This window comes from Podarcis cretensis, assembly GCF_951804945.1.
Source record: "Podarcis cretensis genome assembly, chromosome: 12".
In the NCBI taxonomy this organism is placed as follows: domain Eukaryota; kingdom Metazoa; phylum Chordata; class Lepidosauria; order Squamata; family Lacertidae; genus Podarcis; species Podarcis cretensis.
The window spans coordinates 16,495,938-16,640,116 of NC_137181.1; the positions used below are offsets into that span (position 1 = coordinate 16,495,938).

General features: G+C 44.1%; 3 protein-coding genes across 6 annotated transcripts; 2 read left to right on the forward strand and 1 right to left on the reverse strand.

Moving 5' to 3' along the window:
• The first annotated feature begins 1,067 nt into the window (after positions 1-1,067).
• LOC307199737 (uncharacterized protein) lies at positions 1,068-5,394 on the forward strand. The gene is made up of 4 exons (XM_079947710.1): positions 1,068-1,133; positions 1,613-1,753; positions 3,242-3,322; positions 5,165-5,394. The coding sequence occupies exons 1-4, from the start codon at positions 1,089-1,091 to the stop codon at positions 5,294-5,296; spliced, it is 399 nt and encodes a 132-aa protein (XP_079803836.1). The 5' UTR covers positions 1,068-1,088; the 3' UTR covers positions 5,297-5,394.
• A 16,006-nt stretch (positions 5,395-21,400) lies between these two features.
• PFKP (phosphofructokinase, platelet) lies at positions 21,401-82,947 on the forward strand. Of its 4 annotated transcripts, XM_079996466.1 has the most exons (24): positions 21,401-21,549; positions 26,470-26,961; positions 39,500-39,573; positions 46,894-46,971; positions 49,464-49,653; positions 51,468-51,633; positions 52,829-52,873; positions 52,962-53,070; positions 53,452-53,547; positions 55,390-55,482; positions 56,422-56,547; positions 57,354-57,418; positions 58,534-58,603; positions 63,788-63,934; positions 66,875-66,945; positions 67,614-67,701; positions 68,607-68,759; positions 73,409-73,561; positions 76,218-76,382; positions 76,679-76,740; positions 77,888-77,999; positions 79,679-79,778; positions 81,362-81,467; positions 82,369-82,947. In XM_079996466.1, the coding sequence occupies exons 1-24, from the start codon at positions 21,540-21,542 to the stop codon at positions 82,505-82,507; spliced, it is 2,910 nt and encodes a 969-aa protein (XP_079852592.1). In that variant the 5' UTR covers positions 21,401-21,539; the 3' UTR covers positions 82,508-82,947. The 4 variants fall into 4 exon arrangements, with proteins under 4 accessions (XP_079852592.1, XP_079852589.1, XP_079852590.1 ...); XM_079996463.1 differs by lacking the exon at positions 73,409-73,561; XM_079996464.1 differs by lacking the exon at positions 68,607-68,759.
• An 853-nt stretch (positions 82,948-83,800) lies between these two features.
• PITRM1 (pitrilysin metallopeptidase 1) lies at positions 83,801-116,613 on the reverse strand. The gene is made up of 27 exons (XM_079996434.1): positions 116,469-116,613; positions 114,562-114,670; positions 112,911-113,017; positions 112,413-112,564; positions 110,967-111,081; positions 110,773-110,869; positions 109,156-109,316; positions 108,108-108,234; positions 106,517-106,605; positions 104,703-104,831; positions 102,775-102,888; positions 102,491-102,587; positions 100,703-100,837; positions 100,346-100,484; positions 99,261-99,377; positions 97,777-97,909; positions 95,813-95,933; positions 95,208-95,284; positions 93,593-93,758; positions 93,120-93,220; positions 91,753-91,873; positions 90,142-90,213; positions 88,660-88,772; positions 87,545-87,670; positions 85,753-85,898; positions 84,977-85,079; positions 83,801-84,366 (listed from the first exon to the last, which is right to left on the reverse strand). The coding sequence occupies exons 1-27, from the start codon at positions 116,522-116,524 to the stop codon at positions 84,273-84,275; spliced, it is 3,117 nt and encodes a 1,038-aa protein (XP_079852560.1). The 5' UTR covers positions 116,525-116,613; the 3' UTR covers positions 83,801-84,272.
• Between the last annotated feature and the right edge of the window lie 27,566 nt (positions 116,614-144,179).

Genomic DNA, 144,179 nt, shown 5'->3' on the forward strand with positions numbered 1-144,179 from the left:
GGTAAGTTGCATTGGCACTGTTATGTGTACACCAATCTTTGAGAGACTTGGGTTTGGTTTCCTTGGAACAAAGGTCACCAGAGACTGAGGGAGTTTTCGGTGATAGAAGGTTTTTAGAAGGGTGGGGTATAGTCAGGGCTTCTTTTTCAGCCAGAACTTGGTGGAACTCAGTTCTGTCACCTCTCAGGTGGGCACCATTACCATTCTAAGAGAAAGAGGGTGGTGTTCATGGTGAGTTCTAGTACCCCTTTTTCTATAAAAATAGCACTGGCATAGTGATTAGTGTGTTGGGCTAGAACCTGGGAGGTGGGGGTTCAAATCCTTGCTCCACCATGACTGGGGACCCTGGGCCAGTCATAGTCTCTTGGCCCAACCAACCTCAAAGGGTTAATGTGAGGATAAAATGGGGAGGAGGAGCACTATGTATGTCACCTTGAGATCCTTGGAGGAAATAATAAGATAAACAAAAATAAGGCAGGAGCCTCACATAATTAACTCTCCTGCTCCCCTGTTTGGTATCTGCTCTGCCATTAGATTTCTGTAGGGGGTCACCAAAGGCATAGCTTTGGGTTCTCACAGAGAAAAGCAGAGCAGTTCTAGAACCAAAGATGTTTGTTTGCTTTGTTCTCTTTCACATCACCTCTAGTCAGAGGAGGAAGGGAAGCCCCCTTCCGCTCACCTTCCAGAAGGTTCTTTAGCTTTTAGCTCCAGTGACAACAAATCACCTGCACTTGGCCTACTTTCTGGATAAGCAAAGACCCATTTCCCCCAACAAAATGGAATGTGCCAAGCTATCTAGTTAACAAAAGAAATTGTTTTGACCCTTTCCCCCCAATCCTCTTTTTCTACAAGGTCAGAAAGAGCTGTAAAATTTCAGAGCTGGAAGCACAACATTATCCCTTCACAATACTATAATATTACAAAGAAGCCTTACACTTTCAATGATTTACCGGCTCCCTTGACCTGATTTGTTTTTGTTCTGTTTTTATGAACCATTGTTATGTGTTTAAATGGTGTTCCTTTTCATTTTGTCAACCTTCTTTTCCTGATCTAAGAATGGAGGAGGCTCATCTCAGGAATGCACATTTATGAACAAAAGCAGTTTGTGTGAACCAGCACAGATTGTGAAAATGGTAAGATGTTAAGCTTCAGTTATGCATTGTAACCCTTCTGTTGTTAAATGTTTTCGATGTAAGCCATGATATCAGCCTACTGGCTGAAAAGTGAGATAGAAATAAGTAATAATGCATTTTCAATGGGTATTTGTTTATTTCAGCAATTTATATACTGCTTCATTACAAGAATCTCTAAGTGGTGTACAAGTAACTCAAAACAATAAAAATAAAATATATTCCCCACCCTCATACTTTTAAACAAGTTTCACAAAGTAGTAGTCCATCTCAGTGGATTTTGTAGGAACAGAAAACACCCCAATTTTTTTAAGTACAGTTCTCTAAATTCGGGATAGTAGCCAGCACGATATTATGCGCTAAAGCTCCCAGGATCCTTGGTGATGCTGGTGGCAGCTGATGTGAGCTGCAATTCAACATCTGAAATGCACCATTTGGGCTACCCCCTCCTCTAAATCGTTCTTTTAACATTTATTTGGCAGGGTGTCTCTGATAAAGCAGCAATTGTTCTTCAAATCCTCAATGAAACAGCTACGCTCTTTGAAAGGAAGGACGTCCCCTTCTCCAATGTGAGAGGCGTTCTGGAGTATATCTATTATGTACATGATCAGCTAAAACCTTGTGTAAGTACTAAGAATTATTTTCCTAAGGAGTTATTTTGGCAACATGAAGCAGAATGAAACTTGGTGTGCAGAAGAAACAGAGGGTAAGACAAAATGAAACTTGGATTTGTACATGCTTGTCTCTCTGTTAATATAGGTGTGTCCACATGGCATATTCCCCAATGTTGTCCCAGACCTTTCTCCTCTTTGAAAGTGATTCCCCAGGCCCTGGCCCTTTTGGGTTTTCTAAGTATGGGGGGGGGGACATATTTAAAGGAGAAAAGGTCTGAGACAACACTGAGTAGCCCCTAAATTTATGGGGAGACAGACAGATGCAAATCCACATTTTGCTCCAGTGTTGACAAGCCCAGAATGTGCATATTCCACACTTTAACTGCTACAGCATGGGTCGGCAAACTAAGGCCTGTGGGCTGGATCAAGCCCAATTGCCTTATGGATCTGGCCCACGGATGGTCTGGGAATTGCCGCATGGACTGCCAGTGCATGCGTTCTTTCCCTCTCCCTCCCTCTCCCTCACACGGCGGCGGTGACGCCTCCTCCCTCCTCCTGGCTTCTCCTGGCCCTGCCTAGAGGAGGATGGGGCCTGGGCTTTGTTGGTGCTAGCAGCAGCAGTGTTCGAGTGGCCGCCATTTTAAGCAGCCCCTCTCCAGAGCCCTTTCTCGCGCCACTCATTGTGCCACCGCCACCAGCCCCTGTCACTCACAAGACACAGGTAAGCAGTGTGGACATTTCACCCCTCCCATTGCAAGAATCTCATGATGTTTTCAGAAAGGAGGGGGCGGAATCTGCTCATCACTTCTTCTGCTCCAGCCTGACTCTGTAGGAGTCTGAGTGTTATCTGTGTAGAGATAATTTGACTGCATAACGAACAGTAACACTCATGCAGTCCGGTAGCCTCTGTTAGTCTTTAGTTTGTAGTTTATTTCTAGTTTGCAGTAGCTGTAAAAGAATAAAGAAGTTAAGCTTCAGAGCTGTCGTTCGTGTAATTCATACTCTGCTGTGCTCTGCTGACTTTGGTGCTGAGTTCAAAGTTGTGAGTCCATTGCATTTAGACCTCTTTTCCCAAGTGGAAGGTCTCTGGAAGTGTTTCCCAGCTTGCCTAGTCCAATCAGGGCACCGGGGCTGAAGAGGTTGAGCCCAGTCATTGGCACTGGCTCAAAGGCGAAGCTGACAAGCAGCCACCAGGGCTCATGGTGCTCTTGCATTTATTTATTTATTTATTCAAAATATAGACCAGCCCCCCACAAAGGTCTGAGGGACAGTGGACCGGCCCCCTGCTGAAAAAGTTTGCTGACCCCTGTGCTACAGGGAAGTCATTTGTGTTCAGTTTACTCTATAGCAGAGAGCTGAATAGAAACTGAGACTCCAACAGCCAATCTCCAAATACCACCTCTCTTTCTTTTTTCTTCAGAGGTGGGAAACAACGTGTTCTTGCCAACTATGCTAGTAAGGGTCTGTGTTCAAATTCTCTTCCCACTTAATTTACAGCTGCAATCCAAAACCAGTCTTCCTCTGATGGACAGCCCGATAGAAGATTGTTTCAAAAAGCTGCAGCTATTTTTGAACGATGTAAGTAGACTGAGCTTCTCTTCAAGAAAGCTTTTAATTCTAGGAATGCTTCTAACTCATTCTGAGTTTACAGCTGATCACGTGGGCCAACTGCGCAAATCAAGAATGGGGCGCTTACAGGTCTTCCAGATGTTGTTGGACTCCAGTTGCCATCATTCCTGAGCATTAGCCAAGCTGGCAGGGGCTGATGGGAGCTGGCATTCAACCACATCTGGAGGGCCACAGGTTCCCCATCTCTGCCATAAATGATTTCTCAAGGTCCATGGTTCCCAAACTTTGTTTCCACTAGAAAATTGCTGAGGGTTTCCACAAACCACTGAGTGATTTTTTCTGCTTGTTGTAGAACTTGCAATACACTGCGCTAGATGCAATGTGATTTTTAATTGGATTTTTATTGCTTATTTTATTTCTAATACACTGTGTTTTATCGCATCAGAATTTGAATTCCATAGAGGCCAAATTGTAATACTGTAAAATTCAAAAGAAGAAATAAAAGCAGCAATAAAAATACAATTAAAGACTCAATATCAATATTTAATGCAATAGATGTGGTGTCTCCACAATTTTCAACCACAAATGCACAGACACATCATGGACCACCAGAATGAAACTCATGGACCACAGACTGGGAAGCTTTCATTGATGTTTTGCTGCTACCTCCCACTATACTGCCTCATCACCAGGGTTTTCCAGATGACAGCTCATTGTTTTCATATGGGGGGTGGGGGCAGGGATAAAGTGTGCCTGTCCCTATATCTGCATATGAGGTCCTTTAAAAAGAACAGGATTGTTGTTATAATATGATTTTATCACCCACCCTTTGCCATAAGGGTGTGTTATAACAATTTCAAATACAATATTTAAAGTGGTTTTAAACAAACTGCAGTCACAAGGATAGAATGGGTCCTAAATATATAAGCCTACCTGATTTCAGTAGTTTACCAGAAATTCCCAAACAAAAATTAGGAGGGAAATTGCTCTACTGGGCAGATCCCAGCCTCGCAAAGCCGTGCAGGGCTGGTTTGGGGACAGCAGCGTGAGCATTGCACCCCCCAAAAAAAAAGCCTTTGGCAGGGCCACCCCATGCTATGCCCCTGCTCTCAGCCTAGCCTACCTCAATTGGGGATTCAGTTGGGAGGAGAACTATGTATTGAGCTCATTGGGGTTAAGTACCAAAAATAAATAGCAAATGAACCCAAGAAATCCTTTACCATTCTTCCTTGTTTTTAGACTGTTAGCAGTCCTGGGAAAGTAGGCTATCAATGTTTTAAATAAATAAACAGCGATTTTTTTCCATGTATAAGACTACAGTGGTACCTCGGGTTAAGAACTTAATTCGTTCTGGAGGTCCGTTCTTAACCTGAAACCGTTCTTAACCTGAAGCACCACTTTAGCTAATGGGGCCTCCTGCTGCCACCGCACGATTTCTGTTCTCATCCTGAAGCAAAGTTCTTAACCCAAGGTACTATTTCTGGGTTAGCGGAGTCTGTAACCTGAAGCGTCTGTAACCTGAGGTACGACTGTATATTTTTTCCTGAATTTTTGAAGTTTAAAATAAGGGATCGTCTTATACATGGATAGTGCCTGGTGCATTTTCTTAATTTTGAGTCCCCCCAAAATAGTCTTATACACGGGGGCATGTTATATACAGAAAAATGTGGTAATACCTGCAACAACATATTCCACCAGATAACTAAAATGGACCCTTGACTATATGGGAGTAAACAAACCACCTGCCAGAGAGCAGCACAGTATATAAAGGGCTGTAAAGCGGGTAATAAATATAGAAACCCATTAACGAGGATTCCTTTTTTGTGTGTGTGTTTGCCTCGCTTGAAACAGGGGAGCAGTCACTGCACTTGGCAAGTGGCTCGCGAAGATGTCATGGTGGTTTTCCAACAACTTGAACTTGACATTTCAGCTTCACGGCATCGACAGCGTAGAACTGAGGTGAAGAATCTTCTGCTTCCATGAGTTGGCCGATGCTGCCACACAGCCTTGTAGCATTAAATATACCTGTACAATAATATTTGTTTCCAAAACTAATTATAATAAATGTATTTTGAATAGAACATCAGGTGTCACTCATTTGCTCCATTTCAGGGCTGGGAAAATGTTTTCATCTCAAGGGCCACATTCACTTCTGGGCAATTTTCCGAGGGCCACATGGCAGTGGTGGTTGGGAAAGTGGGCAGGACAACCAATGTGCAGTTTACCTTTCTACAGTACACTAGTTTCTACACAAACTCTTATTGGCCAGAAGATATACTGGCAAGCTCTTTGACTATTTCTTACTTGTGTGCATTGAATTTGTTTGCAAACTACTTTTCTCAGCAGCATCATTAGCAAATTTATTTGCAAGCAACTTGTTATTGCTGCTGCTGAATTTATTGGCAAAATACTTTTTTTCTTTCATCATAATTGTTAAGTTTACGTACAAAATATAAAAACTACTTTTTTATTCAAAGTGCAGAAAGTGATGTACAATTAACTCAAGTTAAAACAACACACACATACACAAAGAGAAATCCAAATGGAAGAAAAATGTATTCTAATGTTATAAGGAAAAAACTGCTCCCTTTCCCTTATGGGGTATTCCAGAGCCCTTATAGCAGGGGTCGGCAACCTAAGGCCATGGGCCACAAGTGGCCCACAAGAGTCATTTAACCAGCCCATGAGTCACCTCCGAATCGAGCTGCCCACAGATGCCAGAAATCGCGGGGGCGCACACAATCCAGTCACCAGAGGAATCTCTGCTGGAGTGAACCGGCCCAGGCAAGGTAAACCTTGCTGACCCCTGCCTTGTAGAGTCCTTAAGTGGGTTCCCTATCGGTAGGAGAAAAATAACAGAGGCCAACCAGAGTACAGTGGTACCTCGGGTTACAGATGCTTCAGGTTACAGACGCTTCAGGTTACAGACGCTTCAGGTTACAAACTCCGCTAACTCAGAAATAGTACCTCAGGTTAAGAACTTTACTTCAGGAGGGAGGCCCCATTAGCTAAAGTGGTACCTCAGGTTAAGAACAGTTTCAGGTTAAGAATGGACCTCCAGAACGAATTAAGTTCTTAACCAGAGGTACCACTGTATATTGAGAAGCAAAGTGGCTAGTAAGCCTGATCTTTATTGAAGGGAAATAAGCTGTTGCAACATGGTCCCCACTCACCACATGCAGGAGTAACTTAGTATCGGCAACAATATGAAAACAAAGCAAGCTAAGTAAGCCTAGGGAAATGTCATTTGAAACAGCCAAATTGTAATTCATTTGGGGGAGGGGGAAGCATAAAATGATGGAAGTAAGTTGTACATTGCAAAGCTCTCTGTTGTTGTTATTGGTTTATTGCTAAAATGTTCAAAGCAGTTTGTTTGTTGAGTCAATGGTCCTAGCTAGGTCTGCTAAATATCTGCTTTGTTATGTAGAAACGAAATAGCTGGGAGATAAACAGAAGGGGGTATGCGTTTTCTCCTTCCCCTGGTTGTGGTCATCATGGGTGCGAGTGTATGAAAGGGAACAACAGGCTGGTAGTCTTGTCATGGAATTGGCTTAGAAACAGAGAGACCTAATTCTCTCTCTGTAACCATCCAGTGCCATGACATTGGGGAGTCCACTCCTTAGACACCTATTGGGAGATATCTGCTGTAGTGTCAATGCTGTGAATCTTCCACCTTATGCTCAGCCCATAGATAAGTGTGAACAAGCCATATATAACAGGAAAACCCCATCTACCTCCAGTGACCTCCATTCCAAGGAAACCCAACCCAACATATGAGCTTGGACTCTTGAGATCTCTCACCGCTTAGAAATTAGGGTACACCCAATTTTATTTTGGGAAATTAATTAATAGCACTTAAGGCATATTGGTAAAGGACAATATAAGGATAAGTGGGCAATAGGATAGAGTCAGTGTAAGGCAACTCGTAACTTTGTTTGGAACACTGTCATTAACACTATGCAAAGATTTGTTGGCTCCCAAAACTTTTACTGAGTTTGGCTCTGCAGAAATTGTTGTGCTCCAACTCCCATGAGCCCATGCCAGGGAAAGTAGGAGTTTAATTCAGCACCTTCTATCTAGAGGGTCATACAGTTTCCCTAACCCTGTTCTAAGTACTTAAAAAAAATTGGAAAGCATAATTTTGTACAATATGACTCGTTGTAAAGGTAAAGGTAAAGGTACCCCTGCCCGTACGGGCCAGTCTTGACAGACTCTGGGGTTGTGCGCCCATCTCACTTAAGAGGCCAGGGGCCAGCGCTGTCCGGAGACACTTCCGGGTCACGTGGCCAGCGTGACATCGCTGCTCTGGCGAGCCAGAGCCGCACACGGAAACGCCGTTTACCTTCCCGCTGGTAAGCGGTCCCTATTTATCTACTTGCACCCGGAGGTGCTTTCGAACTGCTAGGTTGGCAGGCGCTGGGACCGAGCAGCGGGAGCGCACCCCGCCGCAGGGATTCGAACCGCCGACCTTTCGATCGGCAAGTCCTAGGCGCTGAGGCTTTAACCCACAGCGCCACCTGCGTCCCTATGACTCGTTGTAACGCATGTCTATTGATTTTTCTAGCAAGGCCAATAAAATAACATTCCAAACTTGGCTAATGTGTGTGAAAATACGGAAGGGGGTCATGAGAAGGAAGTTTTGACCAAATAAATCAGAAATACAACATCTACTGGACTGCAGATTACAATAAGCTCATCTTTCCTGCGCCACCATGTGGTTTCAAGCAGGAGGGAAATCTGGAAAAGAAACCAATGTCGCTGTTTCAGAGCCAGGCTACATATGAAACTCACCACATGAGAGCAGTCTGGAGCTGTCTATTGAGAATGACTTCCCTGCTGAAAGAGAAAATGAGAGAGGAGACCACAGTAAAATACCAGGATGGGAGGAAGTCACCGGCTGCTCTGCTCTTTCTTATATAGTGGTACCTCCGGTTACAGACGCTTCAGGTTACAGATGCTTCAGGTTACAGACTCCGCTAACCCAGAAATAGTACCTTGGGTTAAGAACTTTGCTTCAGGATGAGAACAGAAATTGTGTGGTGGCAGCGTGGCAGCAGCGGGAGGCCCCATTAGCTAAAGTGGTACCTCAGGTTAAAAATGGACCTCCAGAACAAATTAAGTTCTTAACCCGAGGTACCACTGTACTCTTCCCCAGTCCCCCCCCAAACACAGCAATTTGAACTCTATAAACAACTCTAAACCAAGAAAAGTGTAAAAACTATTAAAAGTGGGCTCATATATTAAACAGTTAAAAACAGTTCCATATGCAAAATTTTAAAACAATTCCACATAAAAAACAGCTAAAAATAAGATCCAATACTATTACGCACCACTCTAAGCTCCAAGTGGTGTGAGGTTCAGGGTTTCCCAAACTTGGGTCTCGAGCTGTTTTTGGACTAAATCTCCCACCATCCCTAGCTAGCAGGATCAATGGTCAGGGATGATGGGAACTGGAGTCCAAAAGCAGCTGGAGACCCACTAAGCTGTGACAACATTCACATGAACTGCTAACCATTTCTTACATTATCTTTTTGGCAGTTTTGAGACCTCAGTGGTATTTCCCCACTTCTTCCTAAGACTGGAATTCTTTTCCTTCCTCTATTTATGTTGCTTTACTCTTCAAAAATACTGTACTTCTTTTGACGAATTAACTTTCTCTTGCTTTATCCCCTCTGACATCTCTCTTCTTTGCGTGTGTGTACTGCATATATCTCACCCAAAGTAAATTTCCATCAATTTGTAACACTGCTTGTCCATTTTTACAAAGGCATTTGCTTTTATAAATTACGCATTATCTCCTCCCACACTATCTGATTCCCCTCTCTGTTCTTCCTGCTCTTTTCCAATTGTGTCATGACTATTCTTAGATTGTAAGCCTTGAAGCAAGGGAGCATTCTTTCTGTAGTATTTTGTTTAGTTTAAGCACCATCTCCTGCCAACCTAGCAGTCTGAAAGCATGTCAAAGTGCAAGTAGATAAATAGATACCGCTCTGGTGGGAAGGTAAACGGTGTTTCCGTGCACAGCTCTGGTTTGCCAGAAGCGGCTTAGTCCTGCTGGCCACATGACCCGGAAGCTGTATGCCGGCTCCCTCGGCCAATAAAGCGAGATGAGGGCCGCAACCCCAGAGTCAGCCATGACTGGACCTAATGGTCAGGGGTCCCCTTTACCTTTACCTTAAGCACCATCTTGGGTCCACAACCTTGTTGGGCGAGGGGAGGCATTTTGAAATCTTAAGGAACTGTAAGGGGTACCACAAAATGCCCATTTCACAGAAGGGAAGCAGGCAATGCTCAGATTCCTCTCCCCCACCCACCCCAAACAAAACCCCAATAGGAAGAACTCCTACATCACCTTCAAACAACAAGTAAAATACAAGGGAAAGATTACTGTATTTTAATATTTTGTTGGAAGCCACCCAGAGTGACTGGGGAAGCCCAGGCAAATGGGCAGGGTATAAATTTATTTTATTTTTATTTTATTATTATTATTATTATTATTATTATTATTATTATTATTATTATTATTAAATAGGCAAGCCCTCCAACAAAACAACAACAACAAAATTAAAAAGAAAGACAAGTGAGAACAGGGGGCTTTGTCAAGTTCCAGTGGCACTGTGGAGCCTACGGGTGCCACACTTGGGACACCAGCACTATAATTTGGGTTGCCAGATCAGGCACATCTCAGACCCTGAGACTTGAAGGTTCAACCCTAAGATGTGAGGAAGCCCCTAGCAATGCCATGGGGTGGGCCCTGGAGATGGAGGTTAATTGGGAGAGGGGAGCAGAGAAGGGCAGACTCCTCCACCAAAGTGTCTGACAATTTATGGTGTCAGCTATAAATTATGACAAGGCATAATTTGACATGTTTAAGGGCAATGTCCAATGAAGGAGAAAGTGCTGCTGGGGCAGCAGAAACAGCCTTGAAAAGTATTGATGTTATATACTTAGGAGTCTTCTGGGAGAACTACATGATTCAAAAAAAGAAGATAAAGTAGTTTGAGCTCAAGTATAACCACATCTTCCTGCTCAGGAGTCTCACAAAGAAAACCGGAAGAGGCAGGGCTTCCTGCTTTCTAAGTTGTTGACATTCTGACACCCTTGTCTGAATGGAATAGGAATAGGAATAGGAATAGGGATAGGGATAGTAGATTTCTTTAAACAATTTACTTGTTGGCCTTTAACCAATTAATCACTTAGGTAAAGGGTAAAGGGACCCCTGACCATTAGGTCCAGTCGTGACCGACTCTGGGGTTACGGCGCTCATCTCGCTTTATTGGCCGAGGGAGCCGGCATACAGCTTCCGGGTCATGTGGCCAGCATGACAAAGCCACTTCTGGCGAACCAGAGCAGCGCACAGAAATGCTGTTTACCTTCCCACCAGAGTGGTACCTATTTATCTACTTGCACTTCGTGCTTTCGAACTGCTAGGTTGGCAGGAACAGGGACCGAACAACAGGAGCTCACCCCATCGTGGGGATTCGAACCGCCGACCTTCTGATCGGCAAGTCCTGGGCTCTGTGGTTTAACCCACAGCGCCACCCGCGTCCCTAATTAATCACTTAGATGCAGACAAATTTACATGCAGTACGTATCACGTATCCTAAATAACTGTCTTTTCTAAAATCCTGACAGAAGGGGACAGTTTCTGTTACAAGTGAGATAATATTCAAATTTAACAAAAAAACTACACTATTTTTTTTGAAGAACAGGGCATCATTACAATGATCATTTGCAGTCATGAGGTATTGTAGTGTTTTGATTTCTTGTTGAGACTAATAACCACCTTATTCTTTCTTATTTCTGATTCTATTATATTCCTTTAGGCAAAAGGGCCTGAAAAATAAAACAAAGTCAAGATCCATCGTTGTGAAAGAGAGACATTTAAATGACATAAGAGAACAGGCAGCTTCATCTACCTGAAGTTGTTATAAGGAAGGAAAGCAATGGGACTTTTGCTGGGAAAGGAAAATTACATTCCACCCTCTCTAAACCGGAAAGGTGTTTTGGCACAGAGCAGCTAGAAAGAACAAGTGCTTCTGGCTGATTTCCCAGGATGCAACTGGCTCATGGGGAAAAATAGGTCCTGGGAGAATTCCTGTGCTCCTAATCGTACACAGTACCACCCAGCAAGGTTTGTGAGGAGCTATCTTCTTGATGTACCCTTTAAAAGGAAAGTTCGTGGTCACTTAATGGAGAACAGGTTAGTTGTCCTCAGCACACTATAACAAAACTTTTGCGGTCATATAATTGGGGTGGTGATCAATCCATGCTAACAGGTGAAGTAGGGAGTCGAGTATGCCTGACTGATTGTGAATATAGAACCAAAAAGGTGTTTGCTTTTTCTGGCTAAATATACTGGACCTGATGTCTGTGGTGTAAGATTCGGTGAAGCTGGAATACTATGAGGAATGCTATCCCTTATTAAAGAGGTAATAAATGTTTAAACCACAGAGCCTAGGACTTGCTGAAGGTCGGCAGTTCAAATCCCCGCGATGGGGTGAGCTCCCATTGCTCAGTCCCTGCTCCTTCCAACCTAGCAGTTTGAAAGCACGTCAAAATGCAAGTAGATAAATAGGTACCGCACCAGCGGGAAGGTAAACGGCGTTTCCGTGTGCTGCTCTGGCTCACCAGAAGTGGCTTAGTCATGCTGGCCACATGACCTGGAAGCTGTACACTGGCTCCCTCGGTCAATAAAGTGAGATGAGCACCACAACCCCAGAGTCGGTCACGACTGGACCTAATGGTCAGGGGTCCCTTTACAGAAATCTGCTGAGCCCTTTCAGAAATCTGCTGAGCCATATATTTCTGTCTGCTTCACTCTTCATTTCTAGACATGCAAGTGATTTGAAATCTTTGCCTTGTCTGTGTCATAGAGGCAATCGTGTTTTTTGGCATGCTTTTTAAAAATTGAAAAACTCACCCCATTCATGAAGGCTGCTGTTTGGAACAAAAAATAATATATATATATATATATATATATATATATATATATATATATATGTAACACAGCACATTAAGTGGCCTGGCTTGTTCAGCAGCACAGAAGGCAAGCTTAAAATAGCACAAGATCTTAAGATGCACTTGAATGAACACATCCCCCAAAGGGGACAATTTTTGAAGTTTTATTAGTAAGTGATGTGGAATATTAAAACGACCAATGCTGGCGTGATGATGTGGCTTAGTGAAAGGGATTTCAGGCAGCATTTATAATTTGCACTACATTGTAAAAGTAGGTGTGAAGAGGAAAAAAATAGTAGGGTAGGTGGGTAATAAGGACCAAAAAAATGCCCCCATTAAAAAGACCAAAAAGGATAATCAGAGATAAAACTGGGTGGTTTTTGAGGTTGGTCTTGAAATTTACTGGTAGATTTCAGATTTCTTCGATGTTTCCTATTGTGTTCGTCATCATCTAAGAGAGCCTTTCTCAGCCTTAAGCTGCCTAAATGTTTTGAAACTACAATTCCCATAAGCCCCATCCAGCATGGCCAATAGTGAGTTATGATGGGAGTTATAGTCCAAAGCATATGGTGGGCACCAGTTTGGGGAAGGCTGAGTTAAGCAAGAATGGTAGATTATGTCCTGCCTCAGATGAGATGAGACTCTGCAGGGAGCAAGGGTCATTTGGCACTGGTTAGCCTTATCAGGTGTCAGGTGTCAGGATGCTAGATTCCAAATAGCAGGAGTTTGCAGGACCAGGGAGGGAGAGATCTCAGTGAGTGCATCTCCGCAAGACAGATGATGCTTCCACAAACAAAAGCAGTCTGAGATCAAATAGCTGAATTAAAATGGAGACCTGCTGAGTGTCCCTTAGATGCAAGCCAGCAGGAATTTAAAGAGACTTTGAGCTGTGAACTCAAAGATTGCTGGGCTTCCCATATGCATGTCAGGAAGGTCTTTTGGAAGAATGAGGGTGGGGGACATTTAGTGAGGTGGTTCCTCAGTTGAGTCTGAGCCCTGGGTAGAGTCTTGTGTCACATCCTTTTCCACAGGCTTAGATTCTGCGCAGTAAACATTAAGGCAGTCTCCTGCTGACCTCGGTCAGATGTCTTTGCTTTGCTCACTGTCCAAGCATCCAGGAATTGAGACATGCAGACACTCAATGTTCACTGCATTTCCAACATTCCACAATATGATAAAACATATTGGTACCCCCTATGGGTTTTCAGTGATGAAAATATACTCTGAAAAGTGCACTGTGAGACGCAGCACAGCATATAATGTAGATTTCACAGGCAGGATGCCCAGCCACAAGCAAAGCTCTTTATGCGCTTGTCTGTGCTCTCTAGATGCCTCAGTGGACAAGATGTCTCTCTCCTCAAGCTGAGTCATCGCAGATCCTTCCTTGAACTGCCATGAATGACTCAGTATATGATGGGGCGGGGGAATATCTGAAGAGGTCTTCAGAAGCCTTGCCAAGGATGCTTTAAAAAGCAGTAAACAAAGTAGCAAGACAGTGTATTGATTTGATGAATCATGACCACTGTTTCTCTTCTGGAGAACTGACCATTACTAAATGATAGGTGTGATCAGAATGGAGCATTCTGGCAAATATATTGAAAGCTAGGAATTTCAGACTTCACATTTTAACAAGTCTGAAATGGGGCATTCCACATTGTTCACATTTTATTACAGAGCAACAAAAGTCTTATGGAGAGGCTAATGTTATCCAGTCTTGGCTATTTATGTATTTCATACATCCCTGATTGTCCCACTTAAATTCAGAATCTGGATACCAAGAATGTCAGCTTTCCTTTAGAGAAAATAACGAGATTCAAGCCCTTGTGTTATGGAGATAAGCTTGTAAACATATTGGTTTGCCGGTGCCCGATAAAATCTCAGAAACCAGGGAAGAGCTTGGCAGGACTTGCATTGAAAGGGGGATTAGGCTAGCGATAAAATATTATGCTCTCCAGATGTTGTAAGGTGATGACTCCCATCAGTTCCAAGCAGTGTTGCCAATGGCTAGTGCTGATGTGAATTGTGGTCTGCAACAACTGCAGAGCATCAGGTCAGCTGGATTTCAAATTCAGTGCTTTGGCACAGCCATAGCACCTTGCTGTTTGTCATACCTAGGCAAATAACAATACATTGTGGAGAACAAGTGTGCATAATACACAATTGCTTAACAACTCAGTCATGTAGTGTAGCCTTGCATTTCTTGCTCATCATTCTGGCTATTATTGTTGTTGTTGTTGTTGTTAATAATAATAATAATAATAATAATAATAATAATAATAATGGTAATGGTAATAAATGTATTTCTAAATAGCTCTTCATCTCATGATCTCATGCATGGCATTCAACAATGCAGGAATATGCAGCTGTCCTTTACTTGCAACCTTGGTGTTGTCCAATTTTTTTTCAAAAGTCCTTGCATTCATAAGGACTAGAAGATTGCTCTTTTTAAAAAAATGAAAGTGGACATGGTCACGCCACCTTTTGTGCTCATGAAAATGATGGCATATTCACAATCCTCTGTATGAGTAACAGCAGCCAAAGAAATATTTCCTTGGGTATGATGTGGATAGATGACTTTCCCTCCCACTAGTTAGCTGATAGGTTCTTGGCCTCTGTAGTGACATCTGTATGCACAATTGAATTGTTTTGTTTGTTTGTTTTTAAATAATTTTTATTAACTGGCCAATCACATCAAATTAAATCACATCATATAAATTCCGAATTACAAAGCCAGATTTTTAAATTTTGTTGGGGGAACCCATACTTCAAGATCCAAAGGGGAATTCAGATCATCTTCTTATTACTGCGTTAATGTCCAAATCAGTCCCAATCAGTCCAAACAAAGTTCATAATTCTATCCAGTCTTATCTTGGTGTTGCCACATCATATCTTGTTCGTATAATTTCTCTTTTTCCTTTACGATCTCTTCTGTTAGTCTCCTTAAGCCGATAGCAAGTGTAATAATCCTGTGTGGATTTCCCATTCCTCCACTAAGTCCAGATGGTTTCCATATATCTCCTTCGTAGATAACATCACTTTATCCATCATAAATTTTGGCATTTGTCGCTCTTAAGTCCCACCGAGGAGTTGATTCACGATATGTAAAGAACTCTATTTCTCTCTTTCTCCTCCCAGACCCAAGAGCTCCCACTATGCCTCACAAAATGGCGAACGGCATTTTTTCCTGACTGCGTCACTCCAAAACTCTTAGCTTTCCAGCTTCATCTTGAAACATTGCTTTGGATCAAAAGTTTATCTCCACACAGCCTTAAATCCACAGCTTAAGTCCTTAATTTCTGACTCATTAGGAGAGGGGGATTCTTGTTAAATCACATAAAAAGGTAGAGGCAGGTTTTTTCCCCCTCCCCCCTCAGTCATTACCGTATCTTGACGTTCTTCTCGTATTTTATTGTTGTCTTGTTATCAGAGATCTCTTCTGTCAGCAGTATTTACTCCCCTTTTTCCTTGATGTATGTGCAATTAATCATGTCCAAATTATTTCTTTTAAAGATCATTGCAACCAGCGGCGTGAATCGGGGACGGCGTCGAGGAGTGCCGATAATCCCACAGGAGGGCTTTGTGCCTAGTGCCCCCACCCCCCACAAATTTGGGGGTGGTATAGGGCACAGCAGGCAAGGGCCGTCCCCCCCGTAATCCTGGGGGGGTTAAGGAGGCTAATTACCCCCATCATAGCCTCCAAATTACCTCGTGTGGGTCGGAGAGATGTTATTGTCAGCCATCTTCCGATGCGCCACCTAGTGGCCCCCCCCACAATTGAATTGCAATTGTGATTGTAATTGGATATAATAGATTTTCCCCTGACAGGTGACATAATAAAAGTAACCTTTTCATTTGCTGTTTTTTCTGATCAGTGCAAGACAGCATAATTTATTATAAAATGAACTTTTCCATTTGCCTTACATAGGATCAATACAAGAGACTACTATTCATTCAGGTTTTCGTTGCCAATTGGAACCATTGTAATAATTCCTTCCTAAACCCTGGGAGCAGCATCTTCATTCTGAAAAGCTCCAAATCCTTTGCTTTGGAAGATCTCCAGTAAAGTAAACTAAAGGGTTGCCTGTTTATTTTTAAAAGGTGATGAAAGGCATAAGCATCTTGGTTGTTTTCCTTCACAGTTAGCAGGCTATTACTTGGTCCTTTTCTTCACTGAGTGTTTTTACCACTAAAAGGATCTGGAAAAAGTCATTCTGGAACAATGCAGGTAAGTTATGGACATATCGAGTAGGAAATGGAAGTGCAAATGTAATTTAGACTAAGCATTTTTGAATACTGGATCAAATTAAGTACTTGACATTACTCAGAAGTAAACATTGTGAACATGGAAATCCAAACCAGTGTGAGACAAGATCTACAGTGGTACCTCAACCTGAGGTACAAGTACAAGTACTTAATTCGTTCCGGAGGTCCGTTCTTAACCTGAAACTGTTCTTAACCTGAACCACCACTTTAGCTAATGGGGCCTCCTGCCGCCACCGTGCCACCGGAGCATGATTTCTGTTCTCATCCTAAAGCAAAGTTCTTAACCCGAAGTACTATTTCTAGGTTAGCAGAGTCTGTAACTTGAAGTGTATGTAACCTGAAGCATATGTAACCCGAGGTACCACTGTACTGTAAATATTGTCCAGACCGTTAGTCAGGTGAAATAGATATGCATTCATAATCCAATAAACATTAAAGGGATGCATACTTTGATATGCAGAACCTCCTCTTCTATCATCCATATTCCATTATTATATTCTATAATTCAACCAGAAAGCTTAGTCCTGCTGCAGCAGCAAATTGGTGGATATGTGAAATGTGTTGGGGCCACATTGTGCTCTGAGGAGCTCCTACAGTTCAGTGTCTTCCACTAAGTTGAAGATGCAGAATGACAATGGTAAACACAGACCAAGCGTTAATTACAGGTTTTGGACTCTAAATTTTGGGTTAGTTTTACCTCAAAATGTTTGTTTTGAATGACTCTTGTGAAAATGATAGAACAGAGAGTTGTTTGTCCACTCCCTCCCAGACTCTTTTGTTTCTACACAGCTTCTGACCTTGATGAGATACAGCAAACTGATAACACTCGGGCTGCAGCAACAGTGAGTCTTAGAGGATGTTGTTATATGTAGCTATTAAAAACACAGAAGCCACAACTACATCTCAGAGCCAGACTCAGGGCAATATTGGCCTAAGTGCTTTTCCTTATGATTATATATAATTGAACATGGAAACCTCGGCTGGTGCCACTTTTTATGATTCTAAGATCATCCTTCCACTGCAAATGGTTTCTTAGTCATTGATCTTCAGAAGACGTGTTTCTCAGTCTCAGTTGTCCCTATAATAAACTTGCCAGACCGTTTAAAGAGCCCATTGCCTGGCGAAATTGAGTCCTTGGACTCTTTGTGTGGAGGACTGAGAGGGCTGTGTGAATACAATAGACTGCTGTGCAGAGATGAAATTTCCATTTGCTGCCCTGATCACCGCTGGCAAATAACCTTGATGCTCAGGCCTCAACAGCAACCTGTAAACCTAACAGGATATTATTCTAAATAGTTAGAAGAGAAGAGAGGAAAGGAGAAACCACAAGAAAAGGATGGGAAATCTTTTTCAGCTTGGGGGCTGTATGGAAAATAAGTGGAAGACATGTTGGGATCACAAGGAGAGAGTTGGCATTTCAATGGGTTTAATTTTTGTGAGCCACCTTGAGTCCTGGTTCTGGGGGAAAGGTGATGATTTCATCTCTCTGAGGCCTTATGCAGCTAAACCCCAAACTAAGAAAGAGCTAATAATAGATTCTTGCATCCTACGTACGTTGTGTAGAAATGTGTGGTCTTCTGAGGAAGGGATGTGGCGTTCTGCTAAGACCACAGTGTGAGAACGTACACTCATAATGGTGACTCCCCTCAGAGACCACCAAGATAAGGCACCGGAGAGCTGCCCAGATGTCACTGATGCACGATGACCCCCTTTGGCCACTGGCCAGGCCTCTGCAGTGCCCAGTAGGGAGAGTGGGAAAGCTTGGTGCTATCGTCATAGGATATTTAAGAACAATATAAAGCCCAGTAGTATCCTTGCTTAATTGAAGTTCCTACTGCCAGCTGCACTGAAGGAATAGGAAGACATGCTGCTGTTCTGGAAGAGCTTTCCCAGAAACCCAGAGGGCTGTGAGATCTCTTCTTTGATGCTTTTATGCTTCTTGTTTAGCAAATAAACCCTGTTCAAGTCTCAGCTTGGTGTTTCCTTTCTTGCCTGCCCTGGTGTGAAAATCTTTCACAAAGAGTGCAGATGGTCAAAAGGAAGCAGCCTGCTTCTCTTCAGCAATGGATCAATTTTTTAGGTCCCACTGTAATTTTTGCACATTTGAGATAAATGATATCTGTAGGGACACCATGTCCCCTGTGAAAAGGAAGGACAGGCAACATCAGGGCCTGCTCAGGTTCGACTGTTCCCTCCTAGAACACAACGGCCGACTTTACATCTTATATCCTTTGTTTTGGTATTTTAAAATGGTGTACCTCCTTGGGTGCCTTGGCAGAAAGGTGACTGGCAAGTGCAATAACTACTGAAGTAAAATGTCTTTGGGTATATAAATTATTATGTTGGAACTTGCTACGTTAGGGGCCATACCTTGTGGCCTTCCATGGGCTAGAAAATTCCCCTCTACAGTATTTTCCTGTCCCAGGAAGGGAAAGCAAAAAAGGGGGGAATTGTGGCAGGTGGATTGAAGTCTTTTTGGTGGTTTGTACAAGTTGTGCAGACCCTGTATATCTTCACATAATCCAAAACAATCTCAGGGGAAAATCAGCTAGGCAGAAGCTTAGGAGCAATGAGTTTTAATAAAAGGTAGATTTATATTAAGAATCAGGGGGGAAATATCTAAACTAGGAGTTAGCCAATAGAAAGAAGATCACTGAAGCTTTTCCCTCTCTTGAGGTTTCAGAGGAAATGTTGGGCCACACATTGGGGCCCACCCAACTCTAGAGTTTGGCATATTTATATATATGCAACACATTATTTCAGTCCAGTAAACACGTTATACAATGTTTCCCTCCCCAAAAGGCAAGAATTTCTGCTGTCTCAGGCTGAATGCTCTTATGTAAGTGCCAACATTGCCTTTCACACCCACTCAGTGTGTGGATGGGCCAATTCCACACACACACACACACACACACACACACACACACACTGCATCATGCGCCCTATAAAAAGAAAGCATTGTTATGTGAATTTGGGTCTCTGACTTGCAGAAAACCGAAGCTTTTCCTCTGGTTATTTTGTAGCAAACTGGGGTGGTTATTTGCTTCACTGTTTATATTGTTTTTAAAGAAAATATATAAACCAAAAGTCACAATTCTCAGCTACAACGCCTCACTATCTGTAGTGCAAGGCAATACCAAACAGAATTGTTGCAGATATTTCATAGTTAATGTATGTGATTGCCTGTACTGTATGTAGCATTTAAGGAGGGCAGGAGGCAAATGATCCTTTGGGCCGTTTGTAATTATTCCCCAGGCGAATGCTAATATAGCCTATGCAGCTTTTTAGTAGTGCGCTTTTGAACATATCCAAAACAGGCTTTTGGACCTTGCACCTTAAAGCTGTCATATAAGTATACATGTATAACTTCATTTATACTATCATACTGCTCCTTTATTAACCTGGGACTTAATCCCTCACTTCCTTCTCCCAAGGGAGTGTTTATTTTCATTTTTAATTAATTTCACCCACCGTTTTTTCACGCTTAAAGCATGACTCAAGGAGCCCAAGTAAGCAGCAAAGGCCTTGTAGCTACGTCACAGTAAACTATAGTTAGCAGTTTGCTGCAAACACACTGAACTAGTTCAGTTTGCTCCTCTCTGCTAGCGTGACAAAAGAACCATAATGGTGTTTTCCTCCCTCCCTCCACCATCTTTTTTACTCTCTGGGAAAACGGCTATGCAGACCATACTCCTATCATGCATGCTGGATGAAGCCCCTTCAGATCCTGTCCCATGGAAGGCAATAGCCCACTGAAGCTAGGGAAGGCTGATTCCTCTCTTTAAAAGGCCCTTTCGACCTGCTGCACAAATGACAAAATAGGGTTGCCAACTTCTCAACCTGCCTCCTGTAACTATGCCTGTAACACTAACATCATCTTGAGAGGCAGACAATTAGCAGGTGGATAATGTTTCTTTCCATGCAGAATCGGCTGCTGACAACTGGCCATCAAGCTGCAGTTCAAGAGAAGTGCCCTCCTTCCCCATCTGGCAACCATATTTGCAAAAGGGCTCCATGGAACATATTGCAGTCTGTGAACCAAATGAATTTCAAACAAGACAGCAAAGTTTATGCTGTATAAATATTTGCTTTCCCTTAACGAGTTATGGTTTCATAAGTGAGACACAGAACAATCCTAACCACAGTCTCCAAATTTTGATCAATGAATGCTCAGGTTTTGTAGGTTTTTTAAAATTTGGTGTGAGGATAGGCCTGCTATCCTGTTATTTATTACATCTTTTCCCCCAGGGAGCTCAAGGTGGCATGCACAGCTCTCCCCATTTTATTCTCACAACAACCCTAGGAAGACCAAATAACTAGCTGGAGCTCACCCAGTCAGCTTCAGGGCTGAACAGGAATTTGAACCTGTGTCTCCATCCAGCACCCGAACCACTACACCCCATTGGCTGTCAATGTGCTCAGTGCTCGTTCAGGCCATGAACAAGACACACATATAATATAAATGCAAATGAATCCAACGGAGTAAATTAAAAATGCTTAAAAATCTCCCCTCATAGCAGACTTGGCAACCTTACCCACCAACCACCCAGCCACTGCAAGACAAGTGGCTTTTGCCGGGTCAGCAGATTCCCTAGGTAGACAGAAAAACGCTGATTTTCTTTAAAAAACCGAATGCAAATAATAATTCTATCACTACCACACACACACACACACACACCTCCCGATGAGGGCTGCACATGAGCAAAGCTCCACATGAGCTGAACATTGGAAACAGTGTATTTTTTATTGTTTTGAAGGCCTGGTATATGCTCACAACAACCCTGTGGGGTAGGTAGGTGAGGCTGGAAGACAGCGATTGGCCCAAGGTTCACCCAGTGATCTGACAAGGATGAAATGGAAGGAGGGGGAGAGAGAGCAGGGAGATGGCAGTTGATGGCAGTTGGTGGCAGTTGGTCTGGGGGTGAAATCCCAGCAGAGCTCATAGGTCTTGTAGGGTTTTGGAGCAAGGAAAGGTACATACAGCAGCAGCAGCAGCAGCAAGATGTCGGAAAGTAAGTCCATAAGGAAAGGTTTTTAAATGATGTAAATGGAAGGGAATGAGTGATGGAGCGCAGCATTAGAAGAGGGAAGGTGGGTGGCATTGGAGCACAGAGGAAGAAAACGGGGCGCTGGTGGTTTCATGTTTGGGGAGCAGCAATTGCTCGGCGTTAGAAAGGAAACCAGAAACCCAGGTAAAGGAAAGGTATGGATGCAAGTGGCAGAACAGAAATTTCGTGAGGGGGGAAATGAAGGCAGTCGTGGAACAATTAGGTATTATACGAAGTATGAGCTTGTATATGTGTGTGCAAAAAATAAAAATAAAAAGGGTTTTGTATACAACTCCACTCCAACATATAAAGGCAGTGTTGTATAGTGGTGAGAGGGTCAGACCAGGACCTGGGAAACCCAGGTTCGAATCCCCAGTCGGCCATGAAGCTCACTGGGGTGACTTTGGGCCAGTTTGCTGCCCGTCCGCCTAACCTACCTTACAGGATTGTTGCGGGGATTAATTGAGGAGAGGGAGAACCATGAATGCCACTTTGAGCAACTTGGAGAAAAATAGCAGGATATTAAGGCAAACCCAGCGGGAACGAACAAGACCGAAACCAAAATGGGTTTAGTTTAAGTTCAGTTACTGGCTACTAATAATAGTCCAATAAGATATTTCTGGGGCCCTCCTGGAGATTTCTAAAACAGATCAAAGTGATATTTGAGAGCAGATTGTCAAAACTACACCCAGAATCAAAATAATAACAATGATGAATAATTTCAGTTTATTACCTGCCTTTTACCATAAGGCCCCATGGCGCACTACAGTAATTTAAAATACAATATTAAAAGCAGTTTATAACACTAGCTAACTGTATGTAGGTTAGCAGACCTGTTGCCAGTTTAGTAACTGTAAGACAATGCTTTTCTCAGCTGTTTAGTATATCAGCTCTCTTTCCTATCTACGTACACCTGAAAAGGAGATGCTTAATTTTGGCCCTGCTGTAAGGGATTTAAAATCATGCTTCCACTTCTACTCAGCAACTTTCGGGGTGTCCTGGTTTTTACTTTTTGAAATATGGCAATCCTAAAAATGCCAGTTGTCATATACTGGGACTTGGACTGCATGTAGCTTGGACTGCTGACTTTTCTCTGCTGTCAGCCCAATCATAACCATGCAAATTCTCCTGAATTCATTGAGGCTTGCTCTCAGGTAAGTAAGGTTAGGATTGCTGTCTTAATTCATGAGGTTTTTTCCTTTGCTAACTTCTGAAGAAAGGATATAATAGCAAAGTGACCATAATCATTTACTTTAGAGAAAGAAGATTTAATTTGATGGTAGATCTGATTATACTATAGTATAACTGCAGCTCAAAAATATACAAGTACATTTGCTATCATGATAGGGGAGAGGCATGGAAGGGAAGGGAAGGGGTGAACGGCATTGCATGCATTTCCCTTCATGCTCCCTGGAATCAATGTCCATCCTACCCCTACTAACTTATTTTGAGACTTTTTGGCAGGGGGCTGAAATCTGAAGAATCACAACTCTAGCAACTCACATGCAGAATTTTTTTGGAAGGAAGGCACCCTCAAATTTATCCAGAACATAAAATATGGCCCAAGCAGGAACAATGATCTATCAATACAGGTACCAGAAAACAGGGACTGTTACCTGGTAAAGGGATGATACAGATCATAGACTCCAATCTAGTTAGTCTGGACAAATCTCTAATACTTAATTGGGCTATCACGCAAGACAGGGAGTGGAGAGAAGGTTTGCAGGCTCAAGTAAAACATATAACCCCAAGCCTCAACATCTTTACTCTGAAGTAAGCCCCATAGAGTTCAGTGGCATATACCCACAGAAAGCTTCAGCTCAGTTTCCTCTGCCTGTCCTAAACTCATTGAAATAACTTGGTTTATGTGTGTCTCATAGCCACATATTTGGAAGTATTTCCTGTTAAATACATTGTGGCTTATCTAAATAAACATGCATAGGACAGGGCTATGAGTGTGTTTATCTGCTTGCACCGATAATTTGATTTAATTAATATAATTAAATCCTTATCACTTCTGCAGAGAAAACTTTGGTGTAAACAAAAAGCAACATAAATGCTTTTCTTTAAAGTGGTAGGCATACTCTCCTTACAGATCATCAATACAAAAGACATTAAGAAGATGAATTGGGATTGTTAAACAAAACATCATAAAAGAGTAACAACATAAATGCATTATAGGGAACAAAATCTTTCCCAAACTTGGTTACTGCATGTGAGTGGGTTGCACAGATAGCTGCATTTCACACTTTTTTGTGTGCATGATCCAGGTAGGATTTAACTAGATTAGCTAACGAAAATCCTATTATGCACAACCATATAAAAGCTGCTCTTAGAGCCTCTGCCACAGTCAGACAGTTCAGGTTGGCAATAAACTTAGGGTTGTAATGGTTTCAGCAAGCCGCTTTAACTGTTCCTTTAACCTATGTAAGACAGATTTGTGGATGGTGTGAGGTACAGTTGACCCTGGAGCTGGTGGATCTGGGTGATATAGGATTCCTTCTGAAGGTTGAGGTCCACAATTTTGGGGGACATGGTGGGCCCCTCATTTGTTCTGGAAACTCAGGTAGCAGTCAGATCCATGAATCTGAAGTTGGTTTGCCAGCTGTAACCAATCCAAGAAAAGGGTGGCCTAACTATATGACGCACTTCCTGGCAATCTCCGGGCTGGACTACTGTAATGTGTAGGGAATTGTCACTGAAGACTGCTCTGAAACTTCACATACTTCCAAATGCATTAGCCTCTGTTTTAGTGGGAATGACTTGCTAATAAGAGCTGTGCAATGGTTCCCAATTTGTTTCCAAGCAGAATTCAAAGAACTGGTTGTAACCTTTGACCCTGTAAGTGTATTGGTCCAGAATGTCCTGTACTGTGGGAAACTGCTCCCTGTGTTACCTTTCTTGGAGGCAAGACTAATGATAACAAGAAAGCAGGGCATTTTTGGTAATGGAACTTCCTCCACAAAGAAACCCAGCAAACCAGATTGGTTTTCATTTTCAAAGCTTTGGGTTGCTGCTGTTTCACTTAAGAGTGCTTCCTTGGGCCTTTTTGCAGGTGACACCTGCTGACCAGCTAGGATACATCTTGTTAACTTGCTCTGCTGTTGCCGACTACGGATACAAGAGAGGTTGCTTATGGGGGCATTTAAGCCTAACTTTACAAGTGATCATGTCTACCCTTGCCATCCCTTGGCAACATTTCCCCCTAGCCCTTTTCAACCTATTTATTTATTTGGAATACTTGTTTTCCATTTTACAGACCCAAGAAGCTCTCAGAAGGGGCATACAAAAGATGTTTGCAATAAAAATCACATTCAAATCTGGCATATGGAACAGAACCAAAGTCCATGAAGGAAGCTTATGCCACAAAACCTTTGTTAGTCCACAGTGGGAGGCAGTAATGCTTCTGAATGCCAGTTACTGAGGTCCAGTGCCGAGGGCCTTCTGCCGGTTCCCTGACTGTGAGAAGTGAGGTTACAGGGAACCAGGCAGACAGCCTTCTCGGTAGTGGTGTCTGCCTTGTGGAACACCTTCCCATCAGGTGTCAAAGAAATAAACAACTATCGGACTTTTAGAAGACATCTGAAGACAGCCCTGTTTAGGGAAGCTTTTAATGCCGGATGAATCATTGTATTTCAATACTCCGCTGGAAGTAGCCCAGAGTGGCTGGGGAAACCCAGCCTGATGGGTGGGGTATAAATAAATAATAATAATAATAATAATAATAATTGCTACAAACCCCAGGAAGGGAGAGTGCTCTTGTGCTTGGGATTCTCTTCACTGGTTTCCAGCAGGCATCTAGCTGGCCACTGTGAGACCAGGATGCTGGGACTAGATCAGGGCTGGATTTAGGTTTGATGAGGCCCTAAGCTACTGAAGGTACAGTCATACCTCATGTTACGTTTGCTTCAGGTTGAGCGTTTTCAGGTTGCGTCCCGCGGCGACCCGGAAGTACTGGAAAGGGTTACTTCTGGGTTTTGCCCACACATGTGCAGTCATGGGTTGTGTTCTGCTCATGTTGTGAACGGGCCTCTGGAACGGATCCTGTTCACAACCAGAGGTACCACTGTAATGGAGCCCTTTATATGTCCAGCTGTCCTTTGTTAACAACAAATTGTCGCTGTTTTTTTTTGTGTTGAATATATGCTATATGGTAATTTATGGACCTAATAGGTATCTAAAGCCATTTGCACATGTTGCCATGCAACCAGTCCATGCAGAATGTAGGCACCCTATATATAGAAATGAGCAAAGCTGTGATATTTTAGGGAGCAGGCTAGCAGATGGGGCCCATTACTTACATCATAGTAGCCTACACAACACAAAACACTGTTGCTGTATGTAGGTTTTATTTGGTTTGTTTTTTATCTTATATTTTGGAAATGTACATCCAGGTTTTTTCCCTTTAATTTTTGGGGGGTCCCCAAGAGAGTGGGGCCCTAAGCTATAGCTTGTTTAGCTTATACATAAACCTGGCACACTAGACTCCCCCCTAACCCCTCTTCTTCCTTCCTCTCTGCTCTCCACGCGTTATCCTCCCTTCCACTCCACCTAAGCATCTTTACACCTCCGAGCCCAACGTCACTCGCAACCCGACGCAAGATCTCCCTCCCGCCCCTGCCTGCGCGTCGCCATTGGCTCTTTCTTCCTGCCCGTCAAAGTGCCGACAAGCGGCTTTCTCCGGGGAGGAGGCGGGGCTGCTGCTGCTTGGCGTAGAGCTGTCACAGGAGGGAGAGGGGGGAAGGAAGAGTCTATATCGTGTCGCCACTGCAGGCGGGGGGGACTCCTGCTTTGCGCCGCCCGGTTTGCACGCACAGCATCTCTCTCTGCCGGGTTTCATCCTTTCTCTTTCTCTTCACCCCCTCCCTCCTCCCCGTGATCTAGGAAGCAGCCAGGTCTATTATTCGTTCAAAATCCAAACTTTGCGCGTGGAGTCCGTGCACAGCCCTCCTCCGGCCGAGGGTGCCGTCCAGCAGCAGCAGCACCAGCAGCACTCCGAGGCGCCGCGCTCCGCCTCGCCGAAGGAAGCAGCCGTCGCTTCGCCCAAGGAAGGAGCCAGACCCAAGGAAGGGGCGCCCCGCAAGGAAGCTCCTTCACCCACCGAAGGAGCCAGACCCAAGGAAGCCGCTTCGCCCAGGGAGGCTCGTTCCCCCAACGAAGGAGCCAGACCCAAAGAAGGCGCGCCAGTAAAGCAGGGCTCGGCGCCTGCGCTCCAGCAGCTCCTTTCCCCCGGCGACAGGGACAAAGCCGCCCGGGATCCCGCCCCGAAAGTCTTCATCCCTTCCTCCCACAGCATGCCGGACAAGAAGTTCTTCGAGAATCTCTCCGGAAAGGGGAAAGCCATCGGGGTGTTGACCAGCGGAGGCGATGCGCAAGGTAAGACAGTTACTCAGGGTTTTATTTTTGTTGTTGGGGGGATTGGGTAATGCTATGCGCACTCCCCAACCCCACCGAAGGGGGGAGCTCATTGCCAGATGCCTCTAGGGGGTGGTTTAAGGAGCAGGGAACGACCTGAAAGGGGACTGGACGTGGTTTCCGTGCAGGGAGGGTTCAGCTGCGCACGCATGGCTCCGGGAAAGAAACTGGAAGCGTTACAGGTGGAAAGGGAGGGGTCCCTAAGAAGGCATAGGGTAGTGGACGTGAGAGGGCTGGGCCAGAAAGCAGTGGGGATTCATATATGCAGGAGCAAGGGGGAAAGGGTTAACAGGTGAAGGTTGCAGGAATAAGCTTAGGTGGTGGAGGGATAAAGTAAAATGAAAGAGGGTACGCGCTGCGTAGCTAAAATTTTATATATATATATATATTTCTGCTGGTGGTAAAGTAGCTAAGAACTGAGCTGCAGTTTAACAGGAGAAAAACCCAAACCTTTTTTGCAAAGGTTGAGTTAAAAATGTTCTTGGAGTGAGAGTGAAATAGACTGGGGGGGGGGGATTGCTTCTGACATTCCTCCTCCCTCTCCCATCACATTCCCAAACGTGTGACCTTCCTCTTAAAGGACCAAGCACCGCCAGGCTCTCTGGGAACTCGGTTATCATTCAGATTAGGATGCCTTTCCCCTCTCTGGCAGGAGAGGGAAGACCAGAGGAGGGGGAAAGGCCGAGGGAGGCCTTTGTTGTTTGGGCTGGTTTTGGAAGTGAATGAGGGAAGAGGAAACCCACTGGGTGGTATTCAACTAACTTATTCATTTCAGAGCTGTTGAAACTAAGGGACCTAACTTAATCATGTTCATTGATGTCACTGGGTCTGCTTAGTCAAATACCACCATCTGTGGTATTTGGTTCTGCCAGACCTGATATCCTCAGGCTTTCCCTTCACTTTATATAACACATAATTGATCCGGAATAGACAAAGGGCTCTCCAAGACAGCCTTATATGGCTAAAAACAACAAGCCACTTACTGGAAATAGTAGTGTGAGGAAATCGATTTTTAATTCTTAAGAATTTAACAGGCTGCTGGATGAGGCCCATCTAGTCCAGCATCCTGTTCTCACAGATGCCTGTAGAATACCAGCAAGCAGGACCTGAGCCCCCTCCCTTCCTGCGGTTTCCAGCAACTAACACGTTAATTCTGGACAGTTAATTCTGGATTCACTTCCTTCTGCATTCATACAATTTGAATCATGCACTGAGCCTTCAGAGGGCCAAGACAGTGGTGGTTAAGTGGACCTGACCATGTGCCCTAAGAGGAAGAAATGGCGATGGCGCGGTGGTGAACGTGCATGGGAATCACGCACGTGTCTAACGAGGGCCAGGATAGCACCCTGCGTCTCATTCATAACTTCCCCCAACAGTTGCAACCGGTGACTAATAGGGCTGCATGGGATTTCCAGGGGGTTGTAGAATCGCGTTGCAAAACGCCTTGCTCCTCCTTGGGCGGCAGCCAACTGGGGTTTTTTATTCGCCTGCTCCTGTTGGCATCTGTCTGTCTCGGGAGGCAGTGGAAGATTAACACCTCTGGAATTTGCAACACGATCAAGAGCCACAATTTCCGTTAAGGGCTGAACCGGCTCAAGATCACTCCCCTGCGACTAACTGAGTCGGTTGTTTCCGTTGAGATTCCTGCATTGTAGGGGGTTGGACTAGATGAGACTGCCCTGTGCAGCGGGTCTACTCAGAAGTAAAGCCCACCGACTTGATTGGAGGTTTCTAACCGGAGCTTGGATAGGCACCTGTCAGGCATGCTTTAGCTGTAATTCGTGCCTTGCAGCGGGGTTAGACTGGATGAGCCTTTGGGGTCCCTTCCAAGTCCACGATTCGGTGATTCGATTATTCTATGACTCCGCTTGCAGCTCGCGGCCCCCGCGTGCCCTTCTTCCCGGTATCCTCGGAGGCAGGGCTCTTCTGGCCGGCGCAGGCTCCGCCTCCAGTGTGTACGTGATCCTTTGCGAGTCGCTGCGGATTGTGCCTCGGTACGTCACGCTCGCATGTTGGAAGCATCGGCGGCACATCTTCTCCCCGTCTGCCTTGCTCCACCGGGAACGTTGCCCATCCATCAGTTAGTGGCTGGACCAGGGCTTGCTTTGAGACCGGGAGCTAAAGCCTGCGGGTTCTCCTTGAGTACACGCGAAGGAAACCCGTTCTCCTGAGAGTGTGCAGAGGGCAGTCGCCTCGCCAGTGCTGTGAAGCTAGCGTTCCAAGCGGAAGGTTCTTAAGTGGTATTATTAAGTTGCACAGAAGCAATTTCACTGTACTACTTGGGGGTCAAATAATATTATTACCCCTCCCTCCTCCACGCGTTCTCTCTGCTTACTTAAGCTTTCATCATGTCATGCCGGCGGAAGAACGTGACTAGGTAGCAACCCGGGTAATCCACACTCAAGTGCTGCCTCTGGGAAGTAGGAGGAGGGCAAATCCTAGTTTTTCCAAGGAAATAAACTGCATCATTCGGAGGGCGAGCCCTGGCACTCATTCCAGCGTGACTGGGGCTTATATAATAAAGGCAACAGCGGCGGGGCGGGGGTGAGAGAGACGGAGAGGAAAAATACATTTTTGCCACAAGGCAGTCCATTGCTACATTTAAACCTCCTCCTGAAATTGTGTCTCGATTTGGTTACCTAAATGGCCCGTTGACAACTGTAGCATGTGAACAGCCAAGAGGGAAGAAGAAAAGTTTGCATTGCAAAGGCTGTGGGCATCAGCCAAACCCTTTTGTTTTCTTCCAGGATCGGAAGAGCACGGGCTGAATCCAGCCTAAAGACTTGGAATGATTATTTTTTCTGGAGGGAGATTAAAGAGACCCCTCTGGGAAAAGTAGGTGTGTGTGTGTGTGTGTGTGTTTCTGTTTTATTAACCTGCCAGGGAAACAGAAACACAGGCAGGGTTCTGTATCCACATCCCGGAAGGAGAGAGTAAGCATGCACTGGTTGCCTTTGAGTCATAATCTTTCAAGGTCATTGAGACAAGGTGGAGCAAGTGCAACTTCTGACTAAAAGTTGCAACCTTGGAGGTTACAGAGGAAAGCTTATGCAAAGCAGCTCTTTAGATCCACTAGTTTTTCCTCGTTTACTGGTCCTTCAGTGCCCAAACTTTTTAATTAACCGGTTTTATAGTCGGAGATATGTCATTTGTACGCATCATTAATCGGAACTGGAAATTTGAATGCACATTCTTGTTCTGAAAGTCAACCGCTGGTTTAAGCTTCGCATTTGCACATTTCTGTTATATCAAGTTTCTCCTTATTTGCTCCTGTATATTCATACAATCCTAGAATTTTAGTTTTGTATGTGTGTCGAACTAGACTGGAGAATACATACAGATATTACTACTTCATATTTTAAAGCGAGAACGTTGTCATGAGCACAATTACTTAGGAGTAAGTCTCGCTGACTTTGGCAGGACTCTCAATTATGGATGCATATGATTTGGGCTGCATATTTTCTAAGCTGCACACTGCTATGGCTCCTTTTCAGTAAAATAATTGCCAATGTCTTGTCTGAAAGTGAAGACAGTACGCTCATGATGTGAGAGACATTCCAAGGCTGCCTTTTCAGGCACCGCAAAAAAAAGTATCTCAGGGCAGATTCCGGAATTGTACCAGCTCCTTATGGTATGCTCAGGGATATATTCACAGCGGATAGAAATCAGCATCATCATTCTGATGTCAGGCGACAAATGGAAAGGGCCTACCATTTGAAGTCCATTTGCGGTTTGGGTACAAACTCTTACACAAACACTCTACAAGAGATGTCTCAGTGCCCATCAACTGATCAGAGATGAGAGAGGTCCATTTGCAAACAGTTTATTATTGATAGGTAGCTCATATTGGGAATAGGGCAATATTTATGACAGCTGACATAAATACTGTGGTTGAGGATGAAATTTCTTTGTAATTCACCAACCACTAAAACCTACCTATACTAAAATGCCACTATTTCTGTTAAATCCACTGTATTTACTCCTGTATTTGTCCTGCTGAATTAAAGGGGAGAGGTTGTTGTAAAAATTGGTAGTACTGAATTGTAAGTTATTTTGCATTATCATGTCACACATCTAGTAGTTCCAGCCATCAAACAGTATCCCTCTATAAACTCCTTCGCAGCCAAAATAAAAGGCTCAGCATACTCATAAGCTGCTGCTAAAATCTGATGTCTGTGGCTGTGCAGCAATGACTGAGCACTGTTAATGCTTGAGGATAGTTTTCTGTATATGAGAAGATAATTACATTATTGTAGATATAATTGAATTTCTATTACGGCAGTGAAGAAACCAAAGGTAATAAAATAAAGCCTTGCTTTCCATGGCCTCTCATTAGCCCTCTAACTAAAATTCCATTCCTCTGTGTCTCTGTATATTCTCGTTGCCTGATTAGAAGTTTCAAGATTAAATTGAAAATGTGAATGGTGACAAAAGTCTTAGGTTCTCTGAGAAGTAACAAGACGTTTAAAAGTGTTGAGAGCTGACATTGGATTGGAGTTAATTGAATTTTGGTCCCATTGAAACTAGCCTGACGTTAGTCATACCTAACCCTCTTATTTTCAGTGTGAACAAAGACTAGATCCAACCCAAATGGTTTTGAGAATATGTTTGGTAAAAGGAGCCTGTAGAAACAACCATTTAAACATTATTTTTGCCTAACAATAAAATACAAACCGTGTTTCTCGCAGCTAAAGGTCAGAGAAATCTGAAAATAAAGAAACATTTCCATGTGATATATACAGAAATAGAAAGCAAATGTGCAAATAATGAGCCTTTTTAAGCACTTAAAGCAGGCACCCCCCACCTCGGCCCTCCAGATGTTTTGGGACTACAGTTCCCATCATCCCTGACCACTGGTCCTGTTAGCTAGGGATGATGGGAGTTGTAGTCCCAAAACATATGGAGGACTGAGTTGGGGGATGCCTGACTTAAAGGATACCAGCATGTCTGCATTTCACCTCCCCATTACATGAGGTTGAGGTAAACGTACAATTATTTACCCAGTGCCAATGTTATGCTGTATCTCTGAAAATTTTACTTACCGTCTTGGCCCAAATATAAGCCGCATCCGAATATAAGCTGCACCTTTAAAATTAAAGGGGGGAAAAGAAATGACAATGCCCGAGGAGGAGCGGGGGCCGAGGGGGGTCAAGGAGGCAACATCTTCACTCCACAGTCACGGGCAGCAGCGCTTCCAGAGGGTCAGCGCCACCATGGTCCCCCAACGGGATGGGTGGAGAGAGGCGGTGGCTGGCATGACTCACGTGCCCCTTGGTGGGCTAAAACCAAGGCAGCACCTTGGGCTAGCGCCAGTCCCAGCACACCGGCTGCATCTCCTGTTCCTCCTCCTAGCAGACTTTCTTTCTTGCTCTTGCTCTCACTCTCATCTGTGCTCCTCCTTTCCTTCCTCCTCCTTGCCACCTTCTGGCTCCCTCTCAGGGATCTCCTTGCCATGCCGCCATCTTGGGAGCTGGCCCAGCCAAAACCAGGCAACATCCGGGGACAAGCCCACTCCAAGCCAATTTTTATAAGGTCGCAAATATAAGCCGTACTTTAACTTTTCACAGTCAGAATTTGGGGAATATTATTATTAATTAATTTATTACTTATACCCCGCCCATCAGGCTGGGTTTCCCCAGCCACTCTGGGCAGCTTACAAGAGGAGATTAAAAATATATTAAAACATCAGTCATTAAAAAAACTTCCCTGAACAGGGCTGCCTTCAGATGTCTTCTAAACGTCAGATAGTTGTTTATTCCTTTGACATCTGATGGGAGGAAAAAAAGTGCAGCTTATATTCAAGCCAATACGGTATTTTGTCAACTTACAGACTACTTACAATATATAAAAAACAAGTAGTTCGCAGTAAGGAGTCATTGACTCTAGAATACTAATAATGATTTATGCACATGGACCTATGTTTCTGAGTGTCTGTTAGCCACGATGGCAAGTGCCAACAAGACTGGAGTCAAAACAGCCACCCTGAGAAACAAGAGGAAAGCATCAGCATTCTCGCATTCTCTGGGAAACATCAAGGCTTTCAGAAATACAAAATATATTTTTCAGGAACTCAAACCCCCTCCTCCAAAGCAGGCCACTGACAACTGAGCATGTGTAGCAGGCACGGAATTTTGAAAAATAAAATAAAATTGGAAAGGGGAGATGTAGTTCACTTTGAACAGGGACCCTGAGGATCATCTAGCAATGCAGGAATACGCAGCTGTCCCATACAGTGGTACCTCAGGTTACATATGCTTCAGGTTACAGACACTTCAGGTTACAGACTCCACTAACCCAGAAATAGTGCTTCAGGTTAAGAACTTTGCTTCAGGATGAGAACAGAAATTGTGCTCCAGCGGCGCGGCAGCAGCAGGAGGCCTCATTAGCTAAAGTGGTGCTTCGGGTTAAGAACAGTTTCAGGTTAAGAACAGACCTCCAGAATGAATGAAGTACTTAACCCGAGGGAGCACTGTATAGGGAATGATCCTGCAACCATGGCATTATCAGCACCATGCTCTAACCGGCTGAACTATGCTGATGACAAACTATAGGACCATTACCTTTGTTTCCTGGTTGTGAACTTCTGGAGGCCTGCGGTTAGCTCTTGATGGACCTTTGGTCTGACCCAACAAATAGCACATTTAAATGATCCTGCATTTAGTATCTCTTGAGTTCCAGCCGGGTGATCCAACACAACAGTGCTTTATTTCTAAGCAGGAAGGTGTTAGGGCTTAAGCCATATGCCATGGCCTAGAAATCTTGTCCCTAGATTCATACACATAGGAGTCAGCTGCAGTCACTCAGAAATGACACCCTGGTTTTCTGCTGCAGGTCCTCCATGGCTAAGCAGCGGAATAGAGAATAGGGCCTGGTAACTAAACTATAGCTCAGAAATAATAAGGGAGGGGAAATCAAGTTGCAAGGAAACAACTCGAAGATCTGTCCGGACACCTTCATTTTAGTTGAAAATGACATGTTACCTAACAAGAGCAATCAGCAGCCGAGCTTCATTAATATAGAAGGCATGCAAGGGGGGCGGGAAACCCCATTAACCTACCTATTCCGTTTTACTTTTCTAATTTGAGAGAAAGCTTATTATAGAAAAGTATTACCAGACAAATTCATTAAAGTGAGGACACTACTTACTAAGAAAGGCAGATTTTGGGTTCCCTTTGGGAAATATAAATTATGCAGCTTTAATCATGGTTTATGAGATTATCATGGCTGTAGGATATCTGATACTATTTTTATTGAAATACAGCATGGCTTTGGTTAAAGCACCTTATTAGTTCTGTTCAAAATGAAACAATAAGTGTTGCGTCATTTTATTGGAGACCTGCAGGTACTGTCTGAGAGGTCCAGCATCACATCAGCAGGCATGGCTGGGCTTTTCCTTCTCTCCTCCTTTTGCAGCCTTCACATTCTCAGTCTTCTCTGGAAAATTCCTCAACCTGCTGGAGCAGATTTTGTGGGGTGGGGTAGGAACTGCGGCATTGGGGCAGAGGAGAGGAAGGGAAAGCCCCATACATGCTAGTGGAAGTCTGTTGTACAAATGGGATCCTGCAAGTGGATATAATCCAGTACTATGGTGCATCGTGCTGTTGCATTATGCAATATGGGTGATCCTTTCTTTTGACTTTGGTGTGGGCTGATTATTGATAGATAATGAGCATCAATGAGCTGTTGATTATTTTGAGCTGCTGAAATTTGAATCGTCACCATCGATCAGGATAGAGGCTGAAACCGTTTTGTCTGACATGGTTTGCACCAGAAGGGCTAGACATCAGCCGGTTTAAAATTTGATTTGGAGAGAATTGATCTGTATTCTTGTGAATAGGGTGATACCACTGAATTCAGTGCTGTATTTTCTCCTACACCCACACAGTGAGCACTCAGAATAAAGGCTGCACTTGACTTCCCTGGGGTTGGAGGCAACATGAAACTGCATAATCCAAGCTGTCTGGATAACAATCAGATCAGATTCAAATTACTACAATTGAGGGTTCAGGAAGAGGACTAGAGAAGAATGCATTCACACTAGGCCACAGACAACAAAGAACCCTGTGGTGTCTTCAAGACTATCAAATTTGTTGTTATTGCATGGGCTTTTGTGGACTGGGGCCCAATTAGCTGCTGTGGCAAAATTATCCTGAGACTTAATAATGTCACCTACAACATCAGGGATTCTTTCACTTGTCCATTTTCCAGGGTGATTTGTGCTATGCTATCATCTGCTCGAGGGACGCGGGTGGCGCTGTAGGTAAAACCTCAGCGCCTAGGACTTGCCGATCACATGGTCGGCAGTTTGAATCCCCACGGTGGGGTGCGCTCCCGTCGTTCGGCCCCAGTGCCTGCCAACCTAGCAGTTCGAAAGCACCTCCGGGTGCAAGTAGATAAATAGGGACCGCTTACCAGCACGAAGGTAAACGGCGTTCCGTGTGCTGCGCTGGCTCGCCAGATGCAGCTTGTCACGCTGGCCACGTGACCCAGAAGTGTCTCTGGACAGCGCTGGCTCCCAGCCTATAGAGTGAGATGAGCGCACAACCCTAGAGTATGGCAAGACTGGCCCATACGGGCAGGGGTACCTTTACCTTTATCATCTGCCCACAAGGGATGTGGGTGGCGCTGTGGGTTAAACTACAGAGCCTAGGACTTGCTGATCAGAAGGTCGGCGGTTCGAATCCCCGCGACAGGGTGAGCTCCCGTTGCTCGGTCCCTGCTCCTGCCAACCTAGCAGTTCAAAAGCACATCAAAGTGCAAGTAGATAAATAGGTACCGCTCCAGCGGGAAGGTAAACGGCGTTTCCGTGCGCTGCTCTGGTTTGTCAGAAGCGGCTTAGTCATGCTGGCCACATGACCCAGAAGCTATACGCCGGCTCCCTTGGCCAATAAAGCGAGATGAGCGCCGCAACCCCAGAGTCGGTCACAACATTCTCTTGTGGCGCCTATAACCTAGGATTAAGGTGCCATTTAGCTCCTGCTTTCACATCTCAGTTTCTAACACTGGGCCAGATAGGTCAGTCTCTATGCAAAACAATGAATGGACATCGATTTCAGAAATGACAGTATCTATAACGCAGTGGCAGAATGTTTCAGTGTCTCAAGACACTTCTAACTGATCTTAATTTAGGCGGCTATTCTGCAATGAAGGAATTCACATGGAAGAATACAGCATGAAACAGCTGAAACACAATTTATCAATAAGTTCAGTGCCATCACTTGTGGGTTAAATACGGACATAGGATTTTTAACACACTATATGTGTTAATATTACCAATGCCTGGACATCTGTGCTATCTATAACTGTAGCTTGTGATTAGCTCCATGCTCAAATGCAGGTGTTAATTCACTCAGCAATGCTGAAGTTGATTGCATTATCACCAATCTGCTTCTGTAAAAGGTTAAAGGTGTGTTTATTTAACATACACTTAAATTCTAGTTAACACTGACTTCAATCCATCTCATTGCAAGGTGAAAGCGAAAGGTGAAATGCATGAAGCGAAATCTTAGGTATACAAAGCAGAATATTGGCAAAGTAGACTTAAGTTCATGAAAGCTTATGTTAGGGGTAGTGAGGATTTTGCCTTTCAGGTGTTGTTGCAGTGCAGCAGTGCCTTGTGAATACCACATTGGCTAACCCTGGCATATGCCATAAAATTTAGCTACCGTATTTTTTGCTCTATAAGACTCACTTTTTCCCTCCTAAAAAGTAAGGGGAAATGTGTGTGCGTCTTATGGAGCGAATGCAGGCTGCGCAGCTATCCCAGAAGCCAGAACAGCAAGAGGGATTGCTGCTTTCACTGCACAGCGATCCCTCTTGCTGTTCTGGCTTCTGAGATTCAGAATATTTTTTTTCTTGTTTTCCTCCTCCAAAAACTAGGTGCGTCTTGTGGTCTGGTGCGTCTTATAGAGCGAAAAATACGGTAGTTCTTAAGGTACCCCAATATTATTTTGTGGGTTTCTTGAGGGGGGTGACTGCAAGGGTTCCCCTCTGGAAATTTTTACTAGGTCGTGATTTTCAAATCCAGATGTCAATAGTGGCTTGGGAGATGACCCTCCTAAACTCCGATGACTATCAAGATCCAGAAACTCCCAAGGCGTTTGCAACTCAGGACTAAGTAACCTAGGTTCTGACTGTAGTCTTTGGCAGAGTGAGTATTTTCTGGCAAATTTCTCTGGAATTTTGATGAGGCTGGCTGTTGAAGCAGAACAATAGTCAGACAATTTCCCCTCTCTTCATTTAGCACTGAGAGTGCAAGGGGGCCGTTAACAAATACAAACACAAAGCTATCTTATAACGAGTCAGGTATTTCCAACTGATGCCTGGAGCTTCCTTCATGTGAGACACAAACTTTACAACTGAACTGTAATCCCACCAAAGGAGGCATATGCTGGCTGCTCCCTGATATCTCTGTTTCAGGCCACATGTGGTTACTCCTCTCTGGTCAACTCACTGATTCTCAGTGGATTTTAGAATAATTGAATGTGTACTAGCTGTGTACTTGTGCTGAAGGCACAGAACCATTTGCTCCCCAGATTATGTGAGAGAATTGTTGCAAGAATAGTCTTGCCATGGCACATGCTGAAGTTTAGATCTGCTCACACATGTCCACTTGATCATGGCATTTAAATAGTCATAATTTTAGGGTTCTCTACATGTACCAAATTACTCAGGGAAGGGAGGCAAATGACTCATATACTTCTGTCTGCATCAGTTTTTAGTGTGACTCTACCCCACATTCTCTGTAAACTTGTGTGATGGGCACTGTGTGCTGCTGAACATGCTGCCTTGCCAGGGCACAAGGGGCATTTGTCCTTCACAAGCTGGTATTGGATTCTTGAAGATCTATTTTCCACTGCTGTGGGCCTGTGTTCCCAAGCCATAAATGATCTTCAGTGCATAAGATACCTTCAGGCAATTAAAACCACAGTTGAATGTTCAGGAAGGTGAATGGATCCAGCTACCTATTTGGCAATAGCATGTTACTATCATACAGGCAGTCAGGCCATGTTAATGTTCATCATCAGTGATGGGATTAGGTATTTGGGTCATCTTGTTCACTGGTTTGCGCAACTGGTTCCAATGATGCCATTGGTGCATCTTTGGAGCCTTGTGAGTGGGTCATCAAGTTGCTGGAAAAGGATGTTGATCCAGGGAAGCGGACAGGAAAAAGTTTTCATTTGGGGCAGGGGGTTACAATTCTCTTTACAGACCCATTTGTAAAAAAGTTTGGGAGCCACTAGCCTATGTTTGTCTTATGCTTTGCAAAACAAGAAGCTTTTAAAGTATTGAACCCTAGTTTGTGGAACAAGGATATTAGCAACTAATTTATGGTAGCTTGCACAGACTTTTGTTATGAATCAGTGAAACTTGCAAACAAAGAAAGCTTTTATGAACCTAACTGGGTCTGTAACATCCACACAGTAAAGATGGAGTTTGGAGGGTGTTCTGGAATACTGCCAGACAGAAATACTTTTTCTTAAGATAACTAAGTGGGGAGGATTTTGGTGTAGATTTTACAGTATGACCATTGCTGCTAGCTCCGTCATCTACATCGTTCCACTTCCCAATTTAGATCCCTTTGTTTTCCATTTACAAATTCCTTGATATGTAACCCTCATACCCTGTAGGGTAATCCTGCACTCCACTACTTAGAGATTACTGTGTGCTATACAGTGCAAATTAAAGTACATCACAGATATTGGAAATTCTTCATTGTGACTTATTGCAATATCATTATACTGCCTTACACTTACCCTTCAATTTGTCCTTAAAGGAAATTGCTGTTCTTGGAAATTTGTTGTCAGGACTACTCAAACCCAAATTCTGCAGAGCTCTGTGGTTCACAGTTGAGCCCTGGGGTTATTCAGCAAACACATGGTGACTTGTCATACCACACACAGAACATTTTGCAGTTTACTGTAGAAAATAGGACAATGTTGGAGGAGATCTAGTTTTTTGTTCATAACCCATGGAGCTCAGGGTGATTGATGTACATGAAGAATTCAACTATTGGTTGAAATAGTTCAGGTGAGAGGTAGTAACTGGCTTAGGGTCATCCAATGAGCTTCATGGTCAAGTAGGGAATTGTCTCTCTTCTATCTCTGCCCATGCTGGCACTGTGCAGGCCCGGCAGTGTGATGGCTTCCTGTTGGTTGTGATGGGTCTTTGGGACATCCTGGAATTTTGCATCAACAAATGTTCAACCATTCCTTGATGCCGTGTGAATTTCATGGGGAGACTGCATATTTCTACATGGGCTTCCTGTGCCGGTCAACTGCAGTGCATTGCTTCAAGCATTCATTAATCTCTCTATATATGTCAACAAAGTGTATAATTACAATACACAGTGTCCTTTCTCCAGACACAATCAGAATTAGTTTTGTAACGTGCCTTTTCATGCTAAAAATTACAGTTTGTTTATCGTTAAAGACACTTCAAGTTACTGTTTGTTTGGTAACAATGTTAACCTTGCCTCTCTTTGCTTTCTCCTTTCCAGGTATGAATGCAGCAGTCCGTGCGGTAGTGCGTATGGGAATTTATGTTGAAGCAAAAGTATACTTTATCTATGAGGTTGGTGTTCACATTTGTTATATGTATGCCCCCACGGTCTATCTTTTGGTCTCCTTTGGAAAGTGCGGAATGACAAGGGGAAAAGCAGGGACAAATTGGGAAATGCAGCCATTGTCTCTCAGTACTACATGCTTGACTGAAAGTATAGGAAACAAAAAAAGGTAGGAATCAGAAAAATACGGCGACACAGAGAGGGAAAGTAAGGATTTCCCCCCCTAATTTTATTTTCCTCTGCTCCACACCTTTGCTTCCCCCCCCCCTTGATCCAACTAAGGAGGTCCACACATGGAAGCAGCCTTCTCTGTGTGTGACACTTGCTCGATCTGAAGCCAGGAGCCTAAACTGGATGTGCATGTTGGTGCTGTCTGTCCATGCCACATAGATTTATTTATTACTCTTTTTCATAATCTTATAAACTGCTTCACTGCCTGAAGCCACCAAAGTGGTTTACAGTGAGATAAAAACGAGCTAAAGTACAAAAATACGAGTTCTAAAGGCAATGAAAAAAGGCATACAATTATTATTCCATTAATGACTGGGTTACAGCTCAGTGGAAGCCTTTTTAAATGAAAAGGTATCTCCTGTAGGTACCTAAATATCATGACCTGTCTAATATCAGCACCTGTCTAACTTGAACTGGTAACTGAAGGCTGGACCTGCAACACTAAAAGCCCAATTTCGAGTACAAACAAAACACCTCTGGGGCATGTGGTACTCTTTCTCGATCCAGCTCTGTTACTGGAGGCTGAGGCAGTCTCAGTGGCCAGAAACACCTTTTAGTAGCTGTTTAATAATATTTGGCCTCCCAGCCCATGTCTCTCACTTGGGATGTAATGACAACCACACAAATAATGGTTCTGCTCCCTACTCCCCACTGCAGCTCTCACCCTATGAAGGCACGGGTTTTTTTCTAGTACGTTCTCACCCTCACCACGTTCTCACGCACACCACTTTCTTTCTCCTTTGTGACAAGACTTTGTACACCCTCTGCTATGTCAGGCAACATATATCGAGCCCACAGCAAAAGTAACAACAATGAACAAACCTCATAAAGAACACCAGTAGCAAGGGAATGGCACTTTCATGACAATCGGAAGTATTGGTGTTGCCCCTCTGAGGTGACCCACAAGTGCACCATAACATGGCTTAATTTAAAGTAATAAGGGCTTCTCTCCACCAGTGAGAAACTTGGCCACAGGTTTTCTGGCTCAAACATCACTGCTGCCTATGCAGCTGACATTCAGGCAGCCCAACCAACACAAGGCTAGTGGTTTATGAGGCAGCAAGGAGGGCAGATGACGTTATTTACCGCTCCAATGTGCCATGTAACCTGCTGCCAGGAAGAACAGATTTGCACTTGAGTGTGCATCCCTATGAACATGTGCATTTAGGTGTGCATTCAGTCGAAAGCCATGTAATGTGGATTACTGATACCTGTACACCCCACACTCCTTTCAACTTCAAGGGAAAATCTCTTGTGATGTGGAAGGTAGACTCGGTTTTATTTTGTTAACTAACTTTGGTGATGGTGTCTATAGGAACTTAAGGGTAGAATATACATTGGAAAATTTCCCTCTGCCCAAGTTCATGAAGCTCAGTTGCTGGCCCTAAGACTTCATTCTGCATATCCATCCAAGTTGTTTTTATAGTGGGCGGTATCCTTATTGTAGGACATAATATATATTTGAATCTATGCATGCTGAACGTTCATTGGACTTCTTCCGAAGGCATACAAAGAGCCTATTGTCCTTAAGTTTATAAGCTAATAAAGCATTCAGCTCTTGATAAAGTTGCATCTGAATTGATGTGATTGTAGAGATTCAAAGTACATTAGGAAGTGTTTTTATTCAGAAGAGTATTTTCCTCCGTCTGGCTCTTTGTCTTTGCTGGCCCATGCCTGTCTACTTCCATAACTTGTGAGTCGAGGAACTGTAAAACATATGAATATGCAGGCAAGCGGAACTCGGTGCACCACAATCCTTTGTAGTATTGCCACAGCAACTAACCAAGTATTTGTGTGTCATGCCAGCGCTGGAAGTTCCTGTTTTACTGTTTTACTGAAAAGTATTTTGCCACCTTGCTTGAAAGAAGCTGGGTGCTTTTATGGTTGGAAATATTTTTCTTTCCCTTATCTCTGCAAAGAGTTATCTCAAATCTGCCCTCTTATAGTGCTGGCTGACTTGGGGGCGGGGGGGGGTCACATTCTGAACTGAGCACTTGCTCTCCACAGAATCTCTGAGCTGAGGTTCAGGCAAAGGGCCTCTTAAGCCCCACAGGCCCCTCTGATGACCCACATTACATTTAGCATGAGATACATACTAAAGAAAATCTCTCTAGCTGTTCACCCTGGAGGAGAGTGTTAAACAGCCCTTTGCCTGTCTCTTTGCTCAAGTGGCAAAAAGCAACTGATACAGGAATATGGAGACTATACAGGTGGGCAGATCGAGTCACTAATGGTTTTCCCCTGGCATGATTTCACTGGCGTTCTGGATGCAATCTTCCTTTTCTGTATGCCATGCATTTGGAGTGCTGCCTTTTTTTTGTTCTTGCAGAAAACTTATTCTATAATGGAAGTTATTTCAGGCCATTAACATTCTTTTAAGCAAATGTTTCAAAAAGACTCTTAAAACCACTTAGTAGCTAAAAGATAATTTCCTAAGGTTATGAAAAGATAAACTTCATGGTAGAGCACCCATTTTGCAGGCAGGAGTTCCCAGGTTCAGATTCTGACATCTCTAGGTAAAGCTAGTCAGACAACTACCGTATTTTTCATCCCATAGGGCGCACCGGCCCATAGGGCGCACCTAGTTTTTTGGGGGGGAAATAAAGGAATTTTTTTATTCCCCCCCCCCAGGCGCGGGGCTGGGGCAGAGGAAGCCCGAGCTTCCTCCGACCCCAGCCCTCAGAACAGGCAGCTCTCCACAAGCCGTGGGAGCCCAGCGCGAAGTCATGCCTGGCTCCCACGGCCTGCAGAGAGCTGCACGAAGCCCAGGGCGCGCTCCGGTTTGCGCCCCGGGTTTCGGGATGCAGGCTGCCATCCACAAGCCTAGGGAGCCTGGCGGGAACTCCCGCGGGCTCCCCAGGCTTGCGGATAGCTTCCTGAAGCCTGGAGAGCGAGAGGGGTCGGTGCGCACCGACCCCTCTCGCTCTCCAGGCTTCAGCGAAAGCCTGCATTCGCCCCATAGGACGCACACACATTTCCCCTTCATTTTTGGAGGGGAAAAAAGTGCGTCCTATAGGGCAAAAATATGGTAGATGCTGCCACTCCATGTAGACTGTACTGTATAGATGTACCAATAGCTGACTTGGACAAGGCAGCATAATAGCTTCATATCCTTAATTAACCCAACTATGCTCTGGGACATAGTGGGACGCAGGTGGCGCTGTGGGTTAAAGCCTCAGCACCTAGGACTTGCCGATCGAAAGGTCGGCGGTTCGAATCCCTGCGGCGGGGTGCGCTCCCGCTGCTCGGTCCCAGCGCCTGCCAACCTAGCAGTTCGAAAGCACCTCCGGGTGCAAGTAGATAAATAGGGACCGCTTACCAGCGGGAAGGTAAACGGCGTTTCCGTGTGCGGCTCTGGCTCGCCAGAGCAGCGATGTCACGCTGGCCACGTGACCCGGAAGTGTCTCCGGACTGCGCTGGCCCCTGGCCTCTTAAGTGAGATGGGCACACAACCCCAGAGTCTGTCAAGACTGGCCCGTACGGGCAGGGGTACCTTTACCTTTACCTTTATGCTCTGGGACTATTTCCTCTTTAGTTCCAAAGGTCAAAGGAAAAATTTGGGAGGTAATAGCTAACTCCTGCTTGCTTTCAGTGCTTTGACCTTTGAAGGTGGGAAGGTTGGCAAATGTTTGATACCTTTTTAAAAGTTTAATTTGACTAATAGCACAGCTTACTCCAAAGTAAGTCTCACTGATTTCAGTGGGTCTTACTCCCTGTTGCATAGAATTGCAGCCTACTTGTACTTAGGATAATTGTACCCTGATTAGAGAGCCAAGTCGTGGAGTTTCTGGTCTTACATTGATGTGCTACAGAGTTGTAGTTCCTAGCATCTTTATTCTGCTTCTTTTTCTTTTCCGTTTCCTCCCAGCGAGAGTTTTATTTGTTCAGTGAAGTAATTATGCGTTGAGGTCGTGGGGAAAAGTAGCCCCCATGTCAGCACTGCCGCCGTTTTGTGTTAGCTGTGCATTCCAAGCTGCGATAACCTGGAAGTTGTGCTGACTGTAACTTAGCAAAGGCAGAAATGCAAACTGGCTGTGGACAAGTTGTGGGGTGGTTTGTCTTCAATATCCCTTTCTGTTTAAACACACAAGTGCCTATCAGAAAACTAACTTTTCTCTAAGTGTCTCCTGGAATGACGGAAGTGTTTGGTGAGTAAACCTTTTGTATTAGTGATGATGAATAGACTGGGATCCCATCTAGGCATAAAATAATCTAGTAAAAACACCTTGAACTATTTATTTTGATACCACTTTTCTGGTGAATCTTACAAATCTTACCAACCCCCCCCCCCCAGAAAGTATTAAAAGTATATGATAAAACAACTTTAATTTATTTTTATTTTAACCTTCTGGTGGCTACATGCCAGCCAGCAGTGGGTGAGGATCCAGAGGAATGGAGTTATAGATGTGATCTTTGTAGGTAAAGGTAAAAAAAGACCCCTGGACGGTTAAGTCCAGTCAAAGGCGACTATGGGGTTGTGGCACTAATCTTGCTTTCAGGCCGGCGTTTGTCCACAAACAGCTTTCCGGGTCTTGTGGCCAGCATGACTAAACCGCTTCTGATGCACGGAGGACCGTGACGGAAGCCAGAGTGCACGGAAATGCCATTTACCTTCCCTCCGGAGTGGTACCTATTTATCTACTTGCACTGGTATGCTTTCAAACTGCTAGGTTGGCAGGAGCCGGGACAGAGCAACGGGAGCTCACTCCGTCATGGGAATCCGAACCACTGACCTTCCGATTGGCAAGCCCAAGAGGCTCAGTTGGCAATGCTCCAGCCATATGAAAGCCAGAGGTTTCCTCTCACACAGCCACATTCAGGCAAAAGCACTTCTGTAGAGCTCAGAGCAAGATTAGTAAGGGGTATGCCCTTGGAAGAATCTAGAGGGCTACATAGAGTATTGCATTTACCTCCACCCCAGATTCCCTACACTGTGGTAAGGTTTCAGGGTACAATGTTTATGAGCAGAAATTATAATTATTGCTCATTAATATGGATGAGCACGTTATTGAGTGGCTAATAGTCTCTAGGTATAAATCAAGAGAAATTAAATATCTGGGAATTTGTCAGATTATGCCTTTATTACGCATAATATTTTTCAAGTATATGAGAAAGCAACATTAGATAAGAAAAAGTGGGCCACTTTAGCTCAGCATGTGTGTGTGTGTTGTGATATATTCAAGAAGAAAAGGATGATGAATATATTTAGACTGCAGCAGTTAGCTTGTCCTAAATGAGAAGTTTAATACACTGGTTAACCTCACAATGGATCAGGATTTACTATAGAATAGATTTAATTCAAACACATTCAGCGCCATCTAAGGTATTATCTGGATAGAAGGGTGTTGGGGGAATAGAGGGAGAAGTTTATTTGCAATTCTCTCCCCCACCCCACCACCCACAAAAGTCTGGTCATTGGTTTTTCTTTTAGGAAATGTGTGATATGAGATTCTGGTAACTAGAAAACCACACATGCCTTCTAGCATTATAAGGTAAAGTAAACCTTCCCAGCTACAGTCTGTGAAATAATATTTTCTTAAGAAGTGGCGTGCATCTGCTTCTAGAGCCTTTGGTGCTGAAATGTAACAAATCGAAAATGTAGCAACTCTAGTGCATATTGTATCAACTTCAACATTAAAATTAAGGTACTTCCCATCCCAAACCTCAGAAATCAAAAGAGTGAGAAAATCGACTCGCTCTTTTTTAGGAATAGGAATCAGAAATTCAGGACTACCCTGGGAGAACTGGAGCATATGATGAGATGCAGTTTTGTTTTTTTGAATGCTTCATTAGCTGAAGAATGAATCATAGCCAACATCTCTTGAATGCATGGGTCTGCCACAAAGAGGTATTTGTTGTAGGTACCAGAATATAATCAGGCAAGTCCGGTGCCATGGCACGTAGGCTGGGAAATTCCCAAGGATATGTTGAAAGGACAGAGATTTCCTCCGCTCCACTTCAGAAACCATCATGAACACAGCAGCTTCAATGGACATTGTTGTTCTGGTGATTTGCCCTCTGTCTGTAATGGAGAGTAGCCATGGTTGCTGTAACATGCTTGTACTTGTAATTAGTGTAGAATTTTCTGTGTTTGTGCGTGAACGCCTTTGTCTCTATGCTTACTCTGTCTCTGTGAGCACTGCAGCATTCTCAGGTTTATCAGGTGCAAAATTGTTTCGATTTACATTACCTCAGCTGGAAGTTCAGTCAAATTATGTAGGAAAGGGGTAGACAGTAAACGTTAAGGCTTCCAACAAGCAATCAGCAATTTTTTTTAAAAAAAGCAACAATGTTTTAGAGAAAATTACATAGATAAGAGATTTGTTCTGAAATGTGTATTCAGAGAAAGGGACAGGGAGCACTTGGGAGTTTTGTAGATAATCACAGTGCCCTAACACCGTATACATAAACCAGCCTTAGTGAATTTTTACACAAAAGGTTTATCTACACTACAGATGTATAGTTCTGAACATGTTTATGCTGTCATAGCTTCTCCCTACATGTGTGTGGTTCTGCCTTTTTCCTTCTCCTGCAGCAATGGGACCTCTTTGAATTTGCCCTGACTCCATATAACTGCCCCTAAGAGTTGGCTCCTGTGGTTGCTGATATTATAAACTGTTTTAGCCTTTCATTTCAAATCTTCTTGCTTGTAATAATAATAATAATAATAATAATAATAATAATAATAATAATTTTATTTATACCCCACCCATCTGGCTGGGCTTCCCCAGCCACTCTGGGCAGCTTCCAAAAAAATATTGTAATACTGTAATACATCAAACATTAAAAGCTTCCCTAAACAGGGCTGCCTTCAGATGTCTTCTAAAAGTCTGGTAGTTGTTGTTCTCTTTTACATCTGGTGGGAGGGCGTTCCACAGGGAGGGCGCCACTACCGAGAAGGCCCCCTGCCTGGTTCCCTGTAACTTGGCAATGGTGACACCATTTTCTCGTTCTTTCCTATCCATCTTACTTGATCATAAACTTAGCGTAAGTTTTATCATAAAAACCCTTTTATGTTACAACTGTATTTAATCCCCTCTTAAATGAGTGCTCTTTTTTATATGTCAAGTTTCTATAATGTTTCTCTCTTGTCACAGGGTTACCAGGGCATGGTTGATGGAGGTGAAAACATTGTTGAAGTCACATGGGAAAGTGTTTCAAGCATCCTTCAAGTGGTAGGTCCTGAATTAAGAATCATTTTCATGCAAGTGTGTTACTTTTCTAAAAGCCATCCCTAAAGATCTAATGAATAAAATGTTTTCGCAATTAAGCAAAATGTTTTGCACTAAACAGCTTTGTGTTTCGGTCCCAACCCTGTTTATTTGAAAGTAAGTCTTAGATAGACTTACTTAGAATTTTTGCTTCTGTCACCATCCAATATTTTCAGTGCACAAATATCTGGGCAGCTTTGTTCTCTCTCTCTTTTTTATGCTCAGGGAAGAGAAATGGAGCAGCATCCAGGCAGAAGGATGCCAGCAGAGCTCGGTGTCTCTCTTTGCTTTTTATTTCCCCCTCCTAGTATGAGTCAGTATAAAAAATGTTCCTATGTTGCCTTCAGGATTTAATAACTGTTTTGTGTTGGCTTGAGCTTGGCTCCTCTTGCAGGAAAATTCCCTGCCTGCCGTGACTTGCATCACGTATGGGTATGGTAGTGCCAAGAAATGTTTTCAGCATAGATGAGCCCTGTACCACAGTAAATTGACACCGTTCTGAGAGCAAAATATGGACATAGCTTTAATTCTTTTTCCTGCATCAAAAAAGAGGAATTAACATTGCATAATCAGCAACTAGCATGTTTTCAGCAAAGGAAATTACATAACACTTTTCTCTTATATTCACACTCTTCTAGTATGCAAAAAATGCTTCTAACCGGTGGCAGAACTTCAGTCAAGGATAATAAATGTGATTTAAACCTTGACTGAAGGGATTTATGCTTTTGAACCATATACTATAAAACTAACAGAACAGATTATCTGTTTCATAAGATTCAGCTGAAACACTGATTCTTCCTGACTTTTAAATCTTGCACAGCAGCAGTTCTGAAGGTGTGGAGGAACAGAATACCAAGTCCAGATTGAAAAATAGATAAAGAAATAAAGGAAACTGATGTGCAATGATAGCAGGAAGGCGAAAAAGAACCTGGCTGAAATGCTACTTTGTCCTATAGTAATGAGTAACAGTAATGTGCGTGTTACTTATTAAGGAACTTGTCATTAATGTTGTTTATTCCCCAGTAGCAATCACTTTATTATCACATCTGTTATCTATAATTCAAGTTTATATATAACTGACTACCAGCCATCATTTTTAGTCACCATCTGTACCAGACGACCATAAATGCTGTGCTTTGTGCATAAGCCGAGTAAAGAGGATTAAAGTCTGTTAAATATAAGATACTGGATCTTCTGGTCAATGTTGTACTTTCACACCTGCATCCTGCCCTTTCTCCACGGAGTTCAGTGTAGCACGCATGGGCTTATCCCATTTCATACTCACAACATTGACCCTAGTCTCTCCTTTTCTTGTTTCTTGCTCCCTCCCCCAAATATCCAACTGATCTGAAATGAAATGACCTCTGCAGAAAACCAACTGTGTCGCACAAGCACTGCACATGGTATAGGGAACCTTTCCGTATCAATGCTCTCTGTTTTTATTATAGCCTGGATCTCAGGCACGAGAGGGAAGCAGCAACTGCTGACCTCCTCTCTCCCCACGCTCTCTACTGCCCTCAACATTTTACCAGCTGAGGCTTCCAGGACTGATCCTTCTGGTCTGTTGCCTAGCTGACTTATGAACAGGTTTGACAGGAAACCCACCTTTAGCTACCCACCCCCTGTCACCTCCAGGCTTCCTGGCAAGAGAGGAAGTGTCTCTCTTGTTACGGCAATTGAGTCAACTCTCCCTGGCACCTTGCTCTCCCTCTCTGCCATCCTCAGTTCTCGGTTCCCTGCTGATAAAGGCATTGCTATGACAAGTATCAACCAGCCCTAGTGGGTTGTGAAGGTGACCTTTTGTCTCATCATTGGTGCTGTTGTTTGACCACTGATAATGAATTTTGTCCCTAGAATAAAAGGCATAGTTTGGAACCAGTGAGCTACAAAATAAGCGCAATAGCTTAAAATCATTTTCAGTCTTATGGAGGACAAGGAAATGTATACATGTTGCATATTTCTTTAACCAAGTAGTGTTTACAGCTGACAACAGACATAGGAAATGTATACAGACTATATCAGGGGTCAGCAAACTTTTTCAGCAGGGGTCAGTCCACTGTCCCTCAGACCTTGTGGGGGCCAGACTATATTTTTTTGGGGGAAATGAACGAATGCCTATGCCCCACACATAATCCAGAGATACATTTTAAATAAAAGGACACATTCTACTCATGTAAAAACACCTGGCAGGCCCCACAAATAACCCAGAGATGGGTTTTAAATAAAAGGATGCATTATACTTGTGTAAAATCTTGCTGATTCCCAGACCATCCGCGGGCCGGATTTAGAAGGCGATTGGGCCGGATCCAGCCCCCGATCCTTAGTTTGCCTACCCATGGACTATATACTCCATCATACTCCTGCCAGCACCAGCTTCTGCATTAGTGCTTATAGCAATGGAAGTAAAATCTGGAGAGCTTGTTTTCTCAACCAGATTCTTCTCTTTTATCTTGAAGGGAGGAACGGTTATTGGCAGTGCCCGCTGCAAAGCTTTTCGGACCCGGGAGGGCCGCTTGAAGGCAGCCTGCAACCTGGTGAAGTGTGGCATCACTAACCTTTGTGTTATTGGTGGGGACGGCAGCTTAACAGGGGCTAATCTTTTCCGTGAGGAGTGGAATGGCCTTTTAGAGGAACTGGCACAAAATGGTAAGTTGTGGTTAAGCTTGTGGGACATTAAGCTCCTCACGTTCTATGTCATTTATTTTAGTATTTTTAAATTGCAAACCACCTTTGGTACATCAGCAGAAAAGTGCCGCATAAGTGCACAGAAAACGTATTTGTTGTGCTGTACAAGTGCTTACGTCGTTAGTTTATTGTAGAAGAGAAGAAGAAGAAGAATTTGGATTTGATTTCCTGCCTTTCACTCCCTTTAAGGAGTCTCAAAGCGGCTAACATTCTCCTTTCCCTTCCTCCCCCACAACAAACACTCTGTGAGGTGAGTGGGGCTGAGAGACTTCAGAGAAGTGTGACTGGCCCAAGGTCACCCAGCAGCTGCATGTGGAGGAGCGGAGACGCGAACCCGATTCCCCAGATTATGAGACTACCGCTCTTAACCACTACACCACACTGGCTCTCTTGTATAAGATTTATATCCCTCCCTACATCACCATGATCTCGGAACATTTCGCAATTAAATAAAAACCAAGTAGAATATACTTTAAAGTGCAACCATCTCCCTTCTGTTAAATATATTGGTCAGATTAGACATGCACTGACAAATATCACTTGGACACATGACAGCCCATTCAAAAACCCTTTGTGGAATAGGAGAGTCTTCAGCTGTTGTTAAAATATAACCAAGGTTTGTGCTGGTCAAAGCTTGGAGGGGAGAGTATTCCATACCTGGGGAACATTTACACTAGGATTGCAAGTGGATACAGAGGTGAAGGTGCTTGGATTGAGGTCCTAGTGTTACACAACGATGCAGTTTATCACTTATTTCCTTGCTGATTCCAAGAAGGCATCTGAGAGACAAACTGTACCTAGACGGTTCTGTTCTCCCACTTGCCTCTGTCACAGAATTAGGCTCTTAATCCTAGCTTTTGCCCTTAAAAGCCAGTACTGATAGCCACTGCTGTGTAGTTTTATCCCTGGTTGAGAGTGCGTAGCACTGTGGTAACATCTTATTTGCCAGTAGAGGATCTATAATGGCCCTTGATACAATTAACTGGTTTTGTGAAACTCTTAATAACAAATAAAGAGCATATGGCTGCTTTGAAAATGGCCAGCATTTGTAATACATGGATGACAAATGAGAATTTGAGTCACTATTGCAGGTTGGCAAGCTGCTGTATTCTTCAGTGGATGCTCTCTTGTCCAGCAAGGGCTCTGGGGAACAGAAGTGTATTTTGCCTCTCAAGCAGTACTCAGTTTGGTCAAACTCTGAAGCACAGTTAGTGACATCTGACAATCATTTTTTTCACACCACAAAACCTAAAGGGTTAAAGAGTTTTAAACCTAAAAATTTCAATGCGAGCTCTCTTGTGTGAAAACAATTGATTTTTCTTTGGAGTGAAACTCTGAACAAGCATTCTACCTTTCTAAACATTACTTAGGGGGCAGAAGTGGCTCTGAGGCCACCAGTTGGACCACCTTGTGTTGTATTGAGCACAACTGATTACATTTAAAGGTTAATAGTTGTTGTTGTATTTGTCTATTCATACAAGCACAGTCTTATCAAAACTTCAGTTCCATGATCCCAATAAAGTGAGGACAATCTCTGGTCTCGCAGCTCACTCCCCATTCTTTCCCAATAATTGAGGACAGAAATAAAACTCCCATTCATTGGCGAAGCTTTATGCAGCATTAATTCACTTAATCCGTTCTTCACGAAGAGCATTTTCTTGTCTCTTACACATGCTAGACTGTATTAAATAATAAAGCTACATTGCTTTAACTTCAAGGGAAGGGGGTGTTTGTCAGACATTTCTGGATCTATTTTTCTCTTGCTTTTTTGCCAGGTGAGATTGAAAAAGGGGCTATCAAGAAGTACGCTTACCTCAACATTGTGGGAATGGTTGGCTCCATCGACAATGACTTCTGTGGTACCGATATGACCATTGGCACTGACTCTGCCTTGCACAGAATCATTGAAGTTGTGGATGCCATTATGACCACTGCTCAAAGGTACTTTGAACTCAGGATGTGAGATTTTAAAGATGGTCACTTGGGCAATGGATAAGAGCCATGGTTCTTTTCTTTAGCAGTACTAAAGTGCACTGAAGTTGTATTAATTTCATCCTTTTGCCAAAGATGCAAGGGTGGTTATGTCACACAGCAAACCCGCCTGCGTTGCATTTTATGACAAAGAGAAGAGCTAAATGAGAATTTGTGGGAAAATGTGGCAGTCTTTGACTGCATCCACTATTATTTTTTACCCTGCCACCACTGGCATGCGAGGAATGCTGCCCTCAGGACAAAAAGGGGTTATCACTCTCAGTTTAAACTAACTGGAGCTCCCAGTTCCGATGGATTGAGGAACTGCTTAGTTTAAACTAGGAAGCACATACAGTACCTCCAGTCTTCTCACAGCAGTTCCAGAGGAGGAGCAGGGAGAAAGAGAAGTCAAGGCTTACAATTATTCATTCACACAATGCTAAAACACAGATTGGCGTTGCATTGAAACTTTTGACCGTAGTCTGCTTAAATACTATTGAAATCAATGGAATTTAAGCAGCTTCTGTGGAGGCTTGCAGCCTTCTGCATTGTGTAGCCAGAGGGAAATGGAGCTCTGGAAGGCATTTCTGGATTCCTGGGAATGGCAGCTGAGTCCTGTCACCACTTGGGCTGGTATTTATCACATCATCAGACACATGCAGTGGTATGAAAACTGCATGTGGAGGTCAAAAGAGGGGAAAAGCCCATCTTGCATAGGTCAGGGGCTTTTAAGTTAGGCTTTGCTTTAATATTGCTTTTTGGTATGTAGTTTAGTTCTGTGAACAAATGGGGGGGGGATTGAGATTTGATTGTGAGGACTTGCCTAGTTTTGCAATTTTTCAAATAGTAGCCATAACTGAAAGGCAATTAAGATTTGAGGAATAACCTGTACACTCTCTTAAATGGCATGACTTCATTAAATTTAGTATGACACAGTGGTCTGCAATCTTTGTGTGGGAAATAAGAATGCAAAGAATAATGGCAAATGATAGTATGCTACAAACCAGAAAGTTAAGAAGTGCCTGGGGGAAGATGGAAAACACAAGCGCAAATGTAGTTTCTACAGTGCCAAACAATCGCCTGTCTTCTTTCTATGAATTTGTACATATCACTTCATACTTTGATGCTGTTGTGACGCTATTAATATTTATTGTAATTGTTACAGCCATCAGAGGACCTTTGTCCTGGAGGTGATGGGGAGACACTGTGGGTACGTATGTCTGTCAACACCACATTTAGTTAAAATTGCCGAAATATATAGTTCACACTCTCATTTGGATTTTCTGATTCTGTTCTAGGTACCTAGCTCTTGTTAGTGCCTTAGCCTGTGGTGCAGATTATGTCTTTATTCCTGAATATCCACCTGAGGAAGGATGGGAAGATCATATGTGTTCTAGGCTTTCTGAGGTAATTATTTTCTGCAGTGGCTTTCAAACTCTGTCCTGGGATCTCTTAGTCTTCTTTGAAAGCTTACGTGGTTCCTCAATGAAAAGATCAGGGATGGCCAGAAAGCTTTCAATCCCGCAGTGTCCTAGGTAGAGCCAAAATGGAAGAAGTGTTCCACAGCATTGTTTTCCTACTACGAAATTGTCCTCCTTTTTCATCATCTTTCCATTTTCACCTAGTAAAGTCCACCCACCCCCCAGCATCACATGGGGCAGCATAGAGGGAAGGCACATCCAGGCTGGCTCAAAACATTTTTGAACTTCAGCTTTGAACTTCAGCTATTTGCTGTGGTCTCAGGCCATGAGGCAGATTTAATGGCTTTTCTGCATTTTTTTACCCTAGAACCGTGCACGAAAGAAAAGGCTGAATATCATAATTGTAGCAGAAGGTGCCATTGATTGCCACAACCAGCCTATAACTTCAGAGCAAGTTAAGGATGTAAGTATCAAGCTGCCAATTAAATCTTCTACCAATGATATACGTAACTGAATGCTTCTCTTCCACATAGTGTAAAGAGCGTATCATTTCTCTATTAACATAATTAGCCTTTCTTTATATGGTTGATTGCATTTTAATCATTTCAGGCGATACAATAAGTATTATATCTGTGTCCTTTAGCAGTAACGTAATCTCAGTAATTATGATTATAACCTAGCTGCTGCCTTTTAAAAGGCATAAAACAAACATACAAATACAAATGAGTATACTATGTTATTTGGGTATTTTGTAGGACCTGGTCAAAACATTCAAAACAAGGAGGATGCCTTCAGTTCTCAGTGCTGAACTGATTTTTGTTATCAAATTATATCCATTATATGAACTAACTTTGGCACTTATCAACTTGGCTACAATTCCGGCAATTTGAGCCTGCTCTATCGTCAAGGCTTCTCAGAACTGTTTCACTGTTCAGCCAGACAGTGACCCAGAAGTGCTATAAAAGGGAAGAAAAATCTTCACTTTAATGTGGATTGGAAAATATTTCCAAGATGAGTAAGATGCTGCTGCACAAACCACGAGGAGGCCATAACTTACCTTGACATAGTATGGGTTTCTTCTGTGTTTGCAAGTGGGGGTGGGGTGGGGTTGAACACACAACCTTTCAAAATTGTGTGGCCATTCCCTGCTGCATACACTTTACCTTTGCTTCTGCCGCCAACACATTTATACTTGTAAAAATTCTTTTAAACCTCCTCTGACTCAGATGTAGAGCCTGGACTGTTTGGACTTTACTTTCTGTCACCTCAGCACACTTTCAAGTTCTTTGTGTGGTTCCTTGCCCCTTCTCCACTCCCTCACAATGTACAAAAGGGAATGCCAAACAGGGAGATCCCTCGGTAGTTCAGATAAAAGATCTCCCTCTAACTCCATATACCAAAACCCCTTTCTGTATCACTTTCTGCATCCTGGGGTAAGAGAGCTCTTGCATTCAGGTTTTTACTTCTGTACCTCAAGGCCTTGTCCCAAAGTTACCATACATGGAGGTAGGTGAAGAATTAATGCCCAAACAGTCCCACTAAGATGTCCAGTCAAAGCCTGGGGCTATAGGGTCACCCACTGTCAGGTTGTAATTCTTAATCTTGATTGGAAAGAAGCCAGATTCTCAAGGAATCTTGCCCCACAAACAGAGCAGACTATTCCAGTCTGTTTGTTCAGAAAGAAAAGTTTTCACAGATCTGGAGTTAGGAGAGTACAGACTTGATTGTAACAAGGAATAAGACATGACTGGGTTTTTTCCTTGCTTTTACTCCTCTGTATACAATGGTATGTATTTTTACCTCAGCCTTGTAAGAAACATCAAAAATTATTATTTTGTTTGTATAATATTTGCGCACTAGAGTTAAGTAATTTCAAAACGTTCTGCTTTAATTATTATAGGGAACAGTCTTTCAGGATGAAGATAAACAATAGTTTTTCAAAGACTCGAAGTGGGAGTAGTGGTGACATCGTTGCCAGTGCTGTACACACTTTTTTTTTTATTATCCTGCTGTTTCTTCTAGTCAAACTGGTTCTGAAACCTTGCCACCTTCACTTTTTAAAAATACTTGCTTACATAGGGATCAATTTTGCTTGTCTTAAGGTTAAAGGGATTTGAGAGTGTTGCTCCATCGCTATTAAAGAATCCTAACTCTTCATAATCTTTGTATTGTATGCATTCTTAAAGTTTTAAACTAGGATTTCCACCTACTGTTCAGGCACAATAGTACCCCAGTGTGTTTCTGCAGCTGTTACAGCTCATAATCCTATTCTTGTCCTTAACTTGACACTTTGTCTTTTTTGTAGCTTGTGGTGCAGCGACTAGGGTATGACACTCGCGTGACTATCCTTGGTCATGTGCAAAGGGGAGGCACTCCCTCTGCATTTGATAGGATTTTGGTAAGTAGATGCAGGCGGCCTGTGTGTTCATCACCGCTGTTTAGGGTGTGGCATAGTTCCTTGTCCTCATTCAGATTGTAGAACAGTCACAAATGCCACTGGCTCTCTAGTGTGTGGGGTAGTGAGAAGAAAGTCATACATAAATGAGCAAGTCATGGATTAAAATTTGTACTCAGCCATTATGTTCTCTGGATTTTGGACAATAAGTGTTTCTCAGCCAACCTTTAGGATAAAACAAGGTGGAACCATGTATGTCACCCTGACCTAGGAGGATTAGGTAATTCTGTAATATACATACAGCATCTAACACTGAAATCAGTTTTTCTGTATCATAATGTCCTGTTGCAACATTCCATCAAAATGGCTGGTCCAGAGTAAATGAAGTCATAGCATATGAGGTCTGCACATGGCAGCCCTTAGCACAGAGCTAGCCTTCTGAAGAGTGCTATCTGCCCACCACTCATTGTCTTCTCCATAGGAAAAAGGGGAGAATGGATAAGCAGTATTTGTGGCAGTGGGGACTGGATTTCTTTTTGCCTGTTTCCTGCAAGATTTGACCTTCCAGCACAATGAGTTGCTGATCAGGGAACAGCATTGGAACTTCCAAGGACATATGTAGGTGCTTAGCAAAAAGGAAGTAGTGGCCCATATAGATAAAGAAGTAGACTCTTGATCAGCTATGGAATTATGTACATGATTTAGGAGCTCTTTGCCTTCTCATCTGTTCCACGATAGATTTTAAAGCAACCTGTGGTCATTTGTTCTTATAGTATTGTAATAATTATACCTCCCTATTTCTACTTCTGCGAAACTGTTCTTTACAAAGAACATTCTGTAGATGCTTGCTGGCATGTATCAAAGTCTGCATAGCCTCCATGCAAAATGTTCTCGTATGGTTAGAGGTTTCTTAGGGATTTCTTATGTTTTTTTCATTTTCAGGCAAGTCGCATGGGTGTGGAGGCTGTCCTTGCCCTTCTAGAGGGCACACCTGAAACTCCTGCTTGTGTAGTCTCCCTGTCTGGAAACCAAGCTGTCCGTCTGCCTTTAATGGAGTGTGTGCAGATGGTGAGTTGCTGAAAAGAAGCAGTTGTGTTTGTTCATTGACACTCTCTTGTTGGTTAGCCATCAATAGTCGGTTGTTACTTGGAGCCTGGAAAGATGTGAGCAGAACTCTTGTCCACGTTGGGCACAATGAACACCAGTCATTCCTTCAGTGACAGTAATTGGGCTATTTGTTACTGCCCCATGAATCTTGACAGCAAACAGCACTGCTTACCTTTTGTTATGCAGATGCCTTTAACATAGTAGCTGCACATTTATATTCGCAATGAGTCTCTTGCTATCTAAACTCTCATTTCTTGTGGCTAGTTTAGTTTAGTGACTACACAGTAACACCCACATACCATAATACACATACATACCAATGAGCTGCATGCTGAGATTATTCTGGTTTCCCAAAACCTTCACAATAATGTTCAGTTGAGGTGTTCTATATGTTGCAGTCTTATAATGCATGTTTTGAGACCATGAACCTAACAAAATATAGTCCTTTCTTGTTTATTTCTGATTTTAAAATTTATGCTTTAACTTTCCCAGGCATTGAAGTAACATTGGCTGAAGTGCTGGGCTGGTTAAGAGTCCAATTATATACATGTCTACTGAGACACCAGTCTCATTGAACTCAATAGGCCTTATTTCTAAGTAGACAGATTGCATTATAAATCCCACTGAAATAATTTGGATTTACTAACCTGAGCAAGGCTATAAGCGATTGTCACAATTCGGAACTACTTCATAGCCTTCTAGTATTGTGATAGATAATATTATTTTCTAATAAATTATGACTTTTTTTTCTTCTTTATTTCAAAAAGACCCAAGATGTACAGAAAGCCATGGATGGAAAAAGATTCAGTGAGGCTGTGCAGCTTCGTGGAAGGTACTCCTCTGTTGTTTATTTCTCTGCTGGCAGCAATAACTTTTCCAATAAATCATAGCTAATTGTGTTAAGGCAGGCATAGGCAAACTCAGCCCTCCAGGTGTTTTGGGACTACAACTCCCATCATCCCAACTAGCAGGACCAGTGGTCAGGGATGATGGGAGTTGTAGTCCCAAAGCATCTGGAGGGCCGAGTTTGCCTATGCCTGTGTTAAGGGATTATTTTTCATGGCTAAGGAACAGGGGGCAAATAGATTCTTTTACTCTAGTTTCTAGTGTACACATTTTAACCCCAAAATCCCTCCAAAGTTATATGACTATTCTAGGCCAATTCTATACAGGGGGAAAAAATTCACTACCAGTATTATCTCTGCAGAATTTAAAATGCCATTTCATCAGAAATGGTGCTTGCATTACCTGTTGCAGTTCATAGAGCACATAATATTGAATGCTAAGTGGGTATCAGTTGTGGAGTTGCATAGGGAGGAGCAAATGTTATTTCTGAAAGATTCCCTCAAATGGCAGATCATAAGTAGTCATTTGCCTATCTCAAATGTATATGAGACATTTGTTGTTGTTGTTGTTGGCATATGTCTATCTCAAGAGACATGGGAGTGTGCCTCTGGAGGTGAAATCAAACCATTGAAAGCGGAGTGAAGATATTTCCCATTCAGTCCTCTCTAAAATAAAACAAGTTGCACGAGGGAAAATCATTCACATTCCATGATTTGTATCCAATGAAGTTGAAGGGCTGATGATGGAAAGCACTGGTGGAAATGGAGGAGTCTACCAGCCTAGCCGGGAAGGGGGAGATTTTTCACCAGTTCCCCCTTCCACCTGCAGTCCCCTAAACCACATCTCACATTGTGCCATTGGTTCCCAAGCCAACTAGGCTGGGTTGTGTCTGAAGCAGAATTGGTGACTCTGTCAGCAGAGTGACACCAATGGCTACAACCTATGTCTCAAATACAATCTACCAAGTAACAAGTAAATATACATAGTTACTAAATGCTCTGAGTGACACTTTAGGTTAGAAAAATACCTCAGTATTCTCTAACATGGTGAAATAGCTTTATTATTCAGACAACAGCGTGAAAATATCGTTTTCTGTTGCAGGAGTTTTGAGAACAACTTGAATACTTACAAGCTGCTGTCTACCAAAAGGACGGCTGCTGACCTTCCCAAGGTACTTCTTAGATAGTTGTCACGTTGTCTGGTTAATTCCTCATTCCTGTGTCCTTAGGGTGGCCAATTAAGTGCATCACCAAGAAAGGGCATGCCAATTTGCATAAAAATTGAAAACGCTGATGTATATGAATTTAAAAATAGTTGCTACAGTTTAAATAGAAACACCATCCTGCCATTGTGGGGAAGACCTTTCTCCTTACTCAGTTTGCTGTCCCAAGAGCTAATAAATGGATGGCTTACAGCAAACATGCCAATCTGTAGACTGGCCCTTCTTATTCCTCCTTACAGTTCTTTATACTTTTCTTGCTTTTCAACTGCTTTCAAATAGAGGACTATCCTCTGTAATAGTAGAAGATGCTACGTGTTTTGTTGAGAAAGCATCTAAACACACACAGCAGGTTGTTCAGAATTTTGAAAACTGTCTCCATGGAAACATCCATGGACTATGGACTTGTATATTGGGTTGAAGCCTGGCGGGCAGTGATCTAAATTTTGTAAATATAGCATTTTGTAAACAGTCTAAATTTTGTAAACATTGCCATGTCTATTTCCTTGTTTAAACTACCAAAATACCATTTTCCCTGAAAGGGAAAATACCAATTCCATGTCTAGTTGTGAAATTCAAAGGTGTACCTTACGAGAGGTACTGAATGCATCTATATACCGCAAGCTGTGTTACAGTGGTCTACCAGCTGGTCAGCTGAACAGTATTTCAAAACAAGGTTTTTTTGCCTAGTGCTAATGTATGTCGGGAGAAATGTACATACTGGTTTTGCAAAATGGCTCAATAAGTGGGCAGTATCTGCAGCTACAGTTTTACTTTTAAATCTTTCTGTTTTCTTTAACAGGGTGATATCTCATGTAGCGTATGTAAAAAAAAAAAATAAAGTGACTAACCTTAGCAAGGTCTTTTGCTTGCTAGGTTGGCAGGCTCTCTTATTTTTGCATGGCAATGGGATTTGCTATATAGTTATTTTTGTTTTTCGACTGTGCACTTCTTTGCTTAAAGCTGGACAACCAGTATGCTCTTCAGTTTTGCCACAACTTTGATTTACACCAAGCGTGCCTTTGCAGAAGCTTTAATAGAAGCGCATAAGATGTGCTTATTGTGAAGTTGAAAGAATTCTCCAGAAAATGTGAAAGGTCCCCATTTACTGTCATGATGAAAAGGTAGAAAAATGCCATGTATTTCAAGAATCGCTTGAAATACCACATGACTTTTATACCCCTCATTTTCAGTTCCGCTATTTTTATATGACTTGGCATAGGCAGACATGGTCCCCTGAAAATACCCCTTGTTGTTCCATACACAAAGTGACATAAATGGCTCCACGTGAGGCCTGGCATACTACCAGACTCTCCAGTAGGGCTGCCATTTTTGTGATTAAGAAGGTAGAACAAGCATGAGCAGGTTGTGCTTTATTTGCTGCTTTCTGAGACTCATAAGAGGCAGATCATACATTAAAATGGCCTTGAAGAGGCTCTCATTTTTCATTTATGCCACAGAAGCTTGCAGGCTTAGGAGAATTCCAGCCATTCTTGTAACATTGGCAAGCATGAATTAATTACCAGAGACCGTGAGAGCCATAGGGAAGGAGGGGTTATAAGGGAACCAGATTTCCAGGGAGGCACTCCCAACATAAGCTTCTTTCTTAGAAAGTACAGGAGAAAGATTCTTCAGAAACATATTCTTTGCTGAAATGCTGTGCAGAGGTGGGAATAAGGCCTCAGTCAGAGGGGTGAAATATAGGCCTGTGCTTTCCAAGAGCCCAAATTTTCTCTCAAGGGAGCTGGTAATTGCCCATTTAGTCAATTGTCTAGATAAGAGTAGACTAGCCTCCTTAAAGACATGCTCACATTCTAGTGCTGCTATGAAACAAGATAGCAAATGGGCAGTAGATAACGAAAGGAAAAGATCATGGAGACAACTGGGCGGTCATGGTTTATTTCCATCACACATTGGCCTGCTTCTCACAGACAGTTGATAAGGAGGCAAACCTCTTTCTGCCTTTGTCATTTCAGGTTGGAGGCTCATGTGACAATGTGCACCTTAAAAGCTCTTGCACAGAACTTTCCATGTGCAGGAGACTTTAATGAAATGTGAAGTGACATTCTGTCATGTGAACATTGCCCTGTAGGCTGAATTCTCACAGTCCAGACATTGGTTTAGGGGTACTCTCATTTTGACTCAAGAAACATCACCATTTTATAGTTCAAATCAGGAAAAATAAATACAATAAATGAACAAAAGTACAAAGATTCACAAAATGTTTAGGGGTACCTCTGCATCCCCCCAGAAAAAAGCACTGGGTTTGGCACTTCATCTTCTGTTTATGAGAACTAGGTCATAGTTGCTATTGGAGACGGGAGGTATATTATATTGCCTGCAAAAGGGCTTGGGGAACATTAATTGCAGGCCAGTTTTGCCCCCCAATGCAACTAAACTTCATTAACTCAGAACCACAAATAGAATTCAGAATTATTTTATTCAGCCAGCTCATGATTCATCACCCCTTGTCTATGTTTAATGATACTATGTAGACGGTCCTTTAAACGACTTGGTGTGGTGGCTGTCGTCATGTGAGCTATTTGTATAGATCTGCTTTAGACAAGCCATGTTTCTCCACATCAATGCAAACCTTTCCTTCTCAGACATTTCTGCTAGCAGTTTTTTTTGGGGGGTGGGGGGTGGGGGAGATGCCCCAAGCACATGCTGAGTTGTTCCACATAAGTGGCTTGCCATGTATTGACAGGCAAGTCTTGCAAGCCAGAGTGATGAGCAGTGCACTCCTATACATATCTATTGGATGTAAATCCCACAGAGTACAATATGGCTAAGTCCCAGATAAACAGGCACAGGATTGCATCCTTGAAATATCAGTCAGCCTTGATTCTGACATCTGAGTTATGAGATCTAACTACATAAATAAAGTGTATTGTGGAGACGATTACAGCGGTACCTTGGTTCTCAAACTTAATCTGTTCTGGAAGTCTGTTCCAAAACCAAAGCGTTCCAAAACCAAGGTACAATTTCCCATAGAAAGGAATGCAAAATGGATTAATCCGTTCCAGACTTTTAAAAACAACCCTTAAAACAGCAATTTAACATGAATTTTACTATCTAACTAGACCATTGATCAGGAGTCAGCAAACATTTTCAGCAGGGAGCCGGTCCACTGTCCCTCAGACCTTGTGGGGGGCCGCATTATATTTTGAAAAAAATATATGAATGAATTCCTTTGCCCCACAAATAACCCATAGATGCATTTTTAATAAAAGGACACATTCTACTCATGTAAAAACATGCTGATTCCCGGAACGTCCGGGGGCCGGATTTAGAAGTCGATTGGGCCGGATCCGGCCCCCGGGCCTTAGTTTTCCTACCCATGCCATTGATCCATAAAATGAAAGCAATAAACAATGTACCGCAGTCACACAATCAATCAATCAATCAGTAGCTGAACTGGGTTCCACACAGTTGCAAAAACAAAAAAGCCACAAAACCGCAAAATTAATAGCAAACATAGACAGACCTCAAAACGGAAGTGTGGCACTCAAAACAAGCATGTTCAGCTTCCGAAAAAAGCTTGCAAACTGGAATACTTACTTCCGGGTTTGCATTGCTTGGGTTCCAAGTTGTTTGAGTACCAAGGTGTTTGAGAACCAAGGTACCACTGTACAGGAGAGAGAGGAAAGCAGGTGGAGATCCCCCCAGTGCCTGCTCTAGCTGCACTTTCTCTGCCCCTCGTCGGGCTATCTAATAATGTAAGGGCCCATATTAATTGAGTCAAGCAGCTTTGACAAGATCCAGGATGTGGGAAATTTTAATGTGAGGAAGAAGCCAGAAAAGAGTGTCCCTTGCTTGAGAAAAGATTTATACATGTCACTCAAAATTTGAACATGTGTAATCTCCTCCTCCTCCTTCCTTTTTTTCTTATTTGCTTCTTAGTTTGTTAGGACGGGGCAGTATAGTTCATGACAATTTATCTGAAAGCAAAAGACGGGATAGTGGTGTTCTGTCGATCAGCATTTTGAGTACTCAGTTTACAGAACTACAACCAATAATTACTTCATTAAATTTGTTTCCAAGTGTTAGATACATGAGAAAGCAGCATCTAAATGAAAAAATAGATGTTATTATTATATTATAGCTCTTCCTAAGCACAGCTACGTTAAATTTATATATTCTGTATGTGAGCACAAAATTGCTAGATACAAGCGGTGCTTCCTTGAGGGGCAGTAGATGAAGAAATTAAACATCAATCTGAAAATCAAAATCTTGTAATACAACATTTTGTGCAGCATATAACCGATTGTGACAGACTGTATTCTCCTCAAGAGAATTGCTTGTGGCAATTGTGTAGTTTGAAGTTTGTATTTTTACGTCGTGAACTGCCCTGCGATCTTCGGGTGAAGATGGTATACAAATTTATTAAATAAAAATAAAATTCATGTTCTACCTTATGTACACATCAAAGGTGCTTAAAAGGTGCTAGAATAATGTTATATCCCACACTTGAGCAAGCTAAAGGCAGATAGTATGGCAATAGTTTTATAACGCTGAAAAGAGTGGTTGTCAAATGCCAAACTGATAGGTTTCTCACATACTTTAAAACATTGTTAGGTGCTGGCAATAATGAATCATTCGCTTGTGCCATAGCTCAACACAATACGGCATGTGGCATCACATACTTTGGTTGCAGTGGGACAAGGAACAACATTGCACAAAAGCCATGTATGCATGCATATGGTTATTTGGGTTACAATTCCTATTCTGTATAAATTTGTTTCTGTATGCAATGCATGTGCTTGTTTCTCAATGCTGGGTTATTGTTATGCCAGAATCTGGACTGGATAGTTCAATGCCTCACATTTTAATTTGGACCTGCTGCTGATTGCAAATAGCTGAACACTCCCTGAGTACTATGAATGGTTGACCCCACAAGCTAAGATTAGTGTTTTCTAATGTTTTAAAATTAAGTTTTCTATAATGTGATGGGGTTCAGAAGGTAAGGTGTGTGTCTTGCTTTCTTTTGATGCACTTTTATATATTTGTCCCTGGATATACGGTTAGCAGCAGGATAAAAGGTAAACTGGATGTTCAGATTTAAAGCTTGATGATTCCTTTTTCCTGCCATGGGGTTTATGTTCCTGACTATATTTTCTCTCTCTTCCGCTGCAGACTAACTTCAATGTAGCTGTTTTAAATGTTGGTGCTCCAGCAGCTGGCATGAATGCTGCTGTTCGGTCTGCCGTGAGGATCGGTATAACCGAAGGACACAAAATGTTCGCTGTCACTGATGGATTTGAAGGCTTTTCTAGAGGGCTGGTTCGTATGTCCCAAAGATTGTATTTTTAAAGAAATCTCAATCCTATGGGAAGTGTTCCAGTTGCTGGAAATCACAGGAGGGAGAAGAGTTATTGTGCTCAGGGTCTTGCCTGAAGGTTTCCCACAGGCGGCTCCTGTGAAAACAGGATACTGGATAGGCCACTGGCCTCATCCAGCAGGCTCTTCTTATTTTCTTATTCTTAATTTTGTTTTAACTTACCCTCTGGCAGGCCCCCATAACTTAATTTTCCAGCTTTCAAAATGCACTTTCATACAAAGATTGGAATTCAAAGAAACCAGAGCTAGGTTTTCCACTGATAGCTACAATGCAATGGGAATGGAGAAGAGAGGGTCCTCCTTGGGGAGAACATATGTCGACTGCAGAGATAAATTTAGTGAAATTTGTTGCGGGAGGGGTGTTTGTGAGGTATTTTTAGAACACTAAACACAAGTGACCAACACCACCAAACAACACGGAGCAGGAGTCTTGTTATGACAGATGGATATTGTGCATCTCCCACAGGAGCTCTCCTCATAGAGGCAAGACCAGTTTCAAATATAGTAAAAGCATAACGGTTTGATCTATTTTTGCTTGGATTGCAGCTAATTCTACCCCCGTATGTCTAAAAAAATACCCTTAAAATCTTCTTGAAGAAGAAATGATTAACTATGTTTACATGAAGCGTTTGCTTCTTTGATACTTCCTGAGAAATATTCCATATCAGATTCAATATATTTGGTCTCAAGAGTAGCTTTGAAGTGACCTTGGCAAGAGGCCATATTTGGCAGTTTGCCTATCCCGGAATAGCTGTGGGAGTATGAAATCTATGGAGATAAGAATACACGCTAGATAACTATTTCTGAAATTATATCACAAAATCTGTTGTGTTTGATTCTTGTTTGTGGTTCGAGGACCCGACCCCCGCAATGTGGAAAGAATTCACACGGACACGTGATATAAGGTTAATGGGCAAAGAAAGGCCACAACTTTATTGATTACAGCAGTGAAAAGGTATTGGCTTAGGCATTGGATTTGAACAAGTGGGTTTATTCACCAGTAGGTGGAGCCTGTTGATGCCGATCCAACTATAGGCTCACCCCTAATGTCACCGAGGGTCGTGCCATGGCCTCCCGCCAAGCAGGCATCGGACAGAATACACGACCGCCAGATTCCTTTAATGGAATACCCCTAAAAATTGAAGGCATAGGCGATGGCCACACCTAGCTCTTCGACACAGCACAACACATTATTCCAATGCCTAACCTACCCACCAATACCACAAAAAGTTGTGACGATTGCTACGAGGTAGGCGAAAAAACCAAAAAGGCCTAGTGCCAAATGGAAAAACTCCTACCAGGCCCCCTGGGCAACCAGGGCGACCAACCTAAGGTCCATAGCAAGGCCAGTGACCTAAGCCCTATCTGAAAGGGAGTGGAGGGTGGGTGACTCGTGGCGAGAGGACGAAGAATGAGGACGGGCGAAGGCTGCCGCCGCAGCAAAAGGCTACTGAACACGCCCCCCCCCCAGGCACCTGGTTGGATGCCTGCTGAGGGGCATGGGCGCCAGCCAGGTGAGGTGAAGGCAGGGGGCTAACGCCGCCTGCTAGGGGCGGAGCTCGGGCTCCCGCCCACAACCACTCCCCTCTCTTGCAGGGATGAGAGTCTTTCTCAGTTGTGGTGGTGTTTGTTGAATGCTACATTTATAGTGTGCCCAGTGCTGGGACTCCTGATGCAGCATGTTTATGAGTCTATAATATATTATATATGTTATTATTATAAATTGTTCAAAATAAATCCAGATTGCCTCTTCATTAAACAGGTAGAAATTAGCTTGAACATTTCAGAGCATCTCTCAACTGCATCACATTGTGACACTTCTTAGGACTGCAGAGTGGTAGTCAACTTAAGTTTTACTCAGAGTAGATTTATTGAAATTAATGGACCTTTCATTTCAGTGTGTCTTCTCTGAATAAAACATAAATTAATACCACCTGCAAAATTTCATTCCCAAACCACTGACAAGTTGCTTTCCACCATAAGGAGAGACCATTGCTCAAAAGTACTAAAAATATAAATTTATCTGAATTTATATACCACCCTGTACCTGGAGGTCTCTTGTAAGAATCCATTTGGACTTCCATTTTGTTTAACCCATTAGATAAAGTTAGAGCTGAGCCAAAATTTATCAGAAGACATTTTTCTGAGATTTTTCTTTTTCTGAACCCCCTTTACCCCACAAAAAAAAGAAAGCCACTCCAAATGTTCTGTGCCATATTTTTGTTGGAGCCACCATTCTCTGTCCCTCCATGTCCTTGAACGTCACTAGATCTGGGGCTTTGTGGAGGACACAAAATGGTGGCCAGACTACCAGCACAGTTAGCACTTGCAACAACAGCAAAACACACACACACACACACACCATTGTGGGAGTGGAGAGAAAGAAACTGTGCTGCTGCCATTGCTAATACCGAGCCACATCTCGGAGAAGCTGTCACCATCTTTATCTTCCCCCTGGAAAAATGTGTTGATTTCTCCAGTTTCTCTGCTCACAGAGTGGAGAATATTGAGAGGCCATCTGCACACGAAAAACATCTGAAGGAGTGCCAGTGCCCCGTGCCACATTCTGTGACCTGCCACTGTTTTTGTTTCTCTTCTCATATTAAAGAAAAGCAATGTTTTTGTGCAATTGTTTGTGCAATATATAATTGGACAGAAGGTGTGTAGGCCTCCCTATTTCATTAGATGGTACCCTGGTCTATTATCCTCTCTGGAAAAGTGGAAGTTGAAAACTGAACTGCAAGAAACATTGGTTTGGACCCGCTGTACAGTGTAGTGCTGAACGAAGTTAACTTTTGTATCCATTGCAGAAATGACCTAAATGTGTATCTAAACTAGGGCTTAGTAATTCAAAAACTATGTATTTTTTGTTTGGAATTATAGATCAAAGAAATCAGCTGGGGAGATGTTGGAGGTTGGACTGGCCAAGGCGGGTCAATTCTTGGCACAAAACGGTAATGTGATCTTTCATACTGATATCTTCGAGAAAATTGACTTTCACGTGTGTGTGTGTGTGTGTGTGTGTGTGTGTGTGTGTGTGTAATTTAGTGTGAAGATTTATATACAGACTTGATGCAGCAGTCAATAAAGGGGAAATTATTGTGAACATTGCTAGTGCAGACTTTGGAAGATCATAGGGGCTGCAGAGCGAGAGAAGAGGACTGTGAAGTCCCAGTTCTTGAGCAGATCTGCTTATGCAACATTGGATTCTGCCTCATAGTTTTAATTAATGCTTATTATAAAAAGGGAGAGAAGACTTGCTTAATGGTGTGATAGAAGGAGCTTCTATAACTTGATCCTGAAATTTAAATGTTTTTACCTCTGCATGTATTATAGATATTGTAAAGGGGAAAATAGAATTTTTTTAAAGGAACATAATTAATTTGCAGTTACATTTTTATGAGGTATAAAATGTGTGTAGGTTGGACAATGTCAATCAGTCGTCACAGGAAGCAAAGGCTTTTCACAAAGTGCTATAATGTAATAGTTTAGAGATTGGGTGTAACCTTCAAAAGTAAGATGTGGAAAAACACTTAGTGTAAAAAATTATAGTCTCTTTTAATCATATAGCCTTAAGTGCCCTGCGAAAAGCCTTTTTAACAGAGATGTGTATATATTTTAGTGCACTCCCTGGAAAGTATTTGGAGAAGATTGCAGAACAAATGAGAACTCATAACATAAATGCCCTCCTGGTAATTGGTGGATTTGAGGTATGTCACTTTGTTTTGTTTCCCTTGTAAATTCTTGTTAAATGAGCATGTAACAACTGAAATATTGTAGTCAAGGATCAATGCTAGAATTTAGATTCCAGTAAGACTAGCAAGATTATTTAATTTAAACCTAACCAATCAGTTCACAAGGTTCCAATATGTTAAATGTCTAGATATTAACTAAGTTACATTACATTTATGTAGTAGGAGTTGGAACTCTATGCAGGGTTTCTATTTTCATGTTTCTTATTATGCTTAGAATTATGCAGTGGGTATTTTTTAAATGAATTGCATTTAATTAATCTTCCCACAGCATGGTGCCAATTCTGAAAGCCAAACTCCTGTTCAGGAGTCCAACTTTCCTAAACATGGCTTTTGTAATCCTGTTATTTAATCAACATCATTGAAATACTGATGTCATCCATGTAGAATTGGGGGTGGGGACCTTGAATTTGTAAGATTTTAATTCTCTGTGTTATACAAAACTTGGAGGAATGCTTAGATGTATTTACAGTATTATGCTTGTCTGTTGTCTTATATATTCTGTTTTGGCCTTTCCTAGTGTGTCTCTGTGGCTGGCAATAGATAGTCGTTTTCAAGTGTGTTGAGAGAGAGGCTTCACTTCCCATCTAGTACACATTTGTTTCTGTTCTACTAACATCTGTAGTGAAACAGAATTTTGAAGCATTGCGAAAGCCTGTTTACCAAATGTGTCATGAGCAGTGATTCCCTCTTTCAAATCACTTTTGACTCTCTGGAAAAAAAAAAAAAAAACACTATTTCCAGCATTTGTGTGTTTGTGATACAGTAATCAAACCCCTCTGCTCAAACCCCATCCATGTTGCAAGCCTTGTCCTCCTGTTGTCCCCTCTAATTCTGCATTCGTTACCACATGTGCCCATCAGGCCTACTTGGGACTTTTGGAACTGTCTGCTGCCCGGGAGAAATTTGACGAGTTCTGTATTCCCATGGTTATGGTTCCTGCAACCGTATCCAACAATGTACCGGGTTCTGATTTCAGCATTGGTGCAGACACTGCTCTGAACACTATCACTGATGTAAGTTTCTCTTCTCTTGGTGCATGCTCACTAACATAGCTATCCCAGGTGCTGCTGACCACGGCTGGAGCTGGAGACTTTTGTGAACCAGAACGCCCCCAAAACATGATTGTGGCAGAAACTAGGTGTAAATACATGTGCGTGCACGCGCACACACACACACAGAGAGAAGGAATTTTTTTTTTATTAGCCCATCGATTTCAGAAAGTTTTAATGTTTTTACTTTATTCATTCATACAAAAATTATATCGCACCTTTCCAAAAATTTGATCTTCAAGGTTTTTTACAAATACTTAAAAAAATGTAAAAACATATAATAATGGATCTAGTCAGAAAATAGCAGCGAAGACAGATAACCATTAAAAGCTCAGAGTTAATTTGGCATCTAAAAGATTGTAATTATGAATTTCGGTGAATGGTTTTAGTTAATAATCACTCTTTGGCTATTTACTCTCTGAGGATAGAAAGAAGCCTGTTTATTTCCATCACACCTCCAATGTGCTTGTGCACATCTGTATGACTTGAATTCATGTCTAGCATGCTCAGGATTTCTGATGGAAGATATACCTTTTGAAATAGAATTTTCTATTTCTATTGCAAAGCAGACTGCTGTCGCATCACTGGAAAATAAATACACACCTGCTTCTCCATCTCCAAGGGCACTTGGTGTAAATTTTCCTCAAGCAGCCTCTTTTCTCCATTCTGTTTGGCAAAATGCTCTTTCTGGTGTCTCCAAAACATTTTATGATTTGTCATAATCTGCTTTTACATGTGTTGAAAGGCAGAGCATCCCTCAGCAACATGCAATGAGCTATATAAATCTTTAAAAAACCCTGTAAAATTTACATGTTTGATTGTAACAGGTTTCATAGGTGCAAGCCTGCTTTATTAGATGCAAATAAAAAGAGACACCGAGAGCTCAAAGCAGTTCTGCTTTTTCCTGCTGATGTCATTCTTGGCAATTAAAGTTTTCTTCCTCACAAGATACTTAACGTATTTCCAGTTCTGGTACATAACATTCTCCACCTCTAGTTTTATAGGCAAACTAAGGTGAGTAATGGTCTCCTGCATGTTTCTTGTTATCCTCTCTGCTTCATGGATTTTCTTGGGACCTGTAGATCGCTTTTCTGAAAGAAATGGTTTCTCCTTCTTTTGCATTATACTCAAAATGCAGATGTCACCAAGTTGGACTAGATTGTAGGTAGATGGTAGTTTCTACATTTCTTTCCGTAGAAGCTAAACCATCTTAGAATCGCTATGGCTTCTATACAAGGGAAGCATTGTGGCTGGTTTAGCATTTGTTTTCTTTGGTCAGTAGTTCTCAAATGGTGGTAAGGAAGAGAGGTTTCTCACCACTGTGATCTTCTGTTACCGTGTTCAGCCACTGAGGATTATGGAATGCATACTCCGTTTCCAACAGGTACAGCTTGCTCCACACAGGAACTGACCATGTGCCCTAAAGATACCTCAGAATCCCCTGCAACCTGGAAGATGTTGACGAAGAAAGGAAGTTCTAAAAACACTGGCATATATATTGCTTCCAGATGGAGGTTTAGCTTTCAAGCTTTTATTTTGGCCTTGGGCATCTGCCCATCAGGCTGCCGCCTGTCGTCCAAAGACAGAAAGTGCAACATAGTTGAGAATTGCAATGCCGTTACCTGTTCTCACCTGTCCATTTCCTGTCTTCATCTGAGATTGTTCTCTCCTGGTCCTAGCTGTTACATTTGATTTTGTGAGATCTTAACCTGTCTGTCCTTTTGTCCATTTTTCTTCTCTCACCATTCGTTTCCCCTCAGTTTCTCTGTCCTTCATCTTGTTTCCTTTCTGCTTCCCTCTCTGATTCCTTTTCTCATTCCCTGCAGTCATCTTGGGCTCAGGAGTGATTGGTTTTGTGCTTTATAAAAAGACAACTCTAGTTTACAGCCACCTCTTTCTGCTCATCTGCCTCCTCCACTGTGGTGGCTGCTCTGTTGAAGGCCATTCCAGGCCACAACTGATCGCCAGTTGAGCAAGTCTTACTGCCCAAGTGAAATGGCTCGTAACCTTGGGAAGAAAGTTACCGTGTCATGTTGGAATTTGTAACAGTAAGCAATGTGAAAATTATGTGTATTTGTAGGTGTACCCTGAACATTAGGAAGAGCTCAGATTAAAATTGAGTACAATCCCATGGCCTGAAATTTTGAAGGAGAAAAATGTTCAAGAGGGATGAGAGATTCTAGAAAGTGAAATACTGAAGTCATAGTTGCAAGCATTTCTAAGGAGGAGAGAAAATGGGAGACATCTAAATAGCTCATTGTGGCCGCGCAGGGGTATGGAGGTGGAAGGAAAAGCATTTAACTAAGGACAAATACAGTAGAGTGTCTTGAACCCATAAGGACTGTGTCAGGAAGGCTAAATCTCAGAATGAACAAAGGCTTCCAGGGGTTTCTGAACACAACAAAAATGGATTCTGTGTTCAGAGCAATAAGGTCAAGAAACAAGCAAATTGCCTGTTTAGGAAGGGTGTTGAAGTGTTAACAGAGGGTGAAGAGAAGGTAGAACTACTCAACTCCCATTTCAGGAAAAGTTAGACAAATGATATATGGATGGATTTGCAGTCCAGGATAGGTAAGGAAATAGCTGGAGAAGAGAACACATAACAACTTTAAATAAGTTGACGTTTTCAGGGTCAGATGAAGTACACCTGAAAGTGCTGAAGGGGCTTCCAGAGTTTATTTCAGAACTGCTCTCTGTAATCTTTGAGAATTTTTGGAGAATGTTTGAGAGCCTGGACAGAGACAAACGTACCTATTTTCAAAAAGGTGGGAAAGGTGGATCTAGAAAACCACAGACCAGTTGGCTTGATGTTGATACCTGGCAAAACTCTAGTCTAGAACATATTATTAAGCAGTCCATCTGTGAGCATCTAAAAATGAATGCACTGATTACTAGGAGCTTTCACAGGTTTATCAAGAATGAGTCCTGCCAGACAACCGTCTCTCCTTTACTGATAGAATGACTACTTTGGTAGATCATGGGAATGCCATGGACATAGTATATCTTGATTTCATTTTGTTGGCTGAACAAAACTACTGTTAAGCAGATTCACAACTGGTTGAACACTTGTACCCATGCATGCTTCTTACTGGCTCTGCATCAAACTGGGTAGCAGTATAGTGATATGTGTTAGTGTTGGACCTCGACTAATGAGGCTGGGCTCAATTCCCTTTTCAACCATCAGGCTCATTGACTATAAATGTGAATAAGTTTTTTAATTTGCAGATTTATAAATCGCTTCACAACCAAAAGTTAACAAGGATAAAAACAGGATAAAATAAGATAAAATGCAAAAGGCTACACACTCTGTAAACCGAAGACAACGAAAGCATTTCTAAAATCACACAGTTAGTAAAATAAAAGGACTGAGTCAGACTTCATGGAAATCCTTCTTAAACACAAATATCTTTATTAGCTGCCCAAATATCAAAATACTCAGGGCATGTCTGATTCCAGTTAGTAACTCATTCCAGAGGGCTGGAACTGCAACACTAAAAGCCTGCTTTCTAGTGAATACAGTAGAATGCAGGAGTAGTTGACAGGCACTGATATTTGGGGAAGGCAATCCTTTAGGTCACTTTGTCCCAAGTTGTTTAGGGCTTTTAGTGCTAAAAGGAAATCCTTGACTTGCATATTTGCAGCCAGTTCAGTTCCCTCAGCAGATGTTATATGGTGTGAATGGCATGTCAGAGCCAGCTACCTAGTTCTGCACCAGCTGCAGTGGGAGATTTAGTTCCTATACTTCCGGTAGAAACTTCTTTGAGAGGAATGAATGAATAAAATAGAACTACACGGCCGAAATCTGAAGATTTTCATCGCTTGATAGAACACTGCTATATAAAAAGTTCAGTTCTGTTAAGTTAGTGGTTGCATCATTCAGAAGTAAAAATTTAAATGCATCTTGTCAGGGATAAAAGCATCTTGCGATAGTGCTGCTCTTGACAGGCCTTCACCAATCTGCTTACCTTTTGCTTTGGCCCTCTCACGTGGCCTGTGTTCAGCATTACATGAGAAACACCCTGTCCCCTTGACTTTGAAGATAGAAGAAGAGTTGTCTCATGTCGTGCTTAGCTTTGGCAAGCCTTGGCCTGCTCCACAGCCCAGTGTCATGATATAACTGTCCCTAGCCTCTCTGGCATGTACAGAAAACTGGAGAGGAAGATTAGTAGTGTCCACAAATGATGGCCGGCTACTAAGCTGTGCCTAGCTTCTTCTGTGCTCCTAATCCATTTTGAAAGCTGAGTTTGACAAGCAGGGTATAAATAACCTCAATGGTTATTTTCCTCAACCTTTCAGAAAACAAAACCGTTGCTAATTTCCTTTACTACTAAACGACTTCAGTCTCTCTGTGCTTTCCACGTTCTGCTTCTTTCACCTTTCTACTAACTTCTGCCGATCTTTCTTCTGCACCAATGCAAATCCAGCAACCTGTGGTGGGTCTACACGAGCCAAGCCCTTCTTAAAATCACCAGCTTGGGAAGCCTTTGCACTCTCAGAAAGCCAGACCTTGCATTGCCATGCACAAAGAGCCACTAGCATAAGGCCTAATCAGTAACTATGCAAAGCAAGGGCACCAAGCGTGTTGCTTATCATTCCTTGTACCACCACTTCAGGCCTTCGATGGCTGTCTGCAGTTATTTGAAGCACGGCCCCGTTTTGAGGAGTTTTGCATTCCTATCTGCATTGTGCCTGCTACTATTAGCAACAATGTGCCCGGCACTGACCTCAGTATCGGTGCTGACACTTCCCTGAACGCCATTGTGGAGGTAAGACGGAAAGTACTTAAACAAACCCATGTCTGCAAGATGAAAGAGAAGAAGCGTTTCCCTTTGGTTTTATGGGGATGAATCAAAATTGTGGTTTCAAATTCTGAAGGTCACTGCATCAAAACTCCTGAAATTTAGCCAGGATCCCATGCACCAGATCTCTTCAACAAGATCAGCCCATAAAATGCAGGTGCTGGTGGACAGGAACAAGTAGGATGCGCCATAGGGTTGTGCACAGGAAGAACTCAAAATGCCAAGTTATGCTCCCAACCATCAATCATTTTAGCTCCCTAAATTTTAGTTGCTTTAACTATGCGGTTTTGGAGCAGAAAGGTGGCACGAGCATTTAATTGCAACAATTATTATTATTATTATTATTATTATTATTATTATTATTCTTACATCGTCATCAGTGCTTTTTTAGGGGGGAAAGATGCTGGTACTCACCATGAAGTTGTTACAATAAGTGCCACACTTGTAACATTTGGAGAGAAAAAAGGTGCTGGTACTGCATATAAATAATAATAATAATAATAATAATAATAATAATAATAATAATAATTTATTATTTTTAAATAATAACCCATCTGACTGGGTTTCTCCAGCCACTCTGGGCGGCTTCCAACAAAAAAGTAAAAATACATTAAAACATCAGTCATTAAACCCTAAACAGGGTTGCCTTCAGATGTCTTCTAAACATCAGATAGTTATTTATTTCTTTGACATCTGATGGGAGCGCCACTACCGAGAAGGCCCTCTGCTTGAGTACCCCTGGAAAAAGCTACTGCTGCTGCTGTTGTTGTTATTATTAAAGATACTTCCTTTGTGGTTGCTATCCTCCAGGAATTCAGAAGAGTGTTGTAAGATCAAAACAGAGATGTTAGAAAGGCAGTCTCCTACAGCTGAAAGCAGTGTTCTTCAACCTTTGGTGGATCACAACTCCCATCATCCACAGGCCAAAGATGATGAGAGTTGGGTTTCCAGATGTGGGTGAGTTACAAGGTTGAAGAGCACTGATCCTAGAGGCTAGGGCTGCTAGCTGTGCATCAAACTCTCTCCTTATGGAAGAGTAAAGATGAGCTGGCACAAAGACAGGTGCTTTTGATGTTCTAAATAAATGGGCCCTGTGGTGCCAGGTTGGGGGGGGGGGGTTGCATTCTAGGGACAATCAAAACCATGAGATCTTCTCCAGGTGGAAGAGAAAACTCTGACTTCATAGAGGGCAGTTCTGACGTTGGATTCCCTTTGTCTGCAGTGCGAAATTTTCCAATGTCACAGCTCCAGATGGTGATAGGGGTGAGAAGGATATGTGTGCTGAGGTTGACCAGATGAAGGCTGGATGATGATGACGATGATGATTTATTGAATTTATATACAGTGGTACCTTGGTTTGCAACCATTTTGGATTGCAACCACATCAAACCCTGAAGTGTGTATCCCCCCCTTTTTTAATTTTTTTGGGATTGCAACCCATTTTTGGGGGGAGGCCCCATTGGCAAAAGCGTGCCTTGGGTTACAACCTGTTTTGGTTTACAACCAGACCTCCGGAATGGATTATGGTTGTAAACCAAGGTATCACTGTACTGCCCCATGCCCGGAAGTCTCAGGGCGGTTGGATCTGAAGGACCCAACACTTTGCCACTCCTCCAACTCTTTCAAGCCAGCCCTGAAGCTGGTGTAGCTCAGTCTCTTTTATTTACTTGGAGGGAAATGTTTTGTTCTTGAAACTTAAGAAGTAGGGAGGTGCCCAAGAGCATTTCCACCCTGTTGCAAGAATCTTTCAGAGCACTGGATATGCTAGGTGTACCACCTTCAGTTCTCTCCCTTCCCTGCCCAAGACACATGGTCCTATAAAACAGGCAGTTGAAGAAACTGTTAGTTAATATTATGACAATATATATCACATGTCAGGCTCTTAAGTTACCCAACTGATTGCTTTAGAAGGTAGTAAAGTGTAAGTAACAGTTCTATCTGGATCCATATATTATAAAGTATATAACATCTGTTTCCTTGCAAGTTATATACACTTTATTTCCATGAATGGAACAGTGTTTCTAGAATGGGCTTTTCCTGCTTTCCTTTCCTACATTTACCCCCAAAATCGGATCTGGAAGGTTGGGGGATATATTGTATTTTGGGGAGGGGGCTGCAGATGAAGGGGAGAGCAGTTGGAAATGGTTGTCTCTTTTATATGTACTGAAGAGCAACTTTGGATCAGGCAGCACAATGTTAGCCATGCTTACTCAGAAGTAAGTCCTGTTAAAGTCAGTGGGACTTACTTCCAAGAATGTGGGGTTAGGATTGCAGCTCAAGCCCATGTCATTAGAGGGAAAAGACTTGATCTCGGTCATAGCTTGGTATGTTGAAATCTAAGAATCAAGAGGAGTCATGGATTTTTGCTCCAGAAAAACGGCATTTGTAAGATTTTCTGGAAAAAAACTACTGGTTTTTTATGCCAAGTTTCACCTAATATTGTGTGAAGCATTGCAAATGACTTGTGGAAATCTCAGAGAAATGTTTTCGAACTAATTATCTTTAGTTCTCATGGTGCATGATAAAAACAAAGCAGTTGTGGTCCGAATGGTACTAAAATATCATTCTTAAAGGGTGGTGAGCACTTTGGTTTGAAAGTCACTAATAGACCATTCTTTGCTAGACATGCGACCGAATCAAACTGTCGGCAAGTGGGACAAAGCGACGTGTGTTCATCATTGAAACTATGGGCGGCTATTGCGGCTACTTGGCAAATATGGGTGCCCTCGCTGCAGGAGCTGATGCTGCGTACATCTTTGAAGAGAAATTTGATATTCGAGAGCTCCAGGTATGCAGATCCATATTTTACCTATTGACTACCTCGGGCTGAATGTGCACTGAACTCAGTAAGTAATAATATGTAAATTCAATGTCTGTGGAGCAGGTATATCAACAGATTTATCACTGGCTGGTGGCTCAACGCTGCACGTGAGAACTCTCCTCTCTTGACTAGAGTTGCATTAGGGGTGATATAAAGTAATGGGATTTATGTCTGGCAGGTCACCTTAGTGCACAAAGCAAAGGTTAGCAGTGGGCCAATTTACATTACCTGACTCACAGTCATAAATGATGCATTCTTTTTAGGCCAACGTGGAACATTTGACTGAAAAGATGAAAACCAGCATTCAACGTGGTTTGGTGCTGAGGTAAGCTGACTGCTCACTAAAGTGCACTGTAAAAGGAAGTTAATTTGTTGTTGGGATGGTACTTTGGATGGGGAGAGAAGAATGGCAAATGTCACCACTGGAAAGTGCTGTAATTCACTGACAGAGTGCAGGTTCAATCCAAGAGTGCAGGATGAAAGGAACAGCAGAGACCTCTGCCTGAACTCTTGGGATACATCATGCCGGTTATAGGAGACCAGACTGGAATAGTTGGACCAATAGTCTAGCCTAGTATAGGAGTAAGCATGGATCAATGGTACCAAATAGTATGGGAAACAGCCTTACTAGAAATAAACTAAAACTGACACGGGGACAAATGTAAGAAGACGCCTTCACCCCGGTATGGCTTCCTTTTATCACATACACAGCCCAACAAGACAACAACAAGAATCCACCAACAGCATACGAATCAATATGGCTAACCTGATTCAAAAACACCCACCTGGCCCTTCACACATGTAAACAAAGATCCCCACAGCCAATCACAAACAAGCACCCTTGAAAATTATGTTGGCTGCCTAGTCAGTTCACCCATCCCCATACCCTGGTGAGCTTGTTGTGGTTGGCAGTAGCAGTGTAATAGCCCACCACAAGCAGTGGCAAAGTCCTTGCCATTTGAGATTTCACTCAAGAAATTTTGGAATGGCAAGCAGCTTCCAGCAGCCACACAAACTTAAGAAAAGGCCAGACTGGGACTACAATTAGACCCAAGCCAGCTCAGGTGTCAGTGCCATACGCCAACACTGAGCCTGATTAAAGGGCAGTTATATATGCTCATTCATTGTCTCTCTCCCTGTCCTCCCATTGCAGCTGGACAGCTTTTATTTTTTTTAATGTAGTGTCCTATTTCAGTTTTGAAGGTGATAAGCTGTAGGGATTTGTACTGACAATTCCCTTCAGTTGTATTTGCACCACTGTTATTGTTACTTGTTTGAGAGTCAAGTTTAGGAGTACGAAATTCCTTCTGGATTTTGTTTTGCTTGGTTTTGTTCTTTTAAAAAAAGCTCAGGATGTTTGGGTCTGGTCTGTGCCTGGGTGGAAGACTTGGGTTCCATAACGAAAAAAAGGCAGGATATATATGTAACTCGATAAAATATAAGCCAACCACACTTATGCTTGTGTTGTACAGGAATGAAAATAGTAGCGAGAATTACACAACTGACTTCATTTACCAGCTCTATTCCGAAGAAGGGAAAGGAGTCTTTGACTGCAGAAAGAACGTACTGGGTCACATGCAGCAGGTAGGCATACCTTACAGATTCTCCAGGATGAAGCAGGAGGCTTAAAATGCTATTCTAGTGCTGTAGTTGTGAGTGTAGAAGCTGGTTTCATGTTTCCTCCTGGACTGGAAACCTCCCAGGACAAATGCTGCAGTGCTTAATTTCTGCATCCATCACCTGCGACAAAATCTGCCATAGATGCACATACATCTACATAGCTTGAAAGGGACCTTTTTGCCTACTTCAGTGTTGCAGATAGTATTACATAACAAATAGCTCCATTGGCAGAGTTGTTGTTGTTTAGTCGTTAATCGTGTCCGATTCTTTGTGACCCCCTGGACCAGAGCACGCCAGGCACGCCTGTCTTCCACGGCCTCCTGCAGTTTGGTCAAACTCATGTTGGTAGCTTTGAGAACACTGTCCAACCATCTCGTCCTCTGTCGTCCCCTTCTCCTTGTGCCCTCCATCTTTACCAACATCAGGGTCTTTTCCAGGGAGTTTCCTCTTCTCATGAGGTAGCCAAAGTATTGGAGCCTCAGCTTCAGGATCTGTCCTTCCAGTGAGCACTCAGGGCTGATTTCCTTCAGAATGGAGAGGTTTGATCTTCTTGCAGTCCATGGGACTCTCAAGAGTCTCCTCCAACACCATAATTCAAAAGCATCAATTCTTCGGCGATCAGCCTTCTTTATGGTCCAGCTCTCACTTCCATACATCACTACTGGGAAAACTGTAGCTTTTACTATACGGACCTTTGTTGGCAAGGTGATGTCTCTGCTTTTTAAGATGCTGATTGGCAGAGTAAAGGTAAAGGTAAAGGTAAAGGTAAAGGTAAAGGTACCCCTGCCCGTACGGGCCAGTCTTGACAGACTCTGGGGTTGTGCGCCCATCTCACTTAAGAGGCCAGGGGCCAGCGCTGTCCGGAGACACTTCCGGGTCACGTGGCCAGCGTGACATCGCTGCTCTGGCCAGAGCCAGAGCCAGAGCCAGAGCCGCACACGGAAACGCCGTTTACCTTCCCGCTGGTAAGCGGTCCCTATTTATCTACTTGCACCCGGAGGTGCTTTCGAACTGCTAGGTTGGCAGGCGCTGGGACCGAGCAGCAGGAGCGCACCCCGCCGCAGGGATTCGAACCGCCGACCTTTCGATCGGCAAGCCCTAGGCGCTGAGGCTTTAACCCACAGCGCCACCTGCGTCCGATTGGCAGAGTAGGAGACTCTTAATCTCAGGGTCGTTGGTTTGAGCCCCACGGTGGGTGAAAGTTGCCTGCCTTGCAAGGGGGTTGGACTGGATTGGCCTTTGTGGTCCCTTCCAATTCTACAATTCTCTACTTCTAAGTTTAATAGCATTTAACTAGTTTTAATACTAATTCATTGGTAACACTGAGGCATGAAGATATTAGCACTGGGACCACAACCATTGAATTGAGGTCTCACAGTTCTGTATGTCAGTACGATTTAAACTATAACTATCTGATGCTGCACAAAGAACTGTGTGTAGAAGCAGTCATTTGTTTATGATGCTGCCTTTTTTCAGTGGAGACCAAGTTCACTGCAGGCACAGGTAATCTTCCAACCTGGATCCCTAGTTGCTGTCTATGCCTCAATTTCTGCCTAAGTGTGAGGCAGGAAGTCTTGTAATTGTTTTGTAACTCCAAACAGAGTCCTAAAACTTCAACTCACTGTTAACGTTGAATTTCACAGGGTGGCGCTCCTTCGCCATTTGACAGAAACTTTGGGACAAAAATTTCAGCGAAAGCTGTGCTTTGGCTCTCCAAGAAACTCAAAGAATGCTATCGAAGAGGTAAGGAAATGCTGGTGGCATTAAAAAAATAAAAATTAACTATTTTAATGTGTCAGCTGCTAACATCAATAGGAAAGTGCCAAACATGTGATACTGAGTCTGCGAGGCACACCTGTTTCTTCTCTCGTATGTTATCACATCTATGAAAAAAGGCTTAGCTGCCCTGTTTTTTTTCTCCTTAGCTTCCTGGAAATATTGAAGCCAGGGACCAGTGAATTGTCTATTTCCAGTAATGCACCTCATTTGTACAGTGCTCTTCCAGTCTGAAGACTGGAGTCTTGAATCACTGTTGGCCTTTTGAAAGCAGGCTGTGTTTTGATGTGCTTTTACAGGGGAAAGTATCCAATGCTGCTTGCTTACATTTTTTTTTCTTGACTTTAAAAAAGATTTCATAGTTTATATTGCTTGTAAACTGCTTTGCAGGCCCACTTCAGGGCAGAAAGACAGTATAAAATTATTAAAAGGTAATATAGCAAACATCTACAAGCAGCCGTTAATATTTCTTAACCAAGTAGGCCAGCTCCCTTTCTTCTTTTGAAAAGGCATGTTTAAGACCAAGGTTGCATTCTCAAGAATATTTGAGGCTGATAATTCAGAAAACTTAATCCACAATTCTTTATTTACAGGGGCTAAAGTATCCATGCATGTTAGGTATACCTCATGGTATTCTATATATCAAGCCACATTCAAGTGGTTGCAACAGAACTAAGTAAAAACCCGTCAGTTACTAAGGAATCCTTTCACTTAACTGACTTCTAATTTTCTGAGCAAAACGTAAGTCTAGACAAGCTTACTCAGGGGGTAAGATCCACCAAATTCTAATGGTACATTGTTTGAGTAAACCTGCGTAGGATAAGGCTTCGGCTTTCTTAGAATATTAGGCAAATTACCAAAGCTTGCCATGATTTGGTCATGTTGATTGCTATTTTACTTCAGGGTAGTCAACTTGGTGCTGTCCAGTGTTCTGTCTAGCTTCCGTAACTTCTGGCTGGTTAAGCTGATGGGCATTATAATTCAAAGCATCTGGAAGGCACCATGTTGGCTATCCCAGCTCTACTTTTTTTGATTATGACCGATTCCTCAAACTGTGCTAAAATGTGAGTAATCTCAGAATTCCAACCCCAACCCCCCAAGACTTAAAAGTTCTTGACAATAATTTGTAAAAACATAGGAATGCACCACGTGAGTTACATATATTCTTCCTTTCTTGTTTTGTTTTCTTGGTTGCTGCACGGATCACAGATGAAGGTAACACACTTCATTCTTTTGCAATTTTATCAGGTTTGAGGAACAGTTCTTACTGTAATGTTGAACAATTTCTAACGAAATTAACCATGGCCAATGACACCAGTTATTTATCCATTCTCTTTCACTCTAATTACTGATTTGAAAACCATGCCCTCTAACAGTTTCAGTCCCTATTTTTTGTTGTCGCTCTTCACTGTAATATTTCAGGTAACCAAATTCAATTAAAAACCCTATGTGGATTCTTTAACATTTCATTCCCCCCCCCCCATACACTATTCCCGTATGTTACTTTTTGTATAGCTAAAAGAAGAAAATGTATGTTTTTTTTCACAAAGGAAGGGTATTTGCCAACACTGAGGACAGTGTTTGCCTCCTGGGAATGCGCCGGAGGAACCTTATTTTCCAGCCTGTGGTTCAACTGAAGGATGAAACAGACTTTGTGTAAGTAAAGACAGTGCGGGGGAAAACACTGGTGTCCACACGAAGATTAGAATTAAGAATTGGTATCTCTTTGGGGGCAAACGGTAGACTCTAGTTCAACTTTAGACTTGAAGTGCCCTCCCCCACAAAAAACTCCTGGGATTATTGAAAGGAGAATTTCTTTTACAAGGACCTGGCAGCGCTGAACCAGACACAATCTTCTTTCACCCCCTTTTTAATCTTTTAATAGCAAATGCTCCCAATACACTGTTGCTGTTGTGGGTGGTGCCCAGCTATTGGGTAGCATGGCAACTGCTGAATTTTTCAAAAATCTCTTAATCCCTGCATCATCTCTACTGGGCCTCTTGCCCAGCCAAGCTAGGTGCCAAGTCTGAAGCTTGGATTTTAAGAGAAGCAACATGCCCCAGTGGAAGAGCATAAACTTTGCATGTAACATTTTGCTTCTGCGGTATTATTTAGTGGCATCTGTAAAGACCTCAGCCTGAGCCATTTGACTGCTTTGGCTACCTGCACTAGACTAGCCAAGAGTCTCACTGAGCCCATGGTAATGTTGGCAGACTTGGTTAAACTGCTTGTCTAAGCAGCAAAACCAGCAAATTAGAATATTTGTTTCAATGGAAGAAGGGGAGTGTGTTTCTATGATCTAATGGCTCTCCTATTGCATAGCTTGTGCAAATAGGCAGCTAGTTTATCTGCTGGCCACAAGTTGACATGACAGCATGTCACTAGCACTAACTCTCCACATAAACCAGCTATTTATATGAGCAGAGTGACAAGACCCTATTGCAAAGTTCCTGTGTCTTGTTTCAAGTTGATCAGCATCCTCAGTTGGTGTTTCTTAAAGCCTGCCTATAAGCTTAAATTAGTTCTAAAAGCATTTCCCCTCTCTCTTGCTAAACAGGCACCGAATTCCCCGTGAACAGTGGTGGCTGAAGTTACGGCCTCTGATGAAAATTCTGGCCAAATACAAGACCAGCTATGATGTGTCAGATTCGGGCCAGTTGGAGCATGTGCTCAGACCAAAACAGGCAGAAGCGTGAGCCGACGGGTCCAAGGTGTCCTACTGTTAAAAGGTTGCAATAGCTCTCCATTGTGTGTCAACGATGCTTTAGAATACTTGTTGCAGCTTCGTTTTGTAACATCTAAGTTATTGTACCAGCACTTTATGTGGAAAAACAAAAAGCCGCCATCACAGACACTCTCTACCTGGTATTGTCCTAGGCTTCTTAAAAAGACACCACACAAAACACCCTAGAGCCTAACTTAACAACAAAAAAACCCAACTTACCAATGTGTTCCTTACCAATAACCTGTGCAAAAACGGTTCTATGCACTCCGTGTGACGCTATTCATCTCTTGCACTTTTACCAGATAGTGTTTACACTTAAAGAGTATGTTACAGAGGCTTAGTTTTGTGTCAAACTAAAAAAGGAAACTTATATATGTCCCCCAACAGAATAAAATACTGTATTAAAAGTAAGCTCTGGAGTCATTTGTTCTGTACAACCTGGGACAAGCTTGCTTCATCCTACCCACTGGCTAGAGCTTCTCAGGGCTACCCCATGTTACCAGCCCTAGCTAATGTGACCAATGGTCAGAGGTGATAGGAGCTGTAGTGTGGCAACATCTGGAAGGTGCCACGTTGGCTAACCTGCACTAGCTGAACGTGCTCTTAAAAGGAAAAAAACATTGTATTTCAAGGCCTACAAATACAAGGCAATTTCTTGCTTGTGTAGCAAGTTTTTTATGTAGTGCAACCATCTTCATTCCAGCTGCTTGGGTATCTAAGGAGCAAGAGCAAAAGTAGCAAATGAAGGTTATGATTTTTCTCTGCTGTAATTCCAAAGAGAGACCCCAGCTTCAAAACTAATGTTTGCCACAACCCCTGCAGTGGCTTGGATTCCAAAGCAGATGTAAAGATAGCTTGTTAGATCTGCTCTGGAAGAAAAATGACTTCTCCCTATGCTTAGAGCCCTCAATCGGGGTGCAGTTAGCAGAGCAGCCACATGGTACCCAAGTAGGCTGGGGCCAAGGAACAAGACAGCTGGAATGCATCCTCATGCGTAAAATCACCACCTGCTTGAGTTGCATATATATTAAGATGGTAGGAGCAACCCTGTATTCGAAATTCCCAGTATTGATATGAGTGCTTCTGCCAGTACATCCTTTACTACCTAAAACACCAAGGAAGAAAGGAGTAACCTCTCGCCAACTACATCACTAAACAAAATGGGGCAGGCACAGACTTGCCTTCTGCTGTGATGTCTCTAAAGATGAGCTACCTGATGCGGGAAGAAGAAGTCCCATGACAAGATACTAAGCAGAACAACTCATCAGAGGCTGGAAATATTTAATGGCACAAGGTTGAGACACACAATATTCAAATAAGAGTACTGAAGATGGTCAATGACCGTAATCTTAAAAAAAGAGGAAACCCTAACTCTTATTAGACATGATTTAAAGAAAACAGAAAACTTAATTGTGTGCTTCTACAAACTGCTAGGTACCATCTAGTTAAACGTAATCATGATCAGCTAGGCAGAACCAACAGTAGTTCCGGTGGGAAATTAGTCAGAGTTATTGAGCTAGTTTGGGACGAGAATCCAGAGCTTCAGCTTGGCAAGTAGAGAAAGACTGACAGAGGGTGAAATCCTGCTTGAGAAGTAAGCACCACTGTGGAGTCAAGCTCTTTAAGATGACACAAGTGTAGTGCTGTCCGGTCCTGACAGCACTGCTACAGAGGACCCCAAGTTATTTTGGTATCTGTCACACACGATTGCATCTAATCTGAGCCGGCAGCAAATATCATCGTATAACCCACGAAGGGTCTTTGGAAGTGTGTGGGTTTTCTGGGCCAAGAATAGCCAGTCCTTTTGTTCTCTTCCCAGCGGCAAGATATCTGAAAGTCAACATAGAATGCACCATTAGTCTACCGTTCATTTGCAATTGTCTGTTCATCGGATAAATGTAGGGAATATTAGGAGTTTTCAATTCTCAGGACTCAATGGGCGAAAGTGATGCTTTCGTTTTAAACTGTACTGGGATCATTATTGATAAAGGGCAATTCAGAAACTGAACAGCACATGTCATTTTGAAAAACGTTTTGATTTTAGACAGCATCAAAGTCTCTGGAGCTCCTTTCACTTGATGTTGGAGGGTTGTTCAAGCTGGAGAAGTAGAGCATATTTGTATGTACGCATTGCTCAGTCTGCAATTCATGCTTGGCTTGCTTATGAGTTATTTTAGGGCTTCACCACAGTCCCAATGACACCTTAGCATACTGCCATCCAACTAGCTAGATTTGATTCACAAATCTAGGTTCTGTGTAAGTTTTACACATCCAACTGTTTTGTCCCACTATCCCATTGAATAGCCCCATGCCACAGGAAACCCACAATCCTGAAAATTAAAGGGCTGTGTGGCAAACATCAGTTCCCCCCACTCCCCTTTTGAGTTTCGGAAAGCTATCTGAGAATTCTCACACTTCCCGGTCAGGGACACAAACTCACTTGTTGGCTGCATCTATGAGGTTATCTTTGGAGACTGCGAAAAGATGCTCTCTGTGCCTCTGCTTCATCTCATCGGAGATCCCGTACAAAAAGGTATTCATCCCTACAAAGAAGAATTCACAAACGTTAAGAAAACTAACTTGATTCTTAAGAGTGAAAGCAGCAGGTGGCAAACCACACCTCAATCCTGCAGCTCCTACTTTTAGACAGATCTGTTTCATAACGCACTGAGACCACTCAATTCTTCTGGAATGGTATATGTAGCCAAGAATTATGCAACAAATTTTAGATAATTTCCCCATGTTGGAAATGCCTGATGTCAGAAACTCTTTTTGGCTGCAATTTAGACATATGAAACTGGGTCCGCCCCCCCCCCCGCCCCCTCAAAAGCATCAAAGATACCGTATTTTTCGCTCTATAAGACGCACCAGACCACAAGATGCACCTAGTTTTTGGAGGAGGAAAACAAGAAAAAAAATATTCTGAATCTCAGAAGCCAGAACAGCATGAGGGATCGCTGTGCAGTGAAAGCAGCAATCCCTCTTGCTGTTCTGGCTTCTGGGATAGCTGTGCAGCCTGCATTCGCTCCATAAGACGCACACACATTTCCCCTTACTTTTTAGGAGGGAAAAAGTGAGTCTTATAGAGCAAAAAATACGGTAACTAAAATATGTGCAAAATCATATTTTGGCTTTCAGATTGATGGCTATTTTGATCCAGAAAAGGCTATTCGCTCTACTCATTTGGCTCAATCCCAAGCTGAGAAGTCAACATACCTTTATCCGATGGTGCTTGGGGGGCATCCACAGATGCAAACATGGCAAGCTTGGCTTCGTCAATGTCTTGCTGCGTGAATTTTCCTGCCTTTGCCCATTCGGCAGCCTTTTCAAAAGTAGACAAGGTACCCATTGAATTTGGATCCCTAAAAATGCAAGGAAGGCACAGGTAAGTTTATACAGCCAGGTTTTTTTACAGAGAAATGACACCACAAAGCGACTTGCCCTTGTTCAAGTGGTTGTTTTTTCTAGCTTTGCCTCACACTGTGATCACAGATAGATGAAAACCCAACTGTTAAAAAGCAGTGTTGACTTCTGAAGGGTATTTCTGTCCCAATGACATGGTATTGAGCAGGTTCTTACAACAAATAAATCTGTTGGGTTCACTGAACTTAGAAAGCTTGAAATCATAGGAACATAGGAATGTGCTTCAAACTGAAATAGACCTTTGGCCAATCTAGCTCCATATTGTCTACACGGACTGGCAGCAACTCTCCAAGGTTTCAAATGGGGGCCTTTCCCATCCCTACTTGGAGATGCCGGGGATTGAACCTGGGACGTTCCGCATGCAAAGCAGATGCTCTAGCGTTGAGCTATAGCCTTCCCCTGCCACTGACCTCAGGACCGGATCCATATATTCTGTACATCCCAACACTTATGAGCCACACAGTGCTGGCATTCTGTTCAGCACTGCAAAAGTGGAAAGCAATTACGCAGCTGTCAGAGCTGCCTCTAGGTCCCAGCTCACAGAGGACCAACGCTAGGCTGTCGTAATGTACAAAAGTCTTTATTGAAGTTCAGTTTCCATTTCAAAGCCCCAGCGTGCAGCCCTACGTCTTAAACCCTAGATCGGCGAAGTCCCATCTGAGTCTCCTCCCCTCTGACACCAGTTTAAGATCCTAGCCCTGCTCCACCTTTTCCACTGCTCTCTCCTCCTCTGGGTCCTCCTGCCCGCTGGGGCATTGCCCTTTCTGGACTCTTCCGACGCTGAGTCGCTTAGCTCCTCCCCCTGCCTCCGGCGGGCTTTAGGACCCGGTTCCCAATCCTCATTCTCTGCTGTCCCGCTCTCCTGTACATTTGAACTTGCCTCTCGCGCCAACCCAGTGACCTTTCTCCTAACCGTTACACTACTTCTGTCACTGCTTCCCTCTTCCGGGATACTGGCCGGATCTGACCTCCCCTCCGTTGTCCGACTCTCCGATGGAGGCGTGGTCAGCTCTGCCTCGTCTTCTCTCCCTGGTGGGGAATGCACTGGCCCCGATGCTTGGGACTCTTCCCCCCCACTCTGCTCTGGTGGGGAAGCTGGTCCCGATTTCCAACTACTGCTCTGGGAGTCCCTGCTCCCCCCTTGCTCCTGGGGTGTTCCCCTTGGGAACCCCCTACCCCTGGCCACTGGCGCCCCCTTCTGTGAATCTTCCGATTCGCTGGAGAGGCTCATGGAATCCCTCGGGCCACTGTCCTCTCCTACGCTTCCCTCGGATTCCTCCCCCTCGCTCTCCATTTCCTCCCCCTCCTGTGCCTCTGCTCCTGAGCCCCTGACAGCAGCTTTCCCACCACTGACGTGTTCGTGCTTTTTACATTATGGGATTTCCTCGCAATTTAAAAGCACTGATCTGAGTGCTCTGGGGCAGATGGCAATAATCTGCTTTCCCTTTACCACTCAATGACTTGTACAATTCCAGTTCCTGAACACATTTTATTTGGCAGGGAATGCTGGTTTACAAAAAACACACCCCAAAAACCAAGAACAGTCAAAGGAAGACATTGTGGTTCTACTCAGTCAACTACTTACCTATAGGAGTAGAAACTGAATATGCCATTATTAGCAAGTTGCGCACCACCTCCATATGCACCTCCTTTCTCTCTAATTTCCGTATGCAGAAATTTAGCCGTCATTAGCCGGGCGAGGATGCGAAGGCTGAAAAAAAGAGAGAGATTGTTAGTGAACAAGAGATTCCTACATTGCAGGGGGTTGAGGCTAGATGAACCTTCCAACTATTCAATTCTGATTAAGATGCTCTCTCCCTGGCTCTTCCTTTTTTCCTCACCATCATCATCATCATTATTATAAGTCCGCATGAACAAATGCACCTAATCGGCAAAATTTCAGACTCAGTAAGATTCCATAACTTGTCTCCCCACAGAAGTCAAGATCTCTGATCTCCACATTTCCATACCACATTTTTTCTCCTTTTTAAAAACACAAGACTTATGCATGTAAGGGAATGTGCTTCTCCAAGTGGAAGTTTTAATGCACTTGCTAGATCATGGTGCCCTCTACCTTCTGCTAAGACTCCCAACTCCAGTCAGCAAGGCCAGGTAAGGATGATAGGAATAGTAGCAGTGGCTACCCCTGTCCTAGACATTCCTTGGGGAGAGCGAACTGGGGGCTCCGCAGGCAGAATCAGTGCCAGCTACCTGGTTCCTTCTTGCTGCTCCAAAGCAGCGCCTCCACCTAATGAGTGCCAGGAGAGCACAGGTGTCATTAGCTCAGAAGTGGTCCCTTATCAGCTGCTGTTACCTTGGCAGCAATGCCCCCTGAAGACACACATGGGAAGCAGTGTTGCTGAAGCCACACCCCCAAGCAAAGCTTGTGAGCCAAACCCACCTGTGCCCCACAGACGCTCTCCTGAGCTGAGAAGCAGGCAGCAACACAGAGCAAACAGGGAGGGGGAAAGAAAGCCTGATTTTGTGCACTGTGGGTCACCCTGCCTGTGAGTCCAGACATAAATGCACTACTTGTAGCAGCCTCTAACTCAGAAAACACCCCAGTGTTTTGAAAGCAAACGTCTTCCCGAGAGCACCGTCGGTTATTTCTGAATACAGATCTCAACACAGCCGCAACTGGAGATTTAGTTTATTCAACTCTGATCACGCACTATTTGGCAGCACTTCCCATCGTCTTACCTTGCGTGGTCCGGGGCTGTAAAGGGAACTGTCCGAACGCAGGCGCCAACGTAATTGACAGGGAAGGGCAGAAGGAAATGAGTCTTCATCTGGCATGGCTGGAAAGTGGGATCCTGGAGGAAAAGTCACATTGTGTTTGGTTTAGATCACCTCTGGCAGAGTGTGTGTAGGCAGAACAGCGCGGGCACTCAGTTTTAGGTGACCGCCTCTTCTTACCCATTCAAAAGCATCAAAAGGAGCCCAGAAAGATTAATAGTCAACTCTGCATTTGGTTACTGGGATAGAGAAGGAAGGAGGAAAATGAGACCGCAGAGTCTCAATGTGATTGCTTGGAGGGCTCAGAACAGCCAACAGCAAGGGAGAAGAGGGAAAGCATTTTAAGAATTTGATGCCCCCTATTATTGTTTTTTAAGGGCAGTAGTTGTCAAAGGCAAGGAACAGCTCAGCACAGCCCCACATTTGAAGGGGGCACAGTTTGCAAAGGGGATGTGCATTCCCCAGGCGTACAACAGAATACACTTTCACTTGACATGTAACTTAACTCTCTTCTCCCTCCCTCCCTAGCCTAGCGTTGCCTTTTATAAGCAATGAAGGCAGGGCTTGGGTTACCTCTAATTTCTGGACGCAGCCCAGCAAGGTTAGTAGCTTTAGAAATATAACTTTATGAAGGCTCAAGTGGGGATAAATCAGGAGACAATCTTTGGAATACAAGAGCAGACTGTTTATATTCCATTCAACTTTTTGAAAAAAGATCTTGTATGCCACTTTGAAGAACTTTCTGGAGGCAAAATTTTTTTCAGAGATGGGTCATAGCTAAGTCGTCGTCCTCCAACCAGTTTGTGGGGCAAAAATTGCACCCTAGATGCACCTGCCATTGTTGAATTTACATAGAAGGAGGTCTACAACAAAGTCTTTCTTGGGTAGGGACAGAAAAGTTACGGCTCCAAGAATCTGCTGGACTCCAACTCCCATCAACCCTGACCACTGGCCTATGCAGACAGGAGCTGATGGGAGTTGGAGACCAACAACAATAGGGCACAGGATTGCCATTTTTGTTCTAAGACATTTTTCCTGTGCAGGTGACAAACAACATCCTCGATTGCCAGCCACTTATCACTGACCGTTCTTCTCATAAATGAAGAAAGCACTCAAACAAAACAAAACAACTCTAAGAAATCTTGATTTTTGCCACTGGGGTGGTTTTTTCTTTTCTGTCCAGCCAGTATGGAGAAATATTTCTAAAAGAAAAACCAACTCATGGAAGCAGAATTGGGTGCCACCAGCACACAATTGTTTTTTGGGGATGGGGAACATTTTACTTCCCCAAGCTTCTACCCGATTTTAGCTTCCTGCTAAGGCTTCAGGTTCCCCCCAAAAGCGACCATAAAGGAACACATTAATCTTCAGAGCAGTAAGGCTCAATTTGGGGAGTAGTGACAAATACTGGCAACTTCGACCTAAGGCAAATGAGCTAAGACTCACCGTAATGAGCTTCCTGGTGATCTGGGAGCAAGCAAGCGCCTCACTGCCATCGGTTTTGGGGTCTGAAGGTTTCTACAAAGAGAAAACTTGGTTGAAACAACAGAGATCCGATTGGTTTCTCCCAAGTAACCAGCACAGCTTCCCCAAGAATTTCCTTTCTGCTGTGTCCAATATTTTGCTGCTGATCACACTAAGGGTTGCATTCAAAACATGTCCTGCAGGCAGTGCTAATGTTGGGGTACCCTGTGAGGATTACAATGTAGGACAGGGGTGGGAAGCCTCCGGGTCAGGGGCCAAATGTGGCCCTCCGTGTCTTTCTATCTGGCTCTCCAAAAAACCCCTCTCCCCAGGTTGAATCCCTCTAGGGCATCTGCTTTGAGCCCCCAGTGTTTCTGCCTAACTTACACTGTAATAATGTATGAATGGAGAATGGGGATATGAGTGTGTACAGGAACTTGGGATTTGGGGGCAAAATGCAGCCTATTGCACAAAGCTAATGCTTTTGATGCTTTTGAATTATGGTGCTGGAGGAGACTCTTGAGAGTCCCATGGACTGCAAGAAGATCAAACCTATCCATTCTGAAGGAGATCAGCCCTGAGTGCTCACTGGAAGGACAGATCCTGAAGCTGAGGCTCCAATACTTTAGCCACCTCATGAGAAGAGAAGACTCCCTGGAAAAGACCCTGATGTTGGGAAAGATGGAGGGCACAAGGAGAAGGGGACGACTGAGGATGAGATGGTTGGACAGCGTTCTCGAAGCTACCAGCATGAGTTTGACCAAACTTTGGGAGGCAGTGGAAGACAGGAGTGCCTGGCGTGCTCTGGTCCATGGGGTCATGAAGAGTAGGACACGACTAAACGACTAAACAACAACAACAAAAGGGTCACGGCCATTGCTCTGCCCACACCCAACTCTGGCATGTGGCCCCCAGAAGGTTCTCTATAAAGGAATGCGGCTCCCAGGCTAAAATAGGCTCCCACCTAGGCAATGAGAACAGCCAAAGCAGAAGTGACATGGGCTATCAGAAGTGACACCCCCCAGCCTTCCATCCCTCCTCTGGCTTTAAAAAACTGCTGCAGGGGGCTTCATACATTATTGGAGCTCTGTAGGACATTTTCCCTGATCTAAATCCCCATCCCACTCCCAGAAGCTATCTGGCCCACTGGGGAGAAATACAAGCACTGTTGGGGTATCTCCCTCTACGGAGCTAACAGCATCTTTGGAGGGAAGCAGTCTATGTCTTCTCTCCCTCTCAATACTCCTCAAATTCTATTGCACAGATCAAATTTGGACACCATCAGCAACACGTAGAATTCAGCTGTAGTATCAATGAACCAAAAGGCACTGCCCCTTCTGATCTCAGCCCCAGCTCCCTCTGGAAGGGATGGAAGAATAGTACTTGAAACATGCTCACATTTGTAGGAACCACAGCAGGAAGGAAATGTGAGAGAGCAGGGGGAGGCGCCCTTGGCAGCCTGTGTTGCAAGATTTGTATTTCCACAAGCTACAGAAAAATGCACTGGATATGTAGCCAATTCTGCCTCTCATTTGAATGAGAACTGGAAAGTCACCTGAAACGCAAATGCTTTCTCTGCTAATCCTCCTTTACCTCAATCACATGGGGGCGGACGGGCTTGCGTTCCTTTTTACTCCGGGCGATGCCCTTTATGAACCTTTCGACGGCTTTCGCAGCGTGTGGCATCTGCTGAGGGGTGGCATTCACCGAACATCTAGGCAGAAAATAAATCGCATCTAGCCGCATGCACAATCACACCGCCTGCGAGGAACAAACTGCGCTTTTACACCTCCCCAATTTTCCGAGTCGAGTTCTGTTTAGCCATCAAATATCACCGGCTTTAAAAAATGCTGGGCAGACAATAATTCTGGTCTCTGAGTGCTCTGCGTGGTGAGGGCAGTATGTAGCCAGGCTTCCCTCCGACTCTGAAGCTGAAGAGGCTCAGCAGGGAGGTTTTGGAGGTCCTGGCAGCAGCGCTGCAACTTCCCCAGCTACAAAGCTGGGGGATTATTTATTTATTTATTTTATAGCCCACCTTTTTCGCTCCGAGGTGGTGTACATGGTTCTTCCTCTCAACATTTAATCACTATGCCCCGCCCTTCAAAGTAGGGTCAATCCTAGGGGCAGTGACTGGCCCAAGGTCACCCAGTGAGCTTCACTGGTCAAGCAGGGATTTGAACCCCCGTCTCCTAAGTCCTAGTCCGACACTCTAATTGCTACATCACGACGCTCCCCTCATTGCCACACCTTCCCAAGCTAGGTCTATGCACTTGCCGCTGCCTGAAATCAGGAGCTGTGTTCAAACTGCAGTAACCCAAGCAATCACACTCCCTTCTTCTCCCTGCTGGTAAGAGGGATGGAGACCAGAATTCTTGCTTTGAGCAGCCAAGAGTTGTGGACTCCCAAGGCCACCATCTTGAGAAGTAGTATGTTATTTGCCAGCTGCATTTATACAGAACCTTCCGGGCCAAGGAACTCAAGGCAGTTCAGTTTTAAAATACTACGAACAAGTAAATAGTGAAACACAGAATAACAGCGTTCTCTTGGGTCAATGGAGGGAGGGTGCTCAATAATTCTCCTTTATTGCTGATGGTTGCATCAGCAACAGATTTCATGTACTACCCCACCCCCTCCTGCAGACCAACAAGTGGTGTTTCCAAACTATGTAAAACTGCAATTTACTTTTAAAAAATCTTCATTTACTTCATGCTTTAGTTTGCCACTAGAGTTTCGGACTTCGGATGCTGTAATTCCAGGATGACGCTTGAGAAGGCAGACTATTTCTCTCTCATATGCCCACTGCCTGCTAACTGAATGCTTTGTGGAGTACCTGTCTCTCACACAGTTGTCTACATGCAAGATTCACTATTAGGAAGTTAGGAGGGAAGCCAGCAAAGGGCTTAGAAATCCACTCGGGGCTAGCTTAGGGTCACATCAGGTGAACATTAACAGAGCCTCACCTCATGTTGTCGCTGTTTAAGAGGTATTTCTTGATGCGCGGCAATTTCCGCAGCACTGGCTTAATGTCGGACATTTCTGCAATCCTCTTCATCAATCTCACCTGAATTGGGGAAGCAGGAAGGAGAGAATGAATAGTAAAGCAAAAGCAATGAAAACCCACCAAGCAGACCCGAGACCTTAAAATATGTGACTATAAACAACCGGGGTGCCTTCTTCCCCACAGATAGCTGCTGGGAATTTCTCCCTTGTTTCAATGTGCTTCTCTAGAAACCTCAGGCAAGAACTCTTGTTGGAAAAGAAACAGCAGTGTGAAGAAGAGGCTACTTGAGAGACTGCTTCAATCTCCATGGAGCCGCTGCTGTTAGGCAGAGCGCACAGCACTGGGCTGGGTAGACAAATCAGACACCTTCATCTAAGCCAGTTCTCCTCTTCCAGAATGATGGAAGCCTTCTCCTTTCGGCTGTCCCCTTACCTGCTCCATGCCGTTAAACATTTCCTGCAGCTCTCCGGCGGGCGTCAGGGTTCTGCTGGCTCTAATCGAGGCGTACATGTGCCCAGAATCGGGAATCCCATTCGAGAGCTCTTGAGCCGTCATCTTGACTAGAACCTTGAAGTGTTCCTCATCTTCAAAGTGAGGGCTGCAGAAAGTGGAGAGAGGAAGCAGAAAGGCATCAGTGTTTTTGGTTTTTTTGGGGGGGGGTGGGGGGGGAGAATCACAGCAGAAAAGCACTAAAAGGGCTTAGAAGCAGCCATCACTGAAGAGTTGGGCAAAAAACTTCCAGCTATAACCACCAGCCCTGTTCGTTCCACTGGAAAGTCTAGAGTGCTTTTCAGAGATGCTCTCAGAAGCTGCTTAGTTTTTAGGGCAATTTCTTCTTCTGAGCATTCAAGTGGCCTGGCTACTGCGTTCTGCACCAGCCGTGGCTTCTAGATTAGATATACAGTTGTACCTGTATATCGGGTTAAGAACTTAATACATTCTGGAGGTCCATTCTTAACCTGAAACTGTTCTTAACCCGAAGTACCACTTTAGCTAGTGGGGCTTCCCGCTGCTGCTGCTGCGCAGCCGCCACATGATTTCTGTTCTCATCCTGAAACAAAGTTCTTAACCCAAGGTACTATTTCTGGGTTAGTGGAATCTGTAACCTGAAGCGTCTGTAACCTGAGGTACCACTGTAAAGGCAGCCTATTTTGGGGCTCAGATAACCCAGCAAGCTATGTTGAACCAAAAGCTTCTCAAGTACTCCATCCAGCTACACCTGATGTGATTCCCACACAAGGACAGCACTGCTGGATCAGGCCCACAGCCCATCTAGTCCAGCATTCTGTTTGCCAACCAACTCCCTGTGGGAGGTACACAAACAGGGACTGAGCATGACAGCATTCATTCCCAGACATTGGTAATCGGGGGGACACTGCCTCCAACAAGGGCAGCAGTTTGTTCACCCAGGTTTGTTCACACCACGCTGAACGATGGCTGCGCATGACATCTTTAAGTGCTTGTGGACTGGGCTCATAGTTTGTTGGTAAAGTACGTGCCTTGTGAGAAACTCAAGTTTAAGTCTGTTAAAGGGGAGGATCTCAGGCATTCAGGGAAAGTGCTATTCAGCCTGAGACGCACAAGAAATCACAGGAGACAACAGGCTGCCCCATGGACCAATGGTCTGCTTCAGTAGAATGAACCTTCTTATATTCACGGAGAATCATGGAGTTGGAAGGGACCACATTGCTCAATGTGGGGCTCAAATCCATGACCCTAAGATTAAGAGTCTTAGGCTCTACTAACGGAGCTATACTCTTTCTTTTTAAAAAATAAGTTACCTTGTTATGAATTAAACAAACAAAACAAACAAACAAAACCCATGCTTAATCCTGTGCACATTTAGCTATGCACTTACTTCATTTTCAGGGGGATATGAAATGAATGGCCATGTTTTGGGGGTGTTATTCTATTTTCTAGTATCTCCAAGCTTTGTGACATGTATCAAAAGCAAGCCATTTAGCTCTTTTAGCAGGAAAGCACACAACTGCAAACAACACACACACACACACACACACACACACACACACAGAGAGAGAGAGAGTACCTGTTGAATATTTCACTCCAGATGTGCATCATGGCAGGCAGATTTCGATCCAGGCAGAGAGAAGAAAAGAGCACACCCTAAAGGAGAAATTTAACAAGAAAACTCAAATCAGTAGACAGACCAGTAAGAGATCCTCAACTAATTACTTAAGGAATAACAGCTATCTGCTCAGTTGTGATTCCCAGACAGTTATTTACTGGGCATGGTGCTTTAGAAATAGGAAGCAACATTAAAGGTAAAGGTAAAGGAACCCCTGACCATTAGGTCCGACTCTGGGGTTGTGGCGCTCATCTCACTTTATTGGCCGAGGGAGCCGACGTACAGCTTCCGGGTCATGTGGCTAGCATGACTAAGCCGCTTCTGGCGAACCAGAGCAGCACACGGAAACGCCGTTTACCTTCCCGCCGGAGCGGTCCCTATTTATCTACTTGCACTTTGACGTGCTTTCGAACTGCTAGGTTGGCAGGAAGGAAGCAACATTGCCAGTCATTAATTAGGTTTGCATCTCATCCGCAGCAAGGGAGGCACTCACATCTCTAACCAACACAGCCCCAACACGAAAGAGCACCAGGGCCACGCGACACCTGACCTGGAGACTGACTTACCTGCTCATACACGTCCAAGTGGGAGTCGTCCACGGTGATATGAGGGCAGACAGAAAGGCCCCCCGTTTTCAGATCTATCTCTTGAGCCTGTTCTCTGTAACTGAGAGCGCCACAGCCCATTCTGCAAGAAGGAGAGAGCAAGTAGGGTGTGGACAGCAAGCCAAGCAAAAGCCTGCAGCATTTAATTATCTTCTCTCCTGGCATTTATTTTGCACATGTTGGAAAAAGGGCTTTGGAAGCCGAGCCCTAAGAGGAATGGTAGAAAGAGCTGGGAAAGAGTAGCCTGGGCAATGGAAGACCTGAAGATTTAGGCAAAAGCCCAATGGCAGCATTAGAGGAGGATATGCCAGGCGTCCTCTTAAAACCTGCTGGCCCAAAACAGAAGCAAATAGGAAGAGGGACTGCTGGAGCTTAGAAGGTCACTGCAGCTTCAAGAGTAGCATAGCAGATTTGGGGGCAGCAACACTAAACACTAAACCTCTGTGCAATCCCAGGGATGTAGCTCAGCAACCAAGTCTAGACAGCAACAACTTTAGGGTTGTTGTTTCTGTTACTGGATGTTGCATGTTGTTGAAGTAATCTTGTTGCATTTTTAGTATTGGAATGCAGTTTTTTGGTATGTTATTATATTTCTGCTTCGCTGCTACTGTGAAATGGTTTTGCTACGTTGTTTTGAAATTGTTACTGTGTTCTTGTTTTGCTATGCTATTATGAGATTGTGGTGTTTTGTTTGAGATGTATCTTTGTTGCAAGCCACTTTGAGGATGCAGTAAAATGAATGAAAGGCAGAGCTGGGAGAGACCACCGCCAGTCAGTGTAAGGGAGGGTTGGCAAAATCACTGGCCCTCCAGATGTGGCTTGACTGCTGCTTCCATCACCCCTGGCAGACGGCTGCAGCTGATAGGGGCTACACCTGGAAGGCCACAGGTAAGCCACCCCAAAGGGTACAAGGCACCTTCCTTTAGACCTACAGGATCACACAATGTGTTGCCTATACATTGCTGACATTAATAACTTTCTTGGCCAAGGATATACATATTTTGTTCAAGCTCATTACACTATAAAGATAGACTGTAATACCATTAAACGAGCAATATCCACAACATGCACCCCAATAGTCTCCCCACAAAAAATAATTTGAATTTAGGTCAACTCATCAACCCCAAAAGAAGGGAGAGGGAAGAGGGAAGAGATAGTGTTCATTAACCACCTTTGCTGGAATGAAGTTTATTGCAGAGATAGCCCACGGGGTGCCCTGCAGATGTTCACAATCTTAGAATTGTACAGTTGGAAATGTCCACGAGGGTCATATAAATCATGTTATAGAAACTGAAGCTTAATTGGTTTACGACCCCAATTAGCTGTGGTTTATAGCGGTCCGGCACACTTCTTAGCCAAGCTGCGCCGATCTTCTTCTCTCCGGTTTCGCCTTGCAGAGTAAAAACACAGCGGAAAAAACCTGTTGCTTCAGATCCAAACACACCAAGCTCTTGTGTGCATATTTATCAGTTCTTTATTGCAGCAAAATATTTACAGCTCAGCATTTCTCAGATTCTCCTGGACTGCTAGCATTCATGGCTGCCTCTGCGTCCGTCACTCTCAGGCAGCAGACACACAGTGAGGAACGACTCCTCCCTCTTTCTGAATCACGCGACAGGAATTGAGGGACATCACACAGAACTCTTTAACCCTATGAGTTCTGAAAACACTAACAAATCAATCCCCTGCAGTGCAGGAATCATTTGCCCAACTTGGGCCACAACTCACAACCCTGAGATTAAGAATCTCGTGCTCTACCAACTGAGCTATTCCAACCGAGCTGTTGTAGGACTATGCATCACATCAGCCCGAGGGAGTATGGTTGGTGGTCAGGACTGATGGGGAACTGGCAGTCCAACATCTGGAAGCACCACATGGGCTCTCTCTGGAATAAATCCCCAAAGCACAAATAGAAAACTCCTTACTTGGTGATGACGTTGCAAAAAAGCGGGACGTAAGGCCGGAGCTCCTCTGGAAGAGTGTTCAGACTGGAAACCACTCTGAAATACACCATGCCGTTTGTGGGCTGAGCACAGTACTGGACCGGGACATCCTCAGCTACAGACAAACAAGAAGAACTCATCAATATATGGTGTCAGAATTGGAGAGTGGAGGGAGCAGTGTTTCAGAAACAAGCCCGGCCTCCTTCGGAAATATAGAGCACCGTACAATTCAAGCCCAAACCCTTCTCTTGCCTCGTATAAAAGCTTAAGACCCACAGACCCATTCCAAGCTGCCCCACCTCCCAAGTTCGATCCCTTACATCTCTAGGTAAGAGTTGGGAGAAACTCCTTTCTGAAACCCCAAAGACCCCAAGAGTCAGTGTTGAAAATACTGGACTAGATAGACTTGTGGCCTGACTCAGGAGGAGACAGTTTCCTCAGAAAACATGGGAAATGGAATGGAGCACCCAGAAAAATGGACTGGCTGGCTGCAACCCTGAACAGGAGCACTCACTGTGCAATGTTACGTAGGCTCCTTTAAGACACCTGCTAAAACCTCCCTGTCCTACCCCAGTCTATCTGGATGCAAAAATCAGTTATGTATAAAGGTAAAGGTAAAGGTAAAGGTACCCCTGCCCGTACGGGCCAGTCTTGACAGACTCTGGGGTTGTGCGCCCATCTCACTTAAGAGGCCAGGGGCCAGCGCTGTCCGGAGACACTTCCGGGTCATGTGGCTAGCGTGACATCGCTGCTCTGGCGAGCCAGAGCCGCACACGGAAACGCCGTTTACCTTCCCGCTAGTAAGCGGTCCCTATTTATCTACTTGCACCCGGGGGTGCTTTCGAACTGCTAGGTTGGCAGGCGCTGGGACCGAGCAGCGGGAGCGCACCCCGCCGCAGGGATTCGAACCGCCGACCTTTCGATCGGCAAGCCCTAGGCGCTGAGGCTTTAACCCACAGCGCCACCTGCGTCCCCAGTTATGTATACATGACTTTAAATTGCAGTACAGTGGTACCTTGGGTTAAGAACTTAATTTGTTCTGGAAGTCCGTTCTTAACCTGAAACTGTTCTTAACCTGAGGTACCACTTTAGCTAATGGGTTCTCATCCTGAAGCAAAGTTCTTAACCCAAGGTACTATTTCCGGGTTAGCGGAGTCTGTAACCTGAAGCGTCTGTAACCTGAGGTACCACTGTAATTTTATCTGTACATTATTGATAACTATTTTACTGTCTAGAGACTTTGTGATTAGGCTATTTATAAATTTTACTGTATCCAGCAAGCATTATGTTGCAGAGCCCTCTCATACGAAACTGAAACCTGCCTGCATTTCCACCTGGGAAGGAACCCAGAGTGGCGTCAACAGACTGAGAAAGAGCTGCTCTTCCAACACAGGGCTAACTACGTTCACTGGCTCTACATTTTCTGTTTTGTAACAGAACGTCAGCATTGAGTGACTCCGTCTTACCTGTAAGTGACGTCTCCAGCTCAGTAAACGCAATCCTAGGCTCAATATCCGAGACCTTCAGAGCCGGGAGGCAAGATGTGTCTTGAGGCTTGCTTTGCAGATCAAGCAGTTCCAACCCTAGAAGGAAAAGTGGAACATCGGTCAGCAGTTCTGACAAAAACTATCCAACAGGGATTCAGGTTCAGCGGCAACAGGAAGGATTTGACAACTTTCTCCTGGGAATTTAATGAATTTGCTTCCCATACAGCTCCTGGTGGTTTTCAAAGTTAAGTCCCCTGCTGACAAATTTTGGAGAGGCAGTGGAATACAAAGGGATACAAATCTCCCCTCACTTATTTATTTCTTTTAAAACTTTTATACTGCCCTTCATTGAGGGCCACAGGGTGGTTCACAATATAAAAACACAAAAATAAACGTCGGTTTTCAAAGCGCGCGTTGGCCTCTGTCAGGGAACTGACATCGGAGTCAGGGGTGGAGGCAAGGCTCTCGAGCGATGCAGGAGAGGAGGAGAGGGGCCCAGCAGGGAGAGAGGAAGCCCATCGGCTGGGGAAGGAACTCAGCGCAACACAAGTAGGGGAGGGGGGCAGATGGGGGGATTCGGAGAGGGGTCTCCAAGACTCTTCACCCGAAACAAGTGGGGAGAGCACGGGCACACCTCTGCCCATTCCTTCCCTGCGCAGAAGATTTCCACGCAGGGAGAGTAGGAGGAGACTTGGCGTCAAACAACTTCTATGCTGGAAGAGGTTCAAGAAACGCCCACTGACGGATTCTGCGAGCGACTGAACGGCCACGGAGTGAAGGGCTGTCAGCCGAGGCAAGGTTAACCAGGCAATCTAGCCAGCAGCGACGGTAACTTACGCACAAGCAACCCCTTATAACCATTACAGCCTCAAATGGGAAACCGCAACGAATGCGGTTTAAATTTCTGTTATCTTTTAATACAGAAAGGGGGGAAAGGGGAACAAGAAGGGTGCAGAGATCAACCACCAACTCAAGCTGCAGCTTATTCACATCCTCTGTCTGTCTGTCCATCCCTCTATCCACATAAACGTAAGAGAGTCAAAGCAGGCAGAAAAACGCCCCACCTTTTTCATATGTCAGCTTCTTCTCTTCTTCAGAAAGGGCCTCAAGTTTTTCTCTCAGCTTTGCCGCTTCCATCGAGGTTTGCTTCTCATAGAAAGCCCCGTCTGGACTCATCGACAGCGTCAGCCTATGGGGATTACCCTAGTTGCCCAGGACCAAGGCGAAGAAAACAGAAAATGGAGTGTCCATCAGTGCAAAGAACAGTCTGCTATTTTAAGATCTATCCTGGCCATCATGGGAGAGGGGTGTTCTTTAGCCTGGGGCGCTTGGCTGACCGCTGTCAAGAGACAGGGTGCTGGATGTGATGGACCTTTGCAAGTCCAGAGTCGTTGTCCCCTTCCCTGTAACTGGGTCCTTACCTTAAAGTACTGCTTCATCTTTTTCTGAAGAAACTGGGGGTCCTCCTTAAGGCACTGCCTGAACCGAGCCACTTTTTCGGCGATCTTTAGAAGGTCAACGGGGTCTCCTTCATGGTTCCAACAGGAGGCAATATACTTGAGGGATGAGAAGAGGCGAGGAATTAGAAGCCAGCCGTGGAAGGCAGGAGGACTGCTGCACAGAGCAACCCTTGAAGAAGCGGCCATTTTGCCATCTACACCTGCAGATGCCTCTGCTTGTGGAGCCCAACTTACAGGCCAGGCAAACACCCGAAAGGTAGGCCACAGACCAGGCTCTGCATGAGGAGAATGAGCCATAGTACAGTCACAGGACTTGAATGCACTGGTCCGTTCGCCAGTATCCCCAGTTAAAAGAACTTGAGTGTTTTGGAAGACCAAGACCTCTGTCATTTGGAGCAGGAACATAGCCTGACGTGGCAAAAGAAGGTTTGTCCATCTACGCTAGTTCTGTCTACTCTAAGCAGCAGTGGCTCTGCAGAGGCAGGGAAAGGTTTTTCCCACCACCAGCTGCAGAATGGTTTAACTGGAGATGCCATAGGTTGAATCTGGGACCTTTTGCATGCAAAGCATGTTCTCTCTACCCTGTTTCCATTTGACCTGCCCTCCAAAAAGGTCCTGAGCTCAAGTCCAAGTATGTAAGATATCACTATCTTGCAGCTATCCAAACTTTATTCTGAAGTGGTAGAGCTCCCTAAGAGAGGCTGTTCCAGAACAAAAAGACAAAAAAACACAATTTCATACACATATGTAACATATGGGGGGGGGAATGCATAACCATGGTGGATAAAAATCAATGATTTTCTTTTTAAAAAATGGATTATTTTTATTTAAATCGATTTTTAAAAATTTAAATCAGATTTTTAAAATGTAAATCAGATTTTCAAAATAAATGCTTTTGTAGGAAAAATATTTCTAAAGATAGTTTTCTGTTTAAGTTACATTATAGTCCAAAGGCTATTCCTCAAGAAATAAGGATTTGTTTTAAGTTTTTCATGTGTGCTAAAATTCAGTCTAAGTTTTTTTTTTAAAAAAAAAAAATTAACCACATCAGTTAACAAACATGGATAGATATGCTATAATGTTATTGCTTTAGTTAAATAAGTTTTTAAAATTGTTATTAAGGAAATGATTATTTTTCTCCTTCCAGTAAAGTACAGCAAAAAAGTTGTCCAAATATACACAATAATTCCATAATTATCTGTCTATGTATTTCTAATAGTATAACCAAATCAGTAATTTTTGATATAACTGTAAAAACTACTCTGAAAAATTATTATTCCAAAAATGAAGCTTTCCTCTGGTTGTAAATATTAAGATTATACCAGCAAGAATGAGTCTTTCTGTAAGAAAAATGATTTAAATCAAGTCTTACTGACTCGTGATTTAAATTGTGGTTTAAATCGTGATTTAAATCAATTTGATTTAAATCAAATCCACTCTGCACATAACCAAAGAAATACTAATGCCAATGAGTGCAGCAGGGGAAATCTGACAAAAAGATGATTTAGTTTAAAAATCAATGGCAAGATGGAACTCTTGACATGATTATCCTGAATATGGAAGGTTAACTTTAAAAGCTAACTGGACTTGAAACTGGCGAAATGCTGTCATTTCTACCTTGTGATCAACCCATTTCCTACCCCATTACACAGGAATAATGACCAATGTATTAACAGGGTATTGTTAAGAAATGCTGTTAACTCGAGAGGAGAAAAGCCATGGACCCATCACTGGGGAAACAGCACTTACTGAAGTCAAAGCAAGTCCAAAGCTAGTTGACTGATGCTTCATCTGGATTTCAATCTTGTGAAGCAGTGCTTCAATCCTTTCTTCCTCAAACCCATTCCTTGGGAGAAAACAAACAAGCAAGCGGACAGTTAATATTGCTCTAAAAGCACACACGGAAGGGAGACTTCTACTCCCATGGAAACATTAAAAAACAGGCAAAAAGAAAGACTCACACACTCAGTAACTCACATACACCCCAGCCACTACAAAACAAAACAAAACAACCCCACACAGCTTTTACTTACTCAATAACTTCATCGACAGTCCTGGAAATAATTTGTTTCACAGTCTCAATGTTCTCTTCGGCGATCCCTTGAAGGCCAACGCTGAAATAAGCCTCTCTTGTGGAGCCGTTAAACCTGCAGAACACAAGAAAACGAAGGAAAAAAGGTCTTGGCTGCTCACAGCAGGGGTGGGAAGACATGTTGCAATTCAAGGGCCACATCCTTTCAATTGTAGCCTCCTTGGGGCCACAAGACAGTTATGGGTGGAGCCTGAGAAAGTGGGTGGGGCAATAAAGGTGACCTTAACTTTGTAGAGAAGGCGACGTACTAGCTGTGCACTACATAGGTTTGTGCAAAGAGAGAGACACACTTATTCTCCCCATCCAGGCAAGGAAGAGGCATCTCAGTGGAGGCATGTGTCCCAGCCGGGCAAAAGCACCCAAAGAAGGTGAATAGCAGGACTACCAAGGGGTGTGGGCTTGCAGAGTCCCAAGGACCACACAGAAAGGCTTGGAAGATCCACATTTTGTCCCTAGGGACTGAGATTGCCCACTTCTGGCTTTCGGCCTTCGCTCTTGGGCAGCTGAGTCTTGAAAGAGTTGTGCCCCAGGAAAGGAAGGGCAAGTGGGAAAGAAGTGGCACGCTGTATTAAATGTGGTCCAGTGGCAGAAGAACAGCAGAGCCCAGACAGGGGGCATAAAGGCAAACAGCAAGGGTAGAAACACAGGCAAACAGCCCATTCACCAGAAGGAAGCTATAACACAGAGCTACGAAGAGTAGTTCTAAAATTTCAGGAAGCCAGAATGCTTTTAGTGCATTTAGCACTAGTTAGAAGTGGGAAGTTCAGACATTCCACAAACTGAGATCCAGTCAACCAGGAATCCTGAGAAGGCATGGGTCTGATCCGAGTTCCCAGGAGATTTTATCCATGAAATCACAGTACAGGTAATTTGCAACTTACACACATTTAACTTGTGCACATTCAGCTTTATGCACTTGGCAAAACTGTTTTAAAAAGTTAAAAAGGTGGGTGGGCATCTGGGAAAGACTTTGGCAACCCCATCCGCCACTGAACCCAAAGTTTTGACTATATGTGATTCTGGCATTGCATGCTCTCCCTCCCAGAGGTAAAGGTAAAGGGACCCCTGACCATTAGGTCCAGTCGTGGCCGACTCTGGGGTTGTGGTGCTCATCTCGCTTTACTGGCCGAGGGAGCCGGCGTACAGCTTCCGGGTCATGTGGCCAGCATAACTAAGCCACTTCTGGCGAACCAGAGCAGCGCACGGAAACACTGTTTACCTTCCCGCCAGAGCGGTACCTATTTATCTACTTGCAATTGGACGTGCTTTAGAACTGCTAGGTTGGCAGGAGCAGGGACCGAGCAACGGGAGCTCACCCTGTCATTGGGATCTGAACCGCCGACTGTCTGATCGGCAAGTCCTAGGCTCTGTGGTTTAACCCACAGCACCACCCACGTCCCTTCTCCCTCCCAGAACATAACCCCAAATCGAGAATTGCCTGCAGTTGGTGTGTTTTCACTTACTTGTTGGTCTTGGCCTGAACTCTTTTCTCCCCCTCAAAGTCAAATCAGGGAACAGCAGTGTGAAATATTTCATTTGTCTCAGCCTTGTGTGACTGGCCCAAAGTCACTCTGTAAACTTTTGTGGCATGAGAGGGGATTTTGAACCCGAGTCTTCTGGATCCTAGTCTGACACTCTGATCATAACATCACATTGCCTTGTTGCAACCTTACTTTATGCCACTTAGAAGTCACTGTGTTAAGCAGCATATAAAATGGATGGGTGGATGGGGGCGGGGGAGTGAAATAAAGAGCAAAGTGTGCTTTGCCCCTATTTTAAATGCCCAACCTAATTTAATTAAAAAACAACAAATTGAACTAAAGTTGTGGGGTGAAGTCCTACACTGATGCACGCAGCTAACACACTTACCCAACATCTGGCGAAAAATCTGAACCCAGACCAGCCTCGATTAAAGCTTTATAAAAGGGGGAATTGGGGCCACCAACCAACAGCGAAGACAACAAGTTCAGCGTGAAGGATTCGAAATTATCTGTAATGCTAAAAAGAGAAAAAGTTTACAATAGTACCGTGGGATTCAGCATATAAATGACAATGGCGGCAGTTAAGACCAAACCAAAACCTGAATCCAGGTGCAGAGTTACACAAGGCTAGTCAAGTTATTCTGGCAAACAATGCAGAAAATGGGAGAGAGTCTTCTGTGACATTTTTATAGGTTCCGGAAACATTCTTAGTAGCTGTGGATTATAGACAGGAACCTCTATAGATTACATGCTGCTCTCCACATTTGTTGTCATAAATATACGAAATCAATAAAGAAAATGGCCAAATAATTTGTCCTTTTATGACTCCAGAAATCAGGTAGCTGAGGAGCCACTTCAATCTACCCCAGCAGAAGGCCGACTGACCTACCTGATCAGGCTGTGGTAAGTTTTATAACAAAGTAACACATGTGAATCACTTTCAACCTTCTAAAATGATAATTTCTAAGGATTCTACTGGTAATTCCACAGTGTCCAGTGCTGAGTTAGCTGTGGATTCACTGAGCATTATGAGGGTGGGAAAGTGGCAATGGTGCCACAAGCCTATAGCTTTTGTTTTCTGTTTTTGCCCAAAGTTGTTTGCAAAAAAAGCCAAAATCACCAAAATCTATACTACTGGCATGGACAATTTCTGCCCAGACACTACTTAAAGGGGCTGAATACCAGCTATGTCCATAAAATTCCAGACATATGGCAACTCTGTTCTGCCATATTCTGCAAATGTGTAATCCCAGCTCATCATATAACTGCAGGGATGTAACCTTCATGGCTTTTAATTGTCAGAGGACTGAAAACATGGCAAAGGACAGCAGCGCCCCCTGGTGACAGCTCCACATCACTACTCAACCATGAAGCCTAGTGACTTTCTATCAGTCATATACTGCCTGCCACTGAGTCTTAACTACCTGGTAGGATTGTTGCTGGGAGACAATGGACACTGTCCCAAGCTTTTGGGAGATGGGCATATCTTGATAATGTGTCAGGAAACTGCCATCGGAAGAACAGGTGGTGGAAGGGCTCCAGGAGGATAGAAGAGACTCAGCAGCAGAAGAGGGAACCAGTAGGGGGGGAGCAGGAGCTTCCAGGGACAGGAAGTCGGAGGGGAGGCTCTGGGATACTTCCAGTGAGAACAGTGAGGAGGTATCAAGGCCCCCTTTAGCGACCCCCACCCCTCGCCGGAAGCTGTCACGCAGGAAATCTAGGAGATGCGTTTCCGTCAAGCAGCTTTTATGCTGGAAACGTTTCCGCAAGCGCCCACTGTCGGATTCTACCAGCGACTGACGGAGCCATGTCCAAGGGCTCCGCTCAAGGCAGAGCTTTGCTACGTTAAGCAAACTCCGAGGGACTAACCCTTTTACGCACAAGTAGCTCATTGTCCCATCACATAATGTAATCAAGATATGCAAGTTAGCCCTCTGAAAAAAACAATGACCATTGCACCCCTTTCTCAGCTAAGCCTTGCTGAAAAGGAAGTATGGGGGGTGGGGAGCTAGGATCCCAAGGGGAGAGGCTAAGCATCACCAAACTAGTCATTTTATGCTTTTGGTGGCTGGGGTCAATATGCACTAAGCACAACTGGAGAAGGCAGAGATGATGGGAGCCCAATGCAATGCATTTCAGGGTTCCTTGTTCAGCAGATAACGGCCAGCTGTTTGAAACTCATCCATTTCCCATTCCACATACTCTGATAGGAGGTAGCTGACGCTGACCATCGTCTGCTTCTTGGAGTCTGCAGCAAGCGAATCAGTCCCGCAGGTCACATGGTGTTCCCTCTGCAAAAGAGAAACCGATGATTTGAGAAGGCAGGGGAATGCAGCCCTCTCTCTCTCTGCCTCCAGTATATGGAAGCGCCAGAGTTAAGCCCACTGGCAAGAGACACATGAGAGTGGGATGCTGTAGCTGAGCATGTGCAACCTTACACTGAATCAGACCATCAACCCGTTGGACATAAGATATACCAGTATATTCAGTATACCTGAAGGAGTGTCTCCACCCCCATCGTTCTGAGGTCCAACTCCGAAGGCCTTCTGGCGGTTCCCTCACTGCGAGAAGCAAAGTTACAGGGAACCAGGCACAGGGACTTCTTGGTAGTGGTGCCCGCCCTGTGGAACGCCCTCCCATCAGATGTCAAGGAAATAAAACAACTATCTTTTAGAAGAAATCTGAAGGCAGCCCTGTATCGGGAGGTTTTTAACGTTTGGTGCTTTATCGTGTTTTTAGTATTCTGTTGGGAGCTGCCCAGAGTGGCTGGGGAAACCCAGCCAGATGGGCAGGGTAATAAATTATTATTATCTAGTCCAGCATCCTGTTCTTACATTGGTCAACCAGGTTCCTGTGGGAAACCCAAGGAGCAGAAAAGCACCCTCCCCTCCTGTGGTTTCCAGGTATTCAGAAACTGTACAAGCAGAGAATCACCCAGCACAGTCGAGGCTCAGCTAGCTGTGGATCCCCAAAGCCTCAGGTAAGGGTCTTTTTCCAGCCCTGCTTCCCCAAGATCTATTCACTGAAGATAGGAGCCTTTCAGAGCATTTGCACTGCATGCAGAAGGTCGGAGGTTCAGTCAACCAAACAGGCATCTTCAGGCCTGAAGCTCTGAAGAGTTGCTGCCAAACAGTGTGGACAATTCTGAGCTACGTGGACCAATGGAGTGACTCAGTGTAAGGCAGAGCTGCCCATGAACCCAGCCTCTTCCACCCGAGTTAAAAGAGGCAGCTAAAAAAATAGAGACAGGGCCTTCTCTGCAGTGGGGCCCATACTGGGCAACTCCCTCCCCTATGCATACCTGCCTGGTGCCTTAATTAACCTTAATTAAACAAGGCCCTTGATCTAGTTCAGAACCAAGGCTGCACAACCCAAGATATTATCTCTTTTTCTTGTGTGTTGTTATTATGCTATTGTATTTTTTTAAAAAAATTAAGCCTCATTCCTATGCATTTGTGGGAAATATGGCATGTAAACAAACTGAACTACGACTAAACGTTTCCTAGAATTTTTTCCACATTCAAAATGTACCAGAAAAGCCACATCGTTACGGTGGGAAGAGATGAAAAAGCCAGGCAGATTTCCATCTTTCCTCAATCAGGAACTATTCACAAGATACGTAACTAGAAGCCACACTTGACTTGATTGTGGCTGTTATGATCATCCCTGCTAAACAATTAGGCTGGAAAGCGTTCTGTGGGAAATGACCAAGGACAAAATGGCCTCCGTGTGGGTCTCAAGAGTCACCTATGGAAATCCAAAGTAGAAATATTACTGTCAATGGCATACTCACAGGCTTATCCCAGAGCTGTTGTGTTGGGACAGCAGTGTTCGGCTCAATTTTCTGGAATTTACTCAGGGCATCCTCATGGATCTGTTCCAAGTGTTGTTCCAGTGGGAAGTTACCGTAAGTGAAGAACCTGGAATTTTATTTTTTTATTGTATACTACTATTAACAGGCAAAATAAGCTTGCATATTCAAAAGCCTGGATCCCAAAACTCCCATTTGCACATATAGATGCCACAAGATTTATGTTCCATGTTTTAGACCATGGTCAAGCCCAAAGGCCCATCTCTGACTCACAGAGGCTGGAGGACCATCTGCCACATAAGATCCAGCTGAGATTCCTGCCTTGCAGGAGGTTGGACTAGATGATCCTTGGGGTCCGTTCCAACTTTATAATTCAATGATGCTATTATTCTGCAGATCTTTCACTTTTGTTTATACTTTTCCAATGCTAATGATACACATCATTAATCCTAAAATGACAATTCATGGAGCAGTATACCTCAGCATCGCTCCTAAACAAAAAGCAATTATTTCTACATTTAATCTTAGTCGAAAGGCTGCAAAGCTACTGAAAACCAGTGAATTTTGCATTCTTGGAAAAGTCTAGAAAGCCATAGAAAAAATGGGCTAGAAAGTGAAGAGAGCTCCCTCACTAGAGGCACAGAGATAGGAAGTTGGGGCATGTGGTTGGGCAGAAACATGTACCTTATTTTAAAAAAATGGCTCCTTGCTTTCTCCGGCCACAATGAAGCACTCGTAGAAAGTGATAAACTGAGTGTCTCATCAGAAGAAGGAAGGCTTTGGCCTAGTCAGCCTTAGCCGGCATCCAACATGGCAGAACAACTTTGCGGAGCCCCACCTGGGGCAACCTCGGGCCCTTAAAATTCCCTGGGTCATTTGCACAGGAAATGAAACACACACACCACACACCCAGCTAGGATTGACTTATTTCCTGGCTCCCCCAACTGAGAGCTGAAGCTGCAATAGCTGTGTTGGGCACACCTGGGATTATTACAAAGCACCCCTTTCCCTTCAGACGCACGCTTCTCACCTTGCATTACTAGGGTGGTAATGTGTCGCATGGAATTGCTTCAGCTGTTCCCAGGAAAGATCGGGGATCTTCAGCGGGTCGCCACCGGACACAACTGCATACGTGTGGTCAGGGAGAATCTTGTTCTGAAGGTGCTGGGAGAATACTCTCTCGTTGTCTGTCTTAAAAGAAATCGTTTAAGTAAGAGTAAATAAGCTTCAGCAAAACTCACCTGCAACGACCACTGTGAATTCAGGGAGCACGTCAGGTAATACCCACAGTTTTCCTGGAGAACCCAATAATCCCCAGAAAACGGAAAACAGTGGAAGGAATCACCAAACTGTAGAGTTGAATGGGTTCCTGAGGGTCATCTAGTCCAACCCCGTTCTTAACCAAGACTCAGGGTGGAGTTAAGAGTGCATGTGGCCCTCAGCAAGTTTCCCAGGAGGGACAGCGGCCCTCAGGCTAAAGAAGCTTCCCCATTTCAGCATTAAATTGTGGAAAAATATATGGATTGATAGGAAAGGACTGAATTATGCTGTGAACGCACTGAAACATTGTGATGAGTGAGTGTCACTGGCTTATTATGTTTTGTTGTGAAGAAGCATCATACTGGTACATGCTGCCTGATCATTCCTGCGTTACTCCTCTGACATGAGAAAGAATTGATCTTACCTGAAGTGCAGATTTAGGAGTGGCTCCAGCATCCCATGATGCAAATGGCTGCCCCCTACAAGCATGGATGACCATCCAGACTTAAATAATGGTTTGTTGACAGCTTACAAATCCTGGCTTGTTAGGGATTCAGGATCCCGTATTTGGGCCTCACAGGAAGCCGAGCTAAACCATGGATTCTTGGTTTGTTTCCCCAGCTCATGTCAGGGAGAAGCGATGCCAGATTGATGGAGCTGTGTGCACTAATCTAGTGCTTGTTTCACAATAAACCACAGTTAGCTAGAAACACTGGTTTCCTACAAATACAGCCAATAGCTCAATTGGACATGATGTTGATGATTATGTTTTTATTATTTATACCCCACCCATCTGTCTGGGTTTCCCCAGCCACTCTGGGCAGCTTACAGCACATTAGAAATTGTAAAATGTACAATATATATTTAAAATGTGCTGTATATATAAAAATATACAGGGCTCATCCAGACTTCTGCATGTGCTGTGCCTAGAAAGCACATGTCCTGGCTGTTTTCCGCTTGACCCACGCTTTCTACGCATGGGTCCAAGGAGATTTTCCCTTGCCCTGCTCCTTTCCAATGGAAAAACAGCTCTTTAGTGATATATTAGAACAAATGGCAATCTAGGGGAAAACCCAAATTCCTGTTAGCTCTGACTGAGCACTAAAGAGCAGTTTTTTTCCAGGAGGGTGATGGAAGCAGCAGAGCAAAGGGAGGAGTGGATAAGTCAATATGTATGCATGGTTAGGAAAGCTTAACTATGAATGTCCGCTGCTGGGAATCAGAAGTAGAGAGTGTGCTCTTGCACTCAGGTCCAGTGTGTGGGCTTCCATAGACATCAGGTTGGCCACGACAGTATAAGATGCTGGACTTAGATAGGCCTTTGGCCTGATCCAGCAGGACTCTTCTTACGTTCTTAAATTAAAATGATTTTGAAAAAGGAACTTACAAATGCTCCCTTCATCTCATTGAAGACAACTCCTTTGAAGACTAGCGGTGTCTGAGGGTCTGCTGGATCCTCATGTTCTAATCTCCAGCCTTCCTGCCTGTGCAAGATGAAGACACGCAACACAGAGGGGTCAACACTCCTTCGGGCAGCACCACCACGTGTGTGTATATGTGCCCAAAATGTGAAAGTCTTACCAGAAGTCAAGGTGTCTCAAACAAGGGAAAAACACAGCGTCCAGGTATACAGACAGAAGGTTCTGGAAATCTTTGGGATTTTGGGTGGAAAATGGGTAGAGAGTATAGTCGCTAGCTGTGGGGAAAGACAACAAAATAAATATTAAGAATTTAATGAAGGTGTTCCAGGGACAATGCGATTCCATGGGTCTACCTTTCGAGGAGGGAGGCCTGTCCTCTGAAGCCCCTTCCTAGCAAGGATTGCTGCTGCAAACCCCCTCCTCTGTTGCAATTCTGAGAAGGCTGTGTGTTCTAGGGCGAGGTTTTAGATCCATTGGATCCATGCTCCCAGGATAGACAGGAGATGGTGGGGCTATTGCTAACCTTGCGCTCTAATAGTCTTGCTCATCTCGTTTATGAACAGAGATCCTCTCAGATATTATAGTTAACAGATCAGGGGGTGTTTTTTGGTAACTCACTCCCCAAGACCACGATTCCATGTCTATCTATGTCCAAAGCTGCCTTACACAGAGTTGCAGCCGTCCTCCATTTACCCCACTACCATCTGCAACGACTGGGAGGGGCTCTTCACGATCCCCAGCTCTGCCCCCAGAGACTCTTAACTGCAGATGCCAAAGGGTTAAACCCAGAAGCTTCTGCTTGGAAATGATATATTTTGCTCCGCCCTTGAACCAAACAGGGCGGGCACATTATCAAGGGCAGCAATCGTCCCCAGATCTGAGCCAGGCGTTAAGCGGACCGTTTTGCAGAAGCTTCCCAGCACTGTGCTCTCGTCTCCTTTTTTCCAACTCAGTTTTCTTTCTGTCAGTAAACAGACAAGAAGCATGCATTGATGGGGATCTTGGGGGCAGGGGCTACCTTGCCGACATCCCAAATGGGCTGTGCATCAAAATGGGGCTGCAGTTTGCATTTTTCCAAGGTCTCAATGCAACATGCAGAACTCAAACTGCTGCTTAAGGAAAGCGCTGGGTCTCTCAGTAAGTCGCATAAGGCTCCTTCCACATATCTGAACCAGTTCTACAGCAGCTGACATGCAGTTGAGGCCTGCAATAAAATGTTGCTGCATTTCCTCCTGCCTAAAGGGAGTTTAATGTTCCAGGAACATTCCAAGCAAGGCACTTCATTCTTACCCCTCCCTACCATGTTATTTTCCAACTGCAACTATATATTCAATATCTGAAGAGCATGCTCAGTCCTGATTGGTGGCTTTTTTACCCTCTTAGTTTTCTTTTATTTTTGTTCTTGTGCAATGACACACACTGCCCCAACCATGCATTTACCTCCCCTCTCATTTCTCAGCAGCCTTGGTTTGGCTACAGTCCTGCCGGCACTCTCCACTCCAGTTTGGAATTGGAAGGGGCGACAGGCATCATAGATTTCATCATATGAGTAAGTTGCCATTTGCACGGGAAAAACGCAAGAGGCTGCTTGTTCCCATTTGCTCACCTGTAAAGGCATTCATGAACGTGGAGAGTGACCTGTTTAGCATTTTGAAGAAAGGATCACGGACAGGATACTTCTGCGAACCACAAAGCACAGTGTGTTCGAGGATATGGGGGACACCTGTACTGTCCATTGGAGTGGTACGGAATTGAACGCTGTAAGGTGGTGATCAGGAAAAAGTTGGAGAGGTTAAAATATGGAAGTAAAACATCACCGTACACATAAAAATAATTTGTTATTCCTATAATGCTGGACCCCAGATTTCCCCTCCTTTTAGTGGGAGCTGCATTCTCAGTGGCACCTTAAGAAGAAAGCAGTAGAAACTCAAGAATTCTTATACTGACCTCTGACCTTCCACACAAATTGATGGCAGAGGGCCCTCTGATGCACCTAGGAGGGTCTCCGAACATACCTGCAAGCTCTAAACGGCACTCCCATAAATTCACGATTCTATCCCCATCCCTAGCGAGACTTGTCAAACCCTGATCCCAACGCACCTACCTGAAGAGATTGTTGGAATCCTCTCTTGCCACATGCAAATACTTGGCTCCCGTCTGATCATGGCTCAGGTTGACAGTAGTTAAGAATAACTCGGGTACAGCTGTCACCTACGGTGGGCAAGCACACACACATACACACACATTTATTTCAGTTAATACAAATGGCCACAATCGTTTTTATTATTTTTAAGCTATTTGACTCACACTAACAACGATCTCAGAAGCTGAACAATGCGCAAATAAATAAAGGCAAAGGTAAAGTTTCAGGGCCTCTCCAGTGAGCACAAGCTATTCTACCAAGTTGCCTGGACACAATTCTTACAGAATGCAGGCAGGCAGTTAAGCACCAAGCAAAAAAAGAAGAAAAGGTAAAAGGGGTTAGACATTCAATAAGAGGCGTATGAAATAACGAACGGTGTGTAGAATGTGGATAAAGGTAAAGGTAAAGTGACTCCTGACCATTAGGTCCAGTCATGACCGACTCTGGGGTTGCGGCGCTCATCTCGCTTTATTGGCCGAGGGAGCCGGCGTACAGCTTCCGGGTCAAGTGGCCAGCACGACTAAGCCACTTCTGGCGAACCAGAGCAGCACACGGAAATGCCATTTACCTTCCCGCCAGAGCGGTACCTATTTATCTACTTGCACTTTGACGTCCTTTCGAACTGCTAGGTTGGCAGGAGCAGGGACCTGAGCAACAGGAGCTTACCCCGTCGTGGGGATTTGAACCGCCAACCTTCTGATCAGCAAGTCCTAGGCTCTGTGGTATAACCCACAGCACCACCCGCATCCCGTAGAACGTGGATACAGATAATTTATTCTCCCTCTCATAACATTAGAGCCTGGAGTCACAGAATCAAAAACATCTAGGGACCATGAGGGTCTCTGCAATGCAGGAAGCTCTCATCCAACATAGTGCTCGAACCCAGAACCTCGAGATTAAGAGTCTCATGCTCTACTGAGGGACGGAGCTATCCCTCCTATACCCAACGCCAATAATTCTCAAGAGCAGGCACCCTGAAATCAATGGACTTAAGCAACCTCTCCATTGCTTTCAGCGGGTCCTACTCTGAGCAGCACCAGCATTGGGTCATCGCCCAAAGCAGCCATATGGTAGGAATTTCGGGACAGACAAGAGGATGTGCTTCTGCCACACAGTGAACAGCTTGAACTACGCAATTTGCTCCCGCAAAATGCAGTCATGGCCACCAGCTTTAAAGGGAGATTACATGGGAAATATATGGAGGATGAGGCAATCCAGGGTTATATATCACCCTGCCTAGCAGAGGCAGGATGCCTCTGAACCCCCGTTGCTGGGGAACCTTGAGCAGGAGAATGCAACTGTTCTCATGCTATATTTGTGGGCTTACTAGGGGCACCTGGCTGGCCACTGTGAGAACAGAAGGCTGGACTAGATGGGTCTTCTAGATAAGGGCTCTCCTTATGCTTTTAGCCGTTTATAAACTGATTGGCTGTGCCCCCAGAATCAGCTGCAAAATGTTCCTCTGCCGAGAAGCTGATGCGGAAAGGCCTTCCTGAGTTTTCAAGCTTTTTTTTTAACCGTCAGATCAGACCAAATGCTTTCTTGGGAGACCCCAGCTTTCTTGGGAGAAGAGAGCCACAGCCCCGAGCGACCAGAAAGACCAGACTTGTACCTGGTTTACTGTGAATCCATGGATGCGATCTCCAGTTTTGTACTGCAGTGCCCTTTCATTGGCAGAAGTACTCTTCCATCTCCAAAGTCTCTGATTAAATGGCCTGAAACTATATACACAAAAAGAGAGAGGAAGAGGAGAAAGCAAACAATGAGACCTCCTATAAAAAAAATAATTGGGGTGGGGAACCTTGGGCTCAGGAGCCAATGCATCAAGTTAAGCAAATGTGTGAGCATAGGGCAGGTGGCGCCCATTTATTCAGTTATATAATTAATACAGCTTAGACTAATTAGGGCACAGGAAAATGGAAGGGGGGAGTGCTAGGAGCCAAATCCTGCAATAAGTAGCTAAATTCCAAGGATGTGAAATCTATAAGAAGGTTGGTGTTTAGGGCCACACTAGTACGGTACCTTGGTAAACAACACTTTTAAAACTCCCAATTTTGGAGGAGTAAAAAGGAAGCTCCACTTTGCAAACACTTCCACACAGCACAGCTCTAGCTAGTGGGAGAGTCAACTTAGTTTTAAGAAGGGGAGGCCTAACCTTCTTTAAAAACACCACTTGGCAGGAATGGAGAGTGTTGATTCAGGACTTAAGAGTCAGAGTTGGAAGGGGCTTTTCTAGAAAACATGGAGGTCCTCTACTCCAATGTAGGCTCTGCAGTGTGAAATACAACCACAAAATCCCTTGCCCAACCTCTGCTCAAAGTATCTGCAGGAAGGGAGAGCCCACTATCTCCCAAGACAGCCTCTTCCATTGCTGAACAGCCCCTTACCGCACATTTCTCCTATAAAGTTTAACTGAAATCTGCTTCCCTCGCACCTTCAGCCCATTTGTTCTAGGTCCTGGACTTTGAAAGCACCAGCAAACAGGTGAGATACAAGCGCAAATCCTTAACTATATCAATCTTAGCTCAGCCCAAGTGTTATAAGGCAAAGCATTCACAAATCAAACTATGCAATCCAAGCTACAGCATAAAACCATTAAAAGAGTCCTGCTGGATCACACCAAATCTTAGGATAGGGAAACCTGTGGTCTTCCGGTTCTTGGGACTACAACTCCCACCATCCTTGACTGACTGTTTTGCTGGCTGGAGCTGATGGGAGTTGGGGGTTCACAAACATCTAGACAGCCACCCTTGATCCAGGTGCAATGTCCTGTTTCCCAAAGTGGAAAGTCCGAGGCCTCCATCCAGGAGGACAACACAGGCAACAGGCCTTGCAGCACTGTGGATTCCCAGCATTTGGTGTTTAGAGATAAACTAGCATGGTGGCCAGAGTCAGAAAGTTGGGCTTCTCACCCCTACGTAAGACCACTGCTCCCAATACTTCACAAAACCCAGCCGCCAAGAATTCCAGGGAGAAATGGGGGATGTTTCACCAGTGGCTTCCAGCCAACCCCCCACCCACAATTCCTCTTTTCTTTTATCAGTCCCCAACCAGCAGAGGAGGTAGGTGTGGCAGCGGGAGAGCCAGTTAAAACAGCCTCCTTCAGAAAAAGCATGTCAGAAAGCAAGCTTTCGTCCATCACATTTTCCAGAAAGGTTGCAGGTGGCCAAATACCTGAGCTACTAAAAACAACAAGTGCTGGAGTCAAAGACAACCATAAAAAAGGGGGAAAAAACCCTTTCCCCCAGATGCAGAAAGTGGAAGGCACTCTGCACATGTTCAGAGCCTCCCTTTACATCTCACTCTCCAGTAAGAAACTCAAATAATAGAAAACGGGGGTTCTGGGCGTCGGTTCCCCAGGGGTTCCTCCTAACACCCCGGCTCGGAATACGGGACTTCATAAACGTGGGAGAAAGCTGAGGAGAAGAAAGGGAGCCTCTGAGCACATGCAGAGTGTTTATTCGCCCCGCCCGGGGAAGCCCCCACCCCACGAGTCGACCAGCGGCGGATGCTGCTCACCGGCCGGGACTCGTCCGCGCCAGCCGCCGCCCCGCCGCGCAGAACCGGCCCCACATGGCGCAGCGCGATCTCCCCGGCGGCCACCGCGGAAGAGAACGGAAGAGGCGGCCGCGCTGCCCCGGACGACCTCGCGGAGCGCATGCGCGGGACCTTTTCTCGGCGGGGGCGCGGCGGGTACCAGACGGACGCTAGCTCCGCCCCTGGGGCGGGGACTCTCCGGCGAGGGAAGGCTTCAGAGCTCCGCCCCTTTCCCTAGCGAGGCTGTTTCCCCGCCCACTCCTCGCATCGCTCTTCTTCCCCGGGAAGCTTTGCGACGGGGCTGCCTGGCGCAGCCGGGCGATTCAGTCCCCGCTGCGCTTGCTGGGAGCTGCTCTATCTGCCCTCCCGTTAAAGGGAACTGGGAGTTGTAGTTCAGGGTGCTGGGAACTGTACTTTTCGGGGGGGGGGGGCAAACGTACAGCTACTAAGATTCATTGACGCTAGGTGGGTGCAGTGCCAAATTTACGTACAGTGGTACCTCGGGTTAAGAACTTAATTCGTTCCGGAGGTCCGTTCTTAACCTGAAACTGTTCTTAACCTGAAGCACCACTTTAGGTAATGGGGCCTCCTGCTGCCACCGCGCCGCTGGAGCACGATTTCTGTTCTTATCCTGAAATACTATTTCTGGGTTAGCAGAGTCTGTAACCTGAAGCATATGTATGGTACGCATATGAGGTATGGTATGCATATGAGGTACCACTGTATAAGCTAAACAAGCTATGGGGGATGCGGGTGGTGCTGTGGGTTAAACCACAGAACCTAGGGCTTGCCGATCAGAAGGTCGGCGGTTCGAACCCCCGCGACGGGGTGAGCTCCCATTGCTTGGTCCCTGCTCCTGCCAACCTAGCAGTTCAAAAGTACTTCAAAGTGCAAGTAGATGAATAGGTACCGCTCTGGCAGGAAGGTAAACAGCGTTTCCGTGCGCTGCTCTGGTTCGCCAGAAGCGGCTTAGTCATGCTGGCCACATGACCCGGAAGCTGTACACCGGCTCCCTCGGCCAATAAAGCGAGATGAGCGCCGCAACCCCAGAGTCGGTCATGGCTGGACCTAATGGTCAGGGGTCCCTTTACCTTTAAGCAAGTTATAGCTTAGGGCCTCACTCTTTTGCCCCCCCCCCCAGGAAAAAAACCCCTGGATGTTCATTTTTAAAATATAAGATAAAAAACAAATAAAATAAAGCTTACATACAGCAATAGTTTGTGTTATGTGCAAATGGCTCTGGATACCTATTAGGTCCATAAATTACCATATAGCATATATTCAACACAAAAAACAGCAACAATTTGTTGTTGACAAAGGGCAGCTGGACATATAAAGGGCCCCATGACCTTCAGTAGCTTAGGGCCTCATCAAACCTAAATCTGGCCCTGGTTTCTAGGTTCTTAGGATTGCAGCCTTATAGAATCATAGAATCATAAGACTTGGAAGGGATCCTAAGGGTCATCTAGTCCAACCCCCTGCAGTGCAGGGATCTCAGCTAAAAGCATTCCTGACAGATGGCCATTTGGTCTCTGCTTAAAAACCTCCAAGGAAGGAGAGTCTCTCATGGCAGTCAATTTTTTTTTTAGTTATTATTAATTTATTTAACATAATTATTACAAAATATAAGCAAATTATTGCAAATACATACATATATATTTCAGATAAGTAAAAGGTAAAGGTAAAGGTACCCCTGCCCGTACGGGCCAGTCTTGACAGACTCTGGGGTTGTGCGCCCATCTCACTTAAGAGGCCAGGGGCCAGCGCTGTCCGGAGACACTTCCGGGTCACGTGGCCAGCGTGACATTGCTGCTCTGGCGAGCCAGAGCTGCACACGGAAACACCGTTTACCTTCCCGCTGGTAAGCAGTCCCTATTTATCTACTTGCACCCGGAGGTGCTTAGGAACTGCTAGGTTGGCAGGCGCTGGGACCGAGCAGCGGGAGCGCACCCCGCCGCAGGGATTCAAACTGCCGACCTTTTGATCGGCAAGCCCTAGGCGCTGAGGCTTTAACCCACAGCGCCACCTGTGTCCCAGATAAGTACACATATATAAAAAGAACAAAAGAGAAAAATGGAAGAAAAGAAAAAGAGAAAATAAAGATAAAAAGAAGTCTATTCCACTGCTGAACTGCTCTTGCTGCCAGAAAGTTTTTCCTGAATGTTTAGTAAGAATCACCTTTCTTGCAACATGAAGAATATATCTTTTTAATAATGTTATAAAGGCCAGTGTAGATCCAGCCCAGGTGAGGTTCAGCAAAATGTATCCTGATTTGCAAAGAAGCTGAATCATCTGAGGCGATGCTCCGGTTGCCCAAGTTTATTTTAATTAGATTGCAAAGTGTGTCCTTTGATGCAACAAATGGAAAGCTTATTGCAAAATAAAATAAAATAAAAATAAGATTGGTTGCCAACCACAGAACGGATTCCTCCAAACAACAAAGGCTGGCGTAACTGAAAGCAGGAAGGCCTTGATGCTTCTGCTCTTAAGTGGGCAGCTGGTAGGTCGGCGTAGGTCATTCTTCCTCTAAATCATCTCCCAAGTAGGAAATATGCCCCCTGAAACCTCAAGACTGACAAAGAGCTTGTCAGCATAATAATAACTTGGGAAAAATATAACCCCAACCACAGTCAATGGATTGAAGCTCTGAATGAACACGCCCAGAATGCATGAATATTCTTGTTTCATCTTCACCGCGATAACCAAATGAAGGGAATGATATCACGTACTCCGGTGCAGAATGAAGTTCATTATGTTCTGCAACATGTCTTTCCTACCTTCCACTGAAGCAGAGGATTCTCTTTCATCTCCGCTCCTAATGAAGACCTGCTACCTCTCGCTGCTTAATTATTAAAGGCACAGACTACTGAGGAGATATTCTGTCAGATTCTTGGCTGGATTGGTAAATGGGGAGGGGGGGGAATTCTAATTATTATTTCTGATCCATCTGGAAGTGAAGCTGGAGGAGTAGACGGGAAGGGGCAAGGCTCAAGGATCTCTTCTCTGCATTATATATATATATGCAAAAAACGCAGTGCTACTGCCTGACTGCGCAGCCCTATACACGGGGAAGTGATGTAGCTCTGTGGGAGAACATCTGGGTTGCAGGCAGAAGGGCCCAGGTTCAATCCTTGATGTCTCCAGGTAGGGATGGGAGAGATTCTCCTCTGTCTACTCAGAGGTAAGGCCACATCCGCACCATATATTTAAAGTGCACTCACTCCCACTTGGAGATTCAAGTCCTCTCTCTGGCACCTGGAGGGTGCCAGGCAAAGCTAAACTTCTTAGGTGACCCCAAGCTCAGCATGAGTCAATAGTGTGATGCTGTAGCAGCAGCAGCAGCAACAAAAAATCTAGTGCTATTCTAGGCTGTAGCAATAGCAGTATAATGTCCAGATCAAGGGAAGTAACAGTACCACTCTATTCTGCCTTGGTTGGACCACATCTGGAGTACCGCGTCCAGTTCTGGGCACCAAAATTTAAGGAGGATATAGACAAGCTGGGACATGTGCAGAGGAGGGCAACCAAAATGGTCAAGAGTTTGGAAACCAAGCCTAATGAGAAAGGTTGAAGAAGCTGTGTATGTTTAACTTGGAAAAGAGGACACTGAGAGGAGATACACGGTGTGACCAGAACGTTCAGTGAAGGGTCACAGAAATCAGACTGCAAGAAATATTGAAACATACATGCCTTCAAAGTAGGCCACTTCTGATACAATGCACCGTTGACAACATTTGTAGAACTGTTGGAAACTTCTGGAGAATTCCTCTTTTCGTACTGCTTTCAGTTCCCTCGTCACAGCAGCTTGGAGGTGTGAAATGTTGGGAAATCTGCGCCCTTTCAGTGCAGATTTCAGTTTTGGAAAAAGAAAGAAATCCGGGGGGCCAGATCAGGAGAATATGGAGGGTGGGACAACTCAGTAACCTCAGTAACGATTTCACATGGAATATGCAATTCTTCCACCACCATTCGGACGGACAAATGCCAATCCTGCAATAACTCACAAACTCTGTTGACACTTGCCGCCATTTTGCTCATCAACTGTCTGCCAGACTGAGGGCCATCTTCGATGGTTTGCCTCCCTTCATGGAAACACTTAAATCACTCATACACTGTCTTTTGAGTTACTGCTTCATCTCCGTACACAACTGTGAGCATTTTATGGGTTTTCGATGCCGATTGTATGTGCAAATATTTCTCGCTGTCCAATTCCTGTGACCATTCACCGAACTTTCTGGCCACACCTTGTATCTTCAAATATCTCAAGGGCAATGGAGGGTGGAACAACCTTGTTTTCTCCTGCTCCGGAGGCTAGGACCTAAAAAACCAATGGATTCAAGTTCCAAGAAAAAAAGTTTCCAACCAAACATCAAGAAGAACTTTCTGACAGTAAGAGCTATTCAGCAGTGGAACAGACTCCTATGAGAGGTTGTGAACTCTCGTGGAGGCATTTAAACACAGGCTGAATGGCCACCTATCATGTATGAGCGAACTGAGATTCCTGCCTTCCAGGGATTTGGACTAGATTACCTTGGGGTCCCTTCCAATTCTGCAATTCTGTGATTCTATGATAGGTCAGCCCTGAAGGTCAGGCAACCCTGGTCTTTATTGTTGTACTTTCTCAGGACTGAAAAAAAGAGTCACGAAACAGATGTGCCTCTGCAGCATTTTTGACATTAGATCTCCTTTAATCATTTTCTACTTTAGTTAAGTGTCACTAATGAGGTCATGTTTGCATGTTGTCCTTTGATCTATGGTTTTCCCCATCCATTAACTTTATTCATTCCAACACTCATATCTTCAACCCCCCCCCCCAACCATCCCTTTTTCTTCTTGCAGGAAGATCTTTACTGTATATAGCTAACTAAAGTTCTTATCTAAGGCATTGTTCTTCCTTTAACTCCTGGTGAGATACACTGCCATTGATCCCTGGATGCTGAGAGCAGGAGAATGAAGGCAAAAGATCACTCGGACAAAGTTGAATCAACCCCTTATTTTTCATCAATATCTCTGATAATTGGTATATACAGTTTGGGGGTAGTAGCTACAGCAGAATACAGTACTGCAATCTTGCAGGCTTTTTTGTATATAATTCTCTTCTAACCAAGTCATTTCTTTATTTTTTGGTATTAACTGGTAAGGACAGGGTGTGGGAGAAAGCAGAGAGCAATCAATATATGTTTTTTTTTAAATTCAATTTCTTGTTTTCCAGTGTCTATGCTATCAGTAGGAGGGGGGAAAACCCACAAAAGTTTTCTGAAGCCATCTAACCAACCTTCACAAGGTTGGTGTGGGTTTTACAAAACAGCTGGTTGTATCTGAAAAATATGTGTGTGAATGTGTGTGTGTGTGTGTGTGTGTGTACACACACACACACACACACACACAGTGGTACCTCGGGTTAAGTACTTAATTCGTTCCGGAGGTCCGTTCTTAATCTGAAACTGTTCTTAACCCGAAGCACCACTTTAGCTCATGGGGCCTCCTGCTGCTGCCATGGGAGGCTGGGGCAGGGTGGTTCACATTGTATATAGATTGTCAGCGCATGAGAGTCAACTCCTGGGGGGGTCAGAGGTCTTCGCCCCCACCATAGAATATTTGAGGCCCTGCCCCAAGTTGATAGACATTGCCATTCCAATGGTGTGTGCGCGCCGTGTCATATGATCGATTATGTAGGGCCTGGCTTACCTGCTCCCCCCATATTTTATTCAAGTTGGCACCACTTTGTCTGTGTTACGCTCAGTGTGTTAATAGCTTTTAAGTAAAGGTAATTTTGATTCCCTCCTCCCCAAATCCTTAGCATCAGCACAGATGGAAATTAGGTGTTTGCCTTTTGGCTCTTAGTTGATACATCTCATCAATATGAAGAACATGGAGATATTTCTATTTTGCTACCAGATTTAAGGGCCAAATCATTTGCATAGGGGGCAGGGGTAAGCTATGGTTGAATCTAATGGGAGTTTTTATTCCTGTGCAAATTGCCAGCATGGGGTCCCCCAGTCCAAATCAGGACCACAGCAGGAGATTGTGGATACACTTATCTGGGGGGTAAGTCCCCCTACTGAATTCAATGGGTCTTATGTCCCACTCAGCTTATGTAGGAAAACATCCATGCAGTCCGTTGGGTGGCACTGTAGTCTAAACCACAGAGCCTAAGGCTTGCCGATCAGAAGGTTGGCGGTTTGAATCCCCCCAACGGGGTGAGCTCCCGTTGCTCAGTCCCTGCTCCTGCCAACCTAGCAGTTCGAAAGCACATCAAAGTGCAAGTAGATAAATAGGTACCACTCTGGCAGGAAGGTGAACAGCATTTCCGTGCGCTGCTCTGGTTCGCCAGAAGCGGCTTAGTCATGCTGGCCACATGACCCAGAAGCTGTATGCCGGCTCCCTTGGCCAATAAAGCGAGATGAGCACCGCAACCCCAGAGTCATTCACAACTGGACCTAATGGTCAGGGGTCCCTTTACCTTTACCCAGAAAGACATCTGGGTAATCTAGGGTTGCCATATCTTTTAGAGCAAAAAAGGATAGCTCAAGCTGCTGCCAGCCCAAGCCACGGAAAGAGGCATGTGGGTGCATGGGGCTGCCACAATGCCCGCATGCCTCAGACATTTCCTTTAAAGTGTAAAAATCTGCCCAGATGGGCATATTGGCCCCACAAAAGAGGACATGTCCTGGTTTTCCCAGACATATGGCAACCCTGACTTACTGGCAGTGAATTTGCTCAGGATTGGCATGTTTACTGGGAAGTCAACCCTGGGGAGTTCAAGGCAGCCTGCTTCCAACTTTGTGAGCCTGGGATCACTGCCTTCTCCGTTTCCAAAGGGAGCAGGTGCGAATTGGGTCAGTATCCTGATCTGGTAGCAAGACCAGAGCGTGCATCTCTCAGTGCAGCCACGGTCCTAGAGAGAAATGCCTTTTCTGAGGCCTGGAAGGCAGAATGCCATGACAGCATAAGCCAACTTAATCCTGTTTAAGAAAGAAAGAATAACTCGAGGATTCACATTGGTTAGATGGGATATTCTTGGGCTTTACTCTGGTTACACTGTACTCTGTCAACATCTATTGATTCCAAGTGGCTGTTCAGATTTTCCTCGCTGTCTCCTTAAATTAAATTAGCCTTGCTTTGCTTAACATCCAGGACTGTTATTTGAGATATAGCATGTGTGTGTTTGTGTTTTAGAAAAGGGAAAGTGATTGTTCCAGCCTTGGCTGTTCCCAAAACCCACAACCTCGAGTAGCCTTTCCCCCCAAATTATAGCAGGGTATGCAAACCTTTCTGGGCCTGCAGGCAGATTTACAAATTAGAGAGACTGCCATGGGCCACACACCACACTGCAACCAAGCGCACATCGCAGCTGAGTTTTGTTGAATATAACAGAACGCTGGTACCAAGCCTAATTTCAGCAGGAGGAAGGAAGAGAGACATTGCAGGCCTCTAAAAGTGTGTTTGCTCCTGCGGGCAAATAATTACGATTATTTCAGTTATGCAGTGCTTCCCATGAGGCATCCTGAAGCAATTCACAACTTATTCATTTGTTTCATAAAGTTTATAAATCACTTGATTGTTTTTTTTTAAAAAAGCCCTCAAGCAGTTTACAAAAATAATAAGGCAATAAAATTATCAGGTTTTTTTTTTTTAAAAAAATTGAGCTCAGCAATAAACTAAAAACAGATTATTATTATTATTATTATTAATATTTTATTAAATTTTACAACAACAAACATAAACAACAAAAACAAACAATTGAAACATAACCAAAACCAGAACAAGACATAAGAAAACTTAAGAAAAATTTAACAGAAAAAAACAGAAAAAACAAAAAGGATTCTTTTAAAATTCATATCCTTCACAACCTTATTTTCTTGACTTCCACCCGCCTTCCTTTCTTGTATTCCACTTTAAAATTAATTTAGCAAATTCATTCTTTACTCTTATCCTTTAAAAATTCCTTCACAAATTTATATTGTTCAAATTTACGTCCAATATCTATCCCTTCTTTCATACCCTTATATGCCTTATTCACTAGAACCCCTTCGTTTCATTTCAATGTTCTCAACATTCAAAAATTTTACAATGTTTTTGTAAGTAGATTTTAAACTTCTTCCAATCTTCTTCCACCTGCTCTTCTCCTTGATCTCGTATTCTGCCAGCCATTTCTGCCATTTCCATGTAGTCCATTACTTGCATCTGCCATTCTTCAAGGTGGGCAGATCTTGTGTCTTCCAGTGCTTTGCGATGAGAATTCTTGCTGCTGCTGTAGCATACATAAAAAAAGTTCTATCCTTCTTTGGCACCAATTGGCCGACCATGCCCAGGAGAAAAGCCTCTGGTTTCTTTAGGAAGGTATACTTAAATACATTTTTCATTTCATTATAGATCATCTCCCAGAAGGTCTTAATCCTTGGGCACGTCCACCAAAGGTGAAAGAATGTACCTTCAGTCTCTTTACATTTCCAACATTTATTATCGGGCAAATGGTAAATTTTTGCAAGCTTGACTGGGGTCATGTACCACCTGTACATCATTTTCATAACATTCTCTCTTAAGGCATTACATGCCGTAAATTTAATTCCAGTGGTCCATAACTGTTCCCAGTCAGCAAACATGATATTATGTCCAACGTCTTGTGCCCATTTGATCATAGCAGATTTTACCGTTTCATCCACAGTATTCCATTTCAACAGCAAGTTATACATTCTTGATAGTATCTTAGCATCGGGTTCTAACAATTCTGTTTCTAATTTTGATTTTTCCACCTGGAAGCCTAAACTAAAAACAGATTAAAGCACATCTCAAGATCCTACATCTCTGGGTAGGCTTTGTCTAAAAAAAAAAAAAGTTTTTAGCAGGTTCCGAAAAGAGTACAGTGAAGGCACCTGCCTGGTATCAATAAGCAGGGAGTTCCAAAGGTGCCGCTACACTAAAAGATCAATTTCTTGCCAACGCAGAATGGATAGATCTCAGTTGGATGTAAAAACAATGATTCAAAAGCAACGGGAATAAAGATTTTGTTGAAAGTAGAATGTCTTTATCAGGCAACAGAGAAGGCGCCTGTTTGATACGCAGTGGGAGGGAGTTCCGCAAGGTGGGTACCACCACACTGAAGGCCCCGCAGAACTTAGTGGTTGGCTGGGAGTGAGTCAATCTGTCAGATGTCCTGGCCCAAAGATGTATAAGGCCAGCTCCTTGAACCTAGTTTGGTAGCTAATTGGCAGCCAACTGTAGTTCTTTTCACAGCAGCATATGATGGCGATATTCTTCCCTGGTGAGCAGTCAAGCGGCTGCTTTCCTCACGAGCTGCACCTTTTGAGCCAGCTGCAAGCGCAGCCCCATATAGAGCACATCGCAGCAATCTCACCTGCAGCTTACCGGCGAATGCGCGATTGTGGTAAAGCTTTCCCAGTCATTTCAGCTGCATAATATGGAGAGCGTTGAAGTGGTACATTTTGAAGTACAGTGGTACCTCTGGTTACGAACGCTTCTGGTTACGAATGCTTTGGGTTATGAGCTCTGCTAACCAGGAAATAGCTGCTCCTGGTTGCGAACTTTGCCCCCAGGACGCGAACGGAAATCGTGCGCCAGAGGTGCGCACGCAGCAGGAGGCGCCATTAGCGAAAGCGCGCCTCAGGATAAGAACGGTTTCAGCTTAAGAATGGACCTCTGGAACGAATTAAGTTTGTAACCAGAGGTACCACTGTACATCCTTGAAGACCTCATCATGACAAAAGAGGCTCGGGGAAGGTGTGTTTTGGTATGTGCAGGTAAGGTCCAATTTTGCATCTTAGCAAAATGAAGCTTGGGTACTGGTGAGGTCTTGTTGATCTCTTCAAGCTGTTGACTGGGTGCTGGCAGTCCAGGGATGAGCATACATGCCAGAAGTAGCTCACAGTGTGGTATCTTACTGAGATAATGTGTTTTTTAAAAGCTCCCTCCTTTGCCGGTTTGAGATTCCAAACCTCACCAGCCTCTCCTCCTGCGACTCTCATTGATTTCAATCTGTCCCACATAACTGCAGCATGCTGGGCTGCCCATAAATTTCCATTAAACAGAATCATGCGTATTAAGTTGTAAATATGAATAAAAGGGCTTTAAATAAGTAGATTGCACAGCTATATTAACCCGCCATTTGGTTTGCCAACTTTATATTAAAAGCATATTTTCTTGCAACGATCGAGATGCTAGATGTGCAAAATAAATAGGCCCTAGCTGTTTTTTTCCTGTTGAATTAATATTAATGTTTGCTTTTCTTTATTGCCACATTTCCCAGCTGCATCAAACGCTGGCAGGGTTGCTAGGATAATATGTTTGAACGGGTATAGGAGGTTATTGTAAATAACCTCTCACTGGTTTTACCAGTGACAAGCAAAAACCACCACGGAGTAGAGTGGTACCTCGGCTTTTGAACATCTCCATTGACAAACACCTCGGTTTTCAAACGCTGTAAACCCGAAAGTAAATGCTTTGGTTTTCAAACTTGCCTCAGAAGTCGAACATGCCACGTGGCTTCTGTATTCAGTTTCCCGTATTGAGTTTTCTGCATTGAGGCTTCCGTACTGAGTTTTTGAATGTTTTGGAAATCGAATGGTCTTTTGGAATGAATTACATTTGAAAACCGAGGTACCATTGTACGTTGCACTGCCTAGCTGCAATTTCCTTCTTGGGGAGGAGTGGAAGAGGAGAAGCTCAGGCATGAACAGCGGGGGATGTAAATTTCGTTTATTAAATTTTGCCCTGCCCTTATTTGATAGCACTATTTATTTTCACGACGACCTTGTGAGGTAGGTGTAGCTGAAAGATTGTGACTGGTTTGAAACCTTACCTTTAAACTGCTATGATATCACTTTAAACAGTCATGCCCTGCAAAAAAAGATTCTGGGAGTTGTGGGGTTTGTTTATATTTAGGATGCTGAGATTTGCTAGGAGACCCACAGAGCTACACTTTCCAGAGTGGTTTAACAATCAATCCCTCTTCCCAGGGAACTCTGGGAATTATAGCTCTGGGAGAGGAATAGGTGTATTTTAACAAGTCTCAGCACCCTTAGCAGACAACAGCTCCCAGAATGCTTTGGGGGCAAGGATGCCCACAAGCAGCAGTGGACAGTGTTTTGGTCTGGAGGCACCTACACAAGCTTTCCAGCTGGTGAGCCACTATTGGTTATCAGGAGGGGTGTAGGTTGAGGCTGTGGTGAGGTTGGTGCATACACCACGTCCACAAGAAAATGCAGTCCTTGGGCTTAAGGGAAAGTCCCCCACTCCTGCTTTACAACAAAATCCAGGCCAGAGGTCTGGTTTGGTACAAGCTAGCTTCCCATGGAGGGAAGCGGGTGGCGCTGTGGTCTAAACCACTGAGCCGCTTGGGCTTGCTGATCAGAAGGTCGGCGGTTCAAATCCCCGTGATGGGGTGAGCTCCCGTTGCTCGGTCCCTGCTCTTGCCAACCTAGCAGTTTGAAAGCCCATCAAAGTGCAAGTAGATAAATAGGTACCACTCCGGCGGGAAGGTAAACGGCGTTTCCATGCGCTGCTCTGGTTCGCCAGAAGTGGCTTAGTCATGCTGGCCACATGACCCGGAAGCTGTATGCAGGCTCCCTCAGCCGATAAAGCGAGATGAACGCCGCAACCCCAGAGTTGGTCACGACTGGACCTAATGGTCAGGGGTCCCTTTACCTTTACCTTTACCTAGCTTCCTATGGCTTAGAAAATGAGCAGCTCTTTCTGATTTTGGAGTGGTGGTGGCCTAATCTAGTTCATTTTGCAAGCCATTCAGATTCCAGCCTGGGAGATTCCATCTCTAAGAATAGGAGGATCACTGTACAAAATCTAAATAAATCCACCTGCCTTTTATTCAGAATGGTTTTCTTGTTACACGGTCGTCTCCCCTGCCGCCAAGAGGCACAGAAACCACAACTATTCTCGTGAAAATGGAAATAACAAAGAAACGCCTACACTCTCCCATATTGGAAACTGGGCACTTCCTGGGATGGCTCCGCATCTGACTCCAAACATATATAACAAATATCCAGAATCCTGCAAAAAGAAACCTTATTGCGGTTTGCAACCAGCTCCTCAGTGAATTCCGTTAGCTCCTGCTTACTATCTAGCAAAACAGTTGAAATCCTGTTAATCCAGGCATTTGAAAGAAAGTGTTTCTGGTAACCTTGTAATTATCCGCTGTGAGGGTAGGTGATTATTTTACATGTTTTTATATTGGTATCTTTTTAAAGTTTGCAATTGTTTTTCAATGTTTACACACACACTATTGTTTTATCACTTTTGTTTTTTTTCCACCCCAGGCTCCTTTGGGAGGAAGCGTAGAATATAAATGAAATAAACAACTATTGGGAAAGCTCAGTTGGTAGAGCATGAGACTCTTAATCTCAAGGTCGTAGGTTCGAAACCCACGATAGGTAAAAGATTCCTAGATGATCTTCGTGGTCCCTTCTCACTCTACGATTCTATGACTCTATGAAACAGTGTTTGTGGCAAGCTGCTCTTAGGGCAAAACAACACATGAGGGCAGCAGAGAGCAGCAAAACAAACGGGGGGGGGAGAGAGAAGAAGCAAAACTTCAAAGACTGTGGAATATCAGAGAAGTCCTTGTACACTGTGCAGTGTTGTCTACTGTCCATTGGCTTCACATGAGATGGCTTTGCACGAAGAGAAGAAGGTTAATTATTTACTCTTTGGGGGGCAAGGCATATGACCGGTCTTTTCCATTGGCATCTGTGCAAATGGAGAAGCATTCTCCATTCATATGTTGCACAGTTACTGATTCCTGCGGCTCACTGAAGACTCTTCAACAGCAGGACAGAATCACAGGAAGCTCGCTTGCACAGATTTACCCTGTACATTTAAAGCCGACACAATGCACACTTAAAACATCGCTTTCTCCCAAACAGTTCTAGGAACTGTAGTTTGCTAGATGCGCTGGGAATTGTAGTTCTGAGAGTGGGAACCTACAATTCCCAGGATGCTTTGGGGGAACTCATGTGCTTTTTAAATGTGTATTGAATGAATGTGTTTTAAATGTAGGGTGTTGTCACAGAGTGCGCTGGTCAGTAAATCACAGTTAGCTCTTTATTAGCAAAAACATGATTTCCGCAGACTTGGCTGAGCGTCAGGCCTCATGAGCACAGCAGCTCATTCCCTGTGGGCCCTACTCCATGAAATCAGTTGCCGAGACTGAAAGTCTCCACCTTCCCACCACCGCCTAAGTCCCATCCTCTCCAGCGCTTTCGGAGATTGCTCCTGCCGCACTGACTAGGGCAAAATGTGCATGTTGAATGAATATAAATTAGTGAAAACAGCATAGACAAATGTGCCTATTCAGATGAATGCTGAGAAACAAAGCTGGATTTTCACGAAAACCTTTTTGGAAATGGGGAGAAGTGAATTTAAGATTGGTGGGGGGAAAGAGAAAAAAGGAGAGAATCTGAACCTGTCATATTTGCCGATCCGTCACAAGATCACTTCTCAGGGGAAAAGTGAGGCCCATAGGTAAAGGTAAAGGTAAAGGTAAAGGGACCCCTGACCATTAGGTCCAGTCATGGCCGACTCTGGGGTTGCGGCGCTCATTTCGCTTTATTGGCCGAGGGAGCCGGCGTCCAGCCTTTGGGTCATGTGGCCAGCATGACTAAGCCGCTTCTGGCCAACCAGAGCAGCGCACTGAAATGCCGTTTACCTTCCCGCCAGAGCGGTACCTATTTATCTACTTGCACTTTGACGTGCTTTCGAACTGCTAGGTGGGCAGGAGCAGGGACCAAGCAACGGGAGCTCACCCCGTCGCGGGGATTCGAACCGCCAACCTTCTGATCAGCAAGTCCTAGGCTCAGTGGTTTAACCCACAGCGCCACCCACGTCCCAGGCCCATAGGTAGAAGCGTGCAATAAGATAACAGAACTCTGGGAAGTGATCTGTGCCACCTAGACAGCTCACTGTCTCCCGGAAAGTAACCGTGTTCTTCAGAAAAACTCCCCAACCCCATTCCTATTGATCCGCATAAGGAATAATGGCCAGGCGTGACACATCAGCAGATTTACCATATTTTTTGATCTATAAGACTCACTTTTTCCCTCCTAAAAACTAAGGGGAAATGTGTGTGCGTCTTATGGAGCGAATGCATGCTGCGCAGCTATCACAGAAGCCAGAACAGCCAGAGGGATTGCTGCTTTCACTGCGCAGTGATCCCTCTTGCTGTTCTGGTTTCTGAGATTCAGAATACTTTTTTTTCTTGTTTTCCTCCTCCAGAAACTAGGTGCGTCTTGTGGTCTGGTGCATCTTATTGAGTGAAAAATACGGCAATCCAATCTCGCTCTCCTCAATTCCATCATCACCCTGTCTTGCCCTCAAGTGAAAAGTATAGATTTCTTTTACCAATCGGCTCATTCATTTACTTAGTGTGACAGTGACCTACTTTTGCTCTCTTCCCCAAAAAACTGAATATGAGAATCAAAACATCAACCCAAACCGTCCCCGGGCGCGTTATTTAAAATGCTGCTAAAGGTTATGAGATTTACCCCGTGACATGTTAAATGTTTAGGGATCGCAGGATGAGGTTTTCAGACCTAGGGAGGCAGCTGCGAGCATGATCCAAGATGCAGGAGCAGGGCTACATATCCTTCACTTGCTTTTCATGCTTTTGATCCCCATCCTGGTGAGTTTGCCCTTGGAGAAAAAGCAGCTTGAACTTATAGCTGTCTGCAAAAATAACTGCTCCCCTGCTGTTTCTCCCCTCTCTTCCCTTCCTCCACCCTAAGAACCCCCCCCCCAAGCCTCCTCTGCCTCCCCCACCCTCTGTCGCTCCTTTGGCCACTGCAGGAGAGATGATGATCACTTGTACTGGATGCAGATACTTACTGCTATGAAACAGCCCCCTCCTTGCTCCAGGGAGGTGGTCAAAGAGGTTACTATAAAAGCGAACACATTATTGCCTTTGAGTCATAAAACTGTGTCTTGGGGAAGTATTGCGAGAGCAGGCACGAGGCAACCATCAAACAGAAATGAAGCTTAAGGCAGCATTTTGCGATGATGTTGATGACAGGATGACAGGGCAGTGCATCACAAAAAAGATTTATTTATTTTTTTGGAAGAAGATTCATTAAAAAACGAAACACAAATCTGTAAGTCGCTTTGTCATAGGAACATAGTGTCGTATTCAACTTAGGACCTTAGGGTGAAGGGCAGGTAATAAATTAGAATAACAAATCGAGTAGACCTGTTAAAATAACAACAACAACAACAACAACAACAACAACAACAACAACAACAATTTATACCCCAACCTCCCCGGCCAGAGCTGGGCTCAGGGCGGCTAACACAAGTAAAATTACATTAAAAACATAATTAAAATAATTAAAAACCAATTTAAAATACAGGTTAAAATGCAATTTAAAATGCAGCCTCATTTTAAAAGTAGCCCATAGAGCAAAACCATAAGGGGAGGGAAACATGAGGCAGACTGAGTCCAAATCAAAGGCCAGGCAGAACAGCTCTGTCTTGCAGGCCCTGCAGAAAGATGTCAAGTCCCGCAGGGCCCTAGTCTCTTGTGACAGAGCGCTCCACCAAGTCGGGGCCAGTACTGAAAAGGCCCTGGCCCTAGTTGAGACCAATCTAACCACCTTTCAACTTGGGACCTCCAAAATGTTGTCATTTGTGGACCTTAAGGTTCTCCACGGGTCATACCAGGAGAGATGGTCCCGTAGGTAAGTAAACAACCCTGTTAGTGATGTCAACATGTGACCCCTCACCTCATCAGCGGTGCTTTCAGAGGCAGGGGAGAAGTCATCTAAAGCATAACCCTCAACTGTAATGACTAAATTGGGACATCCCGTTTTTGAGCACCGTGATCTTGCATGGGTCACGTGACTCATGGGAGCATGGCTGGGAAGGTGCACGTCCCAGTTTTCAGTCTGGACATGTTAGGGTCTTTGCTAAAGGGCTCTGCTCCCTTGTCTCATCCCCTCTTCCTCCTCCCTTTCAGAGTCTTCTTCCTCAAAGGTCTCATACCCCTGCTCTGAATCAGAGCACACAAATGTGCATGGTGGAGGACTTGGAGGCATGTTGATCATTGCCCCATGTGAACATGGCTTCATATTACAGAAGAGGGTGGGGAATTGTGGGCAAGTTGTCTTTCTGCTCATCTGGGCATTCATGAACTTTGAGGGTCCGCTGAGAAGTTCCCAGATTCCTTGGAAAACCCAGTTTGACATTCACTGGCAAGTTGAAAAATCTAGGGCGGCGGCTTATGCGTTGTAAAAAAAAAAAGGAGGACGCCGATTTGCATGAAAATTGCAAATGGTAATTCATACGTAGGGACGCACATTTATAAATAATTGCTGTCATTTAAATAGAATCACAATATATCTCACTCCAGCTGGGGTAAAGACCTGTACGCTCAGATGCTAAAAACTGTTGATGGGTAAGTTCAAGGTTTCCAGTTGTTCTGATATTTGCACTGGACAATATGCGATGCCTTCAAACAGAGGACCAACAGCTCTTCAAAACAGAGGGCATCAAAGTAGTGTCCATGGCCACCCTGGAGCAAACATGGCATTAGGTCACAGCAGAACTACCTCAGGAAATGGAAACTGCTGTCAAGGAAGTCTTGCGATGCATGGAAGTCCTTGATATAGGAAGGTTTACCAAAGTCCCACAAGCAGTGCCCTAGGCTGTGCAGCCTTCTTCCATATACTCTGATGATTTGAAAGAGTTTTTTGGGACTGGAATAACACACAAAAAAGCAGTGTAGGATTCCTGGTGGATGGACTCCGTTCATCAATGGCTTATAGCCTGCGTGGAAAAATATATATCACAGCTGGCCACACAAACAACAACAACAAGTGTTGAGTCAGAAATATGACCAATGCCGGGAGATAGTGGCCACCTTTGCTACATTTATCCCTTTATCTGAAATCAGTCATTTTATCTGTAGGTTTCAGGCGCATGGTTGGTGTATATACTAATCCACTGACTGCCTTGGGTGAGTGAGAATTTGCCAGCTCAGCAAATTCTATAAATACGAACTGCTTCTCCTCAGCCTCACCGGCTTCAATGAGTTTCCACCGGTTAAGTTGGTCTCGGACTGAATGCTGGATTTTAATGTCAAACACATGTGCTGGGCTTGACTCACTGTTCCATTGTCATGCCGAGAGAAGTCTTTTGATTTTCTCCTTTCCAAGCCCCACAATATTTAGGATTTCTTCTTGAAAGTCTCCTGAGTCATTCAGTTTCACTCAAAATGTAACATTCATTTAGGAAAAGGAATGACGGGAGGGGAAACCGCAACCAGGGCTGCTTTGTTGTTGTTTACTCTCTGCGCATAGTTACATAGCACCACTTGAAGAGCGTCTGCCGCTCTCCCTAATACCTCAGAAACCAAAACAAAGCAGGAAGAGAGACACATGCACTTCAATTGGAGGACTTTTCAAGAAAGACTGCTGACCTCAGTTGCCAGTTGGTTAATTACAAGCTTATAAAAATATTGTGGAGCCACTTCACCAAGGGGAAAGCAAGACTTCTGAAGATCAGGCCTTGACGGTCTGTTGCTTCCAAAGTGTTCATGAAGTACCCTAAAACCAAGCGGTTTCTGATTCAAGACTTTAGAAATGTCTGAGACAAGAGTTGATCTTAGGGATGCTCAGATATTTTATCGGGTCCACTTTCTGAAGTGAACCAGCATGATTCACACTTCCCAAACTGCTACTGTTCAGAACGCTGCTGTCCTTCAGTTCTTGCACTTCTTCTAATTTTGCAATACATTCCTCAGCTCAAAAAAACCAACAAAATGCACATAAAAGTGTGCATTTTAGGTTAAAGTGGATTTGTATACATTTCAGGATAAAATATGTACATGATGCTTATCTTAGGAAAACACACACAAATCCTCCACCAGGACCAGGGCCTTCTCAGTGATGGCTCCGACCTAGTGGAATGCTCTGTCCCATGAGACCAGGGCCCTGCAGGATTTAAATTCCCGTTAGACAGAGCTATTCCGCCTGGCTTTCAATTTGAACTTAGCCTGATCTTTTCTTCCCCTTCCTTCCCCCCTCCCCTTTTTATGAAGATTACCCCCTCTGGGATCTCACAGCTAATTCTCCTCTGGTCTCCTCACTGGCCCAAATAGGACTAATTTAGCCAGCTAGCCCTGGTGGTCATCTAATGTTTATTGGATAGTTTTCCCCCTAAATTGATTAAGAACTTTGTTTCAGGATGAGAACAGAAATCGTGCTCCGGTGGCGCAGCAGCAGCAGGAGGCCCCATGAGCTAAAGTGGTGCTTCAGGTAAAGAACAGTTTCAGGTTAAGAACAGACCTCTGGAACGAATTAAGTACTTAACTGGAGGTACCACTGTATTAAGTTAGGCTGAAGAGGCATGTCAGGTATAATATGCAGCACGATAAGGGAAACAAGGAAACCGTGGAGGGGTGGAGGGGAAGTTTACATTTGTTAAAAATATGGGGGTGGGGACACGATGACCAAATATGCAATTAACTTTTGAAAATCAAAATAAAATTGTAAAAAAACAAAAACAAGAATGATCACATGCTAAACTGCTATGGTGAAAAAGAAATAGCAGTCAGTTCCTGGTGCCACTGTGGCTTACCAGGAAGGAGAGAGGGAGCAACTGGAATTCAGAACCATTACTGATTGCATGGATGAGGAGCAAACAAAAAATAGATGATGAAGAAGAAGAGTTTGGATTTGATATCCTGCTTTAACACTGCTCTAAGGAGTCTCAAAGCAGCTAACAATCTCCTTTCCCCTTCCTCCCCCACAACAAACACTCTGTGAGGTGAGTGAGGCTGAGAGACTTCAGAGAAGTGTGACTTGCCCAAGGTCACCCAGCAGCTGCAGGTGGAGGAGCGGGGAAGCGAACCCAGTTAACCAGATTATGAGTCCACAGCTCTTAACCACTACACCACACACATAAATAAGGCCTATTTTTTGATGGGAGCGGTCTTGGTGGGCATCCAAATTGCCTACAGTCTCTAAACCGGGCCCTCCTCTTACTGAAGTCCTATGTCACATAAATGTAACATGGCAGGAGGCACCCAGCATCATTTGCTCCCTCTATTAACTTCACACCACAGTCTATATCGCAATGATTGTGATAATCTGCTGCCAATAAAACCTAAAACTGATATTTTATATTTGGCGGGGGGGGGGTGCAAAATTACCGCTGACTTCTTTTCTTTTCTTTTCTTTTCTTTTCTTTTCTTTTCTTTTCTTTTCTTTTCTTTTCTTTTCTTTTCTTTAAAACCACCCTGTTCCTGTTGCTAACAGCTTTTTATTTCCGAGCCAAAATTGCACCACTTATAACCCTCCACCCGCCCAGCTCAGACAACGGCCATAAAACCTGTCTTGGAAAGAATGATGTCAACCAATTTTTGAGACAGGGCACCGAAAGGAGGCTGACCAGGGTCAAGCTGACATGAAGTCAACAACGCCTTTGCAAATCACCATTTTTTAAAATATTTAAGGGCTGTATATTAATCTACGTTGGACCATCCTGCAACCAAACCCCAGGCTTAGCACTCATTCCCAAATCACCGTTTGGAGTGCCAACATAATAAAACAGGAATTAATACAGCCTGCTTTCGACATGTTTATGCGTTTGTGGTGCACTCTTCCTTCTGAGGCTGAAACAGACATTGAGGCGGCAGCAGCAACAACAGTCTCTGAGACCAAGGATTGAAATAATGGTGCAGATTCAGAACTGTAATGGCTGCCAGCCAGCCTTGGCCAGCACCAGTGCATTCTGGGAAGGGAACATTGTTTGGAACACCCTTCTAGTCTTGATACAAGGCCTTTCCACCCTTACCATTTATAGTGGCATAGTTGCTGTTTGATCCAGTGTTTCTAAGGGTGAATTTGGAGCCGATTGTCTGCACCTTTGGTCACTTGTTGCTGTTATTGGAGAGTGAGTGTCAGATTTTCCCTTCCTCGCTAATGCATACCCTCCAACACGTCAGGACAACAAACCGGGACGCCATCTTCTGGGGCCACCTAAATAACACCCACCAACTCTCTCCACACAGAAATCGGAAATGTGGTACCTTTGCATGGATGCGCCACACCAGCATTACATCTTGCCAAAAGATTTCACCTTGTAAGCAGGGCTTGTTCCTTCAGTAAACAAGAATTTGAGAGGCTTCAGTAGATTTTCTGACACCGAGTATATTGCTGGATTGTAATTGAATGTGAGATTAGTGTTTACAGGATTATCGTTCTCGCTCCTCCTGACTCTCCTTCCATCTGTTCTCGGTGGGGGGAAGTAGAAAGGACATGTTATTAAAAAGTAGTCACCTCTAATATCCTGGCTGCAGCCCGCTGTTTACACAGATAGCTTATATATAAAGTGAGTTCTGCTCATGATTGGATTGAAGACAGAGTAATTCACTCAAGGGCTTGACTCTCCTTCTAGCTGTGAAGTATATTGTTGCGTACACCTCGTTCAGCAGCAGAAACACAGGAGTACATTACAGCCCTTTCTAGTCAATCACGTTTGCCTTGTTGTCATTTCTGGTGTAAAAGGACAAGCTGAGAGCAAGGAAGACTTCATTGTGCGTGGGATTCTTTTCAGGAACAAGAACGTTTGCCGATGTGTGCCAGCTCTGCAATGGGTCTTTTCTGCAATTGACTAGACTTTGGGTTTTTATCTTTAATGCATTTCTATTCCATCTCCGAGGAACTCAGGGGGGCATATATGGTTCTTCCCCTCCTCAGTGAATCCCCACAGTAGCCCTGTGAGGTAGGTGAGGCTGAGAGAAGACAGTGACTGGCCCAAGGCAGTCACACAGGCAGCTTCATGGCTGAGTTGGGACTTGAACCCTGGACTCCCAGGTCCTAGTCTGGCACGTTAATTGCTACACCACTCTGGCTCAGGGGTGGGGGAAGGCATTCGATTCACTTCACATTTAAAGGTGTACCTGCCAGCACTTTCCTGAACAACAGGACAGCTATTCTTCAGACAACAAGCAGCTATCCTTCAGAAATTGTGACTTCTTCACATTTTGCAATCTGTTCTCCGGCTGAGTAGTGCACACAAGTATGCATGTTGTTGTTGTTGTTGTTTAGTTGTGTCAGACTCTTTTTGACCCCATGGACCAGAGCATGCCAGGCACTCCTATCTTCTACTGCCTCCCGCAGTTTCGTCAAACTCATGCTGGTAGCTTCGAGAACAATGTCCAGCCATCTCGTCCTCTTTGGTCCCCTTCTCCTCGTGCCCTCAATCTTTCCCAACATCAGGGTCTTTTCCAGGGAGTCTTCTCTTCTCATGAGGTGGCCAAAGTAATGGAGTCTCAGCTTCATGATCTGTCCTTCTAGTGAGCACTCAGGGCTGATTTCCTTCAGAATGGATAGGTTTGATCTTCTTGCAGTCCATGAGACACTCAAGAGTCTCCTCCAGCACCATAATTCAAAAGCATCAATTCTGCGGTCATCAGCCTTCTTTATGGTCCAGCTCTCACCTCCATACATCACTACTGGGAAAACCATAGCTTTAACTATATGGACCTTTGTTGGCAAGGTGATGACAAGTATGCATATACTGTGGTAAAATGCCTGTGTGTGTGTGTGTGTGTATACACAGTGAGAAAACTGCTCTCTCTCTTTGTGTGTGTAGCGCAAAACCACGTACAAAAATGGAGAAACTGGCACTACAATGCTGATGATATAACTGTTGGGAACTCAATGAAAAATGAGAAGCTGAAATTCAAAGGTTTACCCATCCTTAGCTTTGCAGCTGATTTCAAATCAATATGCAACTCCTCGCCTTTGCAGTTCTTGACTACACGCAGAAGCTTTCTCTCCCCCCTCCTGCTTCTCATTTTCTTTCTGATTCTCTCTCCCAGTCTTCTTTCCCTGCTTCTCTTCTTCTCCTTTCTGACTGGAATATCAAATGCTTCTTTGCCCTGCCAGTCCCCTCAAATTCTGAGAGAATTCCTCTGAGACTCAAAGCAAAGGGAAGGAAAGCATGAAGCAAAGGTGGTGGGAACCCAATGACTGGGACTGGAGGATAAATTGCTGGGGAGGGAGGGTTGCAAAGCAGAGTCCACCAAACCATGGACAGCTCCACAGCGGTGGACAAGTTGCTCTGTACTTGGAGATGGCAACATACCTTATTTCATGGATTTGTCCACCTAGCCTAGGACTTTCTGCCCCAAATGGCAGCTGCTTTCCAGAGTCTGAAGCAGAAATTCTTCCCCATTGCCTGTGTCTTGAGCCTTTAAGAAAAACTCCCCACAACCTGGAAGTAAGCCTGTTATTTTTCTACAATTGATTCATTCTGCCAACAGTCAACAGTCATTCTTCCAACAGCCAGCAGTTGATCCAACTGGGTTTTAACAGGGTTAAACACAACTTTAATCAACTTTTAAAAGAGTAGAGTAGGATAAGGTGGTTTGATACATATATCGTAAGCACGAATGTCCCTAACAAGCATTACTTTACTAGCTTGCCAAATACACAAGTCGGCCCCAGTACTTCTGCTGATTAGGGTTTCCAACTACTAACAATCAAGCTCTTCGATTCTGGTGCATGCGCTAAATGCCTGGTCCACATTGCACCACTCAGAGGATGATGAACAGATAATGATCATAGAATTGTAGAGCTGTAAGGGACCCCGAGGGTCAATTTAGAGCAAATGTTTTCCTCCTCCACTTCTGACCAGTAAAGAAGGGGGAGGGATTCCCTCAGTTAAGTCTCAGCCAGACAGGATGAGCCTTGCATCCTTCCACAAGTTCACCTCAGGACCTGCAAGATATCTGCGCAGGCTGACATAATTCTCTGGCTGCTGTGAACAGCCTGTCTCCCCACAGGACTCTCAGAAGCGAGTAAGGTCCCGGAAAAATATGTTGGAAACAAACCTCCAATGGTTTGGAAGACAGCCAATCAAAGTTTGCAGATAGAGGATGGCAACCCACAGGCAGAAATGACTTAGAAAACAATTGCCATACTTGTCCTTATCTGAGGTCACAGGAATTATTCTGAATGTGTGTGTCCCTCCCTCAAAACAGCCCTGCTTTCTTTCTTGTGATCTGGTATTCTGACAAGGACCCAGGGCTATATGATCCATTAACAGTTGCGAGCGGAATGTTCAGAATGAAGATAAATGAATCCCATTGACATCAATGGGGCTCATTCATCTTCAGCTCAAGTATTCCGGCTCAACCCTTTTGTGAACCAGGCTGTAGTCACCTTTGCTGAAGAGGGGGCAGTGGATTGATGACTGTCTCCTTGAGGGGGGAAAGTAAGAGACACATGGATTTGAAAACAAGCAACCCATCCACCGCCAGCCAGACCATTGAGTCGGATGAAACCACCTGAAACCCAAACACCGATGGTCACGTCTGCGCAATCGGCGATCTTCGCAAAGATTAACACAGCGCACCAGGCATTGTAACGTGACTCAACAAGGTTGCTCCATAAATTGTAATGGTTGCTTGTCCCAGACTGTAAAACCAGTGTTTGCCTGTCAGCACACACAGTATGGTCAGGCAAAGGTCATGGCTCACAGACCTCAGAGTTCTCACTGCAGATGCTGTCAACTTATTTATTTATATTTATTAATATTTTTAAAAATCAGTGCCCGTCATGGGGGGGGGGGGAAGGAATGTCACACAGCCAACGTCTGGGCTCCTATGCAGTGTACATTGGAGGCAGGCCCAAAGGGAAATGAAGATGGCGGCTTCAGCTGCCTCAGAGGGCCTTCTCAGTGGTAGCACCTGCCCTGTGGAACACCCCCGCATCAGATGTCAAGGAAATAAAGAACTATCTGGCTTTTATAAGACATCTGAAGGCAACCCTGTTTAGGGTAGCCTTTAATGTTTGATGTTTCATCATGTTTTTAATATTCTGTTGGGAGCTGCCTGGAGCAGCTGGGGAAACCCAGCCAGATGGGTAGGGTATAAATAATAAATTATTATTATTATTATTATTAGATGACAAGCTGGATAGCTCAGTTGGCTAGGGTTTGGTGGTGATAATGCCAAGGTTGCAGATATGATCCCCATATGGGATAGCTGCATATTCCTGCCTTGCAGGGGTTTGGACTAGATGATCCTCAGGATCCCTTCCAACTCTACAATTCAGTGATTCTGCTGCTGAGTACCGAGTGGCTGGTGCTTTGGTGCAGGTGCCCCCAGTGCCGCTTCCAGTAAGAACTCTGGAAACTACCTTAGAACATTGACCCATCGCGTTCAGTACTGTCTACTCTGACTGGCGGTGGATGTCCCTGCTCAGACAGGGGTAACATTCCTAGTCCTACCTGGAGATGCCAGGGATCAGCCTTGGGGCCTGTCTGCATTCTCAGCAGATGCTCTGCCCCAGAGATGTGACCATTTCATCAGCCTATCCCTGCCAACCACAGGGATTTGGTCCACTTTTTGGCCAACCCAATCCGATGGCTCAGATCTCAAACTCCCAATCAGATCATGTCCTCCTCCAGATGTCGCGATGCATTTTTGATGTGCAAATATACTTATTTTACATCAAAGATGTGTACAGAATGCATGTTCTATGGAAGAGTGCCTTAAAAGCTGTGCGTTTCATGTTTGTGTGCGTTCTTGCGAAAAAAGAGAAATGGCGCACAAAAGGGAATGGGGCCGAGCAGGGATTGAGCAGCAGGAAGATTGAAACTGCGCAGCATTAGATGCCTGAGACTCCGCATGATTTGAAGTCTATTGCTCCTAGGATTAGTTCCATTTCGAAGTTTCCTGCTGACTTAATGGGCTTCACCTAGATTTAATTGCATGTTTGTATATGGATTATCATATTACAGACAATTGATTAGACCGAATCTGTTTCTATAATTAGATTGACCTTTCGGTGATTATATTGCTTCTAAAAATGCTTGTTGACACTGCTTGGGTTCTCTAGGCTTAATAGAGAGCTTGTGTCACATAATAATAAGATGCAAAGCAAATTAGAGGGTCATTTTATTGGAACGGCATTAATACATGATGAAAGAGAAACCACTTCAACACACATTTTATGGACCAATATATACATATATATGTAAACTACTGCTGTGTCAAAATCGGTTGTCTGAGTTCTCAAATGTTTTCTCCCCCTATGAAAGAGGCTTTTGCTTGTCTGCCTCTTTCTTGGAGCACTTTAGAAAAAAAATGGGGGGGAGGGCAGGTTTGGACTTGTTGTGACCTTGTGACATCTTCCCTTGAGATTTATTTGAAGCATGAGCAACTAGGGACACTGGCTGATGATTGCTTTTAAGGGAAGTCCAGGCCATGGCAGAGATAATTTTGTTGAACAAAAGAGGGGAGACTCACAAACACTCATCAACCCTTTTGAAAGTCAGATGTCTGCGGACCACCCATGAGAATGTCTACCCCCAAAATACCTCCCCTTCCAGGAATTTTGAATCCAATTTCTTTTCTCATAGATTCATGGAGAAATTGGGAGGTTTGAGTGGGAGGTGGAGGACGTGGGAGGGAAATTGGTTTAGCGCTACCGCAAAGTGTCAGTAGGCCCTGGATTTTGTCTTGCAAACTCAGCAGTGAGTGCTTGCATCGGTCAACAAAATTAAATCAATAATGAAAACACTTGTTTTGGTTGCTCTTTCTCCTCCCAGTTCAATTCAAGGTGCTACTTTGAAGCTTGAAAGACCTCAGTAGCTTGGGACATATATATAGGTTCCTTCCCCCATGCTTCATTTGAAACCTGAGGCCCTGCTCCAGATTTTTCTGCCATCCAAGGTGCAGCTATGAGGAATAGGGACTTCTAAGTGGTGGCGCCCAGCTTGCAGAATGCCCTTTCAGGCGAGATCCATCAATGCCTGTCACCGTGTGCTTTTGGGCAGCTGACTAGCTTCTTCTTTGGCGATCACTCATAGCCGAGTAAGATTTTCTTCCATGAACGTGGTCTTAACCGTGAGTCTGTAAGTGACCGTGGAGGCCAATTCTGGATCCACACGTCCTTCCACAGTGGGGACATAAGTTTCCGGGTGGGAGTCGATCATGGTGAGGGTTTTCCAAATGTGCCTTCCTCTTAGCTTGTTTCTCCTTTTCACCCTGAGTTCATGCTTCTTCAAAGTCCATGACACCTTTGGTAAAGGCTGTTCTCTAACTGGAACGCTCGCAGGTCACATTGAGTGCTCCAGTGACTAGCACATAGTCCCAAAAGAGCTTTGGCTGATTGTGTGTTGATCCATTTCTCTTTTGACTGCTGTTTTATGAATTGCTCCTCTCGCTGCTTAACAGAGTTCTTGGCCCCTTGTGTTAATGATTACTGACTGGTATATAGGGTTGATGTGTATGTTCACTTTTTTTTTTGCATGATTTTTTTTTGCAAATAGTTTCCTGTTGGGCAAGGAAGGTGGGATAGATGCTTTTAAAAACAAAGCATTGATGAAAGAAACATGCAAGGAGGATGCCTCTGAGAGAAGGCAAATTGTTGGGCTTACGCTGCCCAACAAAAGGAAGAGAGCTTTGAGAATCCCATTAATGCCCTCCCGCAGATGAGTCTACGGCAGATGTAACACAATCTTTGCTCTGGTGGCTTCAGTGAGATTGAGTCACTCGGCTGCAGAGGATCTGGTCTGGAGTGCGGCACGTAGCTTATGGTTGCGAAGGATTTATTAAGGCAAAGGTTACTTGAGGCAAATCCATCTTGTAATCTTAGATCTGACAGGGTGCTGCCATCTGTAAGAAGCAAGGGACTTGTAGCAGTAAGTGCTACTTAAAACTGAAGGGAGGAGGGACTCCCCTCCCCAGCATGATAAATTGGGTACCTGCTACATGTAAAGTACGGCAAAAGGCAGAGTAATCGGACGTGAAATGGAATTAGGCGAGGCACGAGGTGATGATTTCCCACAGACTGCCTCTGCCATAGAAAGAGAGGAAATGTTTGTACTAAGTCAGCATGTTAAAAAGTGCTGCATTAAAAAAAAAAAAATCCTTGCTGCACAACACAGAGGTAACACTAAAGCCACACATCCCTCCAAAAGTTCACCCTATGGTCTTGATCCCTGCAGTCAGGTTGACCCACCCTGGGCCAGATCAAGGACCACTTGTCCCAGCCTGGATATGGTCCCAAACTAGTTCAGGGGTGGGGCTGTCCAGAGCAGCTGTTTACCAACTCCATCTGGTACACAGGCTGAGACCCTACCAGACCGCTTCGTCTTGCCAGAGTGGTGCATGCTCTGGATATCTCCTGCTTGGACTACTGCAATGCGCTCTATGTGGGGCTACCTTTGAAGGTGACCCGGAAACTACAACTAATCCAAAATGCAGCAGCTATACTGGTGACTGGGAGCAGATGCCTAGACCACATAACACCGGTCTTGAAAGTCCTACATTGGTTCCCAGTACGTTTCCAAGCACAATTCAAAGTGTTGGTGTTGACCTTTAAAGCCCTAAACGGCCTCCGTCCAGTATATCTGAAGGAACGTCTCCACCCCTATCGTTCAGCACGGACACTGAGGTCCAGCTCCGAGGGCCTTCTGGTCACTGTGAGAAGCCAAGTTACAGGAAACCAGGCAGAGGGCCTTCTCGGTAGTGGCGCCCACCCTGTGGAACGTCCTTCCACCAGATGTCAAAGAGAACAACAACTACCAGACTTTTAGAAGACATCTGAAGGCAGCCCTGTTTAGGGAAGCTTTTAATGTTTGATGCATTACTGTATTTTAATATTTGGTTGGAAGCCGCCCAGAATGGCTGGGGAAGCCCAGCCAGATGGGCGG

Coding starts and splice junctions, on each gene's coding strand:
- LOC307199737 (XM_079947710.1), top strand. CDS start 1,089: ATGAACAAAAGCAGTTTGTGTGAACCAGCACAGATTGTGAAAATG. Junction 1,134..1,612: donor CAGCACAGATTGTGAAAATG/GTAAGATGTTAA, acceptor TTTATTTGGCAG/GGTGTCTCTGATAAAGCAGC. Junction 1,754..3,241: donor ATGATCAGCTAAAACCTTGT/GTAAGTACTAAG, acceptor CTTAATTTACAG/CTGCAATCCAAAACCAGTCT.
- PFKP (XM_079996466.1), top strand. Junction 55,483..56,421: donor CTGCATTTGATAGGATTTTG/GTAAGTAGATGC, acceptor TTTCATTTTCAG/GCAAGTCGCATGGGTGTGGA. Junction 79,779..81,361: donor CAAAGAATGCTATCGAAGAG/GTAAGGAAATGC, acceptor TTTTTCACAAAG/GAAGGGTATTTGCCAACACT.
- PITRM1 (XM_079996434.1), bottom strand. CDS start 116,524: ATGTGGGGCCGGTTCTGCGCGGCGGGGCGGCGGCTGGCGCGGACGAGT. Junction 102,588..102,774: donor ACTGTCGATGAAGTTATTGA/GTAAGTAAAAGC, acceptor TTTTCTCCCAAG/GAATGGGTTTGAGGAAGAAA. Junction 88,773..90,141: donor TCACCAGGAAGCTCATTACG/GTGAGTCTTAGC, acceptor CTTTTCCTCCAG/GATCCCACTTTCCAGCCATG.